Genomic DNA, 144,179 nt, shown 5'->3' with positions numbered 1-144,179 from the left:
TATTTGTTATTTCCACCGCAGAAGGCTGGAAAACTCAAATCTCACTGTCCTAAATGCAAAGGGAGAGAAGAAAACTCTACTAATGAACCAAACAGTGAGTGATATGATTGCAAATAAAGTGAGACAGCTGTGTGTGGAGATGGTGCAAACAGTTGCTGAATTTATTTTTGGTAAAAAACATACTGAGACTTGAACCCACAGAGAGGATCAGCAGTATGGAAGCAAGACAGGGTGGAGGAGTTTGACTTGTAACAGCCAGATGCTATGCAGAGCGGAGAGGGGCTGGGAAGGATGCAGCAGCACTTCACAGGATCACACCAAGGACTGCTTCTGAGGCATCCTTCTCTCCTGAAGCCAGGAGCTAAGCACCACGCTTGCCTAACTAATGAGGTCCCCCACATGCTTTAATTAAACAATCTCAGTACCTCTGCTGACTATTTTTCATCCGTGTTTTTGGCTGCAAGATGGGGTGTCCTGTCCCAGGCACACCATCCCCAGGTTCTCATTCCAGCCAGTCTCCAATGATGCGGTGCTGCCGGACAGTGTGCCAACATGCCCCTTCCCTAGACATGCACCTTCATTCAGGGTGGGCTGCGTGAGAGGACTAAAGAGAACTTGGATATATTAGCAGGAAGAATATCAAGCTTGCTATGATGATGCATTGTACAGATTTTTTTTTCTGGCAGAAAGTTGTCTTGGGAATTTGAGCAGTTGCACAGGTAGACTGAGATTTTTCAGAACATACATTTTGGTCTTTAGATCTTAAGTAATTTGACCCCAGGGAGAATTTTTAGCAAAACATTGTATGAAAACCTTTGTGAATGGAGGCTCCCTACCAGGGAATACTACATTTATAACTGCCTATTTAGGTATGTAACTAATGTTGAGATGGTTGGAGTTTTTGTGCTTTCGTTTGTTTTTTAAAAAACCCCACTGTACCTATTTTCACAAAGTACACTCTGCATGTCTAACAGAGGAAGATGTCAGATCCTGTAGGAAGCTAGCTGCAAATCTCAGCATCTCAAGGTGCTGTCTTGGAACTTCATCTTCTCTTCGTGGCACCAGGAAACGAATTCCTTATGCACAAAATAAAAAGCCTGAAAATCCCCAAACTGATGCGAGATTTGGACACTTCACATGAAATATTCAAGGAACTTTTTTCCTCCTGAACCTTGACACACACTTTGCTTTCTTGCACATCCCCAAAATTCCTATCATCTCGGGGAATGTGGATTTCAAGGTTCAGATTCAGTTGGACTGACTAATTACTTGTGTTGTAACGATCAACCTGCTTAATTTATCACTTCTTTGAACATTTAATTAGCCAACAGTGCAAGACAATTACGTTCTGAATTAGGATAAATTAAAATGCTAGCTTTGCAGCTTTAAGGATATGCAAGCCACCACCAATTGCTGCTATGAAAATATTCAACAAAGCAGATAGATAAGAATGCCAAGATCCCAGCCAGGTTAATGATTCTGAAGTAACACAGCCTTTGAAAAGCTAACTGTGAAATGCGTATGTTTCATCACATGTCAATCTGTCTATGCTGAAAGATAAAAACAAGAAGCTGAAAATGGCAATTTCCTCCTCCTCCATGCTCAGCTCCAGCTCCCTCTGGTGAGTGAGGCTCATCAAACCACCTACGCATCCACTCCTACCCGTGGGTAACTGAGGTCCCACTTCAATCCCTGTACGCATCCATTCAGGGCAAGGTCACATTTTGTTTTCCTATAAGCAAAGACTAATTCATATTTCTAAGTACTCTAAAACTGCTTTGGAACTGTCCCAGTATCAGGCACTTAAATGTTCTTGAACAGATACAGAATAATAAACCTGAATATAGAGCTTTAATAGGAAAAATGCGCAGCAGAGATGGTTTAAGATTACTAGTCAATGGAGACGCTTTTGTACAACTAGCAGAAATGCTTTCATTATGTATGCTGTCACTTGGTTTCCATGACTAAGCCATTGTAATAAACTGAAAAGGACCACGGATAATACTTTCCAAAGTGCTAAAGAATCACAAGCCTAATTCTTGCTGGTTTTCCAAGAAAGTCTCATTCTCAGTCTTGCACCTGCAGCACATATTTAGGTGCCTTATTCGTATTTTTTCAGGATTACCACTGAAAGGATGAGAGTCTCAACACCTTTGTGTATCTTAATATCTGGGTCAAAGCCATGATAGAAAAAATTGACTGTCCAAATCCTTGGGCTGTTTTGACCTCTGAGAGTCTTTGTTCTTGATGTATTTATTCAAATAGTGACCACACATGTTTGTAGTGCAGAGATGAGGACCAGTGGATGCATTTCTTTCTTATCTAATGAATGTAACTCTACAATTGCAACCTCCAGTGAGATGCAAATGCAGTCAGAATCTCCTGAAGAGCCCTGAGAGATGCCCACATACATCAGTATCAGGCACCTATTGATACAGAAACCAGGGGTTGTAAGCCGCAATACCAGTTCAGTTCCAAATAATTCTGACTACACTTTTCAATGGTGTATTTAGTGCTAATTAGTCCATTTTGAATTGTTTGCCCAAACCACACAATAATATTACTTCATTAAAAAGGCTTCAATTAAAGAAGAGAGAAAAAAGTTCCCATCAGAAAGCTATCTGCACACATTATACAAGCATTCTCAAATTAGAGATGAAATTACAGCTTTCCTGTTACCATGAGAACAGCAACATTTCTCACAGCCTGTTAAAATTATTAACTCAAGGAGCATATATCTTTTTAAACTTCATTATTATTTATCTAGGGTTGTACAAGCTTTGGCTGTGCCCACACTAACCACCATTAATCACATGTCAAGTGAACTACTGCCAGCATGGAGAGAGCCTCCACCATTTTTTGCCAATGGCTATAATTAGCTTTTATCCTTCTGTTGTCTTTTTTGTACTGGCAATGTGTGGACATTATAGCAGAAACTGCTATAATGAAAAAAACAGAAAAGCTTATGTCTCCAGGAATCTTAGAGCCTGTGCTCCACAGCAGCTGGCAAGTTCAGTGGTGGTCTGAGTTCAATGGTGTGGGGAAAAGGAATAGCGACGAGGGCCTCAAAACTCCTCACAGCCAGTACAACCTACAGGTTTCACTGATGGCATCAAGTCACCAAAGAGCTTGAGGTTGCCATAGCAATGTGCACAGAGTCCAGCCTTGCTCAAGCAGGACAAGCGCTGCATGTTTTCCCTTCTGGTGGTGATTCGATCCTCTGAGGTACAGGCTGCCCTGTCCTCTCCTTCTCACCTCAGCAGCAATTGTAACAGTTTGCTTTCAACAGAGAGAGGGTGAGGAAAAGCCACTGTGAGCATTTGGCTCAGTGCAAGAAAGATTAACGGCAGGAGTGAAGGGCTGAACCAGAGAGCCTGCTGTCAGCATGTGCTGTCAGCAAAGCTGGCCTGATTCACGCTGTACTTCATGTGCTTTGCACGATGGCTCAAAGGAGATGGAGGGGACATTTTGAAAACGAAGGATTCCAGCTGCCTTGTTACCTGCTGACACTGGAGATGCTGTGGCTGCCTGGGCAATCCATCACCGCTCTGGCTCCCACCTAGCTGCTAGCTTTCAGGTTATTCCAGGAGAAGGCAACTCATTTGGCTGGATGTCAAAAGGAAACACAAGGTGAATTCCGGTGTGGGGGTGCACAGCTTAGAGGTGTTTCAGTCTTTCTTCATTACATGCTTATTACTAGACTCCTGCTGCCATCCCAGGAAAGGACAGATAAAAGTTTTAGGATTTCAGAAGTCAAATTCACAGAATTCCTTGACAATGCTGATTCTCTCCTTTTGTTAAATTGCTACCTAGATACAGTCAAACAGGCTTCAGTCCCTTAAGATCAACTGTATTGTTTCCTTTAGTTACCAGCTGGGACTATTAAACCAGCTCAAAGAAAGGCAGTGGCAGAAGCCTGTGAATGTGAGTGAGCTGTAGTACACCTTGTGACAAGTTTAACAGTTTCTATGTACACCTTGGCTCTGCAGGTGGTCAGTGGCACCACTGTACACGTGCAAAGGTTGGGCCACATGCTACAGTCATCTTGCACTCTGCAAGTGCAATGCAAGGTAAAAATCATTTTGGATTCTTGTTCTTTCTTTCTTGTTTTTCTGTGCATGAAAAGAATCACTGTAAAGAGGCCCTACTCTCTCATTGTCAGTTTTCAGAGTATCGGTGGCTTTGTGCCCCATGTCTGTGCAGCAGTGCCCTTTACTAGCACCTTTCCAGCTCTCAGAACAATTCTTCTGCTTGTAAATCACAGATGTTAGTGCAAACCAGCTCAGAGGTGTTTTCCCCAGAAATCTTTGCAACTGCATTGTTTTAGTTTTGCTTAGGTCCTTACAAGGTACAAAATATTTCCAGAGGGAAAAGCAGCTTATGAATGGAGAGCAGCCTGCTAACCCTCACTGAAACCCATTTTTAAGTATGCTCAGGCATGAGGCAGTGCAGTCAGACTGGTTCCAGTCAGCCAGATTATACTTCACCTGTCACCAAACCATTCAATGTACACACTTGACCTGCATTTTACCAGTATGAACAGGGCCTCAGCTCAGTGTATTATCTGCAACATTTACAATACAGCAAATTAAGCTGACACTTCTCAATACTACTGGAGTGACTCATTTTTAAATGGCTTTGTATTACCTTGCTATCTATCAGATTTTTGGTTACTTGTAAACCCTGAATTTCTTCTTTAGACTCTTACCCAGTGCTTCCAGTAGTTTTGCTGCCTCATCTTCTTGTAGACTGTAAAGCTTTTGTGATCAATAGCCACTTATGGTTTACAAAAACAGAAATAGGGTAATAACTATGAGGATAAAGATAAGATAAAGGAAGAATATCTCAATAGATGAAAATAGTTTTGAAGATAAGGAATGCCCATGAATTCTGGGGAAAATAATAAGATTCCAGAGATAAAGTAAACCATAACAATCTTTATGATAATGGGAGAAGAGCACATTAAGAATTTTATTAGCAAGAACTACAAAAATTAGCTTTCTCCATTTTCATTTTAGAATCAGTGAACATTTTGTTTCCATAATAAAAACAGCAATGAAAAGAAAATTGGACACAGGGCATTACACTTCTTCCTCTGCAGGCAAAGATGATTTCTCTTCTCTCAGAGGCCTAATATGGCCAATCAAGTCTTTAAATCTGGGGGGCATGGTGCATGTCATGATGTGCCATCTAACCCACAGCTTCCTCCACTTCAGAGCTCAGACTGCATTTGATGAGCATGACTTTGGGAGAGTCCTGCCTTCTCAGCTAGTCACACCAGGAACAGGAATCATCAGTATACTGATGGATGAAAGGGAAGGTTTTCCTTTATTCCTTTCTGTGCATTGGCTACAAATGAACCAGGGCAGGAGTCTGTATCCAGATGGTGCTACAATGCAGGACCCCACCGGAGATGCTGACACTGCCTGGCCTGAGCAGGCAAAGAAGCACCATGTAATAATAGAGATAGTACACAAAGCTTAGGAAGAAAAATATCTGTGCCATTCTGAAACTGCAATGAGAGGCTTTTTATGGCCTCCCCCCTGCCTGCTTTAATAATCAGATAAGGACTTTGGGATTGCAGAAAACCCACCAGTGGCAGAAAGACTCCCTGGATGAAGCTCAAGAGAGTAGAAAAATCCTGCAGAGCCACTGGTAGACCTGCAGGGAGCAGAAATCAGCTGGGAACAGCTTTGGATGTGTTCCTGAAGCAGAGTGAAGAAATTCTGCTCAGCTTGGCTGATTAATAGGTCCACTCTAAAGAACCAGTGTCTTTGGCACTTTAGGTTGTGACTCAGTTACTAGAGCCATTTTATTAATCTTTGGCAGAAAAGTGTAAATAGTACATAGCTTTTGGTGCAAGAACAGCTTCTTCAGTCAGCAGAAACTGAAAGAGAATTTAGAAATTAACTGTCAATCCAACATTAACTTGAATTTGGACTCCTGAGATTTTGCAACGTGACAGCCACTAGACCACCAGGAACTGCAAGCTGCAGCTGTGACATGCTTCAGGCTTGGAGATTTCTGCACCATCCTAGAGATATGGGACTTCAAATTCATGAATGCCTCATAGCTAAAGCCCAAATGTGGTTTGGGTTGGCTACTGAAGCCTCACTCTCTGGGATCTTTACTGCCATCTCAATAAAATGTGCATAGCAGTTCAAGATCAAAATACAACCCCATCTTGTAATGATCATTATGCTGCATTTTGAAGCCCATTTGTCACTTCTCAGGAGCCATTTCTAATATCATAACTTCGCACGCTCACTCACTGTAAAAAAAAATAGCTGCTTCCAACATCCAATCCTGAAAAAGTAGATTGTGTTCAGTGATTGCTCCAATTGCATTGCCAATGAGTCGAAACACTTTTTGCTAGGGCCATTAAGCAGACTAGGGGAACATTCATGTATGTTTAATGCTCAGGAAATCAGTACAATTGAATTCCAAGGATCAGAGAGAAAACAAGTAAAATTAGAAAGGTTGCTGGAATGAGCAGGGGAAAATGTGCACATATTGCTAGAGAACCTCACCTTGAAAAACCTGGCTTTGGGATTTTTTGCAAGCTTGTGCTGTAGGAGTCTTGTCCTGGATCAGTTTAGCCACTCAATTACCTTGGTATAAGCACTAGCTCTAAACACGAAGACTGCATGCCAGAGCCATTACAACTCCTGCAAAGACAAATCAACCAATCCAACACATTTAAGATTTCATGTTAACTCCATTCCTGGATTCACAGCACTGAAGAGTTAACTGAACACGACTACATCTTCACATTGCGGAGGCCCACTCAGTGCCCAGGTTCAGATAGGATTTAGATTATTAGTTTAGAAGTAGAAGCTACTCAATGTTGGTTTAAGTATTCTGAGCTGATACTGGACTAAGTTGATAAAGACTGGCTTCATGTTCAGAGGTGGACACTGAATTCTGTGGGTTTCTGCAGTGAGGCATGAGACAGACTGATTGACTTCTAGGCCATTACAGGACCATCCTGCCAATACCCTGTCCCTTTCATTGCTCTCCTTCCTTTCCAAGCATGGACGAAGACCTAACATCCATTTTTCTACTAACAGCAGCTGTGGCAACTTATCCCAGGGAGGAATGTCCTCCTTCAAGTATTCCTGCCAATATCTCATGCTGCTTCAGCACTATGCATTGAGTAAAAGCCAGTGAATTTCTTTTCAGGACACTCTGTGACACCCATGAGAAGCAGTGCATACTTGCCCGACTGCTATGCCTCCAAACCCAACCCACAGCACTGAAGGCCACCTCATGGTAACCAGGAAGCCTCGCATCCCCTCTTCTCTTTTTGGAGCCTTCTCCATTTTAAAGAAGTGACAGGTTTGACATACATGGCTCCCATGCCTTTGAACCATTAAACTGCTATGGATCTAGTTTATTGCCCTTGATTATGAGTCTTCTCTCTTCACTGAGCTGTAAATAAAGGCTTTTGACTTTAAACACAGCTCAGATATGTCATGATTGAAAACAGCCTGCTGCTCTCGCAACATGTTTATCTAATGTCTGCAGGAGTAAGAACAGGGAGCAGGAGAGCAGATGGTGCAGCTATCTCAGTGCAGAGAGTACAGTCTATGTATGCAATATGTAGACATCCAGTATTTTCTAATGCAACACTGTAATTATTGTGGAGAGGATTTTATTTTTAAACTGCAGCTTAAATAAAATGATTGCTTCAGACCACACAGGCTCAAGTGCAGCTGGAATGATAGCAAGCCTTTTCTCCATATCAGAGGGAAAATTCCAAATATAAAGGCTAAGGTAAGCAGGAATGTGGGACAAAGCAGCAAAGCAATAAGCTACTGAAGGGAAAAGAGATTTCCGGTACAACCTGTGACTGAAGCGTCCCCTCAAGAAAAATGTTCCTCCTCCTCTTTAGAAACATACTGGAGTGGTGGGAGAGGGCTGGTGTGCTTTGAGAAGAGTATCAGTTGAAACTGCTCAAAACAGGGAAGAAGTGTAAAGGGAAACTGCAAAACTAATGAGGAAAACAACTAAAACCAAGAAGTAGGGTCCTTCTGGGGGAGGGGAACTGCTGCAAGTCAAGGTCAGCACTTACTCTGACCAGATGGTGAGCAACTAGTAACCAGCTATTCTTCCATCATCCAAATAGTTGTCTCTTTCCCCTTGTGCCACATGCATTTTTGAGTAGCAGCAGTTATGAAGACCCAATTAATCCTTTCAATTAAGAATTAAGTACTGAAAATGTTAACTAAGTAAAGTGTAGTATTTTGGACTGGTTCAATAAATAGCCTGTGTCACTTATCTCCCTCTCTCACACGGAATCTCTGAAAAACTAAATAGAGCATGCTGAAATTGGTTTAATGAAAAGGTTTCCTTCAGAAGTTATCTCAGTAAGTAAGGCAGTAGCACGAGGAGGTGTATCTGTCTTTGAAATGGGACTGGGGATTATTAGTTATTTCGGGACAGAAGGGACAGAGATGGGGAATAAGGGGGAAAAATAAAGGTTGGGCCATTTTTCAGTCCTCCCAATTTAGATCAGAGAGAGTGAGGGTGCTGGCTGATGGGTGCGGGCAGGACTGTGCATGGTGCTGTACAGAGAAATAAAATAGGCTGCACTTGCTCCAAATGGCTCAGCCCCAAAAGCCATCCCGTGTAGTCAGGGGCCCCTGGGCAGACAGTGCCCCACAACACCCCATGTATTAGTGATCCACCAAAGTGAATTGAGGGCTAGGGCCTGCATTTAGGCAAGAAACAACCAAAATAGCAGAATGAGTAATAGAATTTAGGTCACACAACAAAGGAGTCACAGCGATGCCCTCCAACAGTCATTCCTGCCAGGCAATCAGAAAGCATTTTCCTTCTTCAGTGATCGGAAGCTTTTTAAATGAATATACACCTTCTACTTCCCCCTCTTTCCTGAGATAACAGCAACAGAATACTTAGTGATAATCAGAACTATTGCTAATTTTGCATGGTCTTCAGTAATTTACTTTCCCCATGTCCTCATTTTCCCCATTTGTACGGTACAGCTTGTACCTATATCATAATAGCTTTAAAAGGAAAAAAGGGATTTATATTAAGCATGATTCTAATCTCTTTCACAGCATATATAAATAACTTCTGCACTGAAAATTCAGCCCTGTATTCTGGCATATTCAGATAAATAGATTTTTTTTTTAAATAAAAAAGTATAAAAAATTACAGAACACTTGAAAATAAGTGACTGGCTAAAGCATTCTGTTTCCTAACAGAAAATATTTGTAAGTGCAAAATGACTTTACAATCACAGGCTGCACATAACACACCAGAGATCTGTTGCAAAACAATCCTAAGGAGGTGCCAAGATTTTATTATTCTTTTATTCTTTGCATGTTCTTGTAATGTTGGAAAGCCAAAGCCCTGAGAACAGGGAGCAGAAGGGGAGCTCTCTGTTGGTACTTGCCAGTACATAGGGAGAAGAACTGTCCTATGGTAGCAGCCCAGTAGGGAAGGGAGTGCAAGTGAGGAAGGGCACTTGGCTGGATCACTCAGGTCTCATCTGCATGAAAGAATCTGTGAGATTTTTATTAAAATTATATGTTCTCTGCAACTTTAAAATAGTATTTACACTGGTGCTTGGGAATGTCTGGACAGGAGAACTAAGTTTCTGTTACCTGGCTAGTGTGGCCACTCTGTCAGAGATGGCAAACTGCCAACAAACTGTGAAAAAGACCCATAGAGAACTAGTTTGTTTTGGTTATAGGGACTTAGGAAGGAACACTTAGGCTGCTGCTACTCTTCCAAAAGAGCTAAAACATCAGCAGAAGCTGCAGCAAGAAACATCCCCTCCATCAGTTGCAAGCTTGATGCTATCATGGCTTCTGCAGCAATAACAATCCCCAGCAAGCTGGGGCTGAGGATGATGCTGCGTGCAGGAGCTCCCTACCCAGCACAAAGCCACGACTATCTGTGGGAGAGACAGTGCAGTCCTAGAGACTTCAATTCCCTTTAGAAGTAGACGGTGAGTACTAGCTACCTCAGTAGCCCTCCACAGCTGTGGAAAGAGACTTAGATCAAGCACATTGTCGTCTTACCCCAGGCTGTAAAATTCTTGTGTATGCTTGATCATTCAGTTATGCTACACTATGGGCTCCCTTCAGTGCATTGTGCTTCTTTAAATCCCATGTGTAAAGTCGCTGTTTGATAGTGAGGAAGCATTATTCATTCCTGAATGTCCTGAAAATATAATTGAAGTTCCCAGGATAATGACTAGAAACTTGAGCTTTTTAAATCCAGTGACCTAATCTCCTGAAGAAAACAGGCCTTTGTGACTACATTGTCAATCTACTTCCAAAACAATGAAACCACACCAAACCAACACCCCAGAAACTTATGAACCTGGTAGGGTATTTTAACAAAATTTTACATAGGAATAGACAATTCAAAGATAATTACGTTCCTACAAATTTCATGGCAATTAGTATCTAGCTAGAGTAGGGACACAAATGAGCACCTCTGCCAGGGAAAAGGCAAGCGGATCTTGGTTGTTCCATATGCTGCTTGGGGGTCACTGTCTGGCCTGTCTTGCTCAGTGTGGCTCTCACAAAGGGCACATAAGGAGGCTGCAGTTACTCTGTGTGGAAAGAGAAAGAAAAAAAGGAACAAAAAGTTCAACTTCATAGGAAGCTTGACTCCATTAGCTCTGTTGTTCACATAACAACTTAGTGTTTTTAGCTGAGACAGCTAGAAATCAAAGCTTTCCTTTCTAGTGCCAGAACAAATGGTTGAAGCAGTTGGAAATTTCTGAAAATATTAATGGTGGTAGTAATAAAGCACAGAAGGTTCACTCTGTGTGTTTGCTACTTGTTCTAGTGAATTCTGAGTAGAAAAGTATATGTTAATCATGAAGTATTTTTAAGGTAGTTCATAGTGTTTTACTTTTATTCTTATTTAGTACAATGATTCCTCTTCTCTAAACTCCTGAATCATTCAGACAAAAAAAAATCTACCCAGTATTTACCCCACTGACTCCAACAATTCAGGGCTGAACTATCACATGCTTTAGAACGAGACTTAATCTATTTATTAAAAGCTTTTGTACATAGTCAGCTGGCAAGCCATGTCCATCAATAGCAAGTAGGCTGTTCTGCAGCCAGAATTCCTCACAACACTAAAGGAAGAAGTCCAAGTCATCTGGGTGACCTTGGTGACCCCAATTAACAGCAAAGCACTAGTTAAAGTTCATAGGCTCGACTGAGCTTACACTAACAACACTGTGTTCAAAGAAATACGAAGATTCCAGATGTTTCAAATTTTCTATGCATTTATAAGAATAAAATTACCTTTTCCTGACTTTTGCAGCAAAAATAGAAATTAATCTCAAGTGTTCGTAGGGTTTTGCTGTCCTTGACTCAAAGAGAAGCATGCTTCCCCTTCAGGTCACAGAACAGTCTCTTAAATCACTCACTGCCCCATCCACCCCAAGACAGCCAAGGAACCTGCATCAGCAAGGCTGAAAACTGCTTACACAACACTCCCCTCCTTCAAGTATTTCTGTACTGCATGAGCAAGACCAGTCACGTGCAGCCTACTATCAGACCATTGGCATCTGAACCTGTTGGCTGGCTTTTTTTTTTGTGATTTTTTTGGTGATTTTTCAAAGCTGGGAGCTTTGAAAGTAGTTCTCCGTGTATTACCGCTACAGCAAACAAGTGGTTTTCTCTCTTACACTAAAGAGAAGAAACAGTAATCTATACAAGGATGATTGCACTCACCATTTGTAACAAGTTTTAATAAAATTGTAGGAGGGTTTTTCTCCCTACTGCATTCCAACAGCAGATAATTTTTTAAAACCTCTTTCAGAGTCACAGATGTTACATCCTTCTCTTTAGCTTAGAGATACTACTTTTTTAACAAGTACTTAAAAGGCACAGAGGTTATTCCTGTAGCCCTTTCAGATGGTAAGGTTGGTATGTCATTCACACAACTACAAACTCACTTGCTATGAAAAACACTACAGTGAACCTGCCCCACATCCAAGATTTCCCATACCGTGCCACCTGTTGCCCTGCAGACACCTGCATGGGCACGTTTCAAGAACTTGCACTGTGCTTTGGGGGAATTTCGGCCTCAAGGCTGCCTGCCTGGTGGTTGTTTTTTTTTGTGAGAGCCTGATGTGCAGCTGGACTGCAGTGGAGCGGCAGCTGCAAGCCCTGCGATCCCAGGACCAAATGCACACCTTACGCGTCGCTGTGTGGGAGGATCATGGTTTCCAGGAGGCGCCTGCTCTCTGGTGGATGCATGACCAGGGCATCTGCACACCTTTGTCTGAGCTGCTTGGGATGGATGTGCAGCAGTGCTAGCCATGGGGAACCAGAGCTACGCAGCTTATGTCGCGATGTAAGTTATATTCACCTGTACGGGGGCTGTATTGGGATGTGAGAGGTACCCCCCCCCCAACAGGGGCACAACCTGCTTCATGCCATTAAATTATCTCACCAGGGGACAGAGTCTTCATGGAGTCCATGCAAAAGGGTCCCGTGCCCCCGCCCCGGGAGGAGGGCCCCGCTTCGGGGGCGGGAGTCTCTCCCGTGGGTTTTAAGGGGGTGGCGGGCAGTAGCGCTCACGGGTGCGCACCTGTCCGGCAAGCGCCGCGGGGCTGTGCCCCGTTACAGCGCGCTGTTACCGGCGGGGAGGGCGGAGGCCTCGCAGCGGGTGCGTGGCCTTAGAGACCTCCCCGAGCGGCCTGACGCGACGCCAAGCCGCCCCTCGCCTGCCCGAGGGCACGGCGCCTCGCGGCTCTCCTCAGGGGCCGGCCGGGCAGCAGCGCGTCGTCTCGTCAGCGGCGGAGCCGGGCGCAGGGAAGGCTAGGGCAGCAGGTCAGCGCGTTTCTTCCACGGCCGGGCTCTTCCCCCCAGCAGCGTGGCGGGGCCGGGGCGCGTCTCGCTCTCAGCGGCACCCGCAAGTTCTGTCGCTCCCCTCCCCTTCCCCCGCTGGAGGTGCTCGCGGCTTCTAACGCCCTCTGCCCCCAGTCGCCGAGAGCTTCTTTCCGGCGTGGGCACCCCGCTGGAGGCTGGGTGAGGGCGGCGAGGGCTGGGGCGGGCGGGAACCCGCGGCCTTTCCGCCATCTCCAGGGCGTCGTCCGGCGGCGGGGCGGCGCCTCGGCGGGCGGGAAGGGCCCGGCTCGCGCGGCCTGGTCGGCTTCTAGTCAGGCTGAGGGTGGGACTGGGGGCGTCCGTCTGTCCGACTTGCCGCGGGGCTGGAGGAGAAGTGCGGGGGACCGGGAACGCCGCCCTCCCCAGCAGGGAAAGGTGCGGGTTTGTGCGTGAGGGAGAAAGAAGTAACCATGGGGCAGAGGAAGAAGGCCTGTAAACGCCGTGTTTGTTTAAAAAAAAAACAAAAAAAAGAAGCCCCCACCTCACAACAACTCAAAAGCACCGTGATAAAAGGTGTGAAAGACTACAGTCGTTTGTGGAAGAAACTTACTTAACCGATGGGTCGTCCTGGTCCTGAGGCTGGAGGGAGCCTTTGTCCTACAGCAGTGCAGCGGGGGCACGAGACGAGCATGCCGTGGCTTTCTGAGTGCGCACAGCACTTAACAGTATTATAATGCCCCTCCAGTAAGATGTATTTTTACCGTGTGTTAGTCATAATTAGGTTCAAACATAGCTCTGAAAGTGAAAGTGCCAGGCAGCTGCACGGCACTGTCAGTCTCTCTCGCTGGCGGGGAAGGTGAGCCCGTGTCAGGCCTGGAGAGTGCCGGTGTGCCCCTTCCTTATTGCAGTGCCAGCGTAGGAGGAGCTGTCAACGAAGAGTAAAACAGAGGCTAGACCATGCCGAGGTATGTCCTACAGAAAAGGCAGCAGTTCTATTTATGTGAAACAACCACCTCAAACTTCCTGGCGAGGATAAGAGAATAAATTAGGCAGTTCGTATGTGAGAGGGAGGGGGGGAGGAAGGAGCTTTACAAATTCTGTAGCACTGCTGACTAAGTGCTGATTTACAGTAATTCCTTTCATTTCTTTTCTAATTAAACATCTCCTGAAGGATCAGGCCTGTCAATGTGATCTGAGGCCTATAGCCTGAAGTGTAAAGTGAGGCAAATTGCCTGACTTACTTGCAATGATAGAGTCATTTTGGAAGGAGATTGAAAATCAATACTTGTCATCCCTGCACAGTGCTCTTTATTCAGAGGGGCAATTTGTAAGTGTAATCTGTATGAGTGTAGTGGGAGCATACAAAGTTACAGTACTAGTCATGCAGAGTGAAATGACAGAATATAAAGTATCGGCTTATTGCCATTTTATTCATATTAATGTCAAGGAAGCTTATGAATAAGCGCAACATTTTAATTCAATGCTGTGCAGACAGGCCACTTGCTGCAGTTTTTGGCTTAAGCTGCAGTCAACATTATGGGTACTAGTGTTTCACATAATTTCCCCGTTGACAATGTCAGGCAGTATCTGTGTGCGTCTGTTTTCAGCTGTGGCAAGGCAAACAACAGCTAAAAATAAATAAATAAATAAATGGATCGACCCCATGTACGCTGAGAAAACAGCAAACAACCTCTCAGTGATCATGGGGCTTAGTCAAACTCCAAGAGGATGGCAGCACTAGAGTGCAGATGCAATCACAGAGGACAAGAGGCACTCAAGATCTTGTGCTTTTCTCAAATGAGAGTACTCAAGAGTGGAAGACTGACAGCTCCGGCTTACTCCAAGCATAATACAGTCAGGTGCCTTGTTAGCTTTCCCTTGCAACTCTGGCAGCCCACTTTAATCTGCACTGGTAACTATGAAGAGTTTTCCTCCTGAATCTCTCCTGAACTGAATTTGCTAGTTATGACAATTATTGGGACAAACTCGTTAGGACAAGTTAGAGGGGGATGAATGGGCATCGGTTAACTGCAGTAAGGCTCTTCAGCTCACTTTACTATTCACTGAATCAGAGCTAGAGAAGTGAGCTGTAATTCTGATTGGTATTGTTACCTCTGTGCTGTTACTCATTTAAAGTATTCTCTCATGCTGAAAAAAATCTGTGACATCATACAATAGAATATGACATTTCTGTCTCTGAAAAATGACTTTTAAAAAAAAAGAATATGACACAATTATTCAGAAGAAAACCCCCGTGTTATTCTGAAGAGATCTCTTGTCTCCTCAGCACTACTTCCCTCCCAAGATAGAGATTATAAAATTATAAAGGTTATGAAGCTGGCCTAAAGCCTTCCTGTGGGAGGCCTGTGCCCAGTAATTATCTGATGGAGAATGTGGGTTTCCTATGGATGTGTGTTTTACTTGTCATCTGGCTTAGGTGAATTTTAAATAGCTATGTTTGAACTGTTTTCCTGAGTGTGGGTTCAGTTCATTTGCACCCTACCCTAGCTCAAGAGGTAGAGTGGACAAAGAGAAAACAAACACTTCCCATGACATCACCTGCCAGAACTCTTAGATCACATTGTAATTATTTTTAAACAATTAAAAGATTTCATTGCCACTGTCTTCCCATTTAAAGAATGATGGTTTAGTAACCAGACCTGTTGACAAGAGCAGGTATTGGGAAACAGTGTGAATTGCCAAAGTTGTTTTAAAGCAGTCTCACAAGATTCCCAAACCTTATCCACTTGGGTGGGAAGAGTAGGAAGGCTCTGTGACATGCTTCTTGACAGTGCTGCATCCCTCTCCCAGCCCACCCGAAAGCAATTGGCATGTCTTGTTTCCTGCAGATGGACCACAAATGGCACACGTACAGCTGATGTGCTCTGGCACTCGGGGAATGAGATTGCATTTGCCAGTTAGCTTGCCAGCCAGAAGCCAGATTTAATTTGGAAGAGAATGGTCCACAGTTGTTGCAGAAATAGCAAAGAGCAGATTTTTAATCATCCTCTGTTCCTCCCTGTTCAGTCTCATCCCCTAATTGGTAAATGAGAGGCCCAATCAGCTCAAATCAGGGGAAAAATGTGTCACAAGCAGCCAGTGAGACAGAAAACAGAGGTACCCGCTCCTTGATATCATGATCTTGCAGCTGTTTACAAGTCAGATTTAGCTAATCAGAGGGTCCCAGGGAGCAATTAGTCTCTCTTTCTAGGTTCCATGTGTAAATTCTAGTAGAAAAGAGCTTTTTTCCCTGCTTGCTGCCCTGATTATTTTTGCATGCTGTTAACTGTTTGCCATTTTATCCACCAGAAGGGACATACAATGTCATTTTATATGTTTGTAGATAAACATAGCTAGACTGATCAGAAATTAAAACATTTTTAACTGAGTGTAGTAAAGTGCTTGGAAGAAGTAAATTTCACATTTTCTGTGTTTATTAATCACAGTGGGTTTCACCTCCCTGTATTTCTTCTTTGGTAGTGTACTTCCCTTCAGTCCGAATTAATTCCTTAAGCCATGATCCTTAACAATGACTAAAGACTGCCTCAGCCTCTAGACTTTCAGATGCTTGAGCAGGGCTTGTTTTCAGCTGACAGCAGCTCAGCAATTGGCCTTTCAAGATACCTGAATCTAGGAAACTTGAAATTACATCTCACTTAAGGAATGTCTGGCTTGATTGTGCATGATTGTTCTTCATAAGGAGATGATCTGCTTTGGATAGTACCCTTCCATTCCTGGGACAGGACACCCTATTTTGGGAGGGACAGGATGGCAGACTATAGCCCTGAATATGTAACAGAATTTTCATGTTCTTGAGCATCAGTGTTTAGATCTGTTTCTTGTAGACTGATCTGCTACAGCTCTTGCTTTCCATCTCATGATTGAGCCCCAAACATGTTACCCATGTTGAACCATAGTGTCCTGCTGCCTGCACATTATTTAAATTAACGGGTTCCTCTCAGCTTTAGTCTGTAATGTACTGCCTTCTGCATCTCTGCTACACAGGCTCCTATCCTGTGGGCCTGAATTGTCTCCTTGGTGATTTCTATTACTGCAGGATTATCTGTGGGACTGGGTAGCTGGAAAATATGTTAGACCTGTAATCTCAGCTGTTCTAAGGACTTTTTTATATATAGGTATTGTTGTCTTCATTTATTGTTCTGTTATCTGCCAGCTACACTTACAAATGTGCATTTTACAAGCTGCTGTGTGTTTCCCGTGTTCCTGTATGCTGCTTTTTAAGTGGGTTCTCATTGGCTTTAGTCTGTCAGGCTCTCTGGAGTGTTAGCATTGGATTTGCAGAAGTACGATGATGCCCTGAAGGCCTTTGAGCATGTCAAATACAGCCCTGGGAGGTCACCGACCTAGGCTTGCGGTGCTATCCACTGCCTTGTGCTTTCTCTTGGAAAATGCCAGATTTATAGAAGCCATCAGTAAATATGTCTTAGTTGAAAGCTGATTCAGCCATAGACAAAATCTCGTTGCCTCCTGCCAGGTCAAGTTTGAGCCTTGAACACCTGACCTAAAATCTGCAAAAGCCCACATGGGTCCTTGTCCTGGTTTTGGCAGGGAGAGAGTTAATTTTCTTCTTAGTAGCTGTTACAGTGTGTTTTGGATTTAGTGTGAGAATAATGTTGATAGCACACTGATGTTTTTAGTTGTTGCTAAGTCGTGCTTATCCTAAGTTAAGGATTTTTCAGTTTCCCATGCTCTGCCAGCAAGCAGGTGTACAAGAACCTGGGAGGGAGCATGGCTGGGACAGCTGACCCGAACTAGCCAAAGGGATATTCCATACCATATAATGTCATGCTCAGTATATAAACTGGGGGGAGTTGGCTGGGAGGGGCTGATCGCTGCTTGGACATTGGTCAGCGGGTGGTGAGCAATTGCATTGTGCATCACTTGTCTTTTCTTGGGTCTTTTTGTTTTTTTAATTATATTCCTTTTCATTACTATTATTATTATATTTCATTCTTATTATTGTTAGTATTAAATTTTATTTTACTTTAGTTATTAAATCATTCTTATCTCAGCCCACGAATTTTACTTTCTTTTTATTCTCCTCCCCATCCCACTGGGGTGTTGGGGAGTGAGCGAGCGGCTGTGTGGTGCCTGGTTGCTGGCTGGGGTTAAACCACAACAGTCCTGTTGAACTCAATGGCAAGAGCCATCACTGACCGTACCTCAGAAGAAGGCAGCTCACCCCACTGTAAGGCACGCTCAGTACACCTTTCAGCCACCCCTGGGATGCTGCCTGGGGACACCAGTGAGAAGAATTAGGGTTACAGTGGCTGGCCCTGCCGTACACTTACTAATCCGAAGGGGGACGATAGCTCGGCAACAGCTCAGGAAGCTACCTGGAGCAAATTATGACTTAAGTGACTTGAATTGCACTTTGGAGATGCAGTAACCATGGAGACCTAAGGGAGAAACTGTTTCTCAACTTTCAGTGCCAGCCTGATGGTTTAAAAACTCTTCATTAATACTTTGATATGTTAGAGTCTGAGCACTGTATACAAGCTCTTTTGGGGGTAAACAAAAGCACAGAGTATTAATAATAGAGGAGAAGTAAGGGAGTGGTTTTTATGTCAACAGAGCTGAGCACACCGGCTCTGATGAAGCAGTGCTGATTGATTCATGCTGCTGCTCCAACGCAGTGTTTCTTAGGCAGTAAAATGATAGTTTGGTTATGGCTGGTCTCTGTACTGGCTTGTGCCTTGCTCAGTATTTCACTTTAAAACTGGTATACTAACATGCGATTCAATTAGAGGAGCCTCAAGTACAGATATGGTTACACTGGTGTAACAGTATTTGGTCTCTTTAAAGCTACAATGATGTACTGGTAACCACATTAGGAAGTCAGACTGTTCATTTCTGAAGTGGTATAGCTGTACAAAAAGTGTGTGCCACAATTCAGAGCACACCTGAATTCCATGAAAATATCAGCTCACTACTCTATAGCTACCAGAAAAGCAAATAATAACAAAAAAAAATTAAGAGCTTTTAGGTAAGGAGTAGATGGAAAATAAAATTATGTCATTAAAAATTGTAGCAACTGTGTTCAAGACAAACAGAAGAAGTGTTGGTCTGCGAAACTCCTCGCTGAAGACTGTCGTATTTGCAAAAAGAGCACGTGGGATACAGAGAGCCTGCACAACATTTGGAGAAGACATCTAGTGAGTGTTACTAGATAGACAAATGTTAGATTCAAGAAATTCCTCGAGTTGAAAATGGTCAGAGGCTGTGAGAGTACTTGGGAAGTGCCATATACATTTGCACAGTTCTTGCTCATCTCTAGGTGTCAACTTCTGGCCCTTGTTGATGAGAGGGTACTTGGCTAGATGAACCCAGGTACAGCTGCTTTCATGTTCTTAGCTGGCTTAATCAAAGTATCAATGCATAAGCAAACATGCCAGATAGAAGTGGTTGTTAATGCTCACCGACGTATGCTGTAGGCACTTCTCTGACAAGTGTAGTTCAGTTTTAATTACTTATAATAATGCTTATTGTGGAAAGTGGTGTCAAATCTTTACTGAGAATTAGACACTAACTTTTTTTTTGCACAAATAATAGGGTATTTGCAAAGTGTGGGACTGTGTAGTGACTTTTTTTTTTCATAAAATTGTTTCCCTTTTCAGAGAGGTATGTCGAAGAAAATAAATGAAATGACTCTGCAGACTGTGAATGTATTATAGTATTAATTCTTTTCTGTAAACCGCTTCTAATTTTTTTCCACTTAATTCTTTTCCAAATTCTTGGTGCTGGTTCCTGCTTTATCATAATTATTTCTTATACAATTAATTCTGTTTACACAATTTGCATATAGTAATTTAGAGTTAAAGGTATCAATATAAAGGTGGTTAGAACATTTCCATGTTTGATCTGAATCAGGGTTTCTCATACCATGTTACGCTGTCCATGTTAGTGCCTCTGTTGCAGGCACAGGCTGGCTGAGCTGTGATGCTCAGCAGCAGCCTCGCTGGAGCCTGGAGGAGCGCTCGGAGCTCCACGCGCCTGCTGGCACCACAGCAGCCCAAGAGAGATGGCACAGGGAGGGAGACATCCCTTCTGGGCTCCCGCCGAGTTACAATGCAGGAGAGCAGATGTAGCTTGGGCTTGGTGTGCTGGGGGCTGTGGTTCTTCTGGACTTGTCTGTGGGCTCAGGTCAGGGTTTGACTTCTGCTAGGGAAGGTTCTCACACAAAACCAGCACCTAGTTCAAGCTGCTTGGGCCTGAAGCAATAAGAAGAAAGACCAAGGTGTACCTGGTGTCTGAGGTGGCCCATGCATGCCGGTGACAGTCCAGCCAGCACAGATGAGAGCAGCAGGGGTGTCCCAGAAGCTGGGTCTCCAGCCTGTGCTAGTGATGAAGAGGTGAACTCTGCAGATGCCCTGTACAGCCCTGCTTTGATCACTACGGGGTGCTGAGGCTATGCCTCCCCAGCTTGGCCTCTTGCTGCACTGAGATCTGCCACTGTGTGATTCAGCCATACAGCCTTCTTGGAGTGTGGAGCTTTCCACAAGTGCAAGCCAATGCTAATTAAGTAGGATGCTTACTTTTGTAATGAATTTATTGTTAAAGGTGAATTATCCCAAATCTGGTACAACCTCTAATGTGTTTGATATTTTAGAGTCAGTTAAAATAAACAAACACTGAAGCTAATGTTCCCAGCAATCTGGAGGGAATTAACAGCACACTGCAAAGGGTGTTTAAATTACTTTTAAAATTCTAATTAGCCCATGAACAGCAGTGAGTGTGGGACAAATTGCCTGGCTTCAAAACAAGACAATCAAAAAATGACCTCAAAGGAAAGCAAAGGGTGGAGGATGGCTGCCATGAAATAAATGAATATGACCCCATCCGTTTGTTTAAGTAATGGCCTATTTTGAGGTTTATGTTACATTGTCCCACATTTACAATGCTCTGGGAGATCAAGAGGCAGAGGAGAAGCTTCAATGGGATAGAAAAAGAGGTTTTGACTACTAAAAATGATGACAATAAAATCCCAGATGCTTAGTTGCAATGAAATTAGCTAGAAACTAGTTTGGGATGGTTGCAGTTGAAATAATCAAAACAATTGTTCTGCCTTAGACTCCACCTTTCCCACAATTATTTCACTTCCCCTATTCGTATATAAACCAGCAGGAATTTGACTGGAAGCATTTGTGGCTTCATAAATAAACTGTCCCCCTAAAAATTTGGACACCAAAGTCTTTTTGTACTCTTGATATTTTTCTTTATTGTGGCTGTATCAGCATGTGGTATAATGCTCAACCCTGCAGCATGATCCTTCACCCTGGAATTGTGCCTGGTGCCAAGATCTGAGATCTTGTTAGGAAAAAGTTTCAGTGGACAGATTTTGTCTGTCAATATTTATTACTGTTGCCCTTTCAGAGACATTCTGCCTCTATTACAGAAAATTGAACCAAAGTAGTGTCAGGCTTGTGCCATAAAACTTGAATAGGAGTGGTGTTTTTTTCAGTCTTAGCAATGGCACATGTTTTTCTCTGGTCAGTTTTGCTTATTTCAGCTTCGTTCTGTTGTGTAACTGTGACCCTCCTGTGATGAACAATGGGAAGGCAGCAAGTTTGCCTTGGGATTCCTGAGGTTTTCTGTGTGTTTGTTTCCCTGTACTAACCTGAGTCCTTCTCCTGAATCAGGAGAACTAAAAGCATTCTCCATGTTTTCTAATACAAAGTTTTTGAAGTTGCCTTTCAATCATGAGGAAGCATCAGGAGATACTGAAGATAAAAAGAGCTGTTACTTACTTTTATGCAGCCAACTTCTGTTTAGTTAATAGAAGCCGTCGATTTATTACATCTGACTCATGGCACCACTGGTCTAAGTTTGGTTCAGAGATTTTTGACCTTCGAGTGAAAAAGAAGAAAAACATGGGCATGGCTGTGATTCCTGCCTCTGTCTTACACGGTAATCACTGTTACAGTCAGAGGACTTCCATCTATCCTTCAGCTCTGTGTAGGGCCATACTTGGTATGTAGTGTGGTACAAGAATGAATATCACCAATATATTTGTTCCTCAAATGTGTGGACACTTTATTCCACTCTGGAGTCTGCTTTCTCTGGTAATGCAGCCAATTTTTCCTGCAGACTGTTCAAATCCGAAGAAGACGAAAATGAGACAAGATCTCTCTGGATCCTGTGAGAACATACACTGCATAGATAATCCCTTTGTGATAAAACATTTAATTACATCTAAGTTAGGGAAGGACTTGGTCTCTTTCCAAAGTTATCTTCACTTCAGCCTATTAGATTCGAGTACCACAGATCTCAGACTTGGAAACACTTGGGTCCCTTTGTTGAGACTTCCAGATGTGGGCCTCTAGGTCCCGACTACTGGAAGCTCTCACAGGACCTGAGGCCAGACTGGAAATTGCTTTTCCTATCTCGGACCACTGTAGAGTCTCCCTTTACATGGCTCTGCTGAACCACTGCGTGTTTGTTAAGTGTCCCCATAGTTCCTCTTCCAACACCACACGCTTGTGTGTTTTCATTCAGGTGTTTCAAAGCTTATTCCAAAGAAGTGGGCCATTAGCTTTCCCATTCCATGAAGCAGCATTTCTCTTCCAAGAGATGAGATTAAATTGTTCAGCCTGTTGAGTGATTGGACTGTCTGAATGTTTGTAGGTGTTCTGTAATAGTCATTAATGTAAATCAGCTATATATTTCATTAACTAGGCGAAAACTAACACTCTGGCTGAATGCTGAAAAATAAAAAAACCTGTCTGAATTAGATCAAAGAAATTAAAATAAGAACCATTCAATGGTAGCAGTTAATGAACTGTAACTAACTGAAAAAAAGTCTCCTTCCAGTAGCAAAACAGTAAGAGAGAATCAGTTTGTTTTGTAAATGCTCTGAACACGCCATTTGCATTACCCTCCACCACTAAATCATCTAAACATCCCTAAGGGGCTTGCCTGCATATTTGCCAGGCTGCGTAGCCAGAGTGCATTTCAGCACTGTCCTTGACTCTGATGCTGATTCCAGGTCCTTGAAACATTACAAGGAGAGCCACAAGGGAGAAGACCTCATGTCTGTCTGTAAATATACCTTTGCTCTATTTTACTTAGGTGGATCTCTGCAGTTTTATTGCATTCTCACTACCAGACTCAGCCATTCCCTCAGTGGCTACATGTCACCAAAAGATTTTGATCTACAGGTTCTTCCCTCTGAGTCCCCTGGTTTGATGCAGCCGTTGCAGAAGCAGCTCAGGCTGTAACTGGGGTTGAGCAATGCGTTTTCTGGGGAAAAATTGCTGAGGTTAAAACACTCACTGTCCTTCAGACTTCTTTCAAAGTTTGCAGATACCACATTCAGTCTGCAGTATTACCTGTCAGACTTGCCCTGAATTTAATCTAAGTGTGAGTTCTTATGCTGAGCACCATATGTATCCCACAAACCAAGAATCTCTAAGGACCTAATTCCGTTACAGAAGATAAAGTAGAGATAGATGCATTGTTATCCCTCCATCACAGATAGCAAAAGGATGTGGGAAACGATTTGTTCAATTTGACTTAGGGTATCTGAAGTCTAGCTAGGTACTACATCCAGCTTCCCCCAAGGCGGAGTCCAGATTTAACCCAGGCCATACACTCAACCCATCACTTGAGAGAATGCTCAAACTGTGCTTATCCTTACAAATCACCAAACATTTTTTCACACATAGAACAAAGTGTTCTTAAATTTCCAGTTTCATATGCTATTATTTCTAAAGGACAAAATCCCTTCTAAAAATGTTCCCTACTATTTATTATCCTGAAAAAGTAGGGAGGTTTTTTGGTAGTTGCAAGAATGCATTAATTTGTAAGTACTGTCTGGGAAGTAATTTTTATGAAGTGTTTTTATTTCCTGAAAATACCAATATGAAACTATTACAAAAAGAAATTAAATTACATAACTCTCAAAAACAGTGGTTGAAAGAGTTGTTTGGTTTTTTTTTATGTTCAATATAGCTATTAACGCAAGCCAAAACTGGGAAGGGTGTGTGCAAGAAAGGCTAAATAGATACGTGTGTGTGTGTATAAAAAAAAACCCAACCCAACTGTTTTTCTGTGCTTTGGGATAAGTTAAAAAGACAATGTACAGCCTGGGAAAACAAATTCCTTTCCAGCCTTGGTAATAATATTTCTGTAATACTTTTAATCTTCAAAATAGGCCTCCTAACAAAGCTAGGGCAGCCTCGCCTGTTCTGAAATAAATCCACAATGCTGGTATGGAAAGAAATGTGAAGAGACTTACCAAAGATGATAATGAGTCTTTGGAGGTAGAGGTGCTGCAGCTCAGGTCCTTTCCTTTTACCTGCTGTGTGCTCTGGCACTGGCTTCTACTGTCTCAACCTGGCAAGAGGTATTTTAGAAGATATCATTTGGCAGGTGATACTGATTTCTGGTATAGAAAAATGCCAGAAGAGAAAGTAGTTTCTTCAGTTGACTGTCTAGCTTGGATTCACTCAATCTAGCATAATTCACCTTACTTTCTTCAATAGAGAAACTTTTTACACACTACAGAAGGGTGATAGAAAAAAACAAACCAACCAACCCAAAAAGGGAAGTTATCTTTATGGAGCTGAGTTTACCAGTTTTACCAAGGCTTTCATTCCTCAGGTTCCCACACTATGACTGCATTTCTTTCCCAACTGATATACATAGAAATCTGTATTAGCATTCCTGTGATATCAAAATTGCTAGGTTTTTCTCTGCTTACAATATATATAACTAGAAATACTCAAAATGTGTCCATAACATAATAGCTCACTAAGCCTTCACTGAACAATGTCAGAATCCTGGATCATATCACATTCTTTCCTTTCTGTCCCCCAAGCATTGATTTCATCCTATTTCCTGACTTACATTTTCATCACCTTCTTGTGGTATCTTTCCCCTTACAACACAACATCAATGGTAAAACAATTGATACTGGATTTCTCATACAAGAACAGACTCCCACAATCTTGGGGAGTTCAGAGCTGTGTGGAGATTGAGTCTGAAAGCCTTTGAATTTGGATTTCCCAAGAGGCTGTTGGGTTTTATTTACATTTCCTATTTCCTGGCAGAGATGTCAGTTGGTGTTTTCTGAATTTTTCTTCAGGAGAAAAACAGGAATGTAAGATGTGAACTAAAAGGTACGGTACATTGTCAGCTGCTGCCAGGAGGCAGCCTTGTGCTGATCCCCTGTGCCTGTGTGCCAAGTTTCTCCTGCTCCTGCTATACCTGAAAACACTTGGCTATGCTTGCTAGTGAGGTTTCTTTAAAATCAGATAATTGCCCCTCATCTGCCATTCCGAGGGCTCTTTTCCATATCCCCCTCCTCTACCTGCAAGAATAAGTACAAAACCTTGAAGATGGATGGCCCTTCAACATGACACAATAGCTTTTTAGTTTGACATTAAACACATTGAAAGCTGTTAAGGTGCAGGCCAGTGGCGATCTGTATAAGCTGTCCTTCCCAAAAGGTTGCTCAGTCACACCAATCTCCTGTCCTAGACCTGTGCGCCATCTTGCCATAGAAAGTATGGGGATGCGCTTTCGTCCTGCCTTAGCCTTTTAATGTCAATATCCAGAAGTATTTTTCATCTGTAGATCTTTCCCTTTCTGCTATAGAAGAGAATAGAATGGGGGGAAACCCAAAACAAACCCAAAGCTTAGTGATTTGACTTTGCATCATTACAGCAATCTCAGTGGGAGCCATCTAATAAAAAATTTAACAGCCTCATGTTCCTATATTTCCAACACAGGTACTGGGAAGACAGTGTTAAATAATGGGCCTGCATTTCATATGGTTTCTTCTGCAGTCTTTAATCAATAAAATGTTCTTTAGATCAATACAGATGTTATTTCGCTGCTTGGAACCATTTATAAGTATACGATGGAGGTAGTTACAGCATAGTCAGTGCATAGTAAGGATAGCTCTTGGGCACAACACGGTTATAGCTCCGCTCATACACAGCAGGTATCAATATAAAATTGGATACACTAGCATAAAATCACAACATCCTCCCTACAAAGCAACTCCAGATAAGCTGCACTGGGGGAATGAGGGCTGAGTGTGTTTAACACTGTGTTTTGTTCCCTATCAACAATGTCAGCAAAAGAGTTTTGCAGATTTATGTTGATTATTGTATCAGTAAACTGACATAGTCCCTTGCTGAAAGGATGTTTGTAAAACGTGTGCCTGGTCCCTTGGTAATGGAAAATAGAGGGGATAATTCTAATTCTGCCAGCTCATTTCAAGTAGATGAGTTTTAAGCTGTATGTCATGGGTGGAAAGTTTGGACGTTGCTGATGATCTAGTGTGAGAGGTTATTGTCACAATAATGTTGGTGCACATAACATTTAAAGTGCTGCCGAGTGAAGGCTGGAAGATACCAGAACCCTGTTCGTAATAATACTTTAAGTCTGAGATACAGCTTGTGCCTTCAAAGTATTATACAAACTCTGAATAATTAAGCATCTGGATTGGCAAAGTAGGTATTTTGTGAACCAAGCCACAGAGAAATGAAACCCCAAGGTCATGGACAGGTCTAGTGGTTTTCCTTTCCTCCTGTACCAGGTATAGGACTTTGACAGTCTGTTGGCAGAAGACCAGACTTTTTGAAGAGATCTGTATTGGTATCGAGCAAGCCCGTGTCTATTTTTGATCTCTGCATTGTAAGCCATGCTATAAAATCTTTGCATTACATCAACAGCAAGATAGGGGGCTAGCCTGTCACAGCATCTTAAAAGTTTTTAAAGTTGGCTGCTGCACAGGAGTGTGATGAGTGAACCCAGCAGGGAGGAATGGGGAGCATCGTCTCACAGACACAAGGGCCAGATTGGGGACTGTAGGAGGAAAGAGGTGTCTGGGGCTGGGTTAGGGCTGGCCTGGAAAGTGCAGGTTGTTACTGGGGTTTTATTACAGTAATTAGGCATGCCAGAGTTATGCAGGAACAGTGACTGTCTTCCAAGTACTTAATTTTGCTGTCAATTTTAATTTTCATATTAATTGCCCTTAGTTAAACTGCTGTAATGAGCCTAGAGTGGCAGATAAAAATGACAATAGGGGCAAGTATGGATTCTGATTCCAGCTCATAAAAGTAGCCAGCTTGTTAGTGGAGGTCTGTGAGGGCTATCTGCAAACTCACAGGTAAAGCCTCAATTCAGCCTCAGTTTCAGTCTCTTCCTGTTGTGTTTTGAAACCACTGAATCCCAGAGACAAGTAATTGTTCATTTTAGTGCAAACTCCATGCATTCAGACTCAAATCTCCTGTTTTCAAACCCAATTAGGAGATGGTAATTACCTGCGGGACATGGGGATTTTGTTTGTCTGCCGGGGCAATGCAGATACTCTGCTTGTATCTCCCCTTCCAGTTATCAATAAAACACTAGAGCAAAACAGTGTTTTCCTCTCAGTGTTTTCAGGCAGTGTTATGCCAAATGAAGGCAATATTATGAGATTGCATGTGTTTGGGAATAATCATGCAAGCTATTAGTAATCATGCCTCACTGTTCTTCAGCACTGCTCACCCCCAGCTTTTGTGTGTTTGACACACAAGTAGCTGTTTGGTGATTCTCATCACTACCTTATGGGTGGTGAAGCTGAGGTCAGCCAGTCAGCCAGTGATGGAGTCAGAAGATGAATGCAAATCTCTTGAGTTTCAGTACAGTGATGTACCTTGAGGAACTCAGCCTTTCTGAAAAACATGTTTATAACATATTCTCTATCCTAGCATAAAACAAGCACTCCAACTCGAAGGACAAGCTGAGCAGAGGAAGCATATTGCTAAGTAGCTGTTTAGTAAAGGAGACCTGCAGAAAGAACATGAGAACACTGATTTCTTTTGAAAAGTGCACAGAAGAGTGAATTGGGAGTCTTCCGTGACATAGAGAGCACTCAGTTGCCAACCACTCTAGTAGGTGAGAAGACTGATTCTCAACTCTTAATATAATTTCCAATAGGGCAGAAAAGGCAGTTGGCAGCTCTTTTATCTCTGGATGAGGATTTCCTCCTTGTCTTCCCCTTCATAATGGTCCTAGCCCTGGCGAGGCTGAGAGTGTTAAAGAAGAGGATTGCTTCAAATAAGCAGGTGTCTTAAAAAAAAAAGAGAACGCTAACCAGCTGGCTACCTATACATTTTAAAATAATCTCTTCCACAGTATGCTGATAAACTGCTAAGATTGTCAGAAACTATGGTGGTCTTTGTCCTACAAAGCAAATTAAGCACAGTAAATTGGAGCTGCTGCAAACAGTCAAGGAGTTTATAAAATTTGTTACTGATGAACACCATTCGAATTCATTAGTTTTGTTCTTTTCCTTCTCCTGGACTTGCAGTGAGCTTGGACTTGTGATGAGCCTGGGACAAAGGTAATCATTACTGGGAACAGAATGAATGTGAATTGAACAAGAAAGTCACACCACCAATCACTGAAATGGGCCTAAATGTTTGAATGCCAGTTCATTGTTTCACTGCTGAAATGAAAGAACATGAATAAAACCATACAGCAAAGGATTTTGTTCAGCTGTGAGATTTCCTGTTGCCCCTGCTTTCAAGCATGCTGGAATCAGAACAGCTGTTCTTGCCTAGCTCCTGCTATTAGTCCTGGTAAGAGTCAGATTCTGACTATGGGGATGAAACAGAATAGTTCAATATTTGGCATGGTGACTGAGCAGAGATTCATGATGTAGGAAACTGTCCTTCCATCTGTTTTATCAGAACCTGTCTTCCCTGGTTTTGCAAGCCAATATGCAAACAGCACACATGTTTTTGGTACATTACTGCTAAGAGCTAGTATCAACAGAAATTGGAATTGCAGGAGTACCATGCTGGAGAGAATTGGTATTGCTGTGACTCCTCTCCCTCCTTTCACACTTTTCCCAGCCTCAGCTGTGTAGTTCAGATGTGTACTGAGGGACAAAGTAATCTTTTCTCTTCACCCTCTCCCTTGTGTACATCCCGTTTAAGAGGAAGGAGAGTCAAATGGCATCTGTACAGTTCGGGTCAGTGCCCTACTGATGCAGAAGAGAGCTTCTTACTCCATCTCCTCTTTGTGTCTGTAGGTCAGTCGTAACCTGATCCCCACTATATTAAGGTGTCATCATGGTACTGAAAGACTGATTCTGTTTTGACAGGTGGGATAAAGAAATGCAGTGAATAGCAGAGAACTCTAATCCCAGACCTAATCTCGTAATAGAGCAGCTGACAAATATACCCAGAGAAAAATCACAGGTTTTGCAGCAGAAAATAGAGTGGGAGGAAGTCTTGATATTTATGCAGTGTCCCAACTAGACATGAGATTGGACATCATTGTAGCAAATCCCTGAAGTGTTGGGCTCTGTGTGCCATGACGGTTGACTACAAGGAGAGCAAACCTTATGCTTGGTGTGCTGCTGCAGAAACACAATACAAATCCACAGAGGAGATTCTCAGGTTGCCTGAGGCACCTCGGGGCTGCAATAAATATGCCCTTGTCCCTTGTTTTACAAGGAGCATGTAGCTTTTGAAGGCAAGAAGTGCCAAGCAGAGCAATACCAAGCCAAAAAGCTGGAGGAAAGAGTGATGAAATTGGGTACCTTGTCTTAGGTTAAGTGAATTCCTTTAAGCCAAAAACTGAGTGTATATGGGTCCAGGAACTTCAGAGGAGTCCTGAACTGGGCCAGGCAACGCTCCTGGTATGGAGTATGATCAGCTCCTTCCCTGGGGGAATTTGGAGAAGTCTGAGTATTCACATGAATGACGGGGCATCTCTCAGTTCAGAGAGTCTTCACTATCCAGTATTTGTCAGCCTGCTCTTACAATACTGCCAGTTTTAAGGCTAAACAGGTGATGTAAATTGATGACAGTAATGAATCAGAGCTCATTTAAACCTGCAGAGTAGTTGGTCTCTTGCTCCCTTAAGACAGGACAGTCATTCTGCAGGGGTGTGTGTGGAAGAAGATACTGTTCAATAGCCAGGTTTATGAGAGGATCCAAGTGCTTGAACATGAAGAGAGGTTTTGTTCTTTCACATAGAAAATGCTGATGGGAACATTAGCGTTAGTGGAGAAAGGCCCAAATTCATATAAAAAAATAAGGCATGCAAAAAAAAATTAGAATAAACCGCTTCTCCAGTTCTTGAAGTCCTCAAGTCAACACCAGATGCTTTTGCCTTAGTCAAATGCAAGTTACTGATCTAAGCCTTGCAGTAAGTGGATTAAGTGTTATGGTCTGTGTCACAAAGAAACTGAGACTGGAAAATCTCCTTTGGACTGAAATCTGCAGAATAAGAATTATGTAGCAACATTATTGATCCAATAACTGTAAACAAAGAATAATATTAACATATTCTTGAACAACCGCCAACTAAAAGAAAGATAAATTCATCATGTCTCATTTGCTATTCAGACATTAGAAATAATAAGTAACAAAAAGGGGTAATATATTACATGTCTTAATGTGGGGCATCTTATTCCTGGAGCTATCTCACTGAATGCAGTGGATAACAAAGGCAGGCATCAGTGCATTTTTGGGATGGCCCCTTACGCTGAATCTCAGCTGGCTGTGACTGTGGAGACACTTTTCAGAAGTAGCCTGGTCTTAACCAGAAACAATGTCTGATTCATATGTTCAAAAGTAAATACAAAAGGTTTTTCCTTTCGCCATCAAATGCCTGCTGAACTGTTCAGTGCTCTGTTAGTCTGCTGCTACTTGTCTCTGGCTTTTCCCCCTCAGGGAAAATTTTGTGAAGGTTGGCTTGACTGGCAGCTGAAAAATGCCACAGCAGAGTGAGGAGCAAGTCAGCCTGATGCAGACGTATTTCAGCTGCACCTTACTTTATTAAAAAAGTGGAGTCCTGAAATTCCAAAGCATGGAAACAGAATGGGATTTCTGGTGTATTTAGAGCTGCTGTGCCTCCGGGGCTGTATCTATTCCTTCATCCCAAAGGTACACAGTTTTAATAGTGGGATTCATCCTATGTAACTTTAGATATATAAACCAAGAATGTCTACATGATATGGACACACCTGAAGTTACATATGTAGGTGTTTGCAGATGAGGTGAATTGTCCTGTATTCCATCAACTGTACAGGGAGAGGAGAGTGGCCAGCTAATACCTAGCTGCGTACAGTATAGGTTTCAGGGCTTCATCTGATCATCCTCACCCTTCATGTTGCCAGTGGTTAAGAAGCAATGTGAGTTCAGCACTAATGATTTTCATGTTGTTTCACATGTACTTTCAGGCCACTAATGAGAATGCTGCCCATGACTTCATTGCAACCATCAACTCACAGGTGCATTTCAGCAATAAATTTCTGTCTAAGAAATTAACTTCTAAATGCTTGTAAATATGAAGCAACACTGTTTGTCTCTAGTAAGATTCGGATGATTTTAAAGCACTTCAAAGGATGTCTCAGGTGCCAGTTGGGAGTGCTAAAGTCACATGTTGAAGCAGGGCAGATCTGAGACATCATGAATCAGAAGTGGGAGTATTTGCTGTAGCTTGACAGCCCTAGACTTAGTCTAGCATCCATGATACGATGGTTGAGAATCATGTCCACTTTGTATGTCTCAAATTTTTATTTGTGAAATAGGAAGCAGCCTTTTCCTTTCAGTTAAGTGCTTTGACTTTTACAAGTGAGAAATGTTAAATAAACAGATTGAAACCACTACAGTCATGGGAATGTTTCCTTTAACTTCAGGGAGATTTGGCTTATGGCCTATACCATATTGTATTGTACTGGCTCAATTAGAAAAAGAATAATGAATTAAAAGGTCACAGCTCTTTAAATTAAAATGCAGGTAGAAGTGTAAAATGTGTGTGGTGGAGTTCCTCTTTAACTGCCCCAAGCATTTGCCATTAATTATCAATGGGAACTCTCCATCCAACAAGTTCACTAATCTCCTTTTAATCTCATTGAGTTCTGAACACTTTCTGGAAAACATTTTTCAGAACTAATCTGCCGAGGCAGGGTGGGGGAAATGTTAAAACACACAAAAATCTGCGCAACAGGAAATAATGTTAGAAAGCTGTGAAAATCATTTATCCTTTTGAAGCGTAATGGTTTTTAATTTTCTCATGCCCTGATCTCCCTGGCAACAATTTAAAAGTGCATAAGCATTCATGAATCAAAGCCGTTCATGTCTGCATTTTTAATTATGTGTCATTGGATTGAAACTTTCCCTTTGATCTTTGCATTTAAAGGGATTTACAATTTAATGATTACAATCCCCCTCCCCCCAAAGTCTATGCTTGTTATTGAGCAATGTCACGAAGGGGTCACTGTTGGACAGGGGGAAGACAGTTTTGTTTAGGATGTTATAAGCATGTCTGAAACCTGCCTTATGCTCTGACTCATGGAGAATATCCCTCTGTGATGATGGGGCTTCCCAGTGGTGGTGACTCTAGGCCTTTTGCTTTAGGCAAGACATTTAAAAACAAAGTGAGATAAAATAGAGAGCGAATATAACCTGGTTGCCCATTAAGCAGTCCTGTGCTCTAGGCAGCTGCCCTTCTTGCCCTGCGTAATGACTTCAGAGCCATGTAGCGTGGGCACCATGACAAATGGAGGTAGAAGCACTCGTAGCTGCTTGCTGTGAGGGTAGTGAGAAGCGGTTGACGGCTCTGAGGTGAATGGAACAGTTTGTCCTTGCCAGCAGAAATCAAGCAAACTGAAACAATTGAACACGTTGATTCAAGCTGGGGAAAACAGACAGCTATTTCATTGTGCCTGTTTAGGAGAACGAGCTCCAAGGAGGCTGGTCTCAGCAGGGCAGAGAGAAAGCCTTGTGTTTAAAGCACAGGTTGAGAGTAGGGGTGTCGGACTGCCTCGGGGTGAGGAGAGAGCTGGTGGTGGGAAGATGATGTAGTGGGTCTGGAGTGGGGAACAAGTGAGGAGGCCTGGGGAGAGTGACAGCTGTCATGGCTTTTCTGTGTAACATTGGGCTGCGGAGCAACAAGGAATGAAATCCATACAGAGTACAGAGATGCTACAGCTGTGAATGCCGTACAGGTGGATGGCCTTGGTGAAGTTTCTTAACTTTGTTTTCTCACGAGGCTCGTAAATGCCCAACTACGTCCTATGCATGTACGGCAAGATAACCCCCTCACTGCAAAAAAGGCTGTCATGCTCACCGCTGGCATTAAAAGGTGTCAACAGTTTCCCATTAGATATGTGTGTATGTGTGTGACTTGATGCAATGTGTAGCACATACTAGGTACTCTCTAATGAATCGTTCTTTCAAAGCTTTTTGCTAGATATTTAATTTTCTTGCTGAATAACAGTTTAAAGGTCATGCGGATTGGTGACACATGCAAAATGAATGAATGTTACTTATGATGTGCCTGTGCAAAATTAAGGCCTTGCGCAGACTGCTTTATATGCACAATGTTATTGTAATTTCTTGTAAAAAATCAATAAAAAAGTATTAAACTAAAAACCCTGAGCAGAATATTTTATGTCTTATTAAGCTACTTATGGGTTCAGCTAGAATAGCAAGGGTCCTATTAATCAATGCTTTAAGTTGACTCCATGGTGAGCTGATGAGTTGAAAAATTTGTTAAGATCCCTTTTTGTCTCTCTTTAGAGGGTCTTAATGTGGTAGATTTTGTGAAGTGAGCATACGTTTGTGCCATTAGCAATAAGTTAACATTGCATGATTTAACATTAGAAACATCATTTATTGAGCTTATACTTAAAAAAAAAAGCCAGTCTTTTCACTGAAATGTGCTCTATGATGATCCAATTTTACAATCATTTTCTCAGATGAAAAAATTCATGGTTACACTATTGACAGCTGCTGTTAAATTGCTCCAGATGGGATTACACTAGAGGTAGACTACTCATCCACATAAAAGCTATAGGAAAAGATCCTAACAATTTTAGGTTTGTTACTCAGGAAACAATCATGCTTTTTAGAGCACAGGTACCATTTATAGTCTAGAGAAGTGCTGTATATCAAGGATAAACATGAATCCAACTTTGGGAATCAGTAGTGATAGCAAGCAGGTGAGAACCGGGGAGGTAAAGAACTTGTAGAAAAGGAGAACACTTGAGGCAGAGTCTTGCTTGCTTTGTTGCTTTTTTTTTTTTTGACTGAATGAAAATATTCATAAGGTATGAGAGAATAGCAGGAGCAGCAGCTGAGTTTTTGAAGCAGCAGCAATCTATAGGCTGTTCCTGCCCATAAGATAATTAGTGCCACAGTATAATTAGAGAGGAAAGAACAAAAGGAAGATAAGTATCGCTGTGGGCTTCAGTTTAATTTACAAGGAAATCCAGGTAACCAGCTAAATACAATATACTCCTCTTAAAACATTATAGGTTGGTATTAGATTTTAGAGAGCACATATCATCAGTTTGTAAGGGTAGAAACAGTGGTTCTGAGAAATACATCCATACCTTTTAAAATCTCTTCATTAGATTGAATTCCTTTTTATTTAAATACATTTTATTTAAATACTCTGCGATACTCCTATTGAACTATAACTCAGTTCTGTATTCTGAATAGGGTGCTGAAAATTTTAATTAAGCAGTAGCTCAGGAAGATTAGTCCATTGCAGTTCAGTCCCTCCTCAGAGCCCTGCGCCCCTGCAGTAGCTGGTGCGTGGTTGTGATTCTGCAGCACAGAATTCACTTGTCACATCTGTATTTGCATTCTCAGGCACAGTTGCCAGCAAGTCCAGTATCTGCAAGGATCCAGAAAAGGTGGATCTTGTTTTGAGGTGCTTTGGACCTGACTGATTTGCTCATTGCTTGCACTCATTTGCAGTCCGTCACTCCAGTTGCCTTCTGTGGCACATAGGAAATAAGTTGTTTGGAAAAGCTTACTAAATCTGGTACTAAAAGCAGGACTGTCTTTGTTGGCAGTGTCAACAGGTGGATTAATAAAAGCAATGAACTCGGTGCCCTTATTTTCTTCTTGCCTGAAGAAGTGGTTCTTCGCATAGCTGGTACAATGTGCCATCAACAAGCTGTTGGCAGAATGTCAAATTGCTAGTAAATAGGTTTCTAACATCATCTGCTCCGAGTTGCTTTGTCCTTTGATGTATTAACATGGCATCTTCTTTTCCAGCTTGAAGAAGTGAAACATACCACAAGAAAGCTCAAAGCTGACATACTTCAGGCTTGGAGCATGCCACATGCGTGACTGTGTTGAACTTCCTCCTGCCAGGATTCCTCTAAAACACTCAGGAACTCCAGGTAAGCCACGATCAAGCAGTGATCATTAGTGGCTCTGTAATACTTTTCTTTCCCACTTGTGCCTTATGAGCTTCCCTGTTTACTGCCTTCTGCTTGTCTCAATCTTTTGTTGTATTTTTTACATAAGGTTATGGACTATAGGGGACATTCAGTATCTCATTTTCTGCACAGCTCCTATCAGAAAGATCCTCTGTTCTTGATGGGAATACAAAGAGTGATTACAAGTGGCTAAAAACAAGTTGATTCCAATAAAAAAAACCAAAGAAATAATGCACATGCTGAAAATTAGTCATATAAATTATTCAGCAAATTATTTTAAATAATTAGCACATTTTGGGAAAAGATTAAATAGATGTACAGTTTTTGCAAAAAGAAAAAACCACTAGATTAATTGAAATTTAAAAAAATGCTTAGCTGAGGGCTGCACTTGTTTCTGTTAAGGTTGTTGTGGCTGGAATGGTAGCACATCAGAGCATCAGCCATAAACTGTAAACAAGGATTCTAGCGTCCTCTGTTACACAAACGTAGCCAAAAAGCCCACTGCTGCCCCAGAGCCAATGGAAACAGCAAACAGAAAGTGGGATTCAGGTGCAGAAAGGGATATAGTCCTGGACTGATGGGGGACACAAGTATACACCACCACAAACATGTCACATGGTGGGAGAGTAAGAGTAGCTTTCAGCTGCTGTTACAGAGGAGTAACCCTCCCACCCTGAGTACTCTACATATGAGTTTATGGGGCCATATTTTCTTTTTCTGCCTACATCTGAAGGATTTAGAAAAATTATGCAGGCTCCTGAATGTCAGTGAGCTAGTTCGGAGGAACAGCTTGGGTTGCCAGACATATGGAAACCCCAGTTATGTTCCCTGCACAAATCAACTCTGCAGACCATGTGGAGCGAATTCAACGCTACCAAAACCGTGCTGAATTCATTAGGGCTGTGCTGTATAATGCCTGTACACACAGACCTGTTTGGGAAGTCCTGATCACAAACATGACACCTCCCTGCCCCCTTCTCTTTACTTGTAAACCCATGACGAGAAAAAAGACAGTGGGCTCTGCTGTTGGTGGCTTTAGGCCTCGATCCCACAGTGGGCTTGGTGCATGGTTATAATACTATGCTCACAGGTGGTCGTCTTATGATACAAATTTATGAACAAGTGCAGTAGCATCACTCAAGACCTCTGTGGAGGGTGTTCAGATCTCGTCTTATCTAAGGTTTGCAGTAGTGGAAGTCAAACATCACACTCCAGCCTTGGGTGATGACTTAGATTGATGAAAGAAAATTAAAACTTTCAACTCCCTGCCCTAGAGGGAGAACATAATGATCCAGACCAATCCCACTTACCTCTTTGAAATTATTGTTATCTTTTTAAAGTAAGTCAATGATTTATGAGATGTTTAGTGGGCAAAAACCTCTGCAAACAGTGGGCTGGCTAGGTTATAAATGATCTGTACACAACTTGGGATTTTTCTGGCAATTCATATGCTGTCTATCTACAACTAGGGTTTCTCTCTCCAAGTTGCAGAGCATACAGAAATAAAAATGATTTGCTGTGCTTGGGTATAGCTTAGGCAATGGTAATTACCGCATGGAAAGGTACTTGACTTAATCAGTGGGCTGATGCACAGCTCATTTGAGGTTTCCTGCTTTGCTCCAGCATAAAGGAGAGAAAACAGATACAGAGGAAACAAAACTGGCCATGAGGAAAAACATTCAAAATTATTACTGAAAACTCTCTGCACTACGAGTTATACAAATGCAGAAGTACAGAAGATACAGAGGGGGGAAAAACCCAACACAACAAAGAATACAAAAAGGACAGTCTCTGACCTGGAAATGCTTTAATAAGAACAGAAAACAAGGACCAGCAGGAAGACGGAGAGAGACAAGGAGTGCAAAGAAACAATGCAACGTCAAAATCATTATAATAGGTTTACTTAGTTACAAGTAGGTTTGAGATAGAAACCAATTCACTGTAGACCAAGCAAGAAAGCAACTGCAAAGCTAAAGTACTTTCCAGGAGAAGTAAAAGGTAGGATAGTTTTAATTTTAAGGGTGAATTGGTGGGTTTTCTTTTGTACTCTGATAGGCTATAGATAATCAGGATTGCACCACGACCTTAGGCTTTTTACCTACATCACGTGAAGAAGTCTTTCTCCTAGGGGTGATGAGCCAAATCTGATGGGAGGCACTGGGAGAATGAAGCAACTTGGCCAAAGACTTACAACTAAGTTCACCAGCTAGGCTACCTGTCTCTCTGGGTTTGACGGTGGTTGTCCTTTGCTCATTCTTCCAGACTGCATGTTCTTAAGCAAGCTCCTGACTGTTGGTGTTGTCATCCCTGAATTCATGTCTTTGACGGAAGCACCTGAGATGCTCAGTCTGTACCCATCAAGTTATCAGGTTCTCAGTGTTGTTCCTGATCTATTTATGTATTCTCTGTTAAGATTATAAGGAGTTTGTAGGAACAGGTGGAGTTAGGCATCATATTCCACATATGCAGGAATGAATAGAAGTCATGCAGCACATACATTGCTTTTGGAAAAAAAAAATGGGAAGGGAAACGCAGAAGGCTGCTGGATTTTTGGCTTTTCTGAAAATCAGGCTGCTGGTTAGTAAATCTGGATATTCAAAATAAGTCCTTGTGGGAATTGTAGCTGTGCAGGAGTTTGATCAACCTCCCAGTACAACAATTCTCAAAGCTTTTTGATGGTGTGAGTGAAAGTGGTGTGTCTTACTCATGCACATCTTATGAGTGGGTCAGTCCAATACACTTTTGCAAAATGCTGCATGCTCTCTAAATGGAGGACACATTAGATCAATCACTTAGAAGCTGTATAAGATAAATGTGTGCATTATATATCGTAACCTTGTAAAGCTGAGGGACAAGATTCTGCAAATGCTAAATGCATTTGTTTTCTTTTGTGGTTATCCAGGTGAAATTCAACAAAAATGTAGCTGGAAGCTGTGAAGACTCATGCAGCATCATGATAGTCCTGTAGGAGTATTGTCAGAGGATATGAAAGAGACTAGGATGGTAGGGAGAAGTGTATTTTATTAGACTGATGTTGCTGGGAAAAACGAACACATTTTTCAAGCTCCAAAATGGGCATTTCTGGCAACAGTTCAGTTTGTGTGTCATACCAATTCAGTCTGAGTGGTGGATGAGTTCGTGCAGAGGGTAGGTGTCGTGGTTTAACCCCAGCCAGCAGCTAAGCACCACGCAGCCACTCACTCACTCCCCCCCACCCAGTGGGATGGGGGAGAAAATCGGGAAAAAGAAGCAAAACCCACGGGTTGAGATAAGAACAGTTTAATAGAACAGAAAAGAAGAAACTAATAATGATAATGATGACGCTAATAAAATGACAACAGCAATAATGAAAGGATTGGAATGTACAAATGATGCGCAGTGCAATTGCTCACCACCCGCCGACCGGCACCCAGCTAGTCCCCGAGCGGCGATTCCCCGCCCCCACTTCCCAGTTCCTATACTAGATGGGACGTCCCATGGTATGGAATACCCTGTTGGCCAGTTTGGGTCAGCTGCCCTGGCTGTGTCCTGTGCCAACTTCTTGTGCCCCTCCAGCTTTCTCGCTGGCTGGGCATGAGAAGCTGAAAAATCCTTGACATTAGTCTAAACACTACTAGCAGCAACTGAAAACATCGGTGTTATCAACATTCTTCTCATACTGAACTCAAAACATAGCACCGTACCAGCTACTAGGAAGACAGTTAACTCTATTCCAGCTGAAACTAGGACAGTAGGAAAGCAATGTCCCCTCTCTTCCTCTCTCACTGTGGAATACCTGAAGTTGCCAAAATGAACTGCTGTGTGGGTCAGGACTTTGCTTTTTTGGGATCATCAGATTAAGGATGTTTGGGTGTAGACTATATCCTATTTGACAACATGTGTGTGCTCAGTATGCAGCCATGTTGCATAGAAAATATCCTGATTTGCATCATTGTTGAATGAAAGGTCAAACTCAAGCTGACATGGCTTTTCTGGGAGTTTGCTTCTCTGTGCAAAAACCATGACAGCATTATGCCTCATCACAGGGGTACTCAAGCTACAGAAATGTGATTGTCTCCTTGTCTGGGCATATAACTCCACGAACAAATGTGTGTGCAGTACACCAACTGTGAAAATGAGAGATCCCTCTGAGGCTTTGAGGGACACGGGTACAGCATTCCAGCAATGTGCTGTGAACCAGGAAGGTTCAGCTCAGAGCACCCACAGGGGAAATTTTGTGGAAATTTAGGAATTCTTCTTCACTTTGCTTTTCTCTTGGAAAATTTCTCCCTTTGGGGCCTCAACACATGTTGAAGGTATCTCACCATAGGTACTCTGACTTGGAATTATTAGCCTGCATGCCATAAACACTAAACAACAGCTATCCATAACACAGCATAACATAAATAAAACTGTACTTCTTAAAACATTCAGGTTTTAGGTCATAACACCATATATTTTCTTTTTCCTGACTGCCCTGTTTTTGAGGTCTGCTTGCAGGGAGACAGGACTAGCACCTCATCAGTGATTCATTTCCTAATGAAATGGAAACTGGCATCAGGAAAGGAAAGGGAAAAAAAAAAAACCTGGGGAAAAAAAGGCAAGATAAATGGCTGGCTTTCTGAAAAGCACACAGTGAAACAATGGGACTAAATGAGATACATTCCTGACAAAGATCTCTTCTGTTCTCTAAAGGCTTTTATTGTACCTAGAGTTATGTTTTATCTTTAAAAAGTGGTGTTCTTTATTTTATGTGAGCTCTCTCCCCCTCGCCCTCTTTTCTGCTTGCTGAGATTTAAGTAAGCTCTTGTAGTGCTCTATCTCTGATCAGGCTTAAAGATTTGGAAAGCCCTGAGTTTGCAAGGATAAAAAAGGCCTTAGTATCTAGACACTGATAGATCTGATTCATCACCTCGGGAGGACATTACCACACAGCCTGTGCCACAGATCGTCTTGATAACAAGCTCTGGATTTTTCTTGGCATGCACTTTCATTTAAAGGTCAAAGCTCTTCCAAAGAAAGAGGAATTGCTGGGTTAGAAAAAAAAAAAAAAAGAAGTGGTCACATTATCTTGACAAAGCCATAGTCTTCACTGAGGCCAGAGGATTTAGAGTGAGAACAGTGGGCCTGATTCTAGCTGAATAAAAGGTGCTTTTGAGCTGCTCTGAGCTCCGCAGAGAAAGCAGAACCAGAGCATGACTGCACAGGCTGGCAGTCCAGCCTGGTCTGGGTTAAGTGTCTGGCTGGAGCAGGCAGACTCAACTCCTGCTCCTTCCCCACTTGGAGCAAACAAATGGCAAAACAGGGACGTGTCAGCCCCTGTCCCTGCAAGACCCTGACCTTATGGATGAGGAGAGAAAGACACCCAAATTCAGTGGATGCCCAGCCCTGCTCTGGTTTTATCTAGCAAAAATGAACAGCTCCAGCTTTAGACCAAAATACCTTAGTCTTGTATTTCTGGTTTTCCTTTTCTTCCCTTTCCTTCATATCTGAGCAATAACCCGCTGCCTAAGATGTGCTAAACTTCATCTGGTCTTAATCAGGATACCTCCCTGGGTAGCAATTAAGCAATGATGGCTGCCACTTAATGGGGATGGTAATTTTCACTTAATTGGGGTGTTTTCCAGTGCTTTAGACTTGCATGGGTCTCTGTGCATTGTCTGTCTCTGGCTTTATGTGACTTTCTAGCACCGAGACACACAAACAGTGCTTCCCGATTACCTTATCCTGTCTGCTCGCTTGACCTTTCTGTAACAGGCAAGATCAATCAGTATTGACTGTTCTACACATTCCAGTGGTCAGCTAATAATGTAGCGATGCCTTGCTCTCTTTAGGAACTTCTCAGCCCCAGCACACAATCTCCTTCCTTTCCCCCCACATTTTGGCATTAAATTCACTAAGAACAGCAAAACAAAGCCCCTCTTACGGAGTCAAACCACTGATGGCACTGTGCAACAGAATTGAATTTCACCATCTAGCAGCATCAGTGAAGGCCAGCAACAGGACACAATCCCCAGGAGAACGGGATTAGGAGTAGATCTAATTCTTTTCTCCAGGCTGCCCTGTAATCTGCTCTGTGACACCAGTCTAATCTTTTTATCACTCTGCACTGAAATTTCATGATCTGGAAAATTATTCCACTGTGGAGCAAGCTGTGTGTGAATAACTGATTTGGTTTTGGTTGTGAGAGTGGATCAAAAGGAAGCCAGGTTCACCATTTGACAGAGAATCAAAATGCTGAAAAGCAGTTTGCCCTGTCATAAAGCATTAAAAAAAATTCTAAACACTTATTTGAAAATGAATAAAACTGAAGAAGTAATACATGGTTTGGAGCTAAAACAAAAAAGGAAAAACAAAATGTCACGTGTTGACATTTTTAGAATTTTTAAATTTAGATTACTGAAGTGACAATATTGAAAATGCACTGCTTGCCTCAGCATTGCCTATTGGCCTGTCTGATTTAATTTTGAGGAGAAGAAAACTACCAGCAAATGGAAAACAATGATCTTTTCCCATGTGCTGATTAAATGAAAAGCCTAAAAGGCACTCCCACAATGGACAAATGAGCAAGTATATTTCTTTAATTGACATAATACCTGTAACAGGAAATGGTTATATCTTCACAATATTTGACAACCCACAACATAGGTTTTTAAGGGCTGGAGAGCCCATCAGAGATAGTAGTTGTCATAAGTAGATTCCATCAAGACTTCTCGATACTTTTCATTTTAATTCTATCTGTAAAACATTGACTTTTCTAATCAATTGTGAAAGTAAATCCTCAGGATTTGCCAGATTATGTGTGAAATGCAATAGGGAGTACTTAAATATATCAGTAAATAAACAAACACATAAATCAAAAACTAGAGGGGGAGAAAGCAGCACTCGGTATCCTGGCTACAATCCATGTTTATTATTTAACTTTAAAATGACAAATCAATGGCAAAATGGAATTAAGTAGCTGTGTAAGCACAGAAGTAATTTTATCAGTGTATGAGATGCTCATGTTTTACATTATACAGAACATGGCGTGTTTACTGAGCAAATGCAGAAACATCAGTGAGAGCTGGAATTGGAGCCAAGGCTGAAGGGAACGGGGATGCCATCTGAGAGATGATACCCTGGGGACAAGTTTCTGATGGTAACAGCATGGACAATAATGGGAAAGTGATGCATTCAGGTTCCTCAGAGAAGATAATGAAACTTGCTTTATGATTTGAAGGTAGAGCTGAGCAAGAAGAGGAAAGACCTTGTCTAGAGGTCAAGGCTGACACAGTCTCAACTAGCAGGATGTTTAAGCAGGACTGATCAGCTAGTGGGTACAGTTGTAACCCTAGGACTGACCTTGATTAACTAATGTGTGTGTTAGAAGGCATTAATGTTTTTGTCTTGTAGTGGAAATTGTGTAAAAGTGAGGTTGCTCAAGCCGAGAGATGGAACACAAGCACCATGTAAATCTGTACAGATTTTGTGCTGTTCCCTTAGGAAGTGCCCCCTTACAGAATATCTTGTAGTGGATTCACAGTTTCAGTCATCACAGGTTGATTATTTGGGGAATTCCTACCGTTGTTGTAGTTTAGTTATATTTTACGCTTCATTTAAAGTCCTTCTTTTGGGGAAAATCAGTGAAACAATTGTCATCTGTGTGCATATTCAGGAAAAGTGGTATTAGGACCAGTAACAAGGAATTATTTAAACATGAAAATAAACTTGTTATGTGATGAAGAGTTCTTGAGGGTAGAAGATAACAGGGATTAATTAAATCACTAGTTGCTACTCCTGTGACTAAAAGGCCAACATACTTTATGGTGAACTCAGAATACATGAAAATCAGAGGAAACATTTACAAAATTTGCCAACTTCAAGTTGTACAGCTTATTACAGTGATGTTTTCTGCAGAATAAGGTCTAATTTAACTTGAGTAATAGTAGGAAAAATCTCACTATTTGTGAACATTTGCTATGAAACAGTCCAAAGCTATTCATTTGCTATGAAACAGTCAACAGATGCTATTCATAGTTTATAGTTTGCCCATTTTTCCCAGTTGGGTTGTCTGAAGCCCAGCTCAGATTTGTTTAAACTCAGCCTCAGCTTGGAAAGGTCTGTGGGTTGTTAACATACAACACACTGAGAGTCTCACTGGACCTGCCTGCACCAGAAAACTGAATCAAATTCCAGATACTGAAGTAGGCTCAGATGAAAACAGAAATACCAGGGGTGTTTTTACTGCTGCTGTCTGCCCTTGGGCCAGGCCAACCCAAAATTGTCCCGTACCTGCATGTCAGAAGTCTCAAAAGTTCACAGTAAGGAAAAACTACAATGGAAAAAAAAAAAAAGTGGAAGCCACTGAAAATGATCGCGAATCAGGAAATACAGATTTCATCCTGAACAGGGGCATTTCTGGCGTCTGTCTTGCAAGAAACAGTAGGTGTTCTGAATAACCCCTGAATATGTAACTGGAGATCAGGATGGCAAGAGGGCTGAGGGAGTGTTGCCCTCTCCTCATCAGGTCTCCTAAGTGCTGCTGACAGTCAGATAAATGCTTTGGTTACCTGGTCTCTCTCCCCCACAATGTAGAAGTCAAACTCTACTTGTGACTGAAATTTTACCCTCCCCAAATCTTGCAGCCATCTTTGTCTTCCCCAGATCTTGCAGTCATGCTTGAGCCAGCTCTTGCGTAAGCTGTTGTGAAGGGAAGAGTGTAACCGAGGCAGGAAGATGGTGCAGTTCACAGCAGCAAAGGTCACAGAGGGCATAGCTGTTTTAAATAAAGTAGAAAGGAAAAGAGAACAATTAATTATTTCCCTAAATCAGTGAAGGGATCTCAGAACTGGAAAACATCCCACATCATGGATAATTATGGCTATTACAGAGCTCTATTGATGTATTATTGGTATAGATGTTAGAGAATGGTTTTACACAAGGAGAAGAGAAAGCTGGAGAGTAATTGAGGATTGACTACTAAATCAACATACAAAGGCTTTCAAATGCTAGGGGCCAACAAATCACAAGACAAGTGACTGCTTGTTCTTTTGTTGTTATGCGCTGTAGTAGTGTTTTATACCTTAGTAGCACCAGGAGGCTTCAACTAAGACTGGAACCTCCTTGGGCTGCATTAAGTATGAATTCTGGGGTCTTTCTCTTTGCCTTCTAGGTTTTCTTGTTTGATTGTCCTGGAGTTGCATTTTCAGCTTTTCCTCCACAGTCGTGAGGACTAGAAACTTTATTTCTTTGCTCAAAAGACCAAGTAGCTGAAGCTGTAGAGGAAACATGAAGTATCAAAGACCTTTAGTGGAGTCAAGAGAGCTGGCAATGCTGACCTCCTTTCCTGTGTGTTTTCATTTCAGTTTTTATTTCAAATCTTTACTTCCTGTCTTCAGCAGTCACTTTGGTTGCTGAAGCTCTTGGGGATGTAGTTCAGTGGGTTTTGACCTTGGTTCAAGGGAGCTGCATTTTACTGATAGGTAATACTTGAATGTAGAAGAAATAGTCATGGTGTTAGAGTTGTGACTATTTAAGGATATGAGAGATGCAAGGTTTGCAGAAAGATGTAGTATCCTTTATTAGCTGGTATGATATGGTTGGAAAAGCAGTTTGGGGCACACCAACCTTTTGTCAAATCATTCTTTCAGCCTAATGGCTGGGGAAGAAGAGTGGACATAGGGAGCCCTGGCCCTTGTCCTGCCTCTGTCCCTGCCTGCTCTGGGACCTGGGTCAAGTTCATTCCGCCTCTTCCAGGGCTCAGTTTCCCACTTGTAAAACACATAACACAGCTGAACGTGTGCAGGAGCGGTGCTTGGTCTAAGGAGTATCACCTTGCTAGGTCCTTGGCACAAGACTTGAAATATCTTTATTTCACACAGTCCTGCTCAGTGAACATATGCTCTCTGGGCTATGCCCATGTCTTGTTATGTTCCTGGTATAACTGATTGCTAAGGGAGGAGCTAAAAGCCAAAAGGGTTTGCACCTTCACTCTGGCCTCTGGTTGCCTCATTTCAGTGCCTTGTTTCAGTGTATGCAGTTGTTCAATGCACGTGGTTATACATGAAGGTGAATCCACTGCTGCTCAGATCAGGGGTTGAGCTCATACCACACTGAAGTCCTTCGCACACAATGGCTGTACAGAATGTCTGGCTGCCCTGTTCATTCATCACCTCTGCTGAAAAACCCTTTTAATTACATTATGTTCAGAATCCATAAAATATAATTAAAATATGTAAATCTATTATATTATTTAACGAGTACATTGAGACCTGAAAGTTTAAATTAGATGTAAAACTGATACAGACCTATTGCTATTGATTACTTATATTAATAAATCATTGCAGCCTTGGACAGAGATTTTTTTTTCCCCTACTAGGTGGCAATATCTTTTTTTTTTTTATTTCATCCATCAATTCTTACATTTATGCAGTCTTTTAAAACTACTATGGAGTAGTAATGAGAAACTATGTAACTTTTCTGCAACTAATATCCATTCTTTAGCATGATTTCTTCAAGTTCTGTTCCCTTCTTTTGCTCTTTCTTGGAAGGAGTGGCAGACTGCTAGCAGTACAAGTGAGGCAACACAAATAAGCCCTAACCCCTTCCCCCAACATTTTAGTTACAGATGTTACATCAGACACATATTTTAGGATTAGTATCATTTCCTGGGAGCATGGGATGCTGGTACAGTGGAGTTAGAGCACTAAAACCTGATGGTGTAGCAGATTTGAAAGTTACCCTAGCTTTGAGTCTTTTACGCTGGGGGAGGAAAATTTAGAAATAGGGGTTGCGCTGGCCCTACACTGGTAAACACTTCTTTACTACTTGTGTATAGCTTGCTGGGTGTTATTAAACATCTATCACGGTGTAGAGCCATGCAGGCTCTAAAGTAGGAAGTAAAAGTTTTATTTAGGATATTGTCTTATTATTGACTGCTTTTCCCTCTACTTAAATACATTTTGCATCAAATGTACATCGTGTTTGTTTCATGGTGGAGGTTTTTCTAGCAGAGTTTGAAAAAATAAGGGTGCTTCTTTCCCATGGAGGCTGTGTACCGGACCCTGCTGGCAAGCTGCCAGGCTGGACAGGGTCTGTGGGGCAGGCAACGGAGGGTGAATGTACTCGTACATCCTCCTGCCTGCGCAGCCACAGACCCCACATCTCTACAGAGCTGCTGACAGTAAAATCCAAAGGATATTTCACAACAGATTATAAGCATTTGAAACCAGAGCAAATGTCAGGCTGCTTGACAGCGAAAGATAGCCCTTTAGCACAGCCACCTGTATTACCTTCCATTTTCTTGATTTGGCAAGATCGCAGGCTTCAACCTCATTTAATACCGTTTCTCTGCATTTCTTTCCTGTAGGGTAGACATACATCTCCTCTCCCTTCACTTGTGCTGCACAGCTCATCAGCTGCATGCCAAAACTTCCAAGGGAAATATTCAGGAGATGAGAAGTCATCGGCAGCAAAGTACCAATTTCATGTCAGGCAGTATGTCAGTAATATGAGATAAAACAGCCCTTTTGCCTGTTTAAAACCCTGATGCCTACCAGATATTCAGATCAGCACTTTGGGCAAGTTTTGTATTTTCAGACAGCAAGGTCATATTCTTAAAGATAAGCATTTAAATCGCATACAAAAATATGCAGGCAGGGGTGCAAAGAGGTAATTGCGCATATGAAATATGCAGTTGCAAACACCCACTGGGTAATTGTGTGCTCACAAGCATTCAGCTGCACCTGCAATTTCCTGGTTTCCTTTTGGAATGACTTGTCTGTGCCCGGGTGCATGTTTGGCACATTTCTTCTCTGCGCTTGAAACTGTGGCCCAAAGCACCGTGTTGCTGTTTAGCACAGATTTAAGCTTCTGATTTCAAAGCTGCTGTAATTAGTAACTTGCAGTCAGTGTACTCTACCAATTCTTAGCCCACTGGGATATTACCAGACTTTATTGTTTCTTTCTGTCTTTGTGGAACTTCTGTAAATCTTTTCTTTGATAGCAGCTAGGGTTTCAAAGCTGCCCATGTTTGAGCCAGAGGAGACTAATAATGATCTAATTAATGAAAGATGTTTTCCTCTGCATTGCTGTATTTTATCTCTTCCCCAAAGACTTGTTGGTGCAAGCCAACCTCAGGCACCAGCTAGATCCTTTTTTTTTTCCTCATGTATTTGAGAAATACACAGATACCTCTGTATATATCCCATGTTGTTCTCACCTGAGTGTGTAAATCTTGAAAAATCTTCCCAAGTGTAACTTGGATTTAGGAAGTAGCTTTGTTATTCCCAGAAGATTTTTTTTTTCCAGCTAAGATTTGTTTCTCTAGCTCAAACCACAAAGCCACTTTAACTCTCCCTAAAAGACTTCAGTCTGTGTAAGCTGCAGTGTAGGACATACTTCTTATCCCCCAGTGGGTATTCATTGCCCCTCTCCTCCTGCTTTTTCAATTTTGCTTTCTTTTTATTAATTAATGAGCTCCCTTAATTATTTATAGAAGCCTTAAAATGCATCAGGATTGGATTCCACAGTCTATTCCTTGCCACATTGCACTGTTTTGCCACAGGAAGGGCACAGATTCCTTCCCAAAGGCACAAAGAGTGTTAGCAGCTTTAATTGGCAGTGCAGTAACACATCATTATGCACGGAGTGCAAAGCAAGGGAGTTCCTGCTGTACACTTAAGATCAGTGAGTCTTCTTTTACAGCTCTTCGGGGCCAAATAGCACCGGGCAGGGCCTTGACCATCCTCTTGCTTATTTTAGGCTGGCGCAGGACAAGTTCAGTGGATTGCAGGTCTATTCTCTCATCCACCCAGACAGGCTGTGTCAAGCTGCATGAACTGGCTGCATGAGAGGTATTACAGCGGTGTCATTTTTCTCCCCTTTTTACTCCTACCTGATTGCTTTCTAGGTTTCTCATTTCTTTATCACAGGGTCAGCAATGGGACTGTTTTTTTTTAAGGACTCCTTTGGCAGATCTATTTTACACATGCCTTGGAACCCAACTCTTCAGTCCAGCTTTACTATCCCCAAACCTTTCCCTTTCCAGCCTTGGCTCAGAGCTACCAAATTAGCATCCAAAGGTACCTAAAGTGTTAACTCTGATCCCGTCCAACCATGGAGATGCTGGATAGTGTGGGAGGAGGCACATGGAGGATGACAGAGCAGAAGAGAAGGGAGCACTTCAGTGGCAGAGATTCAAGCTGGCAGGCAAGTTGTGTCACTTTGTGGTGCTTTATGACCTTGAGACACTGTCTCAATAAATCATGCCAAGTAATTAAAAACATAATTTAGAACTTAACTAGCATGTCAGAACACTGGGTATACACTGGTGATGCCTTTCTGTTTTCTTTCCCTCTCCCCCCCATGATGCTGGGCTCCATTGGAGTGAAACCACCTACTGAAGGCAAAAACTCAAACACAATTAATGGCTTGCTGCCAGCCACTTAAATACAAAGAAGTTGATCTAGCCCAGCTAGCTATCTGCAGGTGCCCTGGAGCCTCCTGCTGTACGTTGAATGGCCTCCTCTGACACTGCAAGCAAAACCACAGGTTCTCCTGCAGCATAAATATTTCCTCACTGGTTTAAATAGAAAGCAGATGTATCTGATTTAATTGTGACCCTGAACACTGAGACTAGCAGCAAGGCAAGAAAATGATGGCAAGATATGGGGCACTTTAGGAAAAAAATGTAGGCAATGAACTCAGACAGAACTTGCCAAATCAGGGACATCATTTACCTGTTTGTTAGATTCTTAGAAAATAGATTTTCACTGGTGATAACAGGCAAAGAATTGCCAAGTTTTAGATGTCACTTGTCCCCATCCTCTGGCCCAGCTCAAGTGTAACACAGCTGAGTTGCTTTGTCAATGTGTGGGAGTCCCAGCTCCCGTGTTGGTCTTTTTAGCAGTGTTATGCTAGTGAGATCAGGGTGTGAAAACAAGAAAAGAGACTTGCTGCCCTGAAGAGAAACATTCTCAGTAAGAAGGGCAGAAGGAAGAGGAGAAAGTAAGAGCTGCTTCATTAGACAGGGAAGTGCGAGAGAGTGACTTAATCTGGGACAGAGCTGTGTTTCTGGCAGGTTCAGTCCACACTATCCTTTTACCACAAAAGACAAAACAAATGCAGGAACAGAATAGCCCAGATGTTGGATCTCTGACCTGGACTCAAGCTGTTTGGTACGTGAGCAGTTGGGTAGCAGCAGTCTGCCCAATCCCTGGGGGAATGCTGATGCAGAGCACTGTTGCAGGCAGACATACCAGATCTGTGGGAGCAGGCGAAGGACCGAAACAGCATTTAGCAGCGCCTTATTGTCAGGACGTGGCTGTGTATGTCCGTTCAAGAGAAGCAGTGAAATAAAGCAAACCAAGCAGTGTTCCTCAGTGGGCAGTGTCTGATGGATGAAGGTGCTTCTATATTTCTCTTGCACTTGTTTGGAAGGGAAAAAGAGTACAGAACGTAGTATATCTCTCTCTCACAGTTCAGTTACTTTGGCAGAAGGTCTCACTGGTTTTCTTTTACAAATTAAGCAAGTCAGAGAGGATATTCTCACCTTTCTTTAAGCTGTGCTGGAGTCTCTCGCCACCAGCTGTTTCTGTATTGTTACCCACCCCAGCCATTTTGTGGGGCTGCAGCAGAGCTTATTTCTGCTGGTCGCCACCCTGCTGGCAGTTAATCGCCTGAGCACAAAACCAATCACACAACAAAAACCCAAAGAGCTAATTAATTTTTAATTTGTGTCATTTAAAAATCCGTTGCATCTTCTTGCAGTTGGAGTCTAAAGTGTGTCATTTGCTCAGGCAGGGGGGCAGCCTTTCCCGGTTTTGGGCGGAACACCCGGCTCTCTTATCAAACCAGTGCCATGCTGGGTAAAACCTGGTGCAGCCCATCTGGATCAGATTAAGTTTGACTTAATTCTTTTTTTCCTCTTTTTTTGGCAAGAGCTTTGGTACTTCATTTATTAAAACACAAACTTGACTCCATGCTGTAATTGCCCAGCTTGACAATAATAAATCTTATAAGCAGGTTTGTTGTTCGCATGCTTGAAGTAATGATTTACGTTCATTCACACAAAATTCTAGGGCCATAGTTTGTTTTTACAGCTATGTATTTGGAAGTCACTGCAACAAACTGAGGAAATGTGGTGTTCCCCTCTGGTGCCTGTTCCAGTGGGAGAAAACAGCACACAACACCCATGAGCGAACAGGGTTGCCTTTCAGTTGAGGAGCAGAGGTTTGTGCTGCACTACTGACGTCAGCTGGAGGCAGCAGGCGTTACGTGAACCCTCAAGGGAAGGCTGCGGTATGGTTTTCTTTGTACCATTCTGTGACCATAAATTTCACGAGCGTTTATAGTTTGAGCTGATATTTCTCGTGCCTGGTTGATGATCAATGAGTTGTTAATTTGGAAAGTTAAAGCATAATCTATTTAGTTTGCACTGCAAGCAAATAACTGCCTGCATGGTTTGAAGCAAAATGGGCCCCTTATTTTGGATGGGACTTAGACCAGCAAAGTGCACGGGGATATTAATGTGGCGTACTTTTTCAGCTTCATGCAAATATGACAGTTAGGCTATGGCTATGCTACTTTTCTTGGCCATACTACTTTCTAGTGTAGTTGTCTGCACTGCACAGCCTGGGGTGTTATGTCAGTAATTCCTGTAGTATTGGGCTTGAATTCAGGCCTGTTCCCACTGGTGGGCTCTGGTTTCCCTGCCAGCTGATACAATTTGCCTGGCTCTGGGGATATCTAGACAACAGGGAGCCTTGGAGCTACCATGCTCATATAGACGTCCTTATAGTGCCTGGCTGCAACACAAACAGAATAAATATGGAAATAGAGCTCAATGAGGACTATATGCTTAGCCTAGCTTGGGGAGAAAAAAGAAATGCCTTTGCTGTGCCACTAGGAACAAGAAAAAGTTGCTTCAGGGGGACGGAGCTATCTTCTAAATTTGGAACTGACTATTTCATTTTGCCAGTTCTGCCTGTTTGGGGACCCTGTTATCTGCAGGGTCTTAAGTAGAGGATAGGGAAGCCTGAGTAGGGGCAGACACAGAGCCATGGGAGCACTGGGGACACACTGGATTCATTCCTCTCTACTCCTGTGACCAAAGGAGCTGTAGACCTGTCCTTTGGATTTCTTTCTGCTTATTACAAAGGTATAATAATCATGGTGAAGACAATGAAGATCCCAAACACAGGCTCCATTCACGAGTTTCTGGCAATTCTCAGTGGCACAGCAGGGCAGCTAGTCCACCATCATGCCTGATAACCAGCAGGAAACCCCTGACTGTCTGCTGTGGCTGGGCGAGATCATTAGGGATGCACTTCAAGTGTTCATAAGCACGGAGCCACCGCTGTGGGGAAGCCTTGAGCCTGAGAGCTGCAAATCTGTTATTGTATGTGCCTGATGGCTGTCTCACCCTCTCTTACTGCTGTGTTCGTAATTCCAGATGTGAAAAATTAGCAAGAATCCCTTCATGCAAACGGTGGGAGGAAGTTTGCCCCTCCTGATTTATGCAATATGAGGAGCAAAAGCAGAATGTCAGATTATCAACAGGACAGGGCTTTCTTGTGCTTTCCTGCCTGACTCAATGCATTTCACTGATGTCACAGATTTATATCTGTTCGGGTTTGCAGATGGGTCTTCCAGTCATACTTCCAAGGTGTAATATTGAGGTGACTTATCTCTAGTTGATCCTATCTCCTTTGGATAATTTTTTACATAGTGCTGATTCAGGCCACTGAAGTCCTAGGCATGGTAGGTGCTCTGGACAAATCAGTATTTGGCTTTTCACTGTCAAAATCCTGGCCAAATGCACTCTGGACTCAGCGTATGGCAGAGGGGTTTGCTGGCTGTTCCCCAGCCTTGCCTAGAGGTGGCCAACCCTGGAGCAGCACTTTACAGCTGATGTCTTTTGCTCACTAAGACAGGATATTTGTTTAAAGAGGAGCAACTATGATAATACTTCAAAGTCAAGTAATTCATTTCAGTGGGGAACAGGAATATGACACTGACAGCATCAGTGTGAGGCTCCCACAGCAATCACAGCAATATGCCTCAAAATCTGACATTCATCTCCTGTAGGCTGAAAGGAGGGGTTGCCCAAACCCACCCTCTCCAGCCCGTTTTCCTCTTCCACCTGCAGACCCCAAAGATGCTAGTTACTTTTCCTGCAGAGCATTAGTTATCACTCAGATCTTCAAGTCATATGGAAAAAAAAAAAATTGTGCTTCACTGAGCCAAGGGAGAAAGAAAAATATGAGATATTCAGAAATATCAAATGCAAATATTGGCTTGCCCCATCCCCCCCAACATTGGTTATTACTGAAAAATCAAGGAAGTTTGAAATGCACTTTGCACACAGACTCGGCATAAATAACGCTACTTTGCATTTCATCAGCCTTATTTTCCCCATGGGTTCACTGTCATCTCTCATTTAGGCACCACAGGGATGATCAACTTCAGAAAGAAGTTGAGATGAAAGGCGCCAAAATATAAGTGGGTAAAAAAATTCCTGGCAGTCAAGAGCAATCCAGAAAACTTTCCACTCCACAGGTGCATGAGCACTGGGGGATTGAGTCAGTCTTTTTTTTTAAAGGAAAACTTCTTCTGTATCAATAGTATAAAGATTTTATGAGGTCACATTTTGCTGTTAAACTGTTTACCGATAATACTTGGTATTGTCTGTGACACTAGATGCAGTACTTTTGCGATCACTGTGAATCTAGGAATTCCTGTGCACTAGAGGGAGAGATGCAGGCAATATATTCATGATTTGTTATTTAATTTTTATTTCAAAGTATATTTAATGCTATAAACTAATTACAACTGTTATCTACAAGGAAAGGGAAAAAAAGGTAAAGATAATGACATTCAGATTAAAAGAGATGCAGTAAGACAGAAGGATATTTCTGTGGCTGTGGTGTCTCAGGTAGGATTCAAATCTGGGTTCACCTTCCATCGTCCTGTTTGACCCAGTGCAAGTCTGTCTCTTGTGCCCCAGTTTCCCTGTTGCTAAACAGAGGTTGAAATATCCCTTTCTCTTGGGCATTGCCTGCAGTGACCAACTGGACAATGAACTCCAGAACAGTGTATACACTCCTGAGATGCGCTTTGCAAGTCCTGCCTGACAGAAGAGGAGGTGAAAAGGACTGACCTAAATGTAGGACAACAGCAGAAGTGGGAGCCGAGAGGCAAGTGTAGCCTGAAAGCCAAAGTAGCTTTAGAGGAAGTCACTTCAGAGGAAAAACCACAAGCCTGAATAAGAAAGACCAGGACCTGCCGACCACAGAAGGCAGTGACTGTGATCTGTGCATGTGCCATGCACGGAGTGAGAATAACCTGAGGGGTGGCTGAGGAGGGAACTGGCCCGCTCACACGCGTGGAGCACAAGGAAGCCTTGACTTTGAATGGGGCTTACAAGAGAAAATACAAAGACTAATAATACTGGACAAGTGATTAAAAATACCTTGACAGCAACAAAAAAGGGATAAGGCGAGATCAATTAATATCTTTTCAATACAGTCTGGTACATGTAGATGTGCACAGAATAATTTTGGGAAAGGTGAAGCAATATTCCAACAGCTAAATATCTCCACTTTTATTTGTTTTATATGCAATGATCTTCCAGAAGGGGATTCATTCAAGACATCTGAGTAATATAGCAGAGCTAATCCACACATGGTTCAGTAAAAGGTCACTGTACTGCATCCTCCAGAGGAGATTTATATACCTCAGTATACGTGCATTTTTCTTCTTATTTGGCTGTGTGTTTATTCTTTTGGAGAATGGTGCGTTGTAGGTCAATATGAGGTGCCTTTGGAAAATTCTAGCTGCAGAGAATTACTCTGGCTGCCACTAGCAGGTTTTTATACAGTATGGCTTCCTTCTGTATTGAAATGGCTTAGGAGCAGCTTTCAGACACCCATCATGCATAATGCTTTCAAATATATCATCCAGGCTGTGTTTTGCGTCCACTTCTATAGCTGTAGATGGTGCTTAGTCAGGCAATTTGCACAAGGTCATGAAGTTAAGTGGCTAAGTGAACATCTTCAGACCAGCATCCTCATTAGTTCCCAGCCCTGCCTTAAACATACATGGCCAAAAAGGCTCAGGTTTTCCTGGTGGCATCCAGCAGATCAGCAGTTGCTTCCCTTCCCTCCTACTCTCTCCTATGGCAGTGAGGAGCATCTGCCTCGTACAGGGGAGTGCAGGGGGAGCTGCACCCTTTCACGTATCTGTCTGGGCTCAGCCTCCAGCAGTGCTGAGCTGCCAGGTCTTAGCCAAAGCCAAGCAGAAACCCTTGGTTCTCCAGAGTGCTGCACATCAGGCTCTTAAGATCTCATAAAACCACTTCTAAAGCATTCTCTATAGGGTTGTCTGTTTAAATGTTTAATTTAGGGACTAGCTAAGAATAATTTAGCAGCTGATTAAGAGAGATGCCAGTTCTGCTGTTCCAGGATTGATAATCCATAATGTACACATGTTATTGCTATTGTAGCAGTGTTATGTTGTGGGTATGAAGTAGCATCATTATTTTCTACTGAGCTTGGGCTATCTGTCACCTTGATTTTGTCAGCCTAGTGATAAAATTAAGTACTGTTTTAAGGACCTTGCTGGTGAGTGTCTTTCTGTCAGAATGAAACTGCCTTATGCTAAAGATATTCCAGGGAAGAAGTTGTAGCCCTGATGGAGACTAACTCTGAGGTAGATGGGGAGACATCAAGAAGAGAGCATCAGATTAATTTTTTAGCCACTAAAAATAATTGTTGCCCTGCTGTTCACCTGGAGGAGTCAGTTCCATTGCTGAAGCACAGGGGAAATTATGAGATGTGCTGGTTACTGTTATCATAGCATAAAACAAAACCATGCTTCCTTTCTGGAGCAGTTTCCCCTGTGTGTGATCAAGGTGTGATACAACCAGAGTGTGCTCAGAGTGTGAACTTTTTTTCCTGACCTTGACATGATGGGGTTACAGAAGCAAATACCCGTCACCAAATGTGGTCCGTATCCATTGACTCCAGCAGTTTTGTTTTGTGTCTTTTCACAAGCGTCTTTTTGATTATGATAGTGCTATTTACAAGGTTATTCTTCACACTACTTTATTCCCCGTATCAGGGAATATCTTTTTCCTCAAAGGTCCTGAGGTCTGAGCTTTCATATTCTAGAAGGTCTCATTCTTTCTCATCTACTGTCTGAACAACAACTTCTGATCAGTCATTTGAAATCATTGATTTCAAATCTCATTCTGCTACTTGTGCCCATTATGTTACTACTACTAATAGACCGTGGGTCATGGAGAGTGCAAGATCTTTAAGTCAGACATCTGTTTCAGCATCTTTATCCCCATTTTGTATTGGGTAAACTGAGAAACTTGCTTTAAGATGTTAATGGGCATCCCTGGTATAGACACCTTTTAAAAGAGTTGAAATGTCCAGGTGCCTTTCTGATCGGGTCTCCAGTCAGTACCAGTTTTGGAGATTCTGGACTGGATGGGGGCAGGAAGCCCAGATGCAGATATATACCAGATACAGATCAGATCCATGTTATTTCTACAGACTGAAATAATAAAATACTGGGAAAAGAACTAATCAGTCCAAAATTACTTACAACATTGATTGTCATCTTCATGTGAACTAACTGTTCAAATTCCCTTTGAAGTCCACAGAGATCAACTGACACTTATAAGGCACGATTCCTCTTCTAAAGTGAGTGTCTAAAAGCAGGACGAATCAGCTGCTCTGGGAGTGCATGTACTTCTCCTTTGGCTGAAACCAGGGTGAGATGTCGACATGCACACGGGAGGTGTTGTTGGAGGAGAAAGCCTCCCTCTGCCCCGGTCTGAGGGGAAGGTCAGTGTTCTCCATAGACATAGGTCATGTAGAACTGGAAGCAGGGCTCATTCTGCAGTTCTGCCCCATCCCTTGTGCCCTTAATCTCCTTCAAACATACAGCAGCAAACAATTAGTGGAACCCAAACAGCCTGGGAGAAAACACAGAGCTAGATCCTTTTCATTTAGCCAAGTATATGATTTGAAAACAAACAAATGCTTTCTTTAAAACAAATCCAGTACAGCAATTTATTTGTGAAATTCCTGGAGTGGAGCAGAAGCCACATAAAAGCTTTGAGGCTGTGGACCGAATCAAGGGTATGTTGTATTTAGCAGATGCGGATAGATAAGCCACAGAGAGAATATAAGGGAAGGAAAAATACATTTCCATGGTTGGGAAGATAGCACATGTTTATATCCGGGATGTTTCACTGACTTCTCCTTTTCCAAACATAACACTGAGCACATTAGCAAAGGATGCGTCACATTTACTGATTATTGCCTTAGCCAAATATAGAACAATATTGAATTCCTTCCCTCAGTGGCCTCTTGCAGACCAAAACAGTGTGGGTTATAGAGCAGAGCTTGTGGGGTAGCTGTGCTGTGGGTTGGATATGTTTAGAGGAATGTTGTCACCAGAATCAAAGTGCCACTGTTCAAACATTTCTTCTTGTTATTTGCAGAGCTGTTGTTATTAATTATTATTAGAGGAATATCCCATGGGCTGTGGCACAGAGCAGGCCTTCACAGTGCTAGGCGTTGTGCAAACATAGAAGAAAAGCTTGTGCCAGTTGTTTTGGGGTTGCAGTTTGCACTGTGGTTTGGTTAATAACATACTTGGAGTGACAAGCTTTTTAACCACATCAAATGCATTTCCCGTCACTGGAAGCACTGGTTCTATGGGAAACTCTGGAAAGACAGTGTGACTTTGGAAGAATCAAGCCTAAGGACATCATTTTGAAGTGGTCTAAACCAATACAGCAATGATCTTTCATGCAAGCTTCAATTTTGGCCCTGAATATTTGACCTTGGAAACTTAATGACTGAATATCCGAAGTGAAGAAAAGAAGTTTTCATCATGAGGAGTGTATGAAAAATTAGCAACTCTTTGTTCACACTCTTCTGCTGAGACTCCTCCCCATACTTAGAAATATTTGACATCATCTTTGGATGGATATCAATTTTTGATAATATTCAAGGCATGTACCCAGGTCAGCTAACTAATGCAGCACAGCCCGGCTGCTAATGGACTGAGCAGATGACTGGGGACTATTCATTTGCCCAGATAAAACCTCTTTCCTGCTTTTCAGGAAAATTCCTACCATGGAGGTGGTTAGATTTATTAGTGGAAGATGTATTGCTCTCAGTTTGCTGTCATGTTGCTAGAGGAGGGTGAAGGGTGTGTGAGGATGAATTCAGGTGCTGTTTTGTTTTATCTGATGGAATCTGCCATTGCAACCAGGGAATTAGATTCTCTCTCTCCTCTGAAGTTTATTTATGGATATGTGGGACGAGAACAGAGTCTGATGCAGGAAGCACAATGCAACCTGAGAGCACCTCAGGTAAGACCAGATGTCAGAGGGTGCTTGCTTTCTGGGTTAGTTATTTCTCTCCCACTTGGTGCCGCACACATTTTAGCTCAATTGTAACAATTCACACATCTTCAGAATGGAGTTTGTCATAACCGAGGAAATAAGTCCCATCAAGAGAAATACAAACAGAAGGAAACTGTTCCTGAGTTCACTCATCATCATAAACACTTCACACTTCCCTGGACTCTCAGAGCTCTCTAACAGTATAAATGTGGTGGGAATCTTTTGCTTGTGGCTGGCATGTGGGCGTTTGTATCGTGGAACTGAGCAGCTGCTCACTGATCGCACTCTTTTACTGCAGTATTTCTCCATACAAAAAGAGGTGAGGACGAATCCATGGCTCCAAGTAAGTAGGGAACATGGAGAGATGCTGGTACTTGCAGTGGGTAGTTCCATGCCATGTTAGCATGCATTTGCCATGATGTGTCTCTACAGATATGCTAAAACTACTGGGGTGGAAGAGAGTCTCACATATATATGGTAGGTAACATCCATATTTCAAGAGAAACGTAGGCATCTGAATCTATCAGCAAGACACTTAGTTCACTACTAGGCCGGATATTTTGTTGTTAACAGAGGCCAACTGATTGACTGAGAAAGGAAATGCATCAAGAACTGGTACTGAATATAAATTGAAGTCCCTGGTTTTTAGGTGTCTGCTTGGTTTCATTTTTAAGAAGGAACAAGTATGAGTGGGAGAATTTATATTAAAATTTATATTTAAGATTATTAAAGCCTACTTCACAGACTGCAGATATTAATATCTAGACCATGGTACCATATAATCTCCCAGCAGGGAGTGGTGTTTGAACCATGAAATGTCACTGTTCAGTTGTAGGAAGAATGAACTTAGGGCTTTGCAGATCTGTGTTGGAAAGTTTAAGTTCTTACTTGCGAATAAATATAAAATATTAATTATTGAAGGATATTTTTGAGGGGATGTAGTCTAACAGTGGATGCTTGTAAAGCAGCTGCCCCATGCCTTCAGAGGAAATATGATTATAAAGGAATTGTAGTGGGTAAAGAAAAAATATATTTAATATATTTTGAAATAAAAATAAATCCTTAGAAATTAGATATGGCTGTCAATACTCTGAGAAAATCTCTAACCAAATTAATGCCATGATAAGTATATTTGTTGTGGGTTTAGTGGATTTTACTAGGGAGGCATGCCTAAGAATTTGTAAACACTATTTATTAAATCTGATGGAGGGGAAAATTTAACCATATGGTGGTAAAACATGGAGTGCGCATGCTCTGACTTGCAAAGTATTTCATTATCAAAGTTACTGCTCTTCCAGAACACACTCACCTCCAAGACTGACCTCGGGGAGAAGGTAATTCCTCTCGTAAATGGCTTGATAAAGTTAGAAAACAGGTCAATAGCTGAGATTGAAAAGGAGGTGATAACTGAAGATTCCCTGACGGGAAGGAGGTGGCGAGGGAAGGTGGTGGGCAGCCCTGGCCAGCCTCCTCAGCAGTCCTCGCTCAGCATAGTGGGTGCCTGGCATGGGCTGTACGCGAAGCGGGGTGAGATAACAAGTATTAGCTTTATCTGAATGGTCCATATAGCACTTCTGTGTGTGCCAGCTCATTGTCGTTGCTGGTCAGCTGCCCTGAAGAGGGAGGGTCGATTGGAGTAGATAAGCTGAAGAAGCTTCATCTCCCCTCCATAGCCCATCAGGAGGATTCCTTGGCTTGAGCCGATCCAGCAAGAAGAGTGCTCGTAATCACATAGCCAACATTTTAGATTACCTTTTCAAGACAAGGAGCTTCTAAATTTTTTTCAGCTACTTTTCACCTCTCCCATAAGCCTGCCCTGGCATTTTCTCTCTTGTGTGTTTACAAAAGCCTGCAGTACTTTTCCATGGATGCCATGGATGCATGCAGCACTAAAAAGTGTGTGGGGCCTTTCTGTGAATATAAAAGGAAGAAAGGGAGAAAGAATGCAGTGGGGAGGCTTCCCTGAAGACATTCACGTGCATACACATGCTGTTACTGCTTAACACTTCTGCTTCCTCCAGGATTCAGCCACCGGTTCACCTCTTTTCTAATGTTTTATTTAACCTCCACTTAACCTTCCTTTTTAACCATCTGCTTGTTTACTGACTCCTAGCTTCTCATCCTTAGTATTCCCTTCAGCAATCACTGCTCTTTATTAAACCTTTCTTCTTCCTGCACCAGAACCCCATTCCTTTCCAAAAGCAAAGAGCAGTTGCTCAGTTGAGCAGGTTTGGGTATTGTATAAGGACAGGTTTCTAGAGCTGTTGATGTGATTCCCAAGAACCATGTCCAACTAGTTTCCAGTCTATTATTAGCCATGGAGCCCTTTTTAAATGCAAGGTAACACACATAGACATGCTTGAATTGTATTAGCTGAGTTACTTCAGGAAGATTGCAGCACTATATCTCATTTTTTACTGGATGGATATATAGAGGAATTTATAGCATTTCTAATAACTGATATTATAAACTTCCATTAGCAAGTAATGTACCACAGATTCAAGATCCTGATTCTCACTTGTACAAAAGTCTTTAGGGAAGGCCTTGGTCACCTTGGATCCATAAGCAGTGACTACATTGGAATTGACTACTCATTTTTTTGTATATTTATGTTTTCTCCTGAGTTTTCTGTGCCTGCAAGGATATGTTCCTAATTGCACTCTGTAGTTTCGAATTCACTCTTTAAGTCATGAAGGTAAAAGAGAGAAAAAATTAAATGGAGAGGAGCACAGCTTTGCCTAAGGCAGTCTGCTGAAGATAGGGAAGAACGAGGCACTGAATAAGACAAAAAAAAAATTGCAGGTATTAGAAAATTGGCCAGTGAAGAGGTCTTGAATTCCAGTTGTGAAAGAAAGGAAAGAGCTTTCATTCTTTCCCAGTTTCAGTGTGCTATCCTGCAGACGAACTCTGTGTATTATGGTATATTATGAAGTTTGAACAGTAATTCTACATTATTGTTCCTTAAAAATGGCTATTGACACTTCTGGTTAACTCACCTTTTCACAGCTCTCCTGCTACGTAGTGTGTGGCTGTGAGGAGAATACTGAATCATTCTCAGGTTGGCTACTGATTTGAAAACTGTCTCTGTGAATCTGAAGAGGTGACAGGAGATGACCCTTCCCTGAAATACTTTGTAGAGACCCAAGAAATATATTAGAAGTTGTAATACAATTCCCAAAAAGAGAAAGAAGATGTAAAAATCTGAGAGTAGGTTGTTTTTCAATCTAGACCAAAGTTTTGGGGATTCTTCTGGCTGTGCCTAGGATACTCTGCAGCAGGCACTAATGTAAAATGAGAAGGGAGGCTTCCTTGGTGTTCTGCGCGGGATGGATGGGCTCAAAATCATTGCTGGTGTTGGAAGGAGAAGAGAACATACAGTTGTTTACTGGAAATGAGACTTTTGTTATAAGGAATAATGTTTGTTCCCACCAGCAGGTCAACCCCAACCTTAGGCTCTCTAAGACTACATTGGTCAAGCCAGTTTCTGCATTTCTGAGTTTTTTTGGAGCTTACACCTTTAACATAAAAATGTCCAAGCACAGTCTGACCATATAAAACATGGTTATATGCTTTTCAAATTCAGATCGGGGAAGTATGAAGTGCTTAATCTCATACTTTCTTCATTAATTGCAAATTTAATTTATAAACAGCTGCATGAGTTCGAAATTCCATCTCCTGTGATGAATACAGACCAATTAAGGTTATAAGTCGAAATAATTTATGGTATGTGTCAAAAGTAAAAATAGATTTACATAGAGCTGTATTGATTGAAATGCAATCTCATCAATCTGGAGGATGTTCTGGACAGTATTCAAGGAACTTGGAAATGGAAAAGATGGGAAGACAACACAATAAACCGAACATCTTCATTTGTAAGGCAACTAAAACATATCGCTGAACCCCAGCTGCTATAATAATTCCCTCCCTTCTCACACAGCTCCACAATACTGACAAATCTAAATATGAAGAAGAAAAATGTCTCTAGAAGGCTGTTATTTTGCTGCCTGAATTGTGTCAAGGAAGTGTAAATATAATCACATTTTATCCTCCGATCTGAAATGGATTTCAGTGGCACAGATCACAATGTAGCTTGCCTTGATTGATAATAACTCCCTTGTTACCATCAGTAATACAGTGAGGTGAGGAGGAAGGAGAAAGCAGTTCAGTTCATGGCAGAATTACTAGGCAATTCACTCAAAATCCTGTATCTTTATTTGTGCCAGGAAGGGAGAGTAGACCCTAAAGGTTTGCTGTGAGAAACAGACCATCCTAAGGAAATTCTTTCTAAATTATTTGGAAGCAGAGGCCCAAGTGGTATCATATGACAAAACACCTCCACGTTATCTCTCTTCGGGTGATCCATAAGAAGCTTACAGTTTTCTTGGATTTGTTATGCATAAACTAATTCTGGCTGATACTTCTGGTGCTTTCAGAAACAGTCGACAGCAGGTTGGTAGAGATTCAAAGCGCAAGCTGCCTTGGTCAGTTCTGGAGGGGATTCTTGCTCCTTCTGGTCCACAGCTGACCATAAAAACCCAAGCTCTTCCTCCCTTGCCTACTGCAACCCTCCAGCAACAAATGTGCTCCCAGGGTGGAAATGACTCTTCTCAATCTGGTTGGGTCAGCTGGATACTGCACTGCTCTCAGCTGCTCATCCCACCACCCCAGTTGGAGAACATGAGCCCTGTTCCTCCACACACACACGTGCCAGCAGCGCTTGTGTGAGTGCTTCCAGCCTGCTGTGGGCAAAGGCAGCCCATCCCTGCCGGCTGTCGGGCTCCCCGGCTGGCTCTGCCGGGGCGTCAGCAAGGCAATGCTGCTGTCAGCTGTTTTGCTGGCAGGGCTTGGAGGGCAGGAGCAGCAGTAGAGGGGGACCAGGCTGCTCCCGAGGGAGCTGTGACATCTCCCAGCAGCACACCAAGCAAAGCACAGCTCATGGTCTCAGCACTCAAAGCCTTGCACAAGTGCTACTGTGGAGAGGCCGTTGTTCTCCAAGCTGGTCCTCTTCTCCAGGGATTATTGTCCTCACAGCTCTGACTGCTGAGCAGGATGTGTGGGCACTTCTGTGGCTGTACAGAACCAGCGCAGTGGTGAGAGGAAACTGGGTGTCCTTTGGCATTCTTTGGTCGCTTCGCTGATTTATTTGGCAGCTGGAAACAGTGTGACTGATAGCTCAGGAGAACAGTGGAGGGAAGATGGGGAGAGAAATAGCTGGTGCTGTCTCTAGTCTTGTCTGGGATCCTCTATGCATGGTCATATCATAGGGTCAGCATTTGATGAAGGAATGTCTGATGTTTGACACATCTGTGGCTTTAGAGACTTAGGTGAGTCCATACAGTGCCTTAGAGATTGTAAATGAAATCCCAGACTGGAGCTGTCTCCCAGTTTTCTCTCATCCCACTTCTTCAGCAAATGAATTCCTAATCCGTTCACCTGGCCAAGCAACTTAATTTTATCTTGAATTTACTGCTCACACAGCTCCTTCCATTTCCTCTCCCTTCCCCAAGCGTGACTATGCAGTAGCTGGCAGAGCTGTATGAGGGAGCACAGTGTGTCTGAGGCTCTGCTAGCTTGGTAGTCAGCCAAAAATGACGCATGTGGAGACCCCCCTCCACAGCTGTATCCTTTTCAAAGTGATGTTTGTAGCAGAGAGCTACAAAAGTGCTATTATGTTGTCTTGAGTGGCTATGCGGGTTGCATTCTAAGCAGAGCAGGGATTAAATTTTGCCATCACTGCCCATGAGCAATTTGCCATTGTGCAGCAAGCAGCTTTCAGAGCAGGTTATTATTGCCGTCTGCGCTGTACCATTCTTATTATATGAAACCTGAAACAGGACTCCCAACCTTGGAAGAAAAAAGATAATCCCTTTTCCTCTATCGTTGACAATACCATCTTAGAAGCCAGAGAAATGCAGCCCCCCTTCTCCTCCCTTAATGATCCTGTGCTTTGCTACTCGGTGTTATTTCTGTGTTTGCTTCTGCTGCATTTCAAATAATGCTGGGACTAATATGGCTGTTCCCACTGAACGGTTCCAGCTGATGGAAGGCCATTTCTTGCCCAAAGATCTCCGTCTGTGCACAAATGAGTGATGACAGCCACTTCTGGGGACAGGAAGTTAACTGGCAGGTTACAGTGAACAAAGCAAGTGGCAAAAACTGTTGAGGTGTATTTATTTTATTAGGGGTCAGACATATTAGTGACAGAGAATGGCTTTTTGGAATGGAAATTTCTAAAGAAAAGAGATACTTATCACAAAGGGGTGTTTCTTCCATTATTGTTATCCAGACAGGGCCAAAATTTTAACAGCTCAAGATGCTTTGAATTAAAGCAAAACCCCACTCTTTTCCTTTTCTCTTCTCATCCCACTCCATCTCTCCTCACAGTCACAATCCAAATCACAGAAATGCGCACCATGGCCTCTCAAACTAGATTTTTTCTTTCAGACAGGCAAAAAAGTCACACTTGACTGCACACTATATTGAAGAGGTACTACCATGTGCTTGCACTTTTCTGTTTTTCCAATTGTCTAACTATACTTAATACTCCTAATTAACCCCAAATTTCAATCCTTTTCCATATTATGTAAGAATCCAATTGCTGTTCCATTGACTGCCACAGAATAGCTTCATATCTGTCTTAAATACCAGCTTGATACCAAAGTAAATTTACCATTAAAATGAGTTACAGTAATTTCTTCTTTGCCTCAGCTTCATAGTGAAGGAGGACCTGGCTCTTTGCAAAACAAGTGCTGACGGAAATTGGGTGGCAGCTGTAAGTCTCTTGTCTTATCTCAGATGAACCCTGTGCTCTCAGGCCTCCTGTATGAAGATAAAGACCCCCAAAACCCAGAGGAATTCCTGGGAAGATCTGAAGAAGGCCATCTGTGTGGATGAAATTGCCCCAGGAATCACAGTGACTTTTCTTCACTTTTTCTCAGGATCCATATTCATTCTACCTTATAAAAAGTCCTCTTTGAGAGAAACAGTATTATCACTTCTTACTCTAAGGACCCATACCAATCTCCTTTTCCAAAGAAAAGGCTAAAAATTCAAGGCCTAGGGTCAAAATCAGCTTCTTAAAAGAAAATGTCCAGACACAGAAAGATGCCCAGTGAAGACCTTTTTATTGCTCCTGATTTTACATGCGGCTGATCCTATGGTGCTGTGAGCAGTGCAAGAATCGAAGTTGTGATCATATCTGTGAGCATTACAGGAATGAGGTTCAAGGCATCACTCTGCCCAAGGAAATGTCAGGGCTTCTGGACTGGGGTCCTGGATCTGGGCTTGGTTTGCATGAGCTGGTGGGAGGCCCTTTGCTAATGTAGTCCATCTTCCTCTGGTCCATAAACGATTTGTTTTGTGAGCCAGAATGTCCCAAGTCCAGTTTCCTCTGGATATCTCTCAGTTCACTGTCCAAGAAAGTACAAGCTTTGGCTGAAGCTTTTCCATGACTGAGGCATTTTCTGCCTGCATTGCCCGATGAACTCACACAACAGCCTTTCCCTTCTGCACCTTGAAGCGATGTTGGTCAGGACCATGAAAAATTTGGGAGATTCATTTTCTCTGGGGGTTCTACCTCTCTGTCAAGTCTTCTTTAAATAGGCCAGTGGTTCCAGCACATGTTAAGTGGAGAGCATGCAGATGCACACCCAGACAGCTGGCATGGGCACCTCTGCATCATTTCCATAGGAAACAAAGCTACAGCAATGGCGGATTGGATTGACCTACGGTTTGAGGAGGTTGTGAAATTTAATTAGCACTCAAAGAAGCACTTGGCGATCTTGGGACACAAAAGTGCGATTGAAGTATCTTTGTTTCCATGCTAGTAAAATCTGCCCGAAAATGAAATAACCACATGGCTTTTCCGGTCAACATTTGTTGGAGCAGAATGATAATGGGTGGAGGAGGGAAATACATTTGTGCTGTTCCCTTTCTGCTCAGGCTTGGGGCTGTCAGTCTAGTGCTATGCCCTGTCAGCTTCACAACAGGGAAGCAGTACCAACCAGACAAGCGGGGGCATTCAAATCAAGCGTGGTGATCACACAGTAAGTGCTTAGGAAGGAGCTTTGTCTTGCAGTTTCACATGTAGGAACGAAAGAAACGCCCTCCCCTCACTCCCCCATGGCCCCTCATTTCCGACAGGCTTGGAGGGTCTAATTACGCTATTGCACAGCTCCTGGCAATTGCAAGGGCTTTTAATGCTGCTGCCTGCTTTGGAGGAGAGAAACTGGAATAATCTGCTTTGTGTAATGTCCCTTGCTGGAGATAAGAGACAGAAGTGAGTTGCGGGGAATGTAAATTGAATGAACATATTGCAGTTGCTGGACACAGCTCTGGTAGGTCTGCTCTGGCTCCGCTTCTGATTGACACAGCCCATCTTGCCCAGTGCCATCGCACCACATGTCCCTACCGCTTGTCCCAGAGTACAGCCATGAAACAGGCTGTGGCTTTATGGTACGGCACAGGAGCTTTCAGTGGGTTTTCCATCATAAATTTTTCTTTCTTTACCTTTTCCCCCTCTTCCCTTCCTGTGAGCAGATGAAACATGCACTTAATTTTCAGGAAAGTGACTGCTGTGGTAGCAGCTGTGGGAAATCAAATGCACAGCAGGCCCCCATAATTCACAATAATTTTGTGTAGCAGTTTCTGATGATGTGATATCAGGTGAAAATTATCCCTGCTACTTTCTTGTGTGCCACATCTTTGAACTCCAGCCTGCTTTTCCATTGGCATGAGTGCCTAGGGCTACCAGATTATTGACAAGGGAGAAGAAGTAATATCATAGATTTAGTTTTAAAATCTTCCTTATAAATGTATTGCTGAGGATGCACACAGGGTGCTGCTGGAGCCTCGGCAGCAAAGACCATTGTTGTTAGCCCTTTAATCTCCACTGTTTGTATTTATACAGATTCCTTTGCTATGAAGCATCCATTTTGATCTATTATATTTACCCACAAATGCGATAGTTACTTCTGACGAGATAAAAATGATAATGATATCTCTGTGTCACAGGGTTTTATTTCACATGAAAGATCTAACGGAGCATATCATGTTTTATTATTGCTGTGAGTTCAGTTATTAGTATCTGTGGAGAGGCATCCTTCCCTTCTCTGTCTCCATTCAAGCTGAGGGACTGGAGCTTGGCTCAGGGCACAGGAAAGGATGCACATGGGCTCTGGCTGAATGTACCATCCAGCACAGGCTGTGCAGCCCTTCCTTTTAAAAGATTCTGGAAAACATGCTTGGAGAAGTGGGTCCAGCATACCTATTCCCCATCAGCCAGTGTGCAGATTAGAAGACATGAGACCCAAAGCTTCATGCCTCCTCCAGCAGGAAGGAGGCGGCCTCCAGGAAACACATAGCCCAGAAGGAGCTTTGGAGCATGTTGTGATTGAAGCAGAGAAGCCCTAAAGCAAGGGGCCAAATGGATGTGTAGGTTCTTGACATCACATCAAAGGGTCATTTGCCTTCTGTTAGCAGGACAGCAGGTCTCTGGGATTAGAGTAGGTGTGTGGACTGTAACATCAGATTCCTTAGTGAGGTGGGCTCAGGAAGAGAAAGGAGATGGGATTGTAGTTACAGAAGATGTTGGTGGAAGGGTGAAACCTATTGCAATCTGATACATCATTTCTATTGCTACGTATCAAATAGGGCTGTTAGCAGCTTGATATGAAAGAACGTTTAAATATTGATGATGAGTCTGCTCAGCAGAGCGCTGCGTATACTGAGAGGACCCTGGGAATCTGGAATATTTAATGTAATCAGCTGGAATGTAAAGCACAATATGTACAGCCTTGTTCAACCTGTGCATTTAATCACTGCTCTCGAAAGGCTATTACCTGCAATAATGCAATGCCAAGTCTAAAGTGGGGAACAAAACCAGTATTTACTAAGGGAACAGTGCAGAAGCTCCTTAGATGATTTTGGTTCCCTGTTTTCAGAGAACACCTTGCAGAGGTATCATCAGAAATAAAGCTGGCCTAATAGTACAGACTAATTTGCAAATAAAAGCCCTAAATACCGTTAATTTGTAGTTACTGTTTTAGTTACTGTTGGGGAGCCATCATCTGTAGTAACTTAGGAACTAACATAAAGGTCACTAATTTGGAGAAGTTTGGGAATTCTTGCTCCATTTATAATTCATTCAAAATATCAGTCAAAAATTGACCCATTAATATACTTTTCCCCTACTTTTCTCCTGTTAAAGGAATTCCATTCCTACCAGGATCTTCCGACAACCCTAGAAGACCACATAATGCTATCATGAGCAAAGTTAATAGTGAGCAAAAAATAGGCCAAATTAGAGAAAATAGTTTATTTGAAGTTTTATGCTGAAGATCAATGATTAATGGATTCAAGCAAGAAAGACAGCATCAGTGCACTAATGATCTGTTACTCGGAAAGAGAGGTATGTTTCTGACACATCAGATGTGTCAATAGCTTCTGCAGTGATGAGTTTAGAATAGCTGAAGTATCCTATTAGTAGAGACATGAATGATAAACAGAATGATACCAAGTGCATAGTTCAGCCAGCACTGATAAAATTAACACAACCTGACTATACAGAATGTGACTTTGTGACATCGTGACTTGCTGTACGCAGATGGCAGTAGACACAGTTCCAATGGTTAGACCCAGCTATTCCCAATGGATTCTGGCCCCTGGCACAATTATCCAGGGACTCGGTTGTGCTCAGTCAGTGCAAGGCAGAGGAATAAGCCCCAGGAGCACCCATAAACTCAAGTCAGCGTAGAGGGGTATTAGCCCATTTGTAGAGCAGAGAGACACGTGAGAGGTCAGCTCTGTTCCTGCAATGGCATTTGAGTTGGTATATGAGTAAGTGATTCCTGGATACGTGTTTTCCAAGGGCGGGTTCCTGGCAGTAGGACTTTTTCCCTTTACCAGAACAAGGCCTGGAACAAGTGTTCAATACATGCTTCAAAACCTGTCTTTTCTCCCAGACTTATTGAGAGAAGTTGGACTAAGTGTTGAGTGGTTGCAGTGTGTATTTCTGTATTTAAGCAAGGATCATTTAAGGTTTGCTACTTGCCTGAACTCACTGTCTAGCTTTCCATTTACCAGCACCTGGTCGCCTTATAGGAAAGGGACTTACAGCGCTCTTAGTGCTTTTTAGACATTTCATTGTGCCATGAAACTCCATAACCCCAAAATGAGGGACACTCCTTAAGTCTGGATTAAACCAGTGAACAATACAGACACCACAGCTACATAGGCTGCTTTCCCTGGTTTATGGAAAAGGATGGGCTCGGAGAGAGATGCAGAGGAGACCAGTAGTGGTATCTTTTCCCATGAATAAAAAAGCCCCAACAAACAACCTACATCAGCTGACAAGGAGGATTTCATGGCTAAGCAACAGCCCCCACCTGCTCCCCATCCCATGTCTTCTGGCCTTCTTCATCTGGGAGCGTGACCCAGAGCCTGTTTTCTCTTAACTATGCTTGTGATTGATTAATAAAGACAAGAATGAGGAGGAAGATGGCCATGCTACTATAATGAGAACTTAGAGATCCCCACAGAGCTGCACCAATTGCATTTTCATTTCCACTGGTGCTGCTAAACACCCCACAGTGGAAGAAGCACAGAAACCAGAAACAACAGTCCAGTCATTCTGAAAATAAAGCCTGTCGAATAATACTGAGTGTGCCTGTATTAAACTGCCATAGCCCTAATTTCTTAGATGCAGGCAGACACCATAAAGCATGGCTCAGCACTGACTCATCACATCAGATTCCTCGTACCAGGCAAAGACATTAAATGAAAGTGAAAATCCATCCATTTTTTATTTCTGCTAAGAGCATGGCAGTGGGCACACAAAGGTTTATAATCAGCCTCTGGACTGGAACTGGTCTCTAAAGGAAGGTTTTTGAAGAGCTGAGCCAATATGTTCATCCAGAGCTAAATGCAAATAGAAGCACTACATCACTACTGCACAAAGAAATGAGTTCACAGGGAGGTGAAACTGCTCTCCCACAAACCACTGATCCCCAATCCCTTTTCCAGGTGTTTTCTCACACCCATAGGCAGAAAACCTGAACAACAGCAAGTAACTTATCCAAATGCAGGTCATTCTTACACTGATTTGGGGCCTTGTGATTTGTGAGCAGTTGAACCTGGCTCTGGTGTTGTACAAGTGTACAACGCTGTGCCAGCACCTGTGTTGTTCAGCTCCTGGTACAGAACTGTTTTTTTCAGCACTGTAAACACCTACCTGTAGATCTCCTAACACCATTCCAAGAGCATGAGCCCTTTTAGAAAGCTGTTTCACTGTCTGAGATAAAATACCTTCCCCCTTTCATCAACAAAGTTCCTTCACCTAAGAAGCCCACTCCCAAACCATAAAGACCCACAACAGAATTAGCCTGTGGGCTGCCATGACCCCTATTTATAGAGGTGGGGCTGGGGCAGTGGGGTGGAGGTCTCCCTGACTTCACTTGGGGATGTGCTGTGAAAGGTAGGAGTAGATGGGGCTTTGCTTTTTTTCTAGGCAAAATTAGAGAGCTACATCTAGGGGGAAGAGGCTCTAGGATAAAAAGCAAATAATCCAGAAATGGGGGGGAGGGGAGAATATAAAATACTCTGGTTTTAATCAGGAAAAGCAATTTAGTTGCAGTTTTCTGCATAATTCTGTTGAAGAAATAAATTATGCAGAAGAATGTGCTTTTCTCCTGAGGCTAAAAAAAGAACAAGTGGGGCTCAGGGAAATGCCTGGGACTTACATGTGTTTGCTATTTAGCTGCATTTTTTGACGATTCCTTGTAAGTTGAATGGTTTATCCTGTAAGCTTCAGCTCTGAAATGGACTCCTAACAAGAGTGTGCAGCAGGAGTGTCCTCTCACCTGGGAGAAATTAGTTTTCTTTTCTGTGGCATGGGACCATCTCAGAAAGGCCTTTCCTGGTATTTCTGGGGCTGTCAGAGCTCCTCACATCTCTGGTGGGTCAGCTCTGCCCCATGGGGCCATGCTGAGCCCCAGCTGGGGCAGCTCAGGCTGGGATCTGCCCGGCACGGACTCTCCTCCCTCCCCAACATGCTCACTTGGGTAGATGTGACTGTTCCTTGGGATTAACTTGCAGGATATGGGAATCCTGTCAGAAATAGATGAAAATTTAGGCAAGGCTGGTTTTGCATTGCTATGCTAAAGAAAAACAAATGCTGCAGTTTTTATTTCTTTAATGTTTTGTGCAGCAGTTTCCAAACCCATGAAATTAAGCTGTGCTTTTCCTGAGAAAGAAAAAAAATCCAGGCCCAGGAGACTGAAATTTTGGACTCCTTAATGGGAAGAACCTAATTTTTAAAATTACTTATTTTCCACTGAAATACTTAGGTTTGGGACTTAGGAGCTCAAAGCACTTAGATATATTGGAACGCTTTTATTCTAAGCTTTAAAATATTAATTTAGAAATCCTTGAGTGGAAGAGGATCAGCACGAACCATCCTAGCAGAGTTTTGTCCATTTTTTGTTTTAGTTGATTAAACATAAATACAAAACTTGTCTTGTGGATATGGTGGGCTTTACAGGAAAGAAGAACATATTGAGAAGCAAAACACAGTCTTTATCCTCCAAACTTTGGCTTTTCTCAGTATAGATGCAGCTTCAGACAATTACTAAGTCCCTCCAGCTTAGTCTCAAGTGGTCTTTAGGAATTGGAAACAGCATCTGTTAATTTTTAGCGGTGGACTCTTAAGTGGCTTGGCTTGGGCTTTTCAGCCAGCTGTCACCACTGCACAAGCTGTGGCTTCAGAGGGGAGGAGGAGGCATCGGTGAGTTGGGGACCTGGAGATGAGTGGTGCTGAGGAGAACATGAGGACAGGAACAGAGATGAGCCCTGAGGCTCTGGAGTGCAGGGGTGTCTGGCTGAGGAGAAACTGGAGTTCTTCTAAGGAGTTTCTTCCCCTGTGGCATTGCTGCCCTGGAGCTTGTCTGGGAGCCTGAAAAATTGTCTGGGGCTCTGTTACTACCCTGCAGAGGACATGTGTCCCCACCCTGCACACAAGGTTCATTCCCCATCTCCTTTGTGCCACCATCTCACCAGTAGCTCTCTGTGGCTGGCATTGCTTTGGAGTCTGGTGAGGAAATGGATAGCAGTCACCCTCAGTACACCAGAGGGGAGAAGTGCTTCTGAGTCTGGAAACTTAAATCCTGGCTGAAGCCTTCAGAAACAAGCAGGAGTTTCTCAGAGAGAGGTTTGCTGCTGGTGTCTCTTGCAGCGTGTGGAGGAGACGGAGGGATGGCCGGACAAGGATGGGAGGACAGCAAGCAATTCAGATCCCATTTCCACCAGTTAATTCAAAACTTTGGACAGGTCTCTCCATTTCTGGGAAGGATGTAATGTTACCCTGAAACAGTAAAACACCAAGGAGGTGCAATACTGCCAAGTTAATTGGCATTTATAACACATCAAGTCCTCAAGCCACAGGTGCTGTGGAAGCTCCTAAATCTCATTTTGTGTTTGTGGCTACACTGGTGGTGTTTTCTGTGGGTCAGGGGCTTATTTAAATGACTCTGTGATTGTGAGGAGATATATAATTTAATTTAATCTCCTGTTTACTGTGAGTTTGATTTGATGATGCTTCACAACTGCTTGATGATGAAGAAGACATCCATGATTACAGTTCATAGATATCTCACAGCTGGAGAAGTGAATATTTTTTCTTAGTGATATTACTGCAGAAACCATAATGTACAAGCTGCCTTCCTGCCCTGATGGCTGCAGTTTTGCAAATAGCTGTTTTCTGTAGTAAACCCCCACTATTTCTAACCAGGGAAAGATCTATATTTTCTATAGCAGATGACTCTAATTTTTCTTTTCTATTCTATGTCTGTGTGTAGTGACTGATCCTGGAAGACGTATAAGGTGCAACCAGGACAAATGGCAATGCATTGGAGACTGCGCTCTCCTTGAAATAATGGCCTGTTTTGCGAGCATGGTGGTTAAAAAAAATAAGAGGCAGAAACCTTTTCTGCTTTAAAACTGGACCTCTGTTCTGTGAAGAGCAGTTTACATGCCTTCTTCATATATAAACTGATGAAATGCTTATAAAATCACTGATGGAAAAATCAGTATTTTCTAAAGGAAAAGTGAAAAATAGATTAAGAAAATTCCTTTTTTTTTTTTTTTTTTTAATGCTGAGATTTTTGGAATGTCAAATCCAATGCTCCATGTCCAGAGAGTCTGTTCTTATTCTTGGGAAAGTCTTCTGTTTTGCAGGCTTGTGTGTCTTTAGTTCAAGTAATGAAGATCACTTTTACACATCAATTACAACACGGAAATGAGTTCCGTGACAGGTGAACACGCTGAAGGTCATTTGCTTTGTCAGAGCGTTGAAAGTGGTTGCTGTTAGCCGTTCCCGTCTCTGCAGATCTGACAGAAAACGGTGTTTCATGTCGTGGTACAGGGGGACCACGGGAGGCTCTGAAAGGACTCGTTTATGGGACAGCGCCTCAGTCGAGTAGTTTTTGGTCGTGGGTACATACACAAAGACATTATTGGTGCTGAATCAGCTTACTTTTAGGGCAATTTTCCCCTTGTCCTTCCCCCATCCCCAGCCCAGTTGATTTGCCTAATGGAAGCTGACAGTAAACCTCAGCCCTGATTGTCAGATTTCTCTAGAAACCTCAAGGGAAAGAGAGGAAGACAGACATTTGAGGAACAAAAATAGCACACATAATGAGCTCCCTTATTTAACCAAACTGCCTTTTTAATAACCTTCCTTTTCTTTTCTCTCTCTTGCACAGACAGACACACCAAACACGTGGCATCTTCAAACAATAGGAGGTGCTTTGGGCATTGGGGTTGACAGAAAATAGGTGGATGTAACTGCTGGCCCCCTGGGTCCATTGCTTGGTCCCTCTGTGGAGATGCAGCTTGGGAAAGCCATGTCAGAACAGTCTAAAAAGTGATCTCTTCCTTCTTAGTACTGTTGTTTAACTCATCTAAATTCTTATCTCAGACATGGGAGTCTCACTTGATTCAGACTGTCCGCTAATGTCGTGTCCCTTCAGCATGTGCTTAAGTTGGTACTCTGATGGTGAGCTTTGGGCAACGGTGACAGTTCAGGATAGTCTGTGCTTTTTACCTCCAGCCAGGGGAAATGTGTTTTCCCAAGTAAACCTGAGAACCATCTTTAAAGCAGGAAAATAGAGTCAGACAAAGCATATAAAGGAAGTTATCCTTCATAAACTCTTTAGAAGTTGGACATGACAGTCTTGTGCTTTTGTGCCTGAGATAGTCTGTGTATGATGTTATATTCTATGAAACAGTCATCTTGAAGTGGGTTGTGTTTTTTTCAACTGTTCCAGAAGCAAAGAAAGAAAAGCTTATTTACTGACTTTCTGTGGAAAAATATAACAAAAGATAAGATGGAAAATATGACAGAGTCATATAGATAGTCAGAAGATATGATGGAAGATACAGGAGTTTGATTTATTTCAGGATATATCTGTTCTACCTCCAGGTCCTTAGAGAGGACAGAACTTTTACAAATAACCCAGCACTGGAGATGACAAGCCGTACTTGTAGCATCACCCCCCTATTAAGCAGGCTTTCTTTACCTTCCTCCTCGCTTGCTCTGGAGTCTTATTTTATGGTAACCAGTTGACAGTGAGATGAATTACTGAGGACAAGACATGGCACATCTTTTATAGCATTGTTTGTCCAGAGACGTCTCAAAACTATAACATACTTGAGCTGTATATTATCTTGCCCAGTGGAGAAATGCAGCTTATTCAGGGGCGGCACAGAGCAGCTGTCCAGCTAAACTAACTTGCACCAGACAAGTACTTAGCAACTGAAATGTCCCAAGAGTATGGAACAGTATTTTTAGTTATTATTTTGCTATTACTACAAGTAGGCTTAATTTCATTGTCAATTTTACTTAGAACAAAGAAGAACTTAAAAGGAAGGGTAAACTTGTCTACTAATTATCTAAATACTTTCAAATGAGACTGATCTTAAGAAGCAACTTGGCTTTTATCCCTTGGTTGTTCAGCTCCTAAATAACTCTGCCAACTTTGGCTGTGCATCGGGAGATAAATGATGTCTGAATGTCATCAAAATGTTAGACAGCTCCAAATAAATACCAATAAGTTGTCTGGGTAAAGGGAACACAGAGGTGAGGTATAGTACATTTTGTGTTGCCTCAGAAATTTAAATCCATTTACAGTATATGTCTTATATTTATCTATATTCCAGAACTGTATTATCTTTATTTTTGTGGATTCCTATTGCTTTCCAGTGCTTTTAGTCTGTAAATTCAACCCCGGATGGATGTTTTATCTTAGATATATCAAATCAGCTCCTTCTGAATTGGGACTGGAGCCTGAGTTTCTTTTCAGGCATATATCTAAGGTAATATACCCAGCTCAAAACCAGGCTAGGGTGAAGCAAAGTGCCATTTTGAAAGTGTTTATATGCCTGTATTAGAGAAAGCGATTTACCAGTCTCACAAGAGCTGTTGTTATTAGTTAGAAAGTAGGAGGTGTGCGTGCAGATGCTGTGGAATTTTCTGCTGCATTGGGCCCATGCTGCTGTGTGCTTTGGGAAGCCTGTCTGTCTTACCCATTTACCAGACCAGGGTTGGAAAGGATGCCCAAAAAAGTATAGCAGGACAAGCTTTTCACAGTCCATTTTATATCCCCCTTCTTCACAACTCTTTTTTTTAAGAATGGATTTTCCCATCTCTGTCCTTTTCTGCATATTCTTCTTCCCTCCTCTGTCCACTGTCTTCCCTTGCAGTCAGTCCTGCACATGGGAAATTATAAAATGGCTCCTGAGCTACTTCACTAGACAGGTTCTGCCTTATTCCATGAAAACTAAACTTTCTTCTTGCAGTGATATGTAAAAAAAGACCCGACCACCCCCCACCTCCAAACCCCAGGTAAACAGAGTGCACATTAGATCTTCTCATCATTTTGCGCTGCTCTAGCTCCTGCTGTTTTTATTGACAAGTCTTGCAAGTTTGTTATTGAAAGTGGAAGAATATAGTCTCTATTTGTCTAGCTGAAATGAAGAGGAAGCCCTTCTCATTTTCTTAGCTTGCGTTAGCCCCTCTCATCCTCTTTGCCTGGGTGTTGTTTCAGTCCTTGTTAAGGCCATTAAACCCTGGGAGATGCTCCATTTTAAAGGGTCTGAATGCATTGCTCTCTACTGATCTAGGAGATATAATTACTAGAACAAATGTCACTCATGTAATCTTCTTTAAAGAGCAGAAATCTATCTGTAAGTCACTAATGTGGCCCAATAGGGATGATTTCACTGCAGAGTATTAGGAGGAAAAAGCCCTCTTTGGAATAAAAAAAATAAATAAATTTGATTGTTATATCCTTTCAGAAGTTGACACAAAGATTGATGGTTAATAAGCATGTGTTCTTAATTTGCATTGCAAAATTTTCAATGCAAACTACAGGCAACCATCAAAATAGTCAGTTCATTATTTTGTTAGCTTTCCTTTTTCCTACTGTCTACCCATGGGTAAGAAACTATACATCAATAAAGGAATACTGAGAAACTCCGCTGAAGAAAAGCAAGATAACAGATTGCAGTGGGTATCCTTGGTTCCCTGGATTGGTGCCAGGGTTAGTGCCTCACACTAGCTCAGAAAAATCGATGGACAATTTATGTTCTACTAAAAATATTTTCCCTCATTTCTTTATTTTTTTAGCAGTATATACACACATACACAAAGTGAATTTCAAATTCAACAGATGGATGAGATTATAAAGAAAAGACAGGCTGCTAAAGAAAGCAAAAAAGCTATTGTCTTTGATTTATGGATTTGTTCCAGTCTGAGAAGCTCAGAGCATTCTTCGATAAGGGCCATAAGTGATTAGAAAGTAATGAACTATGGAAAAGGGTCGGAAGATGTTGAGATTAGATCTTCACGACTGAACAGGAGCTAGTGATGAACCAATCTGCATGAAATGCTGCCTCAGTGTCAGCTTCTCAAAACTGTTGATTTATTCCTGTTATCTTTATGTTTTGCTTCCAAAGAACAAGATACAAGGAATTAAGTAGCCAAAGATAGGGACATTTTCACTTAATGTTTCATTAGCTTCTGTATGTTTCTGGTTTACTTAAAGCCCGTGCAGATGACCATCTTTTCCTTGTTCACCTTCTCAGAGATTCATGTTTAAAAGAAGATTCATAAAACATTTCCATGTGGGGAAAAAAATTCTTCGGATAAATTCAAAGTCTCTTTTGATCTCGCTGAGATTTAATCATTGAAAACAATCTGTGAAAGGGAAAACCTTTATACCTACATTAGACCAAAGAAATAGTATTGCAGGTCTCAAAAGTCTTCAGAATTCTTTCCTTGCCAAGTATAGAAGATCTTATATTAAAATCTGTTTCTGTTTATTTCAGTATCCGCACAGTTGAAAGTTACTTATTCCACTTGTAATTCTATCAAGAGGGTTTCAAGCAAAGGTAGTTCTTAGTAGCAGTAATGTTCTTATCACTGTGATGATCTTGGGATATAAGTGAGGCAGGATTTAGAAGTAGTGCCTTTCAGTTAATCATCTACTGTGCTCGTCTAACAAAAGATAATGCCAAGTGGCCTGCGATGTCTCATATTATAATTCTCTGTGATTAATATATGGAAACCCTACAGTATCTTTGGGGTATGGAGTTAAATGTTACATACTGACATCAGAAGACACTGTCCAAGTCCTCATTACATTTCTTTTATTTTTAACTAAGAATAGATGGAGAAAAATTATTATCCCTATTTTATATTGGAGACAGAGTTATACTGCAGTGTACCTGCTATTTACTCAGGAAATTCATACAAGGGAGAGCGGTTGCATCTAGATTGCATGAATCTCAGTGCTGTTGCCATAAAGCCATCTTCTGGTGGTTTTATTTCTGAGATTATTTTAAGCCCTATTTATAAAAAATTACTTACGACATCTGAACACCTAATTTTGATAACTTTGGTGAATTAGGATGCCAAATTCTGTAGGCAGCTTTGACAACCTCAGCATATCTTCAGGACAATTTATTAATGTAATGTTTTTTTTTGTAGGAGTTGAGTGAAGGACAGTATAGAACATCAATGAATATTTCACAGATGCTTTGTAATATCTAGCCGTATTCTAGTTCTGTAAAATCCTTAGACTAGTAAAACTTTGAATTTCTTCTGTGTTGTTTGGTCAAATACCTACTTTTATTACATGATAAACTCATTAACCCCCTGGCAACTGTGTATATTCAGTGAGGCATTTAGAGATTTTGATGCTGGACAGCCAGACTACAACCTGATGGATGTACTAGAAGCACTGTGTTTGCTGTATTGAGGAGCCTTCAAATTGATAGTCCTTGAAGTGTTTCATAAGAACAACTCTTCCCCTCTTTCTCCTCTTCTAGACCCAAACCCAGGATTGTCAGAACTACCATTTGTTTTCTTTGGCTCATAATACTGAGTGCTTGGCAGGTCTTATTTCATCCACTCAACTACAAAGAGCAGTGCATGCTCTTTCCCAGGTAGGAGTGGTATCCATCTGTTTAAATAAGAAAAGACTATCTGTATTCTTTATTGAAAAAACTATGAAGTGAGAGCTCCCAGTTTTCTTGTCTTGCAATTAAAAAGTGAAACTGCTCAATTTCTCTGGCTGTATCCAGCCATGTAGATCTGATTTCACTCTGTCATGCAATCATTCAGATGAGATGAACACAAACATGGGTTTTGCTGCTTGCCATTCCAGGTTGTGGTCTCAGAAGATAGCCGTCTGGATGGAATATGCATTTTGATACTCAGTCAGGTGTTGCAGGACTTATTTGTGTTTGTTCTTCCTGTAGGCAGCTTTGTTCCATCAGATTAAGCTGGGATTCTTTCCAGTTGAGGCACCTTGGTGCAAGCAGCTATTATTATTATTTGTCTAATGCTAGCAGTGTGCTGGGACCTTTAACTTAGAACAGAGCTCTCTGTGTTCTTCTTATATGGCTGTAAAATGATTGTGCGGTTTTATAGGCTGTTTTTGCTTACCAGACTCCAGTACTGCTTGTGCAGAAGGAATTACTCAGGAGCACTGGATATTGGCCGATGGATGAAACAGTACATTAGACTAGTTGCGTAAAACTTGCCCTAACTCTTGGCCAAAGATCCATTGCGCAGATCTGGAGGGAACTTGTGGAAATTCACCAACCCAAGTGTATGAAATCCCAGTGGATTGATCTGTGTTTTCTGGTTTGTAATGGATCCTTGAAAAGATCAAAAATAGCTTCAGGTGTGAGTTGCAAATGGGTTGACAAAGAAAGAGGTCAGTTTGCGTAATCATTAAGTTACTTCAAGCCCAAACCAAAAAGCCCAACAACCCTCTGCTTCTCCCAAATTGTTGTTTGTGATCCTCTGTCTAGACAGATTGATGACTGGATTAAGTTGAAAAGGTTGTTTGGAATCATGATTTTCATTGCCACCCTCAGAGGACTTGGCCAGATTTGGGTTAGAATTTGTTTTCTGTAAAATACTGGGTGTATTTGGATTTGGTCTCTGGTGACTGGGAACCGCTGTATGATGGAATTATTCTCCATGAGCCACTGGGCTGTCAGGACACCACAGGTATTCTGTGAGCTGTGTACCTCTGATGCAAGTAAAATAGCTGAAACATCAGCTTTTAATGCAACGCAAAGCAAACACCTTAGAATTTCAGGTGACTGAAGAGTGTTTCCCTGTAAGAAAATAACAGATGCTTTAAATTATTGTATTTATTCTGATCTCACCACCTGACTGTGGTGAATTCTGACTTCTGCACCACCCCAGACATAACTCCTGACAATAACTTGCAAGCCACAAGGCACACCAGTCACATACATCAGATGTGCAGAGTTGCAGGGCAGGAGAAGACTCTTGCAGCACGCAAGTGAGAATCTGAGCTGACTGCAACACGGCAACAACCTTGTAATTAATATCTGTTCCCTGCCTGATAGATAGGGCCAAGTCTACCACAACAATAAACCACTCGGCAAAAAGCTGAGCAACCTTCCCATCCAGCTACCTCTGAAGGCCTCAAGGGTGTTGGTGGGATCCTGGGACACTGGGTACGGGGGTGTTAGGTCAAGCAGAGCCTCCAAAATGCCCTAAGGTATCCTGTCAGGTAGGGAAAGAATATAATTATTTACTGCTATTTGGTTTACTTCAGGCTCTGATGAGACAAATTAACAACATCACAGCCCCAGATCAGCCATCTTTAATCTTTTAAGGCTACTCTTCCCCCAATGGCACCATGCAAAAAGCTTTGGGAATTATGCAGCAGCCCATCTTCAGCTGCACAGCTCTGCCTCCCCAACCAGTGCTGCCAGGCTTTCTCCTCCCTCTTTACCCAGCCAAGTTTCCTTTATAAGTCCTCTTAATTGGCTCGTTAGTGTAACCTGAGGCTACCTGTCCTGCTTGGCTGATTCACTAATGAGGCTCAGCTGCCTTTTCTCAGACCCAGACAGGCTGGAGAGGGATCTGTAAAACCTGGTCATGGGGATTTCAGAGCTGTTCCCTCCAGTCCCCTGGTAGCCCAGCCTCTCTGGCAGCAGCATCACTGGTGGCTTTTGCCCAGGCAGACATCTCATGCACTCCCAGTGGGCATTACTGCTCTGTTTGGATGGGGGGTTTCTCCCTAAGAACCCATCTGTTAGTACATCCTAATATACAGAGCACTGTGAGTGGTTACTGCTGCTGTGCCTGTAAAACCAAAGAAAGGGCCTTTGTGCTAATTTACAGGATACAAGTGCTACTTACAAAATGTTTCCTTTGACATCAGCAAGAACAGAACTAAGTTCAACGTAACTGTATATTGGGGTTTCTAGGACTGAATTACCAAGACCAGCAATAGGCCTATCAAACTTTTGGTACCTTCTTGTGAATGCTATTGCTCTAGGCCTTGTGCTCAATACACATCTCCTCCAGAGGGTAATCGGATGGCACAGACTGCTGAGGAACCCCATGGAGATTGGACTAGCTGAGCTCATTGCCCAGCAAAGTAGGGATGGTGCCTTTGGGGGCAGCAATACCTTCCAGACCTCCCTGATGGACAGTTACACTCTACAGTTCTGGCAGGACAAAGGTTTGACCTTTCCCTTCATAAGCCACATGCAAAATGGGCTTGGTAGCTCTGTTACTGTATTTTACATGCTCCCTGGAGTCTTGAGGGCTATGTAGTGAGGAGCTCACTTGAGATGGGCCGAGCCAGGTCTCCACATCTCTTTCTCTCCTACAGCCGGTCTTGGAGAGCAGCTCTTCTGTTCATTCAAGACCAACAGTGAAGAGGTTGGCAGAGTCCTGTTAGCTTGCAGCTGTGTAAGCCAAATGTGCAGGAAGAGTTTGAGCAAGCAGGCTCATAGCAGTTGTAATGAAACAATTTTTTCCCCCATTTTTTTGTTGGAAAAAGTGGCTTTATCACACCAATACAGTCTTAAATAGCTTGCAGCATTAATTGCTATAATTTAAAAATATGAAGTGAGAGGTCATGTGCTTGCTTGGACTAATAGCAAGAATTTTTCATAGCAGATTAACAGACGTTACTTAGAAGCAAAGGCAAATTTCCTTTTGTGCTAGTTGATCATGGGAAGCACCCATGTGCTGCAGCTATGGAAATGGCAATGTGATGTTGGGGTTTGTCAGATGAAGGCCTTCTTCGAAGGGAAAGGAAGTATCTGTGCAAGCTGTCTATGTCTGAAGCAGTACCACTCCAGCGAGTCATATCCAGGAAAGGTGAACTTGAACCGAATGATAAAGGGGAAGTGGAATGTACTGTAAGAGAGGGGACTTGAAGAGTTTGGCTTGTTTAGTCTAGAGATCTGGTTGCTGCCTAAAAAATGTCACATGGGAGTAAAAAGCAGAGCGAGAGGAATGCACTGGCTGAGAGCAAAACATATACATTAACCATGCATTAATTTAGGCTGGAAATAAGACAGCATTTAACCATTAAAGCTTCTGGAACAGAGCGCCATTCATGTCAGAATAACAGGAGCAAAAATACTGTCTGTTTAAAGATGCAGCTTGAAGCATGTATGAAGGAGATTATGTGATGTAGTGGCCTCTGCTGTCAGGGCACGGGACTCAGTGACCCATCCAGTCTCTGCCAGCCCAGTGATCCTATGTTCCCACGTGGCTGTCGCTATCATTGTCCAAGAGGAAATGTGCACTGGCTGAGAAGTTGTTTCTCTTAAGATGCCTTCTGGTTACTTGCCAAGCTGTGACCAGACACACCTTTGAACCAGAGGGCAAAGAGCGCTTGCTAGAGAAGGGAAGTTTTTTCAAAGCCTTGATGTGTCTGTAACATAAATTGGCAGTTCCTATAAAGGGCCGGAATGTAGGGAGGTGTAAAGAGGCATTGAATGTTTCAATGCAGAATTAAGCTACTTAATAAAAAGGCTTGGAAGGGGTATAAATTCTCAGGCTCAGGTGTATAGGTGAAACTCTGCTAGATGGGGATTAGGCTGAAGCCTTGAGTAGATGTTGTGGGGTAACATTATCCCTTGTTTAGCTCCTGTAAGGCTTAGTGCATCTTCACTGAAGCACCTGATACTGGGCATTGACAGAGAGAAAGTTTTGGATTAGATTTCTTGAGCAGCACGGAAGTCCCTAGGGCCCTGTTATTTCCAACTCTTTCACCCCATAGCAACCTGAAGTTATACAGGGCAGGAATTTCATCCACTTTTGAGTTCCAAGGGATGATCCTGTATTGCTCTTAAGGAAGCTAGAGCCTATCATTTGACAAAAAGTAATTCTTTCTTTTCCCATCTGCTCTCTGGGGCAGAGACTTTGGTTCTCACCGTGAGAGAAATATACACCAGTCAGATCTGCCTGATTCAACAGAGCTGTCCAGGCAGAAGACCCTTCATGCCATAGCTCACAGAAAGGGGAGTAGAGGTCAGCCTGAGTATTGACACCAGAAATGATCTGACTGTGGCCTTCAAATGTATAGCTAATAAAAGCCTGACCCTGCACTCCCAGAAGCAAGTAACAAAACCCTTGCTGACATTAGCGGTGTAGGGACAAGCTTCCAGCCTGCTCTCGGAACAGCTCTTATGGTGCTGCTGGTATTACCGCCTTGGTCACGGGGATGTGGGCTCTGCCACCATTGCTGTGGTTCCCTGCTGCATCGACCACTGCAGGGGGCAGCTGCCTGCCTGCCATCCATCATCTGGAAGAGCTGCTCTGCTAAATGGTGTGCAGAGCTGGGCAAAAGCATTCCTTCATTTTCCTTGGATTTTATTTTTGGAATTTCTGAGCAGATCCGGTGCCCCAAAGGCTAAAGCTGCTGCTGCCTTTTGGGAAACTCGGTGAAAAGTAATATCTCATCTCCAGGAGAAGACAACAGTCACACAGTACAGCACATCAAGCAGTGGCTTTCATCATTTCAGCAAACACCACTAAATCACACAGCACATCATTTAAAACAAACACTGTATAAGGGCTTGTAAAATAACAATACAAAGCAGCTCTTAAATTTCCCTGGTGTCAAACCAAGCCAGTGGTATTGGCAAGACTCCAGCTTCTAAGGTGCACACAGTGTGAAAGTGTCTCACTGCAGACAAGCCTGGAAGTACAGTCCCAGCATTTCATTCCTCCTACATCATAAGGGGACAAGTTTTCCATGGACAAGAGGGACTGTTGCAGACAAGAGTCACGCTGAAATCATGAAACAGTTGACTGCATGAGCAGGTCCTGATTTCAAGCTAAATGGCATGGTCTTCACCTCTACCAATCTCTCTGGTCAATTTTCTGAAAAGTCCATGTGTCATGGTTTAACCCAGCTGGCAACTAAGGACCACACAGCCGCTCATTCACTCCCCCTGCCCCGGTGGGATGGGGGAGAGAATCAGAAGGGTAAAAGTGAAAAAACTCGTGGGTTGAGATAAAGACAGTTTAATAGGTAAAGCAAAAGCTGCATGCGCAGGCAAAGCAAACAAGCCATTCATTCACCACTTCTGACCGGCAGTCAGGTATTCAGCCATCTCCAGGAAAGCAGGGCTCCATCACGTGTAATGGTGACTTGGGAAGACAAAACACCATCAGTCCGAATGTCCCCCCCTTCCTCCTTCTTCCCCCACCTTTATATGCTGAGCATGATGTCGTATGGTCTGGATTATCCCTTTGGTCAGTTGGGGTCAGCTGTCCTGGCTGTGTCCCCTCCCAAATTCTTGTGCCCCCCCCAGCCGCCTTGCTGGTGGGGTGGGGTGAGGAGCAGAAAAGGCCTTGGCTCTGTGTAAGCACTGCTCAGCAATAACAAAAACATCCCTGTGTTATCAGCACTGTTTTCAGCACAAACCCAAAACACAGCCCCATACTAGCTACTATGAAGAAAATTAACTCTACCCCAGCCAAAACCAGCACACCACGTAACAGGGAAGGTGAAAATCCATAAGGAAATTGCATGAGTGATACACAGCGGTTGGTGTTGCCTTTTCTTTTCAGGAAGTATTGAACTCCAGTATCAGTGTTTGGCTGTAAAGAGGAGTGCTGTTGGCTGAAAATGCTGTGTTTTGAATATAAACCCGTCTGCCTCACCTAGTTTCTAACATGGATTAATTGCAGTCATTTTCAGCTGGATAAAATATCCTACGTTTCTGTCCTAATCTGTCCTCCAGTATTGCTCCTAGATCTTGTGTAACTGACACCTTTGTCTGACAGATGAAGTGCTTAGTGCACACATAAAAATCACTTCACCCCTCACCTGAAACCAAAGGAACAATGGCATTGTTAATTGCAACAAAATTACTGCCCTTATGACTATATATGGTAAAATTTCCTTTGAGTTCAGTCGGAGTGCTGCTAGGACGTCACTGTATGCTTTGGAAACTGCTGTCCCATGCTCCCATTTAATGTCTCAGCCTCAGACAGGTCTCGCTCCTCTTCTCCTACTTACTGTCTATTGCCATGGTTAAGAAGACTTTGGGGATCTTGCTAAGCAGGGATGAACTCTTTTGTGAGCACCTGCTGATGAGGAGGGGGCAGATGGTGATCTCTAAGCATCAGAGCATACACATCCTTAGTTACTTGATCAGATTTGATGGTTTGCATTTATTATTATTAGAAAGTTCCTCTTTCTGGAATGATGCTGGACAATTTACTGTTCCAGACCAGTTCTGTTGTCTGGTAAGCTGTGTCTAGTCATTATACTGCTTTTCTCATGTTGAAATGGATTTTGCCATTGACGTGCTGGGATATTAGATGGCCACAAACTGCTTTGGAATAGCAGCATTTGAAAAATCCTCTTGTGTATGTATTATTCATTCTTGTTCTTTATAGGTGGTGGAGTAGCACTGAGTAGCCTCAGGCATGGGTGAGGAGTATATGGGAACAGATCCTGAAAAGTCTGAATGAAAAAGCAGCCCTACCCAAACCAGCATGACTTGTGAATTCTGCTTTTCTTAAGGGATAGAGAAGGAGTAAATATGTGATTTCTAGATTGTTTACCTACAGCAATTAGTCCTGTATTGATATAAGATTAATCACTTCTTTTTAGTGACTCTTCAGTAAGTTTTGTTATTTTCCAGTACAGTTTGATGGGTGGAATGGACTTATCCCATGTTAATCAAGGAGGAGAACCATCACAGTGCAGTCACTGATAAGCAATTATAATGTAAAATAACAGCAATGAACTCAAATTGCCCCTCACTGCCCATCACTGCTCTGCTTTTTCTAGTAATAATATAGTCCATTAAAACCTACAATCACTGTAATGTTTATGCATTATTGGGGAGATAAATTGCATAATTCTCATTTTGCAATTTAAATGTAATTATGAGCTTACTAATGACTAAAACCTGAATTTGCTAGACTATCAGTTTTTCTAACACTTGCCAAAATTATAGGTAATTACTTAGAGCTTACAATAATTATAAGTCCATCTTTTAAATAATTAATGTGCACTTTCATGGTACAAAACAGCTAGTAATCAAACGACCTCTGGCTTTTACAGCAAGCCCATGCAATTAGTCTTATTGTGTAGGTCTATAGAAATGTACCCATTACAAGAGTCTGTTAAGTTGGCAGGCTTGATATTGATGGCTGTTGCATTTTATGGTACCAGACAATGATTAACACACAGCAGCCTTTAGAAATGTGGGTAAGGACAAAATCTGAGCGCATTTTCTGAGCCACGGGATGCAAATCCAGAAAAGTAATTACAGGTGAGAGGAGTTTGAAGTTATGTTCTGTTGTCTTTTGGTCTGTCAGATGTTCTGCTGAGGGGATTTCTCAAGTCCATTCATCTTTTGCATCCTGCGACTCAGATCATTAGCCCGAGAAAGAACCAGCAACCTGTCCTGGGGGGTCTGTGTTGTGTTAGACCAATTACTTTTATTGTGGTAGCACCTATCAGGTTGCCTCACTGCTGCCCTAGGGTAGGTGCTGCAGAAGCACAGTATAAATGTTTCTTCCTCCAGAGTCTCAAAATTTAATGGGGTGTCAGTGGGAAATAGATACCTAACTTGTGAAGCCCATAGGTGCCTGCTAGCTAGATGCATCCAGCCCAAATTGCCTTAACTTCTGTGCTTAGTATTACCTGGTGGTGAAGCTTTCTTGAGAGGCTGGAGCTGATGTACAGAAACCAGAAGGCACAGGACTGGCTTGGTTGGCTTAATCTGAGCCCATGTGCCAGAAACTTTTGTACATTCAGCCCTGTTTCCCAGCAATGCACTGTATCCTCTCACTTTGCATTTTTAAATTCCAAATAAAAGGTCTTTATTAGATAAAGCCACAGCTCATAACAGCAGTGATTCTGGTATTTGCTGTTTGCTCTGCAAACCTGTCTCCCAGACAAAGTTTTACAATATTATTTTCTTTGAAGAAACAAAGCAAAAGAACAAAATAAAACAACTCTATGGAAGGCAAAATCAAACCTTAAAATCAGTGTCAGCGCTTTTAAGGTCAATGTATGGATCTCAGCAGTGGAACTAGTGCAGCATGGTGTGCTATAAATATAGTGCTGTCTTTGTAGTATAAGGGAAGTGTTTTTGTCAAACTCTTGTTTCTCAGCTCAAGAATCTGCCCTTGGCCTGCCCCATCTCAGTGTACCACACCTCTCTCCTCCTTTAGCCCCAACACCTGTAACCAGGCAGTAGTGTGTAATGGCTGCCCTCTGATGAGACATCACCATGCATCTTGATCCCACCTGCAGCACCAAAATGTGACAATGAGCAAATCACTTAACCTCTTTGAACCCCAGTTTACCTGTGTCTAAAATGAGAATTATGGTAACAGTTACCTAGCACACCAGGGTGATGGGAGGATTAATTAATGTTTGTAAAGACTTTGAGGTCTTCAGATGAAAATTGCTATAGTATATAAGTGCAAAGTAATTATGATTATCATTACTTTCATTTGCATGTATAGGCTGTAATTAGCTGTGGATTGTATTGCATTGACTGTGAATAATTTAAAAGCTCTCTTCATGAAGGTGTCACTTTAAATGTTGTTACATTTTGCATTTAATAATACCAAGGTTTAGCTTCTTTTTCCCTTTCCTTACCCTCTGATAGTGATATATCCTATTGTTGCTTTACTGGAGCCCTGAATGTAAAGTAGTCTATTTCTCATCCTGTTCTCCTTCATAATAGAATAGAATAGAATAGAATAGAATAGAATAGAATAGAATAGAATTCCATGCGGATTGAGGAGCTTACTTAACACTGCAGGATGTTGCCCTGGCAGATCCCTTCTGTGCAAACCACAGGAGGGAGCCTCGGGCTCAGCACCCCCTGCTACTCACAGGCTGTTCTTAGGGCACCTCCAAACTGCCCTGTGCACAGCGACGCTGTAGGTGTGGTAGGGATTATGGGTATCCATTGTTCTCATGACAGCTCTGTTGAGTACCCACTCCATATTTACTTGTGATTCCACTCCTGATTGAACATAAAAGGATCCTCATTTTCTCCTCTTCTCTGCATGCCTTGCAGCATAAAGGAGTAAGGAAGAGGGAACAACAGCTAGAGACTAATTCTCTGGACTTCTGTCCTTTCAAATGCTTCCCAAGTGTCTCTTGTTTTGCAAACCCATGTATCCCGTGTGTCAGCTACTCACCTTTTCTAGACATATTCTCAAGCTGAATGCAAGAAACAGTCCTTGTAGTAATACCTGTTCCCTTGGAACTGAATGGATTTGGGGAAAAGAGACACATCCCCCGCATTTTTTCAAGACTTGGCTACAATTACCACCAGGTTTATCAGAACTGGAGCGGTTAAGTTAGGAACGTGGCTACCAGGGAGATCCCTTTATAGTCTGAGGAAGGAAGAGGACAGGCCAGACCTTAGCAAGTACTGCTTACTTGCATAGGTTATACGGGGAGCCATGTTGCTCTAATTTAAGTGCCTCACTTAAATGCTTAAAAAAAGCTGAACATCCATTTTCTTGCTCTGCACCTTCTGAAAACATGGACATCTAAATTGCTTAAATGTCTAAAATCTGTTTGGTCTGGTCTGTCCATACATCCACTTAACTGTTGGAGATAGGAGCAGGAGCTAAAGTACTGTTTAGTAGATGTTCCCTTGACACTTGAGAATTTGTCTTCTAAGAACATAACAAGCAGTAGGTTCTTATGATCTGTGAATCCCAGGAAGTCAAAGCCAGTTTGTTTAGTAATCCCAAACCCAAGGCCCTGTCTTTGGAGCTTATTTGAGATTTTTGTTTTATGCTGTGAAAGCAGAAGTAATTGTGCTTCTTTAAGCAAACACTGAAAACCACACTTAAATTAACATCTCTTAATTAGGCAAAGGAGAAATTCTTGTTCATATTGCATGTCAGAATTATGCAAGTGTTGATAGAAGGCAGGAGCAGTAGCTCCTGTGTTGCTTGGGCCCGATTCAGCACGTGTGCTGTGCTGTCCATGCAATGGGAGCCCCCTCAGGCCCCATTTCATGTTGGTGGTCACTCTGCATCCAGTCAAGCCTCATGCATAAGGCATGCCTGCTGCTCAGTCCTCTCAATGTAGCAGCTAAGAACCAGTAGAATATGTCCAATCAAGTGGCATATTCTCATAGAAGTTTCCTATTACTTAGTTTCATAGTCTGGCCTTCAGACTTTAGCTGAAGATGGTGGAACACTGTAGCAGCCACTTAGCAGTGCTCTGCGGGGTGGTTTTCTGTGATGACTTTGGGGCGATACAGAAGACCAATGAATTTGTTGTGAGGGAAATGCTCTTGTTTTCCAATGCTTGAGCTAAATTTACAGTTGACAATGCTATCCATCACTTCAAAGTACCTTGAAAAAACTCATACTGCCTACAGTAGTATCTGAAACTCATAATCTCCTAAATGTGTTTGTCCCTCTGAGGAAGGGAGGCACAGTGCTGTCGTCCCATCATTACTGGTGGAGAGCAGAAGCATAAGGAGCCTGTGAAAGAGCATGTACTTAAGGCAGAGCAGGGCTAAGGGGAGAGGAGGCATCTTTAAAACACTTTAAAAGGGGAAGAGAGTAATTTGTCCTTGTTATCTGCAGTAGATAGAACAAGGACGTTTAGGCTTTGTACTGCAGCCAAGAAGATTCAGATTGCCTGCTACAAAAAGCTTTTCATGAAATATATGGTGAGGACTGGAACATACGGCCTTGGGAGGCCCTGCAGCCGGGGCAAGTGAGTGTCTCTGAAACATAACACCGGGATATAGGCAAATAAGTAAGGGCATAGATTATATGTTGTCTTGAAGATCCTTCTGGCCCTGCAAATACAAGACTGACTGGATCACTCATGCTTTGAGTCCCAGGTTATCTTCTAATCCCAGGACTTGCCATTTTCACATGCTGAAAAATGTATGATTTATATATCAAGTCTGGGTAGAGATTTATCATAGGGTGATTCATACAGGCTAAATTCAGGCATCTAAATGAAAGGAGCATAGAGCGCAGCGGTTTGGGCCAGGTAGCTCAGAAGTGTTTAAAGATATTTTTTTTTCTTTTTATGTTTTGAATAGCAATTTGGGGGTTGGGATTCTCCATCTGGATCTGCTCTCATCAATGTGAGCTACTACTGAGCACAGCAGTGAGCTCCCCAACAGCAAAATTAGCTGGGTTCAAGCTGGGGACTGTCTCTTCCTCCATTATAACAGCAGTCTGGGTACCCCTAATCTTTTAACCTCCAGTGAAAGAGAGAATCCACAATGAAAAGTGTTTCTTTAGGCTTTTCCTGGAGCTATGAGTCAGCTTTACAAAGTGATAACTGAAACTTGAATCTTGTTCATTTATTTGAAATTACTACAGGAAATCAAGTTATCCTGCAGGTCTGTTCATACCAACATGCTCTTAGTTTCTCTTCCTCTGCGGCAAAGTGCAAAGTGATAACCTTGTACGAAATGTTTGGATATCTCCCAGTAAGAAGGTGGGCATGTGTCCAGCGTGCACCGTTGGCTAAAAATATTTAGCACGCTCGAGTGTAGAGATTGAAAGAAATCAAGAGTTGCTTACTGTATCCGTAAATGTGAATCAATGGCTTGTTAGTCCATGCCAGCCTCATTAAAATTAACTGTATCTGAAAGAATGAATGCTTTTATGGTGATGGATAACCCACCTAGAATACTACGTTATTAGAGAAGATGTAGAACCTGGGAATGCAGTGAAAATAGTCCATTTGAGAAGAGAAGACTGTTGTCAGCGGAATGCTTTTGCAGGTAATTATGCATGTTGAATTACTGTGGAGAGAAATCAGCTGACCTAACCTGGGATAGTTCTGGCGACTTCAGTGGAGATGCAGGGATTTACATCTGCTGAGGATCAGGGTCTGATCCAAAGCCAGAGAGGAAGTCCACAAAGAGACTTCTGGTGATTTCAGTGGGTCAAGATTACTAGTATATAAATTCACACCGCTCAGCCACCTAAGCTTCACCACACAAACAGTATTGCCTTAAGCATGAGTATTGCTCTTCTGAAGAATTAAGGCTGCAGTGAACATCTTAGAACAGCTGAGCACCTCATCTTCCTGGATGTGCTTTATTCACAACATGTTCTGTCTTAATCCTACTGATACTGCATCGATATTTAGGTAAATCAGGGCCAAAAGAATTACAATAAAAGGTGGGTCCAAGAAGAAAGATCTTCCTCAGTTCCCTCTATTGGAGTTCCTTATTGGCTCATCCTGTGGAGAAGTTAAGATTCCCCACATAAAATTAATTGTGTAAGAATGGCCACACCAGATTAGACATTCTCCTCTCCAAAACCATGACCTGGTTTGGGGAATGAGACATGAGTACATGTGGACTTTCTTTTTCCCTGTGATTTTTATCAGTGGGGTTTCAGGATGCTGGCTTGGACTGTGGTTGTGAAGACAGTGCAGTGCCATTCCTGAGCAGTCCCATTTCTCTGTTGTACAGCAGGAGACATGTTGCTCCATTATATTTTGTGAAGGGAGGATGGGAGCCATCTCTCTGAGTTCCTGGCATTAGGTATGAGATAAGAAGAATATGTACAAGCGCGGTTTTTTAATTTGCAGTCTCCCAAGCAGACTATATGAGAGTAATTCTTTGGGGCATCAGTATTCAGATCAGATCTTCTTGCAAACAGGTCTGTTGTTGCTGTAATTAGGCTTAGTTTACAAAATCCTTCACTAGCATTTTACAAACTGACTGGTGATTTTTTAAGTGCCCAGTTACCTTGAAAACAAAATCATTAAAGTCTCTCATGTTAGAGGCCTGAGCAATTGTAACTTAAAAATCTTAGATAAGAGTGGTTAGCCTCAGTCAGTCCCAAAATCTAATCAGACAGATAGCAGTGATTTATTATCTGACAGATAATAAAGGATGCTTAAGAAGGAGTGTAGGAGAGAAGTCAATTTAGGATGACCCTTTCCTTGGTACATCCTCCCACCTCCAGGCAATCGGTAGTTTAAAGTCATTCTGGCTGCTGCAACAGGCGGTGCAGCCTCAGCAGCACCATGCTGGACCTGAACGGGTTCCTGCAGACAAGAGAATTTAATGTGACATCCCCAATGATACGCTGCCCTGCTCCGTGCACGTAAATTAGTATCTCCACTTACTAGTTGCAGTCTGAGAAGATATATAGGTACAAGTGTGGCTTGTAATTAGAAGTGACAACCCGTGGCTCTCCTCTCCACCTCCAAAACCTGCTATAACCCCTTCACCAACAGCCACTGGAACAGTGGAACTGTCCCTTTAATTAGAAGCATATTAATAAATTCATCTTGTTCTCTAATCCCCACACACATAGTACAGTGATTCATTAGCACAGGAAGAGGCAATTTAGATTTCCTCAGATAATAGCAGCTGTCACTAATCAAATTAAAGGAGGAAGTGCAAATCTGAAGTTGGGCAAGCTGGTCTGGTAGGGAGAAAGGTGACAGGCTGGTGTGAAAGACATTTGTCCCAGCTGAAGGGAGGATGGGGGCTGCTGGCAAAGGTAACTCCCAGGCACATCAGCAGCTCCTCACCAAAAGAATTGCCCTCAGTGCGGGGACGGACTGTGGCCCCGCTGCAGTCCCCATGTCTAGTGCTCTTGCTGGTATGTACAACTTCACTGGGGCTTTGAAATGGGCAGAAATAGCTAGTGCACACAGTGCTTTGTGTGAAACCTCCTCTGTTAACACAGAAACACTGGTTTTTGAACCATGAATATATTTTTCAGAAATGATCAAGCTTCACTTGCTAAGGGGTGTGCTCATGTTCTCAGTGGAAGCCCCTCAGGGATGCTACACTACCTGGGCAACCAGAAAAAAAGGAGGAAAAAAAGTTGTACTTAGCTTTTCTGAGTGAACAATGCAATGTTTGGGTTTGGTTTTTTTTTTTTTTTAATATGTTTATGGTTCAGCTGATACTTGTGCTACGCAGCATGAGCTGTTCCTGATGTCAATACTCATCAGCAATAGAGGACCATCCAGGCTGGGTGCACCAGCAGCAGCTCTAGCTCAGGGTCTTCTCTCTGACAGATGTCAGAAGCAGATACGTTAGACTGTTAAGTGTTGAAACCCTGGACAGAGAGATGAGTAACAAACGCCTCGCAGGAGCCCACACTGAAAGAAAATATTAAGATCCCTTCCCCCAATTTGATAGCCATCAGCTTTAGACAGCCATGATAGGCATATGTATTTCCAATGCCTTTTCAAATCTTTTTTGCTTTTCCTTCAGGAACATCCCATGGCAATGAGTGCTGTAGGCTAATCACAGTATAAAAATATTTCTTTTTGCTGGCTTTGAATTTTTGTCCTTTCAACTTCTTTGAAAGCTCCTCACTGGTGTGCTGTGGCAAGAACAAAAGGCCTCATTGTCCCTTCTCCAAGCTACTGGTGATGTTATCCGCATTTATCGCAGCCATTCTTGTTTGTCCCCTTTGTGAAGCAGTGGCTTACTGACTGGTTTTTGTGTATGAAGAGGTATTTTGTTAGTTGGTTTAGCTCTGTGTGAAGGATGGGAGACTCGGGGCCATGGCCACCCATTGCAAGGGGTGGGGCGGCAGGTTGTGTTACAGACCATGTGCAGGGCTCTGACCCTAGGGTGGAAATTCGCAAGCTCACTGCAAAAAATGGATTCTCCGAGTATCTTCCTGGTTCAAATTTTGATTGATAAAACTGATGAAGTCTCTCTTGTTTTGGTAGTGGTGTAAGCAATTACATGTATGGAATGGCACGAGAAACGTGAGGCAGCCTATCCCTAGGCCTTGCTGGCATTCATGCTGTGTGATTTCAGCCATTCCGCACTCATGCCACGTGCTCTCCCCTGAAGCAGAGCAATTTTGTAGGTTTGCCTAATGTCCAACCTTGCCTGTGTGTAGTGAAAGCAGGAGATCAAAGCAATGAAAGTGCTCCCTTTGCTAGCACTTCAATCAGTGATATAAGCAATTAAAATATGAATTAATCTAAGGAAGATGAAAATGCAGATTTTGAACAGGAGCTGTTGGAGTCACCTTGAACTTGTGCTTAGTGCTGTTTAGCCTGGGTGATTAAAGACATTTACACTCTATTAAAAACCTTACCATTCTAAAGTGAAAAACACCTTGTCAGCTGGGTGTCCTGCATGCCTGCCATAAGGAGTATCCTTTCTATTGACTGGCTCGTCTATTAATTCAGAATAACTAAGTAGTGCAACTGTGAAGAAAAACAAACAGTCCCATCTTATGTGGTGAGGAGAGGCAGTGGAAGCGTGTTTCTTCCCAGCATGGTTGTAATGATAGGGAAGACAATAGCCGTTATCTTTGCCTTTGTCCTGAGCTGATTTTATCAGACTCAGATACTATTGTCAGGCTGTTTGGCTACTGCAGTTTGTGCTTCAGGAAGGAGGAACTTGAACGCAGCGTGTGGGAATTACTGTCTTGGGGTCACCGCTGGACTTGCGAAACCATCTGAGCGACTGTCCACCCAGCACTGGTGATGCCGCCTGTGCAATGGCAGATGTTCCCTGGTGGGCCTGGAAATGCAAGACGACACGCCGTGACCCCACATCAGGGGCAGGGGGAGCCACCGTCCCACCCTGCCCATGCCCCCAGCTTCCCTTGAGGTGAGCACAAGCAAACCTTCTACTTTGCTTTCACCATCCATAGTGAGGCCATAGATGATCACCCCTTTGCAGAGCACTGCAGGATGTTCAGATGAAAAATGGTTGTGGAAAACCCAGGCAGAGCTTCTGGGGGCTTCCACTGTCCTGCAAAGCGGGGACCCCTCCTGTGGCACTGCACAGGACACCGTTTGTATCGGGCAGCGCTAGTGGAATTCTTGGCGTTGGGCTGACGGGTCGAGTAAGACCACTGGTGAATTTATGACAGCTTTATCTGGAGACAGATACTGCAGTACCCCTGGGATGGCATTCACAGACCTAGCTCTGGCTCCATTTGCAGGTGGAAAAGCAAGATGGACTATGTGGAAATCCCTGCTGCTTTTTTCCTCTCTGAATGTCAAGCCCTAACTCTGGGTCAAACTCCTAGGGAGAAGCAGGGTTGAGCTATTCAGAGAAAGGAAAGGGGATAGTAGGAAAAGAAGAATGTGTGATTGTGGTAGATGGTGTTTATACGTCCTTGACCATAATAATCTGCCTTCAAAAATGGAGCTACTGGGTTAGGTCCGACCCTTGGGAAGGATGGGAGACTGCTTCTTCCCAGAGTGTGCTGGCGCTGTTTGCGAGAGACCTTTGGGCCAGGACCAGGGCAGAGCTGAGCATGGGGAGAGCCCAGAGTGCAGCAGGGAGCTGGTGACCACAGGGTCAGGGATAATACCAGGCCTCAGCAGTGGCACGCAAAAAGACCCTAGATATTGAGACCACCTGCACGCCATTGTCGGTGTGCCAGCAAGTGCTGAGCACCACACTGAGAGCAAGCCTTAAGGAAAGGGATCCGTCCCCCAGGAACACAGTGGGAACCTTTATCTTATTGACACAGTCCCGAGTACTGTAAAAGAAAAGCTGTTAGTTCTGTTTCCTGTTTAAGAAAACCTCATTGGTGGTGTTAAAGCCCTTCCATGGTGACCTGGTAGAGTAGGTCAGGGCAGATCTACCTGGGAGATCTGACCGCCTCAGTTTCTGTCATAGCAATGTTTCTCAGCTAGTTTACAATACAATTTTTAAGAAATTTTCCTTATATGCAGAAAATTCCATTCAATACTGGTCATTTTAAATTGTACATGGTATTCAGAACATAAATAGCTTATAAATGCAGTCTGTGATTACTATACATGATTGTAAGCTCTCTCTTTTTTTTTCTTAGCCCAAGAACCTCAGACATTATTAACTGATCTAAACCATGTTCTAAAACATCTTCACTGTAAACTGTTACTCCTTTCTGGTCCAGCCAGTAAATACCACCAGTGGAAGCACCCAGGCTTGTGGGGATGGTACCTCCTCTCCCCTGGAGAACAGCAGAATTTATGAGTGCTCAATTGGACTGTGAAAAATAGATTATTCTGTAAATTGAGGTAAACTTTAGTCTTTTTATCCCTTCACAAAATAAGGACAGCTGTGCTAGGTGGCCCTATAGGCAGAGGGCTCATTACTGCTACTGCTTGACCATCCTAATGTGGGTGAAAATGTTTCTAGTGGCTGTTGGGAACTCCCGGTTCTGGAATGCCAAACTAAACTTTTGTCAGGAGGAAACATATTCACACAGCTGCCATGGAGGTTTGGTATTTCCCACCTATCCTAATAAGAAAACTACTTGGAAACAGTAATGCACTGGGAGAAGTAATGCTGTTTATGCCAATAAGCTGCATGTAAAAATGTTTAATCGCTTTCCCTCAGCTCTATTACTGATTATTTTTAACCGTAACAGCCAGTAAAGATCCAGTGCAGTTTCCACTGACATGTGAAAGCTTCTTTTTAACTGTAGTTGGTGCTGAATTAGTTCCTAAATAAACCTCTAGTCATCACTTGAAAGGACTGTGCTAAGTATATTATAATGGAACTCATAATAAACACATTTCCCTGAACTAATGCTATGGGATAAAATACATCAAGTTTCTGTATTAACCACCTAGCTGAGAGACGTAAATGGAATTGAAACATTGCTTCTGTCATTTATACATGGGAGTGAGAGACACACTTTCTCATTACAGGTACTTTAGGGCTATGTTTAAATAAAACACCTTCTGTTGGCTTGCCCTTGAACTCTGTCCCCTTCGTCCAATTAAGCAGAACTCTGTGAAAGAGAAACATAGCTCAGAGCTCACCCTGCAAACTGTAGGGCACTGTAAAGACTCAGATCTAATCCTACCATCATGAGGAGATTGAAAAGTTTAAATCAATTGTCTGGAAAATCAATTATGAAGCAGACCAGTTTGCCTTTGTGGCAAATGGAACTGATTCATCTGTGGAGTGCTTTCCTGTTCAGAAAGAATTATATTTGAGGTCTACAGCAGCAAATATTGGGAGAGAAACCGAATGACTTCCTACTTAATGATAAGCAAAGTACCAGCCAGAGCTGCTTTCAGACCACTGAGCTCAATGCTTCAGCTGGTGATAGTGGTTCTTTTACTGTCTTGTCTCTTTTGCTGACATGCTTCAGGCGTTCTAGTAAATTCACTTATCCTTCTTCACCCTGTTACTTTTGAGAAAACATGAATTTGGTTGACAGTGCAAGTTACTGCAGCATATACAATAGCCCAGCAAAATCCCAGCTAGTAGTGATTTCACTTGAGTCCTTATTTAATAATTTAAAAATGTTGTTGAGCATTCACAAATTGTCACTGACATCAAGGGATGTTAGGTATTGCTAACGGGAGAACTCTCATTAACTTTAGTAACTTCAGAGATAGACCTTAGATCTGGGTAAGGGTTAACACATCTCTGGATATGAGCACAGGACCTGCTTATTACAGAATGTTGCAAAATACTAATGCTGTCAGAGGTTTCCACACAGCTTGATTCTAGCTTTACCTCTGTTAGGAGGAGAGGCAACAAATACAGTGTTCAGGGCAGGAAATCACAGTGATATAAGGGAAGAGGAATAAGGAAATATTTCCAGATATATAACCCTTTTGGAGATACCTTTCCAGATACAAAGAAAACAATTCATTTTGAGAGTGATCACACACAAGCAGAGGACCAGAGAGGTTATGGGATCTCTTCCAGTGGAGATATTTAAAACAGACAAGGTCCTTAGAAATCTGATCTAGTTGGGACAGCTTTGAGCTGGAGGTTGGCCTAAAGACTTCCAAAGGTCCCTTCCAACCTAAATTATTCAGTGATTCTGGTTCCCACATCCATCCTGCAGACATCCAGTGATGAGAGAATGTATGACAAATAACTATCATTATAAGCATTACCTGGTTGGTGGTGTGCATTTAACACTCTCCAGTGCTTGAAGATCATTCAGAATAAATAAGAATCCTCAGTGAAACAAGTTAGTGTCAACAGTAAGTAATTTGGTTTTCTTATGCATCAGATATCTCCAAGGGAGCAGAGGCAATGCAGTACTTCAAATTATTAAATCACAGGTTTGAACTGTGTATTTTTTTCTCTGAAAACCCAGTGTTGACTCAGTGTCTGGCAATAGCTGAATGTCTTGGCACTACAAATAAAAGATGGAAATGTGAATTGCTGTGAAAGACCAGCTCCACTCTAAGCATCTACCAGTCACCTCATCAGCTGCATTGAACTCTGCCCAGTCTTAGAGATGAACTATGTACACTCAATCACAGAAAGTAGATTCTGGTCTCTTCTTTCACTAGTTTTGTTTCCTTCCTCCATTATTTCACTTTTTTTCTTTCTTCTGGGGATATTTTTCAGAATTGCGTGATACTTGATACGACACAAGTGAGCAATAAAGCAAAAATTGTTGCAGAGTCATTTTAGTTATGGAGTGCCATTAAAGTTGTCATTTATTTGCTGTCATTTAATTGACAGAACTTGAATTAGGAGAAACTGTCAATGGATTTCTACTGCTGGGGATGGGGTATGGAATTTAACATCATACAGTGATAGGGAAAAGGAAGCACTTTAGCTTGTCTCCATTGCACAGGAAACATTGTCTTGCCATAATATTACACTGAGGCTGCAAGTAATCCTTGGCTGTACAAAGTGCCAAGACAGGGAAGAAAACAGTCTATTTGTTGGATTAAATCAGGCACAGACCATGCAAGTTGAGGTACTGGTCGAACAGCTGCAGGATAACTCTTCAGGAATCCTTTTAATGAAAAATCAGTTCAGAAGGGAAGGGTGGTTATGGAACGGAAGAACTTGATTGTATTTCTTGTCCTCATTACAGCCTGAATAGTGATGGAGAAAGAGGAAAGGCAGAAGAGGCTGAAACTCCACTTTCAATTGGTCAAGCAGCAGCAGTAATGAGAGATCTACCCATAGAAACACCTAGCACAGGTAAATGAGCAGCCTGACTGAAAAACAGAGAAGACAGCTCATCATGTAAGTAACCTGGTCAGACAGCAGGAGGAGTGGAATAAGTGGCAATTCAGAGAGGCTATTACACCTTTTATTTTCCCACATCTTCCATTTTGTTGTTGTATAAAGTAGTATTGACAGGACACTGCAGTTCTCACACTAAAACTTATCACAGGTGATTTGTTCTGAGGTTCTTCAGGGCAGCACCACAAAAATCCCACAGAAGCCCCTCCTCCTTTGCCACCTTTATTTGTCGAGCTGTAGAGCAAACGTTGTAATTACAAGTTGGTACAAGTTAAATTGATTGCCCACTGGTCTGTTTTTAATTAGAATCAGGCAAGCTTGGTAATCTTCTAACATGTCCAGGAAAGCTGGATGTGTGCGTAAATGCACCCATGCATTTTATTGATTTGAGTTAAAAATTCAACCAACTCCTAAAATGAAACCCATAAAAACCAAAGCACGTTCTGGGATCTGAGATTCACTTTCACACATAGAGTACCAATGTTTCTAAACATCTTGTCCTCTGTATACAGAAGAAAGACAAGAATGTTTAACAGTTAATACCCAGTATCTTACTGATTTTAGAGAAACAAATTATTTTAGAATAGAATAAGAGGCAAGGTTTTATAACTGCATATTTCATACCAGAGATGTAACAGTCACCACCACAAAAGCATCTCTGAGACGCAGAGGGTGAAATCCATCCCTCCAGCTCAGAACACAATCTGTCCCACTGCATTTGAAGCAGGCACAAGAATAAATGTCATCTAGTGGCTTCATTGGCATTTGCAATATATCTTGTATTTTCTGTCATACTTACTGGAAAATACCAAGGTATCTCAGCAATCCTGGCATAGTATTGATTGGAAAATGCTGGAGGAGGGTTGAGTTTAAATGTGAGCAGTGTATATCAAAGATGTTGCTGATGGTTATGGCACATGCTGATAGCATGGAAGGGACTTCCATGCAGGGCACTACCTCTGGGAAATAACTCCCAGCCCTCTCTTTGAGAGCTGAGACAGAACCAAAGAACTACATATGCAGTGCAAGAGTTTCCATTAAGGCATGCTTTAAACCAGCCCCAGTCTGGGCTTGATTCTGACCTCTCTCTAGAGGATGCTGTGATGGACATCAGGCAAGGTTACGCCTGACTTGCATGCAGGTATATGAGATCACAGCTATCAGAAGTGTCAAGTCATATCTAGCTTGAAGTTCCTCAGAGTCAAGCTTTCCGCTGTCATGCCCGAAAATACTTCACTGAGACATGTAAGTACCTAAATATGAATTTAGATGCCTATCTTTTAAGCACCTAAGATCAAAAATCAGGCTGCAGGTTTGATCTCCTGTGACTTCTGTTTCCTCTCTGCTATGATGAGTAAAACCTCTCTCTGTGGCTGCTGTGGCATCTCTAAAACTCAGTTCAGGTAGGACCAGACCTGGCCACCGGCACAGAGCCCAGGGTCTTGTGGGGTTAAACTTTATAGTGAGGGATAAGAAATAGGAAATTCAGGCGGGCACAGGCATCTCATTCAATTGGCTTTTCTAGGACCAAACAACCCTCAGGGTTGAGGACAGATTGCTGATGGCTTTGTGGTGTGATAGCATAAAGGAAGGCAGGAGAGAGCAGTTCTTAGAGGGTAAAATTTGGGAGACAGCGATGTTCTGCTGGTGGACCGTTGTCTTGGAGGGCCTTCTTGCAGTGTGCAGAGCCCGCGATCAAGGCCCCTGCTCCTCAATCCTGGCACTGTGCCTCCTCATGCCGGCATTGTAAGTCCACTCACAGCACCAGTGTCATTTTCTAAATACAAAGTGACGCTCCATTTGCCATTACTACTGCTCTCTCCTTCCCCAGCTCCTGGGGAAAGCTTAACATGATCTCCCCTGTATCTCCTTCATGTTCCCAACTTCTCAGCAGAGGATTTCCTCTCTTTCTGTGTTGTATCTGCTTGGAGAAAGTGTTTTCTTCTTGCCCACTTTCTTGTGCCGCCTTATAAGTGCACTTCCCACTCTGCTCTGCCATATCGCACCTGCTGGGTTGGCTTTCTTCTTCCCTTTTAACACTGGAAAAGTGTCTTACCCTCATTAACCTCCTGGTTGGTAAAATAAGAGCCACAGCACAGGGATGTTTATATGAAGCTGACTTACTATCCAAGACTGGAATAACGAGTGTTTCTATGGGATGAGACCACAGTAAGAAGCATGAGGGACAGGCGCTAATTGCCCTTTAAGCAACTCAAGCCTAATACTCTCCTGCTGTTATTTCTTCATTTTCCTGAGCTCCACAGTCACGGTAGTAGTGTGGTTTGGGGAGGTTGGGGCTATATTGGCTTAAAAATGGTAAACGCTTTAATAAACCGATCTGTACAGCCGGTGTCGAAGTGCAACAAAGAAGAGACAGGCAAATGGTCGTGTTGGGACAAGGGGCTGCTGTTTGGTCGGGGAGGCAGCTCTGTTTCATCTGCAAGTGAAAGTCCCTGTTGCTCAGGTATCTCCTCTTGCCTAATTAAATTGTCTGTGTGCTTAGGTGGAGAGAGATGCAAAGCGCAGAAACACTGTACAGTGCTTACATAACCTAAGTGATTTCTGCAGCAATCATTGTAGGAGTTAGCTAATGGCAGGGTACGGGGGCCTCCCACTGAGTTTCCATTACCTTGTAATTTTCAGCTTGTTCACTGTTGCAAGAAAGCCCCTCTGTCTTGTAATTCCTCCAGCATTCATGTCTCATCTTCTCCAGGCTTGAAGTACATAAGATGCTTTCTGCTGGGGGATTTATTGAGATAAGTTATTGAAGTCAAGCAGTGAGGCAAGCATCCAATATTATGCTATTCATCTCTGAATTTATGTTCCCACTTTCTTTTGAAGGTCTAATGTAATCACAAACAATTTGTTTTGTATATGTTTAAAAATTCATAATTTTCTTGTACAATGGAAAAAACAGCACTTGTAACTCATTAGTGGTGGGATTCACAAAACATCTGGCTTTTCCTTTTGATGTAATTTCTGTGTGACTAAAATTCTGCCTTCATTTTGAGCAGTTCAAATGAGGAGGTACAATCAGTCCGCCAGAAACCCATTAAATGTGCCCATGAGTCAGCCTGTGTAATCTTCCAAGTGCGTTTGAGAGAAATACAGTCTTTTTTTTTCCTCTGGCACATTCTGATCAGCTTCCTGGGGTGTGGGAGAACCCACTTCTGCTGACCCTCTCGTATGGAGGGTCTCTGCTCCTTGACTCTTTTTGCTTCTCTGTTAAACCCACTGGAGCTCTCTGTGCTTAGTGCTGTATAAGCGCTTCAGGGAAGAGTGCCTGTTAATGAGCTTCCAGCTTACAAAAAGTGAAAGAAAGGCAGTAGGATGGTCCCTACCCTACAGCTGTTGATGTTAGCGGAGACGTTAAGGGCCTGATTTACAAGTACACCAAGCACATAAAAACTCCACTAGGTAGCAACTCAGTTCAGGGGAGCTTAGTGCTTCTGGAATAAACCAGACCCTTAGCAATCCGGCCAATCTCAGTTGGGATGTCTGTGGTCGAGCTGGGAATTAACCAAGCCTTCTTCCCATTCCTTAACCACAAGCCAACCATTTATTTTTGAGGAGCTGACATTCAACTGTAAGCTGAAAGTTCGGAAAGAATAAAAAGACCTGAGGAGCCACAGCCAGATGAAGAGTCAAATGCTGATCACAAGCAACACTACTGGTGTAAAGCATGGGCAAGGTCTTTAGGGCTTACTCCAAAGCACACTGGAGTTGGAAAAAGTCTCTTCTAAATGTCAGGTCAGGAACTTGCTACTGCTGTGTCAGATGTTAGAACTGTTGCTGCTGTGTACTGCTAACATAATAGTGGTTTTCTTCCAGGGCAACAAATCACACAGCCCAGGTTGATAGGGAGGAAAACGTGACCAGACTGCAAAATTGCCAAATTTACAGAAATGGTGAAACATCCTGGGTCTGCAAAATCATACATGAAGCAGGATGTATTTTCCTTTCCACAGTGTTAACAATATTCTTGAGCTATTCAGTTGCTCCTGAGAAGAAAGATGAGAAAGCAGCCGTAAGCTCAATGAAGCCACACGTAAAACTTCGGAGGAGGTTTGTCTGCCTAAGTGACTCAGCAGCAGCTGATGGGCCCTGATTCCACCTCCTGCCATGTCAGTTACCCTCTGCAGGTTTGTGCATTTATCGAGCTTAATCCACTTCTAGCCTAGTGGAAACATCAGAAATTCAGTGAGGATCTGCACCTGCCTGAGATGACTGTTACAGGGCTCAAGCTGCAACTGAGCTCTTTCCATAAAGGTTTCTGTTTTCAAATAGATGTGCAAAACATTGTGGGGGCCATTCTGTCATTGGGAGATGCCCCCACTCTCCCTGAGATTAGCTTCATCCTACAACCTTTCTGCTTTGATTTGCATTACAGTTCATGTGTCTTTGGATGTGTAAATGTACTACCGCTGAGACACAGCCATATACTGTTGGTGGTGGATCATCTCTGCCTCCAGTTCATACCTATTTCTCTCGTTACTTATTGGCCTCCTATATATATCCCATTAGTCTTGCAGGTTGCAGTTTACATTCCTGAGGGAAAACCTCATTTCCGAGGTGCATCCACTGGTTACAGTATCCTGAAAACAGGTTTCACTGGCATGGCCCATCACTTGCAGAGTCTCCAGCTATTTGATCTCCCTCATGGTGATCATGTCAGACAGAAAAAATTACTTTCTCAGAGGACTCTGTCTTTGCTGTGGGGCAGAAGGGATTTACAGGCAGTAGAACATCAAGCTGAAATCAAGCTGAGCACAGGTTGCCAGTGGGGGCTGGCACAGGAGTCAAGTGCCAGGACCCCAGAGCCTTTCAGGTCAAGTACAGTGTGGACACAGTTAATGAGATTTGGGTTTCTGGCTTCTATGGTCACTTTTTAATGTCTCCTTTGAAATATTCCAGCTAGTCAAGGGGCATCTTTCGCCATCCTATGTTTGGGCTGGCTGCCTGTCCACGCTCTGTATTACTTTCAAATTATGACCAAGGGGTTGTGTTAGAAGTAAGTGCTGTAGAGAAGCCAAGGCTGTTTCTTCCAGCTGCCCACAGCTTCCCGTGCCAAGCCATTTGCCAGCCTCGGGAGAAGGTGAGTTCAGATGACCACACAGCAAGGCTGGTAAAAGCCACAGAGCTTGGTTGACTTCAGTGCAGCCGTGGTTGTAGACACAGCTGAGAATGGGTCTCCTCATCCCCCAGCCAGTTCCCACCATTTGGGAGGTTATGTTTTGCTGTATTTAGATGTGGTTGAAAGGGTACCAACTGCAAAGCTAAGGAACAACAACTTTAGCTGTGAACTTGGACCGTAATTTGGGAGCTGAGTTTAATCTCTTGTCATTAAATATGTCTGGAGGAGGCTACTTGTTCTATTTAAAAGATTTCTATGCACATATCACTCTCGTGCTCTAGTAAATTATTCCTAATTTTTCTTTCCTTGCTGTTAGCCACCAGCTACTCATGGACTCAAACAAAATTTTTCCAAAAACTTTAAATATCTGTATAATGTAGTGTTATCCAGCAATGGGTCCAGTCAGTTAAAACTCTGAGGCATTTGTGAGGCCAGAAGAAAATTCTCCCAACAGTGGAGCTTGCAGACATACACCAGAAACTACCATGCACCATAACGTCACCTTTATAAAGACTACAAATACAAGTGGATTCAATGGTGTATGATTAACCCATAGTTAATATTTGTGTATAAAAAAAAAAGTCAGGAGATATTGTAATCTGTTCACCGGTGAAAAATTTACTTTTATGAAAAACCCAGGCTCTATTGCATTTATAGTAACCTGGCAATTTAAAAACACCTCCTGCTTTAAAAAAAGCAGCCCTGTGTTTTGGTCTCAAATTTTACTTTTCATAATTTCGTTTTTGATGAGGCATGGTATTGTTGACTCTTGTTACTTAGGAAGCCCTCTGAAGTAGTGTCTCTCTGCCTGCCCCTGGAATTTGTTCTCTGAGGAATTTCCTAAAGGTTCAGAAATGCAAAAGTTGTTCTATCAAAACAGGACTTTGAGAACAGTAAAAATGTGCACACCAAGTTTCATCTTGATGTAAACAGACATCCCAGTTCTACTGAGGGCAACAGAGTTGCTTCACTTGTATTTACTCAAAGCTTTCTTTAGTAATTTTTTTGTTGATCAAAGGTATTATTTCAAGAATATGATAAGACATCTGATCTGAAAGTTCATCTAGTTATCTCTGGCTTGTTATGCATATTTTGGGATTCTCTGAATGCAACGGGGTTTTATTAGCCAGAATCTATCATGGTTTAAACAAAGTATAGCTTGGAAAACTTCTGCTTCTATGTCAAGTGCTTCTAGTATTGGCCAGACCATACTCTAAGATCATATAGAAAGTCCTCGTTTGTGACTTGACACGGAGGAGGTCATGTGCACTCCTAAGTCCTTTGATTTGAATGTAGCCAGGACGTCCTTCAGCCTGTTTGTATTTTTCACACTGGAGTCCTAGTCAGTCTTTGCTGCAAAAGCTTGGGGAGTTTGAAACCCAAACCCATTTTCCCCCTAAGTCTGGGTCTTATCGCAAGACCTCAGCACTCTACTGCTTCCTCTGTCAACAGCAAAAAGTGCTTCCTTGAAATGGCTGCCACAGGTACAGGCACAGGAAAAATCACACACGCACAAGCATGCAAAATCTCATGTTCATCTTCTCCTGGAAAGGGGAGTGCCTCCACGCAGCAGATGGTGAGGACATTGCATTGTGTGTCACCAGGGAGAGCAAACAACAGCTAGGGAATTTAAAAACCCTAAAAAGCAGAAAATAAGAAAACTACTAGCACACGACACTCTCCGTGTGTGGTATACTTCAGATATCATTGTTTAACATTGAGGTCTTCGTTATTTTGCTCCAACATGTAATAAACATTTGTATGTCCTCTCATAGGCAGCAGACTCCCAGGATACACAGAGCTGTTAGGTTCAAGCCTCCAGAAGTCCTGTGCAGTATATTATACATCTGTGAAATGTTTACAGCATATGGTGTGTGTGGAGTCAGACTGGATGATCACCATAGTCTCTTCTGGCCCTAAGGCCTATCAATCCCTGTCCACTCACGGCATGGTAGCCAGTCTGTGCCTTGGCACAGCTCTCAGTGCGGAAAGGGGAGGCCAGGGCTGGCTTTGCAGTTAAATTAGCAGTTTTGCACAGCTAGCCTTCCGGAGCCCCAGTTCAGCAGTAAATACAAGGGTGAGCTTGCCCCAATGAGGACATCGTGCTGTGTAGCTCACATATTAGGTGACAGGGAAGGGTTTGGACCTATGCTTCCTTCTCCCAGGGACAGTCCTGAAGCAGGGATTTTCTGTAGTGTCATGTTTTTCAGTGCTGTGTTTTCGTATGTATAGCTCAGGCTATTTGTAAAATAAGCCCTCTGTCTCTTTACACAACTAACCTGCTTCATCTGCCCACCTTTGCTTTTGGTTTTGTGTGGGGTTACCGGAGGAGTTAGTTTAAAGGATCACTATTTGTAAAGGGAGACAAATTGCCTGAGGTGTTACTGAATCTATGTCAAATGTTTAACATAAGGATTTTCATTCATTTATTTATTTATCCCATTTATTTTTTGCACCTTCCTGTAAACATATGGCCGTAATCACTATGAGGCACACTGCTGTTTGAAGCACTACCCTGGTAAAACATGACAGCTTTTGTCTTTCCCCAGTGCTTTCAGAGCTTCAGATGGAAGAAGATGGAGAATTAAAAAGTGATCTCATTATCCTCTATTGTGCATTAACAAAACCCTGGCACTAACACAGCGAATACAGATGGACTTGAAAATAATTGCTTGGTGCAAGTCAGATTTGGATTTTTCCTCTCACTTTATTATCTGGGTGCTGAGGGGAATATTAGTGAATTATAGCATGGGAAAGTAGGTCAACATCAAACCTGGAGTGGAGGGGAAATGTGGTTGAAAAGTGCAAGACTGACCTGCTTGTAGATGGGCAATTGAAAGATATACTGAAATTACAACCAGAATCATCCAACATCTCTTCCTCTGCTTGTGCTTTTGAAGAGCTTGGCAGTGAAGCAGTTGTGTAGGCATATGTCCTTTTAAAAAAAAAAAAAAAAAAAAAAAAAAAAAAAAAAAAAAAAGGAAGAAACCCTGTATTGATTTAGACAGAGAAGTCAAATGTTTCTGTTGCTGCAACTGTGACAATAAATTCAGAAATATTTGAGGAGCTTCTGGCTCTCAACATGACAGGCCAAGGGGATATGCATCCTGGAGGAGAACCTCCCCCAGGGGTGGCAGAGAGCAGTGGGAGAGGATTAATGACTGCACTGCTGAACCATGCACAATGCACAACATTAGGAGGGCTTTGCTATAATAAAACCTTCAGCCTTCCACTGCCTTGCAGATTCTGAATAGCAGCTGCCAGCACTGTGGAGAAGCTCGGCACAATAGAAAAAGGGTCAGACCGAAAAAGTGGAGCTGGAGTTAAAAAGTAGTAAAGAGATAAGGGGAAAATAAGGGTATAAGAGAAAAAGTTGGGGTTTTTTCCTTTGGTAACAGCTGATTGCAGCATCCCTTGCTACAATGAAAGGCATCATTCTGGGACATGAGGTTTGCGTGCAGGGATTTCAGTGATTTCTCCCAGGGACCAGCCAGCCGGTTCTGCAGCCTGCCTTTAACGACTATGGGAAGTGCCATAGCTAATCTATCTTACTTTTTGTCTTATCTTTATTTCTGGGCCTGCGGTGATGAAGTGGAGCCTCATCATGCAAGGTGCCATACCAACACAGACTAAACACTCTCCTCCTGCTCCAGGATAGTTACAAGTTCAGTGTAAGAGAAGAGGCAAAGCTTATGTAAAGGAAAGCACGAGGAAGAAGTGAGGTGAAGTGCTAGTGTATCACCTGTCATCCTTAATGTCAGGACCTATGGGAAGCTAGACTTAAAACACATCAAATTCAACTCTTTCTCTAAACTCCACTGTTCTACAGTTAAAATGGATTAAAAAAGGAGAAAAGTGTCATTTCTTCTCACAGGTGATACAAGGAGTGTTGACTCAGTCGACTTTGCAATTTGGAACAGTGTTGGTCTGATTTAGCTCTGGGGAGCAAACAAATACCAGTGAGCTCACAAGGGAAGTTTTGGACTAAGCTATTATGAACCACTTAAGCCTAGTCAGGAAACTGGAAAGGAATTTTCCCATGGCAAATCTGATAAATGATCTGGTGCTCAGATGGAGCCATAGTCTTTGAGATCCAAAATCTGTTTCATTACAGGTGCATTGATGTGCAAAACTCCAGGGAGATTTTCCTTTTTGAACAAAAGGAAAACCAAAAATTAAAATTAAAAGGAGACATGGCTGTTCCATTTGCTAATCACATCTTGTTTAACTTTTTTAACAATTGTTACAAATATCTCCAGAACTGTGGCAAGGATGTTGCATAACTTACAAAAACCTGGGGAAAATGTTGCACACAGGCTTCTCTAAAGAGAGAGGTGAAGCCTGGGCAGCCTTTGGTTTCATGGCTTGATGCAATCAGGGAATGTACAAATTTTCCTGACCTTAAATGCAAGGGCTTTCATTGATCTGATATTTAAGGGAATAACCTTTAACACAGCATGACTGCTGCAGTGCCCTGATAATATATCTATCTGCAGAATCTCCTGGGTTTTTAGGTTCATATACATTTTGCTTTGTAAGAGTCGCAGTTTTGTCTGCCTTTTAAATACCTGTGTGCTTTTCCCCTTGAGTAGACACTGCAGTACTGCTTCTGAGCCAGAACGCAACTGTGACCCTGGACACATCTCTTACCTTCTTCATCACCTTAGCTCCTTGTCCTGTGGGATGGGAATACCACTGTACATCTAGAAAGTGTTGGCATATTCTATGGATTTGGCTACAAACGGCTTGTAATGAAGCCAGCTAAAGTGCGGGTTACCAGTGTGTTGTTCAAGTGTTACTTTAATGTTAGTACTCTTTTTCTTCACATGGATAATTGATGCTGGAACAAGCGCTAATCCAAAATGAAGTGATAGAAACCTGGGACAGCTTCCTGGATAGCAGCAGTGATGCTTCAGCTTTCCCCTTACACAACTGAGATCAGGATACGACTTGACTTGTTCTGTGCTCCAAAGAGGAGTGTTATCAAATGAAGAGCAGATTGCATTGGTTTACTTTGGTTCGGATTGGATCAGATGGGTTTTCCTCCCAGCTGTTTCTAACAAAGGCAGCTCTGTACGCTTACATTGCACGGCAAGTTGGAATTTGATTTTATGGACTTGACACGGATTTCATTCAACGCGTGGATTTGCATAAAATGGCTAATGGTTTATGCTGTGATAACACAAAAGTCAATAACAGTGTCAGGGGGAAAAAAAGACGGATCAGTGTAGAATGAGAATGCCAACCAGGAATCTTGTGACCTAGAGAGACGAGGCTGGGAGAAGGCCAGTGCATGCCAACAAAAGAGTCCCTCGCTGCTGGCACAGAGCAAAACCCCAGATAATACAACAGAAAGGCGCTACCTACAAGGCAAGAAGTGGCTTCATGCCACCCTGAGGAAAGGGCATGACACATGGCGGGGACAGGGAACCATTTAGAAAAAAAAAAGAAAGATGTTTTATCTGAATAATAAGGCAGAAAGCTTTGGCTTATTTATCTGCTTTTGAATTTTAATGATCAGTTCGAGTGATAATTACAGAATTTCTATATTTATATAAAACCAGCACATAAAATAGCACAATTTGATATTTATGAAGTGCCAGTTTTCCATAAATACAGAGATTTGTTAATGAGCGCTGGGAACTATTCATTAAAATTCAGAAGTAGATAAATAATGAATAGGAATTGCTGTTTATTCATTAAAATTCTAAAAAAAAAAAAAAAGAAAAAAAGAAAAATATCTCCTCACTTATTGTTGATGAATCCAGCCTGTTTTATAAGTGATTTGTTTTAATTAATGCCATTTGACATCATTAGTGCCGGAATAGTAGAGAGTCATTCACACATTGCAGCCTATAAGTAGGACTGCATTAAAGCTATCCAAGGCCCTAGGATTAAACAAATTTGGGCCCAATATGAACATCCCTGGCTGCCACGGCCATACGTACATCCCCCACAGGAAGGGTCAAATCAGTCAATGCCTGTGTGATGCTGGATCCCATATAGACCTGCTGCCTCTCCACGGGATTTCTGCACTGCTTCTGAAGGAGAGCTTTGCTGATGAATTTCAACAGAACAGTAGATTTCAAAGGAAGGGCACAGTCTGAACTTGGTACAGGTCATAGGTTTTGTGTCAAACTATCTGCAAACTCAGCCAGAGATAAATATTGGTTATATTTGGGTCCTTAGTTTTCAAACTTCACTTCTATACTTTTGAACTGACACCTGGTCTTCTCAGGAGATGAGACCTTGGCTCAGATTTGAGGTCCTGGGCATGGCATTGCTCTTTGGGCCCCTCTGCCCTGGCTTTGGAAGGGTGGGGAACATCTCTGCCATGGATCCATGGATGTAGAGTTGGGCAAGGACACTGTACGGGGGGCCAAGGGGTTCAGCACCTTTCTGGTGTGAACTCTGGGTGCTTCAGGTTGTCCAGGGGCATGTCTGTTGGAACAATGTTGGTAAGAAAAGGGACAGATGTGCAAGAAAATGGACAGATGTGTGAAATATCCCTTCACATCACATGCATGCACCTCTGGAGTAGCTACTTGTCAGTGAGGTTAACTTAGGTTTTGTGTAATTGCTGGATGAGGAATGGTTTTGCTGTGTCTGGAAACCTGGATATTTATGTTATGTAGCTGACCATCAGCTTAGCATTCAGACCAGTGAAAAATCTGGAGCAACATGATGTTGCAAGCTGGCCACAGGCTGTCAGGAAGCAAACTTTCAGACAAAGCCCTTCGGGTTACAGCATTGTCCTTTTCTTCCTCCCTACCTGCAACCACTTATTTTGTTCTTTTTCATTGCTTTGTTCCATATATACTTTTGCTTTTATGCTCTTTGAAGTGTCCTCCATGCCATGGAGGTGTCTGCTCTGAATGCTGATGAGCGTCTCTGGAAGCCTAGACAGTGTTTCGTTGGTTTGGGGCTCTTTGGGAGGGCTCACCTGTTTCACCGCGGCCGGCGCAGGAGCATGGGGTCAGAGCCAAGGGGATTTTTCCCCATTGGCTTCGGGGACGTTGGATCAGGCCGTGTAGGGAGCTGGCTATCTCTTTTCTGTCTCTCTGTGGAGCACAAGGGGAAAAGTAATGCTGTCAGTTGTGTAACTGTCAAGAATACAAGGTAAAGGGTTGTCAGGGAGAAAGTGGAATTGGAAATGAGGATTCAGGGGCCCCTTTAAAAGAGCTCTCATCTCTTTTTGAAACCGAGACAGACAAAATGGAGCTTAGTATATTAAAAAGGGTCTTAATGGCATTTGGGTTGTAAAAGGTCCTCTCCACCTTTCACTCCTTCTGTCTCCCCTTGACCTCTTGCCTTTCCCTGAAAGTTGGATTTAAAACAATAAAATGGGGGGTTTTATGTAGAATACCAAATCGACTCCTGTGGGGAACAGAATTAATTCTACTTGGGAGCAGAAAATGAAACCCAGAAGCATCAAAGCATAGACATAAATTCAATATCCCACTGAGCCCATCACTTAGGATACTTCACCCTTTCCTGCATGTCTATCTTTCAATCAAATGTAGATGTAGAAAGGGTTTATTTTAGTTTAACCTGGTGTTACAAAAGTGGAAGGGAAAGAGCAGCAGCAGTTGCTGTCTGTTTGCTGTGTGAGGTTTATAATTTCACAAATGCCAAATGCATTAATCCAACCTGTCATGTTGCAGCTCTGTTTGTAGATCAAATGGGATTAAAAGATTTAGTTGAAGCTTTCCTGATACATTTAAATAATATGACTAGAAATGTGATATTCAGGAAAATGAATATTTTAGAGGTACAATTTGAAGCACCTGATATATTAACACCTGCTATATTAAAAAGGAACAGAAAAGAGTGGGTCTCAATCCTGCAAAACATGTCAATAATGTGCTACGTTTTAGCACCAGGAAACTGGCCTGACTCCTACTCTCGTATTGCTGGGTTGGCTCACCTATGGAAATTCAGGCAAGATGCTTTAGTACAACTACTCATGTGCAGGGCTCAACATTAAGCATATGCTTACACTTTGCTGGATAGGACCTTTAAAAATTGTTGCAATACTATGCCTGTTTTTTCCGTTTATTTTTCCCAGTGTACCCACTTTTGATTACCCTATATGTGGGAGAACTGGCCTAATCTATTGTCTCTTTTTACCCCATGTTGCCTGTTTAAAAAGAAACTGAATTGTCTCTTTTAAGTGGTGTAGTTTCCCAGAGGTAGGAAGTCTGGTGTACAAGTTTTGATGAGCAGGAGCAGTAGGGACTGTGTGACTGAATAAAGAGCTGTTATAAAACACCTATTCAGGACTGACTCATTCTGCACTCAGGGCATCTGGTTGCAGTGTGGAGAGATGTATCCAGAGCTCCTCTGGCTTTGGTCTTTTGCGTGTGAGTGGGGCAGCAGAGACTAGACTTCTGCTTGATGGGTTGTGGGCAGCCCGCAATGGTTCACTGCAATGAATTGCACCATCTTGTCAGTTTGAAACTAAAATGAAAGCAAAATAATTTCAAGCATGTTTTGAAAGAAATAAGGTTAATGATAGGGGGAGAAGGAAAGAGATGTGATATGGCTCTACCTGTAGTAGATACGCTGGCTTTCAGTAGTACTTTTTGGTTAGGCAGCTGCAGAGGGATGAACCTGTGCTGGAACAGCTTCAGAGATGGGCTGTTAAGGGTGATCAAGAAGATGAAGAGCTTCTGTCAAACAGAAAGCTTTGGTAGCGTGGCTGAGCAGAGATATGGTTGCTCTTTCTAAGCCCACAGGGAGGAAGGGAGTTTATGCTGCAGTGGTGAAGAGCTGTTGAAGAGAACAAATAGGTATAGATTGGCCATCAATAAACTGCAAACCTCAAGCTATCACAGGAAGGAAGTTCTGGAGCAGCCTTTGTATAGCAGGAGTGTGGGATGTGAACTTACCCAGTTTTATAACAAAGCTTCTCTGCTTCTGGAAGGGTTTGTCGGGCAGGGTTGCTTCCTGCAGTCACAGGAGACTGGGCCCACAGGCATATGGTGCTGAGAGCAATGATGCTAAAGTTAATTATCCCAAGTCCAGGCAACTCCACCTCTGGCCAGCTAAAGGTTGTTCGTGTTGCCTGGGGCAGCAGTTTTCTAGAAGTGGCGGGAGGGTTAAGTCGAGACAGACTGTAGGATGGGGGAGGTTTCTCCAGAGATAAGCACCAAGCTGGGAGTGGGGAAAAAAAAGAGGTTTATGTAGTGTTTCTGGATATTATGGGAGCAGCAAAGAATGGGCTGAGAAAAGAACTTCATATTCATGGCACCTTCATCTTCATGGCTGTAGGTTATTCTTCAGTGTCATCAGAAACATCTGAAGGTGTCAGCATAGTCCTCACCGGGGACTGGGTGCAAGTGTTGCCAGTTTAATGTCAATACTAATGTCTTTGAAAGAACCTTCCTTTTTTGGCTATTCACTCTGCCAGTCTGCCCATTTGATACAGTCCAGCAGAGAATGAATGAGGGTTAAAATGCTTGCTGGCTTTCATTTGAAGAAAGAACATACAAAGCTTTGGACAGAAAATCATTGCCATTTTAACATCTGCTTTTTCCTTTTTCAATATGTGGTGTAGTAGTTGGTAGGAACATGACCCGTATATTTTCCAAATCAGCAGATAGATTAGCAGGGACCCTGATTCTCGGTCATTTTGAGGTTTGGGTGATGTTTTCGCCCTCTTTCCCCAACCTGTACTAACCTGTCTTCCAAAGCACAGGCATTCATTATGTCATTTTATGTCTCATTGCACTGTCTAATACTTTATAAGCCTCTTGTCTTCTAAAGTATATCATACATATGCAGTGGAAATTCCCTTCTAGCTTCTGTTCTTAACAAAACAGAGAAAATAAATCAGAAGCAAACTTATAGGCACCATATCTTGCATGGCACAAAATAGTTCCATGTTGTATCTTCTGCTTTTTTCCCACCTCTCTGAAATTCTCTTAGCTACTGACATAGTGAGAACTACATGCTGTGAAAAATCACAGTGTCTATGTTATATATTTCTGACAAGCCCTGGTATTATCCAGGGAACAATCTATTACTTATAAATCAAGAGGTGAGAGCATGTGCCTTTAACTCATGTTAACTCACCATGATTTCAAATATAAACACTTCACAGAAGTGGGTAAGTAAAATTGAAGGCATTAGGATTCTGTCGCGTCCGGTTACGGTCAACCTTCACATTGTAGCCTACTTCTGAAAATAAGAAGCAGTGGGGTTTTGATCCAGTCATTTTTGGCAGAGCTAAGCAGCTGTTTTGTTGTTAAAATGTTTCAAAGAAATTGCTTTTTTTCAAAATATTTTCCAGGAGTGAAATATCCTCCCAGATCTTTTAAGAAACTGCTGGATCTTAGGTTAGGTTCAATTATAATAGTGTCTGGGGCCAGATTTCTTTAAGCATTTAGGACAGAAGCTGAAAGTGCCTAGATGGATTTCTGGACATACTTAGATGGCCAATTCTCTGGTGAAATTAGAGCCTGTTTTCTCAAGATGTATTGATGTGGGATGGAGTGGGATTTCCATGACTTAATTTTAGGCCTCGAAATTAGCAAGGCTGAGGTGACAGGAGTGCTGATGACCATATCTGCCCCTGCCAAGGGTTGGAGAGAGGGTCTCCATGTGTCCCCAGAGCCAGAGCTGCAGCTGGGGTCCCCTCTTCTGCCAGAGCCCACCTGGGGCAGGGCTGCTTGCTCCTGATGGTAATGTGGTCTCAGCTGCAAGCATTAACCTCTCCTGTATCCATCACTTGCAGCAGTTTAAATATCATGTCCCCTGTACACCACTGTGGGGATTGAGGGCATGGACTGATGGGATCCCCTTAGACATCATAAACCACCCAGGTTGTGGTTTGAAGACTAGTCACCCTAAACTTCTGTTACCATAAATGGAGAAAATAGCAAACTGAAAGACCCTGCTGTGAACAGAGCTGTCCTAAGGCAACTGGGCTCTTAAGCCCTGTACTTTGGCTGGATTTTGAAAGCAAGGAGGATGAATTCTCCCTGCCGTTGCCTCTGTGGATGTCAGCCTAAGCACCTTCATTGTTTTGAAAATCCATCTAGTGTCTTTACCATCTAGTCTATATATCTCTGATCACAGAAACACTATTTGAGGTGAAAATGAATGCTTTGGGCCAGCAAGCCCTGGACCTGCCTATCTCTACTTGTAAATCCTGCAGGCTTTGATGAACTGCTCACACAGAGAAGGTTTCTGATGTGCATATGTGCTTGCAGGAGTAAGACCCAAATCAAATCAAGTTATGCATGACATCAAGACACACTTGGAAAAACAATTTTAATCAATTACAACTACAATTGCATGCTGTACAAGCCGCAACTGGATTGTCTTATGTACCAGCTGATCATATTGGGCATGTAAGATTAAATTAAAGTTTTCTAATTGCATTTAGGAACATACAAAATACTACAGTCTAAAGTGTAACAAATTAATTCTTCAGGCGTAGCCTAATTGGATGGAAATTGATTTATCATGTTTGGACCAAATGAGCCAGTAAGGCGTGACTAGTAACAGTGAGGTAAGGAGAACAACGTCTCTGTGTCAGTTACATTTAGAGAAAAGAGTATGTCCAAAAGAAATGAAGGGTGTTATGTTGAAAAGTCTCTCTGAAGAGGGAAGAAACGATGCATTCAGAGTCTCCATCGTTCATATGTACAAATTGACTGAAAAGCCTTTGATTATTTCTGAAACTCCAGGATGTATTTAGGTTAGCAAGGGAGGGAGAAAATTATTTTTTTAGGCTCTGTAAATATTGTTGTTCTGTAAAAGGAGAATTTCCGCCAATCAAGCCATTAAACTAATACATTGTAGAAATAGGTATAAAACTGCTCTTTTGTAGGAGTCATGCAGAATTTTTAGATAGCCAGGCAGTAGGGCCAGGGTGGAAGGCATCCACAGAAAAGGTCTCATTCTCTATAGGAGACAGGCTATTTTAGAGTAGGTTTTGTATCTCTTCAAGTTCTCTATAGACCTGATTAAACTCTGTAGCACTTTCCTATAGTAATGGCACAGAAAGCTTTTGAATTTATCTCCCTGATTCACCTTTTGCATAAGGTGAATATTCCCTTTCATTAGCACACATTCAGCCTCATTTTGGCTGCCAGCCTGGGGAATGCACTGACTAATAATATACACGTGCGATAGTTCAGAAAGCACTTGCCAGGAAAAAAAATGTACTGGAGACTGTCGGTAGGTAGCAGGTATAATTTTTGGGTTATCTGGGCAGAGCAAAGGTGGAGATACAGTGCTTCTGCATGTGTATATGATATTCTGCACGTCTTGCTTAGTCCCATGCCATATTGAATGCTTTGCAGTGTGCAAAAGCACAAACCATTGTGGCTTAACAGCAAATGCATCATTTTGTGAAGTTTAATATTGCAGTGGTCTGTTGGGAAAAGAAGCGTGTTGCAACCAAAGCCTGGATCCAGGCTGCAGGAGGGTGGGCATGTGGGCTTTGTGGTGCCCTCTCCGTGGCTTAGACAGAGGCAGGACAGAAGTGCTTGAAAATAACCTTTGTGAATTCAGGACAGCAGCCTTTTTTATTCAGTGTTTGACTTTTTGGAGGCAAGGGGAATGTCAGCAATATTCTTAGAAATGACTGGGCCTGCTATTGGCCCCCTCCAGAGGGTCAGTATCACCTGCTAGGTGTATCTTCACTCTGTCTTAACACCCATTTATGAGAGACTGAATGTTTTCCATTTACCCAAATATTATATCAGAAAAGAGGATTTTCGTACTGAACAAACTGATTCAGATTGTCTGCTGTACATGTTTAAGAGATGCTTAATTTTATTAATAATAAGAGTAAAATTTAAATTTGCTTATCACAATGAGAGGAAGAAGAATAAAGTTTATTAAATCTCTCCACCAAAAGCTCTGACTTACTGAAAATAACAAGTCTTCATTAAGAAGAAGCTAATTTGCCGTAAAGAATTGCTTTACTTATGTAAAGGGACCAATTGCTTTGATTGTGGGCAGCACACAAAACGTCTCCCGGAGAAGAGAAGAGCTGTGCTTTCTTGAATTTTAACTGCACAGGTGGTTGTAGTTCTGCTCTCCCCAAAGTGAAATGAAAGCTTTAATCATCTGGAAGATTAGAGGATGGCATCTGGGGTGTAGGCACAAAAACTGAGGGGAGATACTGCTAGCTTCCCAGGGAAGGTCCAGCCTTCAGATTAACTAAAAGGGATATTTCTCTCGTGACTTACAGGGTGAACCTGCTTAAAAACTCACAAGTGATCGGTATCTTTAAAGGTTAATTTTGAGGCCAAAAAACTATGAGATAACAAAATCCTCAGTCTATAAAGGATGCATCCACGTTTTAGCAGAGCATTGCAGTTAGTCACAGCCGGGCAGCCCATCCAAAAGCCGGGGAGGGAGTGAACAATACGGTGACTGTTTGCTCCCTTGCTGCCAAAGAGGACACAACAGATCCAAGGCAAGAAATCTCGTTTCCTGGGCAGGTTATTCTCACCAAAGATATTAAACAGCTGTGGAAAATTCACCTGCTACCAAAGTTGGCTCTGATCTTACAGCTCACGGGAGGTTTGCCTTGTGAACCTGTGAAGTGAATATTGTGCAGAAAAACAGAGGAAGGGGGTGGATTGGCTTTCCTTTCATTTCTTGTTTGTTTCCCCCCTATCTGTGAGTTTCCAGAGGAATTTTAGGCAAAGCAAGTCCTTTCTTCTGGCTTCGTGGAGCACCAAAACATAGGGTAAAGCAGGATGCGGTAAGATGTGGTGTGTCTCACATGAAATACCTTTACAGAACAGTAGCACCTGTGTGCTGATGTCCTTTAAGTCTGGTTGTTAAGAACACTGATATCCCAAACCATCCACAGTTGCACAAAGAAAAAAAGTGGGATATTCCCCCTTCTAACTTTATAACCTAATGGCCCTCTGCATGGATGACATTTTTTCCATCTACTATGGGGAGAACCTGGCTGCTGAATGCAGCCAGATGAAATGGGGAGCCTAGGGCACATGGCAGTGCTGGTAGCTGGCAGATGCAATGACCTACTCTGACAAAATTTCAGTGACTGTATATACAGTTTGACACCCAATTTTTAATAAAAAAACATCTTCAGTATTCAGTGCACTGTTTTCCTTTGTTCGTAGGATAACAGTGCTTAGCTACAGTATAGATTTGAACAAATGAACATTTATAAGACATGCATTTACAATTTTCAGTCAGTGCTGTCAAACGCACAGTATCAATTGGTAATATTGATTTATGTTTTAGCCGTATGTGGCTAGAGCCCAAAACAGGACTAAGCCATGCCATGCCAAGGCTTGGAAATGGGACATCTCCTGCCCAGCCGAAGCTGTACTTTGTGTTTTGGGGGAAAGAGCTATCAGCGCAACTTTGCGAGCTGAAGACCCACCATTAGTGTGACTGCGTGGCTTCATTGAAGCCACCAGATCTGCTCTGCTTTATATCAGTTGTGGATCATCCTCAGAGCCTTAAAATGTTCCTCTGAGTGACTTTGAGTACATCCTCTCCTCCGCTGGAGGCAGGCCAGATTAGAAATTGAAAAGCAGGAGGAAAAGGCCAGAGACAGACACACTCCTGAGCAATCCAATGCCGTAAAAGTAAATCCCTGTGGAGGCTTCTGGGATTATTTAAAGGAGGTAGTAAATGACTCAGAATAAAAATATAACATAGTCCAGAATCACCAGCTTTGTTTTCCTTCATATGGCCTAACAGTCATTGTGTGCTGTGTCTGACAAAGAAAACAGAGTGAAACTCTTCTGCTGGAGTTCACAGGTTGCCAGATTTCTGGGCAATGAGACATTCTTGAAGGAGAAACTACTCTTCGGACAGGGAAGATGCCTGCTGCCTGATTTCTCCTAAGCAGCCTGTTTTGGGGTCAGTGAGTCCCAATCTCATGGATTAACTGACTTTGTAAGGACATTCACATTAGTGATGTTTTTATAATTGCTTAGTAATTAGCTGTTACAGAGGTGATTAATATGTGTTATATCGAATGGTTATATGCATATCGGTAGTTGATATTGTAAGGCATTCATAAGCAACCTATGCATTTGCTGGTCTCATAATAATCTGTACAAATTGATTAACTACTTAGCCAAACACCTGTTAACTAACCCTTTAGAAGCTGTTTATAAATATTCCTTTAATACAAAACACTCTCACTCAGCTGCTTTCCTGACCTTGGGCACGGTGCAAGAGGAATCAAGTGTGTTAATTCCTCGGAAGTCCAGCTAATTATAACCATAAGACTGAATTTCCACCTGGATCCGTACATGATTCAGTAAGGTTTCCCTAGTACCAGTAGCTGGCTGTATGCGCAATTGCTCCTGGCCCACACGCACCACTGCACGCCAGGACGGGGCTGCTCTAGTGCAGAAAATAGGGCAGGATGCTCCCAGTAACATGGTGTTTCTCCCTGGAGTTTCCCAGTACTTGCACTGCGCTGCAGGGGGATGTCTGTGCTGGCACTCTGGACTTGTTTCACACAAGCCACTTCTGAAGCACCAGGACTGGGAATCAAGACATCTGAGAAGGAAAAACCCATATGAAGTGTGCAGTGATCCATCTGCCAATTCTCTTTGTGCAGAGACATAGCAACGTGCTTGCTCTATCAGTTCAGCCTCCCTCTCATTCCCCTGACCCTATTTCTAGAGTGTCCCCAGTTCACTCTGACCATCAGCCCCTTTTCTCAGCCTCTCAAGCAGGCTTCAGCCTTATTTGCCTCCACTTCACAGGTTTTCTGTGCCCCAACACTGCCTTTGCTGCAGTGCCACATCCAAACCAACACGATGGTGCCAGGGGTGAAGACAAAGGTGGATTTTAGGCAAACTGTAGCTGTAATGGCCCATACTCACTCCTCAGATAGACAAGCATCACTTCCTGAGGCACTTCTGCAGAGATGGTGCCTTTGGCAGTTCCCTGTATTTTACAACGTCTGTTTTATTACCTGATTCAGGCTGAGCAGGAGTAAGCTTGAAGCATGTGCATTTAACACTGAAGAGAGCATATGCAGAGGTAAATCTTCCACTTGTGTAAATCAGTCCAGCTCCACTGCTTCCCTGAGCTGTGGGAGCTCCCGTCGTTCATATCAGCTGAAAATCTGTTCCGGCAGCTAACCTGAAGGCTCTTGGAGGTATGGTTTCTATTCACAGTTTACTTTTCTCTTTGCTGAGACAACTACATGTTCCACTTTTCCGTAGGATGGTGTTCATGCCTAGTAGAGATACTGAACAGCAGGCTCTGCTGTGAGCGTGGAGCTTGTTTCTTCTAGATACCATGAACCATGCAGTAATAATGGCTGGAATTTGCCAAAATGTGCAGCGTAAATATGGTGACTCTATTATGAAAAAAGTACCAGGTAGAAGAAAAAGGCAGGGAAAGTATTTTCATTATGAAGGATGCTATTTTAAAAAACCCCCACACCTTAATTATAAGAAGACTATCCACAAATTTTAGCCATCTCTATAAATTGCTCCTTGCAAAACAGCAGGAGGATTTCACTGACAACAAATAATTTTCATCAAAGACACACAGAAATTTTTTCATTTCAAGTTTTTAATAGCTCTGCTGATGCAGGTGGTTCATTTAATAAAAGGCCATAACAAAGCTGTTTCAAAAACATTTGAAATAATTTTAATAGTGATTACTGCAAGAAATCACATTTATTAGTCACTTAAACTCTTCAGAAATCTGTCCATGTTTTCTGGTGAGATGCTTCAGTAGTGTGAATGGAGTAGTCTCCATGATGTCAGTTGTAGATCCATCAAGGACAATTCTGCCTCACTTCTCTTTTCCCTCTTGTGGTCTCAAACCAGGCCTTACACAGGTATTGATTCCTCCTTTTTACTCTCAGGACTTAACTAAATAAACCAAGTTTGTCTTCACTCTTTGACATCTGTTTCCCCTCTTGCAAGAATATCTACACAGTGGCAAACCATCTATGATCAAGCAAGATTTATTGTTTCACTGATTCCTGGAACTGCAAATATTAATGATGTAAAATATTGATTTGAAAAAACAAACCTCTGAGTTGTTCAATGAGCCTCTCATTCAGGCACAATGCTGAGATGTCCATCCATTTTCATATTTATTGGTAAGTGAAAAATCAGGCATGTCAAGCTGTTCAATTTCTAAAGTGAAGTACTTCTCTCCCTCAGATGCACATGAATAATTCTCATTAACCTTCAAGGGATTAATGCAGTTTCTTGCAAATGGCTGCAATATACAGTATTTAATATTTATGCTTTCCATATGGCTAGTGCTGTCATACATCCTTGTCAAACATACTGCACAGTTAATGATATTTTAACTAAATGTGGTCCGGAAGACCTGGATGTTTGAGGGACAGTTGTGCCCATCTCCATTTTTATGGATGCTATTTGACCCTTATAACAAAATTCCTAAAGAGATTAAATCAGACGCTCTACTGAAACATAATGTTCAGCCGCCCTTAAAGCAGAGCTAAAAGTAATGTTGTCAGATGACACACTGACACCTAGGCAGCTATATACTATCCATGCAGATCTCAAAGAGCCTAAAAGACATAGGATAGAAGATGAGCGGGGAACAGTTTCTAAGTTGGAAAACACAAAAACAGAGGGGAAAAGTAACCCGGTCAAATGCCCAGCAAATCAGTGCCAGAGACTGGGAGAAAACAGTGGTCTGATCTGTCCTCTGGTTAGACCATGCTGTCCACGGGATACCTGTGCACTACACTGTGTGTGTCTCTTTGACTCACCTGAACTGGTGTTAACTGTCTGGTGAAGGAGTGAAGGTTGCCACGGGGCCATATCCGTCACCGGGACTGAGTGGGAAGATTGCTTTGCACTCATACTGAGCCCACGGGCTAAGGCTATATCAGTTTGTATTCAGCATGTTAGATCAGACTGGCAGATGCCAAATACAGTGTGTATCTACCAGTGATGAAGCAGTTTTAAACATTTTCTTAACATTTTTTCCCCCTAAAATTGTTTGATACCTTTTTAAAAAATGCAGACATAGATTTTATCTGAACAAGTTTCTTGGAACTATTCAAAATAAACTAGGAACTTTATTACACTCTTCCCATTTCAAGCTTTTCTGTAATCTGCTGCATGTTCCCTCATTGAGAGACATCTCGCTTCATTTTCCTTCCCTTCTTTGCCACCACTTACCCAAGAAATGAACATATTCAGAATTTCTATTCAATGTCAAGGCAAATGTCAGGATTTTCACTGTTGATTTTGAGTAGGTCTGCTCAGGAGCCTTGCACATCAGCTTTTCACTGAAGAAACCAGACACAGCTGGGAAACATTCTTTGGCTACTTCCTTTATTTACATGTCCATGCATTGCTGCGTAAGGAGAGATGGTCAGAGACTGCAGGCAGGAAGCCTCCTGCTCCTGGGATTTCAGCCCAAACACTTCTTCCCAGTTCCCATGGAACAGTTCTGCCCAATAGCTCAGTCTGGTAAAGCGATCAAAGGAGAAAGCGAACAGTTCACTATGGCTTCCTACTTAATGGACTAAAAATCCTCTATCAATCAGAACCGCAGTGTTTCTTCCAAAACTAAAACATTACTCTCGTGCTAAAGGGAAAGGACCTGGAAAAAAACATTGATGGTACTCCTGCCACAGCAGTGGTTTGTGGAGAAGGGACATGGATTGCAATGACGCATTACAGCACAGATAGAGAGGGCAACCTGATGCAAAGAGATAAGTGCAAATTGGCACGACGGGATCGTCATCACAAGTGTGAATGTCTCCTGCCCTATAATAACTGAACCATTCATCTTTCAAGTCTAAAGCAGAAGGAGAAAACAAATAGATGGGAATAGGCAAGAGGGTGAAGAGCTATCTTGAGATGAGATCTTTAAAAGAGGCTGAAGAGGGTGAGAGAGAGTCAGGGCTATGGAGTTGTATCGCTGACACAATTGGATGCTGATGATTTCTGGCCCACTCAAAGTATCTAGAGTGGGTTTTTTTCTTAGTTTTAATTATAGACACACTTATATTTTAAGGTCATCCAGTGCCAAGTGGGGTCATCGCAGCTCATTAAAGCAAAATTAGCTTCCCCATATTTGCCCTTCTTGCACCAAACAAAAAATCCTGCCTGTAATGTTACAGTATGTGGCCTATGAGTGTGCCCATAATTAAAAGGTTGAGCTACTCTTGTAAACAAATTACCATGAACAAAGGGGTTTACAAATGCCGGCTAATTAGTTTGGATTCCCTAAAGCTTTTAGCTGTTTTTTAATTCAATAACACAGTGTAAATTCTCTAGCCTGAAAAGTCTAATAGGAATTGGCAGAAAACTAAATAATTGATATTGTCAGCGATTGCAGCAGCAAGCCCTCGAATGTTATTGTCTGCCAGTAAGCAGGACTGCCGTGATTTCCTGAGAGGATAAAGAACTGGTTTTAATGAATTAACAATATAAATGGTAGACAGCTGGCTTTCAACAGCAGCTCAGGAGGCAATGTTTCAAGTTGAGACTGTGGACCAGTGAAAAAACCCTCAGATAGGGACTTGATGAGAGACATGCTGGTCACCCCTCCGTGCTGAGGGCCAAAATCCCTTTTGCTTTATTCTCCATAGACACTCTATTGAAGTCTTCAGGCTCATTTCCAAGGTTGGAGGGAACAGGAGCCAGCTCTGCACCTGAGCAGATATCAGAAGGCACCGATGGGGAAGGGGGAGGATGCCTCAACCCACACGAGCTGCAGCTGCTGAGAGGGTGTCGGAGGAACAGATTTAATGGGGAGCAGCAGTGTGCTAACAAACAGTCCAACGTATTGTATGTATTCTTGCAGCTCCCCAGGCTTATGCATTATGAAATTCATGTGAGCGCTTCCTGAGAAACCCTTACCAGTCACACCATGCTGTGCTTCCTGCTGGATAAACTGGTTTGAGAAAGCAAGCTAGGCTGCCCCTCAGCAGGAGCGATGGATTCTGGGATCTGTTCATGGCCCTGCTGCTCTTCTCCTGGTCCAGGTACTTCTTGTGGGTTTTTTTTATACTTGCTTTAAAGCACAATGAACCGACTAAATCCCTGCGAGTGTAACTTGGTCACATCATATGTTTATATGTGATTTAATCCACATTGCCTACCTATATCTTGATTGTGTTGGAAACCAGTAATTTGTAGGACTCTGTACAGACCACCTCGTGGTCTCCCAGCCTTATTAGACTTTCTCAGGCTGCATTCTTTTGCAGCCTTATCAAAGCAACAAAATACAGCCTTGTGACAGTGCTTGTGTCATATGTAGATTTTTAAGGATTTTTTTTCTTGCAAAAGTGAAACGTTTAGTCTCTGAAGAAATGTTTGTATTGGATCAGTTCCTGTGCGAAACAGCGGGTTGCCTGTGTGCTCTCTGTGATCAGCCCCACAATCTCTTTTATCAGCACTCTCCTGTTTGTACCAGTTTGTCACCAAAGCAGTCTGCCTTCTTTGAATAGAAGGTGTAAAGACCCATTCTCAACTCACTCCTCCCACCTATCCCCAAAGAAGAGCTCAGAGTAGATTAGTTTGGTCTCCACCAAAAGCTATTGTTTTAAAGCTATCAGTTAGTAGCAGCTGGATCTTGACCTTGCTTCTTACTTTGATGTGAAGGAAACTATTGACTTTCAAAGAGGCAAGCTGTTATCATCTCTTCCAAAGAAGGTCAGAGAGATGAAACATCAAGAAAAATCAGAGCAAACAGTGATAGGGGCCACAGCTCAGCAGAGTTAATAGCAAGTGAGAGTGTGGAGAGAGCTGAAGTGGGCTTGAATATATTGGGCCAAATCCCAAGCTGGCATAAGCTAGTTAGGCTTTGAAGGCAATAACCCGATCCTGTGTACAGTGCCTGAGGATCCAGCCTGGAGCAGCCTTGTCAGAGAGCTAGAAGTCCTTGTCGTTGCTAGCAACAATGGCAGAAAGAAAAGAGAACTCTTTTTCCTTTTTCCTTTATTTGTTGAAAAGGCATTGGTTTCCTCTGAAGAAAACTAAAATAGCTTCATACAACGAATTGGGAGCCTGGAATATATCTCTTAATAGCCGGTGTGAAGCACAGCAGAAGAGCATCTGATTCTTTATAGAGCATAATGCACAGTAATGCCACTCAGAGAGCACTTTAACAAAAGTAATGAGTTTCACAACTTTTTAAGCACACAAACCTTTCTGCTTTCATAACCATTTCCCTCCAGTACTCCCATCTCATACGTGGCCTGAGACCTGTCCTTCCCTCTAGCCCTTACTCAGGTATAGTAGAAAGCTTTCTTTCATCCTTGGGAGAGGAGGACAGTAACTCCTGTCTCTGCATATCTCTTCCTAGTATCCTGCTCTCCTGGTTTCACCCCAGGCTGCTTTACTAGTGCAGGACTGGGATAAGTAGGAAGAGAAGAAACAAATCCATGTAGGTTGCTCAGCTTGCAGGTGGTAGTGCGCCTCCCTTATCAGCCTTTTTGCCGCAAAACCCAAGAGAGTGATCAAACTGATGAGTTCATTTGCTAGCAATAGGAGCACCTAAAATGCATTTAGATCCCCGTCATGGTTTAACCCCAGCCAGCAACTAAGCACCACGCAGATGCTCACTCACTCCCCCCTACCCAGTGGGATGGGGGAGAAAATCAGGAAAAGAAGCAAAACCCATGGGTTGAGATAAGAATGGTTTAATAGAACAGAAAAGAAGAAACTAATAATGAGAACACTAATAAAATGAGAACAGCAATAATAAAAGGATTGGAATGTACAAATGATGCGCAGTGCAATTGCTCACCACCCGCCGACCGACACCCAGCTAGTCCTATGGAATACCCTGTTGGCCAGTTTGGGTCAGCTGCCCTGGCTGTGTCCTGTGCCAACTTCTTGTGCCCTTCCAGCTTTCTCGCTGGCTGGGCATGAGAAGCTGAAAAATCCTTGACTTTAGTCTAAACACTACTTAGCAACAACTGAAAACATCAGTGTTATCAACATTCTTCTCATACTGAACTCAAAACATAGCACTCTACCAGCTACTAGGAAGACAGTTAACTCTATCCCAGCTGAAACCAGGACAGTCCCATGGAATACTGAAATCACTATGCCTTTGTTATTGGTTATTGTTGCCACCACTGCTGCTCTGAAGGATATGTGGCTTAGTCCAGGAGCTGTTTTCAGGGGTGTGACATCATGTTACCTCTTAGTGGCAAGGCACGATTAGGGCAAAATAAGCATCTTCAAGTGAGCTCAGTGAATAGGTTCTTAATCTGAGGTTATGAATATTTGTGCTTCCAGTGCACAGTAAATGGAAGAAGGAGAAGCTGGGGGTGGGAGAATTTGTATGACTTGGGTGTGTGTGGTTAATCAGAGAAAACCAGGAAGATTTAGAGCTGTATGTGGGCAGAAAGCTGGGACAAACCTTGAGTGTTGGTAGTGTTGAAACCTGAATCTTCTATGGCTGTCCCACTCTCTGGGAGCCCCTTATCACTACAGCCCATGGGTTTAACACAGAGCAGAGACAGTATGGCACCTGGACTAGAATTATGATGGAAATGGGGCAAATTGTCATTCAGAATGAAGGCTCAAGAGCTGAATTCTAAAGGTTCTCTAATTCAGGGAAAAAGTGGCTTCTCAATTAGGAAGCTCAGCTTGCAGTCAGATGAGGTTTGCACAGAACACTGAGTTTTTGTTAATTCATGCAAAAGTACAGCTTTGGGGCCTGCTGGATACTCTCCGCTCCCATTGCAAGAATTCGCCACACTCTGCAGAATTGCAGTGTAGTGGAACAAAGGTTAAACTGAATTTTATTCATTCAGAAAACAAATATGCCTTTTTTCCTAACCAGCTTGAAAAGCTGTAGATTTATTCACCTTGTCCAGACTTATGGGCTTTGGTTCCCCACCAATGCTCCTGAGTCACCCCAAATGCTGAAGAACATAAATATTGTCTCCACCATGGGATAGGGGATGTTTGTTTCAAGGTTTTAGTGACTTGAGCTGTTTGTGTTCCTGTTGTAAGATCCCATCCAAATGTTATGAGCCAAGAGTAGAAAAATGCAGGTCTGATTCAGATTCTCGGCTGATGTAAACTGGAGTAACTCCATTGTATTCAGTGGAGATGTGTGAGTTCCTGCAGCTGTGAGTCTGTCTAGGAACAGGTCCCTACAGCTTTCCCAGCTCATTTTGAGGAGTCCTTGTGTCCCATTTGGCTAGTCTGAAATGGGCATCACCAGTTAAAAATGGCATTGAAGGCACCTCATGGTTTCTCACAGAAATAAAGTTTGCTGGGTATGGCAGTATGACAATGGATGGCATAAGCAAGATTGTTATTTAACACTCTTGTGGAACTAAATCTTGCCTGATAAAGCCTGGCACTTTTGCTGTGGACGAATGCTTTCATTTTAATCCTCCCTCATTCATCCTGCAGTACAGTTCTGAGCTTTCCCTGGCCAGTATCTAGGTTTTGTGCACATAGCTGCTTTAATAGCAAGTGAAATGATTCAGCCAGGGTCAAAGGACTCAACCTCTGGGGCTAAACTGCCTTCCATTCCCCATGTGCATGCTTCTCTTACACTCTGCTGATCAGCACGGGTGGATTAGCAGATCCTCCAGGCTAGAGCTCCACATGATAGGCAGGCTGCAGACTCCCCAAAGACCTAGTTATATTGCTAGGTGACCATAACTAATACTCTTGTTCTTGCAATAGGTCTCACAGGGGAGAGTATGGCACAGGAGGTCTAGACATCAGAGAAAACAGCAGCACTGGGCTGTCAGCCTGTTCCCGTGGTTTTAGATTGCAGCTAGGGATAACTTAATGGGTGTGCTTGGATGTATTAGCAAGGCAGGATGTTCTTTCTGCTTGCTTTTATGTAGACTGTAAAAGATACCACAGAAATTGTGAGTCTACAGGAAAGTATACAAAATGTTTAGGCTAATCAGTAGCTGGATGGACTATAACATCCATTTGATGCCTGCAAAGAATAATGTTCAGTTGTACAGCAGTGACATTTAGAGGGTCACACTGTTATTTACTCAGTGTATGCACATCTGTCCAGTGTGTCCAATGTGTCCAACCCTGCCCCGTCACTGGGTCACTGAGCTGACAGTCTGAACAGATAAAGCAGTGTGCTCCCCATTTTGCAGAAAGGGAATTGGAGTTCACCAATATTTAATCTCCTGCCCAAGGTTATGCAGAAAGATTGTCTCAGGACCAGAACTAAACGCGGACCTTGGATTCCCAAAGCTGTGCTTAAACAGAATGGACGTATGGTTAAGGTGGTGGATCTAGTAATATGGCAGAACGCAGCCTCCCTGGTCTTAAGCGGCACTGCGCAGAGTCTGAGAAGCGCTTGCGAGAGCGGAGGGGACTCAGGAGACCCTTGGTGAGAGCTGGACTGAGCCCAGCAGCCAGCTCAGTAGTTCTTGCACAGTCATCCTGGGGATTTTTCCTGAGAAAATATGGCAGGAATCAGCCTGGCTCTAACTAATCCTTCTAGCAGCGCTCCTTCTGCTCCTAAGATTATATTACTTTTATGGGTGCACTGGTGTGCTTTCAACTAAGAAAGACAACAGCTCACAACTAAAATGTCTCTTCAGACACGCTATTAACATTTCTATGTATTGGGTTGGAAGCAAAATCCTGCTGCCGCAGTGATCCTGCAACTGAAAGTAGCCCACCCAGGCACAGGAAGGTGATTTGGAAATGGCCTGCATTTTGGGGAGACTTCACCTCCAGGCAGCTCTTAAAACAGCAATGCATTGCACAGCCTGGAGGTAGCAAGACCGGACATCTCCCCATGCTGGCATCTCTTCCTGTCCCTTCCAGCTGTCCCACTTCTCACTCTCAACATTCACTGACAGTATCGGGTGTGTATGCAGGTTGCTCAGTTGATAGGAAAACCTCTGAAGGGAGTTCTCTCTTGGTTTTGTTGTGTACTGTCTGGGGAGGGAGCATCTGCCTGCTGGAAAGGAAATTATGGGATTCAATCCCATCCCTCCAGCCTCTTCCATGACCTGCTGGGTCCTTGCGTTTGGAGAAGGGAATCTGGTAAGGGGGAGGGCATACTGGGAACAGGAAGAGTATAGATTTGGAGGTGGCAGAGTAAGGGTTAGGGAAGGATAAGGGGAACAACTACATGTCCTACTATATAGGAGAGAGTATATAGGTATAGGAGGGTGCAAGGAAGGCTGCAAGGGGCTGAACTACTCCAGGCAGCAGCTCCACAGGCCAAAGCTGCTGCCGCTGTCATGCCAAACTACTCTAGGGACCAAATCTGGCCAATCCCCCTCCATATATTTTGGGGAGTCGCATCTTGTTCCAAAAGACATCTCAGACCACGTTCTTTTGGCCTTTATGTCATTCAAGTGAAATGGGCAGGGAGGAGCAAGAGACCTTTGTTATAATTCAGGAGACTCCCTTGAGTCTTGCTCATGCCAAACATGAATTTGCAAGTTATTTGGTAAATTGAGTAATCTTTTCTTTCAGGAAGCCATTTCTGACACATCCTGATGTGTGATATTGTCTGGAGACTTCTTGTTAAATTTTGTTCCCAAGGCATTAGGGGTTCTGGTTGGTCTCTCTCTGTTTGAGATGTGGGCTTACTGCTTTGCCCAAGAACTTAGACTCCAAATCAAACCACGTTTTCAGTAATAGTTGCATGCAAAAAGGAAGAAAGTTTTGCCTATAGATGGACTCAGAATGATGTCTGAATTTGGTAGGTCAATTTGCATGTGGAATTTACAGGAAACTAATTAATAGAAGTGAAACATAGGCTTTTTCTATAAATAATTTTTGAGGTCTTGTGTTTTTTTCAAGAAGGTAAAGAATTACAGTATTATTCCAAATGAAAACTTTGTTTTACCAAAAATACAATTTTCAGTTTCTTTTTCTACTGGAAGATCAAAAAGAAATGTGTGGGGTTGTTTTCTTGCTTCTTTTTTCATTTTTGAGAGTCAAACTGAAAACTCCACCTCTAGTACGGAAAAGTGCCCTCTTGGCTTTGAAATTGCTTGTTCTGGTGCCTCAGCAGGTAGAGGGTGGGAGCCTGATGCTATCACAAGTTGTTGTGGTTCATTGTTTTAGCTCCAAAGGTGACTGATGTGTCAGCAAGGATGATGGTTATCAGGTTATCATGAATATGCACAGCAAGAGATGTATCTGTTCCAAGTAGCTCATAGTCAAAGTCAAAATGTCAGCCAGGTTTTAAAAACAAAACAAAACAAGAACCAAAACCCCCCACCTTGCTCCTGTTCTTGACAAAGGGGGTACAGAGAGGGAGCAGAAACTTGCATTCATTAGAGGACAATACATCCAGGTTTCTACTCAGTAGAAACCAGCCCTGCTCTGGGGTGGGAGCTCCCTGTATGGTGAATGTTACCACCTGCATCCCAGTCTGCATCTTGCACATACCATTACAAGGGGATTGTCTCTAACTCTATGTTCTGATTCATTCGGACTTGAATGCTTGACTTCAATCATGAGATCACCTTGTTAATTTAGCCTTACACATGGGGTGTTTCGTAGCGGTGTTGAGTAACCTTCGCAAGTGGGACATGCTTCCCTTCATCCCAAATACAAGCAGCTGTGTTGCTCTGCAGGAAAAAGTTTCCTGAGGAGCTCTGCTTTGTGGGATCCTTTCTGGCACTTTGCTCTGGGAGGGAACAGAGCAATGAGGAGCACCAATGTTTGCATCTGGGAACACACTGGGAAGACTGGTGTCAGCCTTATGTTCAGGGGACAAAATGAAGAGCCTCTGGGGTGTAGGCTGGCAACTGTGCAGGAGCCAGCTCAGTTCTCTGCCACAAAAAAACCATTTCCAGTCCAATTACCCAGAAAATGTGGGTTAAAAAGGCAGTTTCTCTGTGGGGAAAAAGCTCTAATATTAAGAAGTTGAGTGAGTGGAAAATTCCTCTGGAAATCTAATGTGGGGCAAATTCCCATAATGATATGCAGTTATTTTTGCAAAGAAATAGGCTGATTGTTTTTTCCTGCTGATTTTCCAAGGGACTGTGCCTCTGTTCTGGAGAACTGTTGTATCTCCCAGTGAGCTTTATCAGAAAGGACATGAGAAGCACTCATAATGAGAATTAATATGTTTCTGCTGATTAGTAAGAGATACTCAGCACTTGTCGAACACAGTGGAATTAGTAACAAGTTAATCCATCAAATCTGAAGTTAGCATCAGTAGCTGACTTTTCCAGATGGGGACACAGAAAGGTTAAGAATAATTTGCTGAAGGCCACGGAAAAGTCAGGAGCAGAACTGAGATGCTCATGTAGGAGTCAGAGGATCCTCAAAATACTTTAATTCCTGTAAAACAGGAATAGTACCTGCGACCCCCGCTGAACCTACACCATGGAGAGGGGTGCTCTAAAACATGTCCCCCAGCTTTGGTGCTCTGACTCTGAGCACGCTGGGGCTCTGTGTGCTTGAGATGCAACTTTCCTTCAGCAGGGCGTCCTTGCCTGGAATGTCTGTGGATACCACGATAGTGGAGACCAGCCTTCGAGAGCCAGTTTCTCCTCTTGGCAGGCATAGCTGCCAGGGCATTCATTTGTCACATCTCCGAGCTCTCAATGCGGTGTCAGTATGCAGCTTGCAATATTAGGAAGTCTGGACGAGCTCCTCAGGAGCGAGGGCTGTTTTTCCTAGGTATTTCAGAGCTCCACTACAACTGATTTCCCAGGGCATTAGGTGCTCAAGTACCTTTTGAGAATATGAGGCTATGTCTCTCTTTTCCTCAGAAGTGAAATGGAAGTAAGAGCACTTCATCACACTCCTGTGTGCAGACTACATTAAAGACATCAAATGCCACAGGAATAAAGGACAATAAATAACAACTTTGCCTTTTTGTTATGACACCAGCAGGGACCAGCAGCAGCAACTGGCTCTGCATTTCAGACATCCCCTGGGGTCAGGGTTTCTGGCTTACTTCCAGTTTTTAGCAATAATTATTTGGTCAGTTTTACCTGTTTGGCCTTTTGTGTTTGTTTGATGGGAAACACAGAGGACTCTTACTCTCCTTTTGATGTGAGCATGTGGGTAAGCTGTGTTTGATCAATGCAGCATCACTGTGCACACACTCCTGCCCTTCTAAACCAAATTCCAAAACTTGTGTCACTCCACGCTGCTACCGTGGTCACATATTGTCTAAGCAAAGAACAGAAGCAAAGCTTTTCAGTTCTTGTATTTACTGCTCTGTCCTTTGTGAAGAATAGCAGGTGTCCTTTGGCTATGCGTGATTTGAGGGAGCATCAGACTGGATATACAGCCAGGAGTTACAAAGAAGTGCATGCAAAACAATTATAATATGACATGATAAAATAAGAAGATGGCTAGTTAGAGAGCAAACTGTGTCAAGTATAGGTGGAGTCAGAGCAGAATCTTTATGGTTGGAGAATTTTGGTTTCTTTGCAGAGGGTACATGAATGTTTCTACTCATATTACAGTAATATCCAGAACAATTGCCTGTTGTGGTAGGAGTGTGCAGAGACGTCCGGGGGAATTCCTGCCTTGTAACCACAAGTAACTCCACTCTCTCAGCTGACAGAGAAAAGCCCTGGCATAGGGCTGCAGCTGGGGAGAAGCAGGTCTCTCTGTGTTTCTGAGTGAAGCTATAGCACTGCACTGGGATTGCCCGGCATGCCAGTATTGCAGCAAGGAAGCAGGAAAGAGCATCTAATAAGAGGGGCACAAACCCCTTTTTGTTCCCTGGCAAATCTGCTCTGGACACTTGCTTGATATCAAAAGCAAGAAAATTTCCAAAAATGGAAGTTAGCAAAGGAGGCAGAAAGGAAGAAAAAAGAAGCATTATTGTTAAAGCTGGCATTAATTTGCATTTGCAATTTAGTCTCACAAATGGCTTTTGGGGGTAATGAGTTACGTGAATCAAAACCTATTGAGGATAGAAATTGTTTTTAATTATAATGCAGAATAGACTGAATAGCTTGAAGGAGGTGCCCTTTTACTTTGTGTCTGCTGGAAGCAAAGCAGAATTTCTGGTGGCATCTCTATAAATATTGTGATTTGCAGTAATGATGTGAGGCTGTGAGGAGATTCCTTCAATCCAAGAGCAGTAGCCATCAGTCTTAATTTGATACTGCCTCACCTGTACCCCTCTTCTCCCCCTCCCTGCTTTCCTGTGGAGGAGATTCTTCACGACGCTCAAAATAGCTAATGGTATTTAACACCTATGCAAAGGAGATGCAGGAACAAGAAAACGTAACCTCTGAGAGCCAGAGAACAAGTCAGGTTTAGTACTAGTGGTAAAGATTGTGACCCTTTGAAGATGGTCATACTTTGGACATAAAGGACAGCCTTTCATTCGAGAAGGGGCAGCTGTGCCCCCTCAGAGGGTGGATGGAAGTTCTCTGCTCACCTGGGAAATAGAGGCATGAAAATGCTCCATTATCTGAGCAAGGAAGTGAATGTTTCACCACCAGTGAAGCAATGACATTCAAATCCTTACAGGAGATCGTTGAGTTTTCTGGGGAAAATTTAGTCCTTAAGTATTGAGGGATTCCTCTTCTGGCTGTGGGAGTGTAGACACAGGTACTGAGGGTCACAAGGGCAATGTGCTGGTCAGTTGGTTACTAGTGCCATGAGCACACAAACTGAACTAACTCAGCCTGGCCAGGCAATCCTGTTCAGAAAGATTTTAAGAACGGCATTGAGTCAGAGAAAGGGAAACAACCAAGGACAACATGTAACAGGAATCTTCCTTTCTACTTAAACGATGGCAGGTAATTAATTTCTACTGTCTTTTCTTCTGGCAGATTTATAGAGAGGACTCCTATACTCAAAGTCTCTCCGTCTCATAGGGGGACTGAACATTTGGGAGCAGTTCTGTTGCCTGAAGATGGGCATCTAGTGCCATTAGAGATGCGCTGTCATGTCCTGCCTAGCTCCCAGCTGTTACTTCAGAGGACACAGGTCTTCGTAGGGTCTGTGTCACATCAAACCGGAGAGTAGACTTGTACATTTAGGATCTCAAATCTCTCCCCTTGTATAGCTAATAATTTCTTCTCTCACTTGAGCTCCTATGACTTTGTGAGACCATCAGGTCTGTATTGTGGAAGTTTTCCTGAAACCTTTGCTGACCGAGTGCTTATAAGATGAGTTTCCAGTCTGAGCAGTTGCAGTGGTGTTTGGGAGAGTCATGTTTTCCCCGTCCCCAAAGGCAAGAGGAACCTGGGGGAAGGATTGGGGTTCCTAGCACAGAGAAGTGGGAGCTGCTGTCCTGGGATAACAGTGGAGAGGAGTTCCCTACATGCACAACATCAGAGGATTTTGTGCTCTTTCCTAAGTACAAGCAGCAAATGAAACATTTCCTTGAGTTATTTTAATCCATTAGCAATGGATTTCAGGAAAACACCAGTAGTGTATGTAACGTGCACCCAGGAGAAACAACAAATGGTTAGTTAGAGAATTTAGATTTTAATTAAGTAGATAACGTATGCTTGCATTTAGTCTTATAAATAAAACTGTATTCACTGTAGAGTAGCTGGGTTCTATTAGGTCTCCCTGAACATAAAGAGAAGGGTTGATTATTACTGATTACTGAACTATTAGAGGGTTGTGCCTTGAGCTGCTTGATTGTAGCTCTGTTTGCTTCTGTTGCTAAAAGGGCTCTTGTCTGCTACCCAGATATGTGTGAAATGGGCAGCATTTGGACTCAATTTGAAAATTAATTCTAGGTTACAAACCTCAGCAAATGATACAAATAATAGTGCTGGTTACTTCTCTCTGGCCATAACAGCAGGTTTTCATGGCTTTTGGAAGCTTGTAGCAGGGATGCTGCACATCACTCCCACTCACGAGAGGCCAAGGTGAATGTGCTGCTAAAAGAAGGGGTCACTGCAAGAAAAGAGCTCTTGGAAGTGAAAAGCAGACTTGGAGTTCTCCCAGGGTATTCCCATGCTCTGTGATATCTCCTTTGCATGGCAACATCAAAAGATTACAAGCCATACAATACACTTATGAAACTGCTTTATCTCTTGATGCCTTGTGAATATTAATTAGATAAGCCCTGCAACATCTTAGGAGGTAGCCAAACATTATAGTGATTTAGCAGTAGGGAGACTGAGGCACAGGGTTGTTAAGTGATTTACCTTTGAAGAAAGCTATGGGAGATCCCATAATGGGATGCAAATCTCCCACCTCCAGCCACTAGCTCTGCCTCTTTGGTGTGCTGTTTATCCATGCACTTGTATTCACCAGCATGCCACAGAATTCTGCTGTTCTCCCTATTTCTAAAGCCAATGCTGAAGCATTAAATAAAATGCAAGATTTCCAGGGCTTTGTAATACAGAGGACCCAGGTTTCAGAGCTGTCCCAGCCACTTGCTCACTGCAGAGCAGCCAGAAAGCCAGAGGCTCTGCTTCACACCTGAAGTGATCTCTTTTGATGGGTAAATGCCTGGGGAAAGGGTTTGCCCAGAAGGTAGTACAGCCAGATGATACCCAGCTGTCCAAATGGCACTTTGGGCTGTATCAGATGGAAATAAGTTAGGATAGTTTCACACTGCCCTGATTTGCTAGAGACCAGACAGTGGCTGGTGATCTCAGGAGGAAGGGAAGGAAAATATCTCTTAAACCTCACTTTCTTGTCTTTGGTCTAGTTCAACATTGCTTAGCCAGACCACAGCATCTAGACCAAAGTTTTCTGTTTACACGCACATTTTTGGCCTTTCTTGAGCTCTTGTCACTTATCCCCATCATCTTGAAACACCTCCCAGCATTCAGAGTTCTATCTTGGCTGTGCTTCCTCGACCAGCCAGGGAGGATGTCAGTTCCAGCCATCACCTTGAAGGACGTAGTTACCCCATGAAATGCATTACCAAAACCGTTATCTCAAGCAACAGACTATGTACATGTTTAGAGAGACTTGTCTTCCAAGGAAAGCTTATTCAGGTTTTGTTTGATGGCAAAACCTGAAGGAACTGACCGTGGAAAAATGGAAAGAGTCCAAGACTTCTTGCATCCATGGTCCTGGCAATATGTCTGAGTATCTGGAAGAAGGACTTTTTAACAATTTCCGTTAATGGAAGGCAAGCTTTTTAAACTGCTTTCATTTGTGATGGAACTCTGTTAACTTACGTTTCAGTTAAGTTACCTTTGGAGATCAATAATCTGTTTGGGGCTACAGATGTTGATAAGGGACTTGGGAGAGCTGGGTCTGATCACTTGCCTTGTAACAGACTTACTGTGTGTTTATGAAATGTCTGCACCCCACCCCTTGGTAAAGATTGAGGCTGCAATCAACAGAACTGCCTTTTTTTTTTTTTTTTTTGGCATCTATAAAACTGGAGATAGCCACATATCCATACCCAGCAGTAAATGAGTAAGTCTAATCTGATAGGCATTCATTAGACACTTGCATCCTAAGATGAAGACTTCTATGGAAAATGAATACATAGAAGGTGCACAGGAGAAGATTTTGCCTTCTGTTGTCTATTCTTGCTGAGTGCATAGGTGAAAGAAAAGATGACCTTTCCTGGGCCCCTCATTCAGCATGTTTCACCTCTTGCATTTGTGCTTCATGGCAGAAGAAAAAAAAAAAAATTAAGGAATTGGGGGGAATTTTTTTTTTCCTTTGTGTATTTAGGACAGTGGAGAGTGACTGAAATTGTTAAAAGGCTGATAGTCTTGTGAGGGGCTGCCTTTTATGAAGAGAAGGAAAACATTGTGCAGGACAAAAGTAGTGTCTAAGCCTCTAGCTGAGAAGAGAACAAAGCCTCCGCTTCTGTTACTGCATGGCTGCGCCAGGCACCATCCCTTAATAAAGTGATATAATGCCTAAAAAGGGTAAAACCCCAGTGGAGTCCCAAGAGTTCCTCCCGAAGGCAGCATTACTGTGGTTGTATTGTCTGTGTCAAGCAGGTTATCGGGTGCTGACAGGCTGGGCCTTTTGCAATGAGATGCTGCGGTAATAATCGATGTGCGAGTTTGCAGCCATTCACAGTAACAATAACGGGATATATTATTCAGGCTTTTTAGCTTCTTATAACAGTGAAACCTTCCTTCTACCACTCTCATTCCTTCAATTCTGGCCCATGTGTCCAATCCACTTAAATAGACCAGGAAAGTAACCATTAATGTCAAAGTTTCATAATTAAATGCTGACTGACTCACCGCTCATGCTTGCAACATGTACCGTAATTTTTAAAGAATATCCAAGTTGACATTAGACTTTTTAAAACAGATTAATTAGTCACATTTCATTTTAAGTAGCGCTGACTTAATAGGTACTGCTAATGTACAGTATGTATTTACTTAAAGCCTTTATAACATAATATTTACAGGATACTTAACATGTATTAATTACTGTATAATGAACCTCGTGACTACAATGTTGCCATTCTTGCATGGCTGTAAAAGTTTTATCATCTTGTGAGGGGGGAGGAAAATTAAAATAAATTGCATGCACATTGAACGCTTATTTTTCATAGGAAATGTGCAAATTATAAGAAAATGTAAAACAGGGGGCCCAGTAAATCACAAACAGCTAACAAATGCTCTGAGACATGCTATAATGTTTTTATGAGCGTGTTTTACAACCCATTCATTACGCTGTCTGTCCTTCTGAAAGCTGGTTATTAGACTGACTGTGGAAAGTAACATGTGAATATCTGTGCAACTAGCCATGAAATCACAACTAAGTTGATCACTTTCATTTTCCCCTTTTTGTCCTGGAAGATGTCCTGAAACATTTGCCCTGACACTGTAGTTGCACAACACGTGGCAGCACAATTTGTGTTGCAAGAGAGGTTGTGCTGAGGAGCAGTGCGGAGCTGGTGCAGGGGTATGGGTTCCTGGAAACAATACATGCCCAGCTCAGTCTCTTCTTCCTGGGGACAAATAATTTTGGGTGCTGCAGTCAGCAGAGGTGAACCACGGCCTCAAGTGTTGCTCAGATCTCTTGGGCCCTTGTGCCTGTGTTTCAGAGCAGTCCAGCCTGCAAGTAGATGCCATCAGCTGGTGCAGTGAAGGGTTTTCTGCAGGTCACTTCTGCAGAGGGGTCGGGAGTCTGCAAGGTTGCAGGCTGCGAGGTGGCTTAGTGTGTCTCCCCTTCAGGAGTGTCTGTGTGGGATTTGCCTGCTGGAAATGAGGATAATATCATTGCTCGAGGCAAGAGGTCAGAGAAGTTTGTCAGCTGACAGAGAGAATATTTGCTCCGTGCTGCATGTCAGCTGTCTGGGGGATGGCTGCAGGTTGGGCTGTCTGTCAGGGAGAGGTTAAAGGTGTACTTAAACTTGGATGCTGGAGGAAGTAAATGCTCAAGGACCTCTCTGCCTGCTCCTTTTTCATTATGTGTCTGATGTGCAAAATAATGGAAGCAGATAACCCTAGAGACCCCGCTGTCGACCCCGCAGACTCTTGTAAAGTGAGCGCACAACATGCCATAATAGGCACAAAGGGAAAAGCACAGGCGTTTGACAGCCAAGCAACGCTGGCATTCTGTAATTTCCCTTCCACTGCGACATTACAAACAGCTTCATATTCAAATGGCTGCCTGTCTATGATTGTCCAATTATTCACTGCATTCTTTCTTTGATGGCACAGATGTTCTCAATTTCTTGGAGTAGAGTTTTTTTCATCTAAAAAGTCGTTCCGCCTCAGAAATGCAAAATTCTCCACAGTTCACCAGGTTCTCTGATGGGTTTGCATAATTGGTCTTCAATTTGCCTATTGTTTTGTAATAGAAAGCCTATGTTTAAATTCATTTTTGTAAACCTGTAGAAAGAGCAGAACATTCTGCCGTTTAAGTCATTCTCCTCATTAGGATCCGAGTGGGTTGTGAACATTTAGACTTGATTATAAGGCACAGATTGTGCTGAAAGGAATACATGCTTTCCTCTTCCATTGTTTTAAACACATTATGAGGCTGATCCAGCAAGATGTTAAACATGCTCGGCTCTCTTTGTACCTTTGTAAGAGGTGCTTATCTCCTGGCAAGGCCAGGCTGGTCGTTTCTAGGTGTGCTGGCATGCCAGGGAGGGCAGCCCAGGTCCGTTGCAAGCAGGAATTGTTCAAATCGTGGACATTGGTGGCTGTATAATTTCCTGGGAAAGGACATTTTGATCGCTTCTCAGTGATGGCTGTGACTTGCTCTTTCAAGAAGGGGGTGTCGCACTTTCCCAGGGCCTCAGTTTGCTTTTCTGTAATGGATGTAATTATAAACATACCTGTGTGGTTAAACTGTTAATCGGCATTTGTGAAATAACTTGGGCTTCTCATTTATGTATCACTCTTAGATGTTCATTTATATATCATTCTTACATGGTAAGGCAAGGTAGAGATGCCTGTGTGATACAAATGTCAAAAGTGCTACGGAATAGAGAAAGGCATTTCTAAAACTTCTTAGGAACAACAACAAGAAAAGCCCAGCAAAACCTTACACCGGCTGACAGGGAGCTCTGGGGGTGAAACAGTAAATCAAATCCTGAGAAATAAAAAAAGAAATTGTGAAAGATTAGAGGCTTGCCAGGATAATTCAAAAGAGATAAAGGGATGACCCAGGGAATTACAGCCTCACAGCAATCCTGCGTAAAAGGATTAGGTTAGGGCCCCAGCAACAAAGAAGGGGCCAGCGCTGAAGGTGTGCTGGTTACCCCAGGACCAGGCCAGGTATGTTGGTACCCTTCCCTGTCATAGAGAAATGCCCCAAGTTTTGTTTTCCCCAAGGCATTTGGTGCAGAGTTATAAACGGTTATTACCAAAGCTACTGATGTCTCTCTGGCATGTATAGAAATGCAGTAACAGTGTGGAAAGGACCTACCACCAATATTGGTATGGCCATGCTGCAGTGCTGCATGTTGCTCAACTAGGATGCCTTAATACTCATAAGAGGCTCATGGCAGTGTCCCAAAACAGCTTGAGAGGCTCAGCTTCCTGAGGTTATGGAAGAAAATGTCAAGTGTGGTGCTCTCCTTCCACAGTGAAGGGGGAGCCTGGCAGAGGCTGAGAAAAACCTATCACAATTTAATGCTGGCAGAAAAATAACCAGCTTCATCCTGTAATGGCTGGATTGGAACATGCTGGGGCACTGGCAATGGGAACAAGTCCATCCCAATATGGGAATGGATCAGCCTGTACTGATGGTTCCTGGAGGGAGACCTGCTATTCCTGGTGCTGCCAGTATGTATTCCTGATCCAGGAGAGACTGTCTCCTAAACCCCTTGATGTGCTTGATAAAAATGAAATTACGGTATAGTTTACATGACAGGAACCCGCTTTCTAACATAGCATACCTGGAAGAAACCGGAGGACCTCAGAGTGACATGTAATGCCAACACTTTGGAGGTCTCTACATCTGTCTCCAGCCTTGTTCCCTGTATCAGAAAAACTGATGCCTCAGAAACAACCCTTGTATTATCCATCTTAGAAGGTAGTCAGGAACTAGATTTACCAAGCTACATGCATGTTCTCTGAGAAGATAACAAATACCTTACTCAACAATACATCAAATGAGTGTGTTCTGAGATGGCAAGGCATAGATGCTACCAAAATCTCTACATCAAAGCCCAGCAGATTTCCCTCTCAGCACTGGGATTTCCAGTCAAAGTCAAAACGAACTGACAATTACTTGTGTTAGATCTCAGGTACACTGCCCAGAGATAGAGCCGAAAAGCAGACAAGCTGTATTGTGGGTCAAAAGGATGAGCTCACTGACAGCACACACTTCTTTTATGCTATTATCACTATCAAAGCCCCTTACTTCTTTTGTGTTGGTTTTAAAATGAAGGAGATGCTGTTGCTTTGTCTCGCTTCCTTCTGCCTTTAAATAAGAAATTTCTCTTCCAGAGCCATCTCCTATTTGGAGAAGAAATTTGACATTTTCCAGTCTCTGGCTCAATGGATAGTTTTGTAAGTCAGCTCATAGAAATTCCAGCTTTGTCTTTGTAAAACAGTGGATTGGGATCCATTTTTCCCCAGCATTACCCCCTTTCCAAGCTTGCAGGGAGCTGCAAAGAGCGGGGAAGGAGAGGACTGGAACCTGAGTCCTTATTTTCGAAGCTGAAATCTGCAGTTTGGGCCTATTTTCAAATTGCACTGTCTTGTAGCTGCCTCTTTCTCCCCAGCTGCCTGCCTTTGCTCTCTGTATAGCAGCTTGTGAGTGATGGAGATCTGAATTTGCCATCATGCCCCTGTGTAAGAGAGCCGTTACCAGCTCTGTTTCTGAAGTAGAGTGCTGCAGCACAGCCTTGGCTTCATTAGCAAAACTTTGATTGCCCGAGCTCAGAAAAATCAGGCTTTGATTTTCCGTGAGGGCTGTGTTAGGTGGGAGGTTTGCTCTGAGCAGTGGGAAGTGCAGGCTCAGGGTCCTGGTAGGGCCCAACTCTGAACATCTGGACTGAGCAGGTATCCTTAGAAGGCAAAGGTGGGCCACTGGTCCGTGAATCCATGGAGAAGTCAGTGTTTGCCATGGAAGGCAGGTGCCCAGAAAGCACGATCCCTAGAAAGCAGGTCTGATGTTTTTAAGTATTGCAGCTGCTTCTTTCTCCTCACTAAAACTTGTCATCAAATGATTGGAAATGCAGAGTGTGAGCTCCATGTCTCTGATGGGAAGGGGAAGCCCTGCCCATGGCACCCTGCAGCTTTGCAAGGGCAGGAGTGGCAGAGCCAGGATGCTGCCCCTAAATTTCCCCTTCCCTTGGCTGTGGCACAGCTCCACCTCCCTTCTCCCACCACAGGACCCTGCCCTTCTGCCCGTGGCATATCCAGCCCCCGGCAGTGTTGTCTCTGGAGGGCGAAGGCCCCATTCTGCAGAAGTTTCTGCTGCCAGGGCTGGGATGAGGGAGTGGAGGAGCAGAGCTGAAGGGAGTCTCACCCCACGTGGTCAGACTTGACCTGTCTGCTAATAGCTGCTAGAGTTTACCATCCCCTGCCACGTCGTGAAGAGGTCTTGCTCAATCGACAGTGGCTTGTTATCTAAATATGACAGCTTAAGGTTTCCTTTCCAACTGCAAAGCCAATATCAAAGCAGGTTGGAGCCTGGTTTACAGTTACAGTCATTTCCACTGAGCGTTTGTGTCCCTAAGGATAGAAAGATGACAGCAATTTTCCATCTGATGACAATCCTCAGCACCAGTCTCAAAAATGCCAACTGTAATTAAGATTTGTATATATTTTCAAGGGTAATATTCCTTATTCTCTTGTTGACAATTGCTGCTTCAAGCTCCTAGGCTTAACTAAATAGGAGCAGTTTGTCTTTAAATGGCAAGTTTCCTCTTTCCCTCGTCACTGATTTGTGGCTACATTTAGGCATGGCAGTTTTAATTGCATGATCTTTTTTTTTTTCCCAGTGTTTTTCTAGGCCCCTTTAATAACCAGCATTTACTAAAAATTCTGAGAGCTCAGGGAAAAAAAATAATCCATTCACTCTGTTATTCTTGTAGCAGACACAGTCCAAAAACCCTTTTCTGTGACAGTGTCAATAATTGTTTAATCCATGTAAAACAAGCTGCTTTCTACACTCACTCTGTTGAGAAAACAGCAGTCTCTGTTCTCTGGTCAGTAAAGACAACACAAACCTCCCGGGTGCGTGGTCACAGCTCAGCGACTGTTCGGCGACGCCATGCAAACAGGACATAGCCATGTCTGCCGTGCCGGATACCATCGGCTTGCACTGTCGGTGACTGACACAGACAGTGAGGTTTGATCGTAGCCAATAATCCAGCAGAAAAAATCAAGATGAACATGTTGTATTGAATATTCTGGAGTGTTTATTTTGGGTGGCTGGGGAGAAATGACTGCTGTAAATACGGTGGGCATATTTGCAGCTCATTGGCAGATCCCGCTGCTCCTTCTAAGGTAAGGGATGTTTAAGTGATGGATGGGCTAGTGCCAGCTGTCTGGCTTTGGATCAGGTATCACATCCGCAGAGTGCTGGAGGTAAACATGCACTAAGCCACTGACGACAATTTTCCATGTGAGGTGGGTAACCCAGCCTGGACACGGCCAGCTAAGTGGAAAGTAAGAGGGTTTTAGAGGCATCCCGGGCAAAAGCCACTTCTTTATGGCAGAGTGGTTCAGGAATATGCACTATAATTAAGTCTGACTTGACTGCTCCTTCTACAGCTTGTGCAGACTGGTACATGAGCACTTTTTGAGTGTGTGAGCATCACCACGGGAAGTTGGGGCTTTGCCTAGTTTGTGTTCTCTCTTCCAGAGCTATCTGAATTTTAGTAGAATTTCTCGCAGAAAAGTTTCCATACAAAATCATTGGAGTTTTCCATAATAATCAGTACTGATGTGGTTTAGTTAATAATCATATTAAATGAGTCAATAGGCAGAACTCTGATCTTGACTGAGCTTTGGCACTGCTCAGTGCCCATGCTCTGCTCACAGAGCTCACCAGACCCAGACTGTGGTCCATGTATAGCATGATGCTCCCTGCCACATTTGAGAAGACTTGGATCAGCACTCTGTCGAGGCATGTTTTCTATCATTAAATTTGCATCTATTATAATTGGTTAGAACATTTTATGTTAAAGGACCTCAAATTAGTTTACAAACCACTGGGCAGTCTGTTTTCCAGACAGAGATGTTCCTTAAACATCTTAAGGAGGAACAGACCTGTTTAATGAGGCAAAGAAACCCTCTGCAATAGTTCAGGGGGACTGGGGTGAGAGCAATTGGAGGACAAATTGGGTGAGCTGGCATTTGGAGACCTGGGTACTAGATTTGCAGGACCCTATGGAGAGTGTCACTATAGTGCAATTGTCCCCACAGATCAAATCTTCAACATGCTGCTTGGGTCTTCCCCTCCAGCCAGATGAACCAGGCCCAGTCCACACTAAAACTTGCTCCTTATTTTGGGATATTCCTAATGCATGCCTGTGCACAGCTGTGTGATGGGTAAGCTCGTTTGGGAGCTTGGTTTTGCTTCAGCAGTCGCCTACTCAGCAAGGGAATTTTGGTCCCTCTGCTTGGTTAACTGAGCCATCTCTAGCAAATACCAGATGCAGGGAGACTTGGCCCATCCAGTTTAAAAAAAAAAAAAAAAATTTTTTTTTTTTTTACAAACCCTAAAATGGTCTTTTTTTACAAGCCTGCCAGCCTGGTGTGTTTTGGGTTGGAAGGCTGGCCAAATGCATGTATCTCCGTGTGGCTGCCAGCTGAAAAAAGAAAGAGAACAGCTGGATTTTCTTTGGCCTTCTTGAAGCCAAGCTTGAGCACATCAGGGCCTGTGAAGGGATAAAGCAGCACATGCTGGTGCAGTGGGATTACAAATCCTCTTGCTTGCACCAGAAAGCCTGGGCAGTTGTGATTTGGGTGGCACACAACCAGGTCCACGGTTCCCCACGCTGGACAGCTGTTGAAATCCTTTAGAGGCACAAAGTGACCTTCGCATCGGCTCTGCTGAGGGACAGCATGTGTTTTGCACAGATTTTGTGTGGGTGAGATGCTGATGTTCGTTCTTTTTCTGGTTCCTGTGCAATCTTGGCCAAATCACTTCACCCCCTGAGCCTGTTTTCCATTTATAGTCAGGACTAGCAGTACTTCCCTTGCCTATTCTGACTCAAAATAGGCTCAAAATAAGAAGTTACTCTTATTTTGCATATAAACTGCAGGCATTTTGCATGCAGTCCCTGGTACAGTCAGGCCTTATCTTACACAAGATGTCTGATGTATCAGATTATAAATGATAAATACCCATAACCACAAGGACATATTTCCTTGAAGTCTGTGTGCATACTGATGTAGGTAAAGGGCTGCTCAACACTTTCCAAAAGTTCGTTACAACGGGTTTCCAGTGGCTTCCAAATTTTTTCTTCTCTGTCTCACTGCACAGTATGCACTGTGTGGGGCATCAAGCATGAAAAATATGCAGCCTAAACTGAATAACCTTATTTCTGCAGATTTCATGTGATCAGGAGATGCCACACTTC

This window comes from Aquila chrysaetos, chromosome 10 (assembly GCF_900496995.4).
Source record: "Aquila chrysaetos chrysaetos chromosome 10, bAquChr1.4, whole genome shotgun sequence".
In the NCBI taxonomy this organism is placed as follows: domain Eukaryota; kingdom Metazoa; phylum Chordata; class Aves; order Accipitriformes; family Accipitridae; genus Aquila; species Aquila chrysaetos.
This window is presented reverse-complemented; position numbering follows the sequence as displayed.